Source organism: Desmodus rotundus, chromosome X (assembly GCF_022682495.2).
Source record: "Desmodus rotundus isolate HL8 chromosome X, HLdesRot8A.1, whole genome shotgun sequence".
Classification (NCBI taxonomy): Eukaryota; Metazoa; Chordata; class Mammalia; order Chiroptera; family Phyllostomidae; genus Desmodus; species Desmodus rotundus.
This window is the reverse complement of record NC_071400.1, coordinates 56,754,631-56,880,870: the sequence shown is the minus strand read 5'-3', so window position 1 is coordinate 56,880,870 and position 126,240 is coordinate 56,754,631. Positions and strand designations below refer to the sequence as shown.

The window sequence follows — 126,240 nt, the reverse complement described above, 5'->3', positions numbered from 1 at the left end:
CACAAGTGCACCCTCCTCTCTACATCACTCAGGGCAGGGAGGCTGTACCTTCCAGGCAGACCTGTAAACTGCACAGTGTGAAGCGAGGCACTATGAAGTTAGGTGAAAATGAAGAGGGAGGAACCACTGGCTCAGGGCAAGAGGCTGTGGAAAGCTTCAGAGAAGAGGGCCATTTGAACTGCATCTTGAAGGTAACAGGGGTCTTCGGAGGTCAGACATGGGAGTAGGCTGCCTGAAAGGACCAGATACATTTAGGAAACTGAGAAGGTTCGTGGCTGGAGCAGACACATTTGCGGAGCATACCCAATCTGGAACCATGTGTTCAGGCCCATTTCGTGATTGTTGACTTAGGAACTTTAGAGATTTTTGATATGCTGTGAAGGTTCTTTCATTGCCTCTAGAGGCAAGTGTGTGTGTATATGTTGTGTGTGTTCTGTGCGCACACTTGGGTGTGTCCTTAGCTACCCAGAGAAGGCTGATCAGGCTCCTACCTCCACAGAGAAAGCATGGTAGGAAGCAGAAGCTTTCTTCTGTGGTTACAAGCCTCATATCGATCCCTGGAACCACCACTGCTAGAGTGGGAGTCTAAGCAAATCACTTTATTTCTGTAAGCCTCAAAATTCTCATATGAAAAATTGGCACAATATAAACATCTCCCCCTAAGGAGTAATCATGTTTTTCAGTCTGTCTCATGGAGATGAGCATGGCACGGGTTGATTCATGTGAGAGAAATCTGTAAACCATAAAGCACTCTCCTAGTGGTTGAAAAGACATCTCTGTTTTCCCCAGAAGGCTTTGAAAAGTAGGGAAGAATGTCGGGGTCCTGGCCTGAGTCTGGAAGCCTGCAGATGGGATTTAGGCAGACTGTGAAAAGCTGCCAGCTTGGAAAGGGGTAGGGAGAGCATTGCCACCATCAGACCCCAGTCCCCAAAGTCCTACAGGTTGTGGCCTGGTTGGGGACTCAGGTACCATCCACGGATTTTGACCAAAGCTGGGGAGGTAGTGTAAAACGACTCAGCCTGAAAGGGTTTGAGAACTGAGGGCTGTATCAGTGCTAGGAATAAATAAAGCTTAAGGCTCTTTCCTTACCTGTGTGGGAGAGAATGCCAGCCCAAATTTTCTTTATCCCATGTGATGTTAATATGTTTTACTGTAGAGATGTCAATGTGTTTGCTAGACCCTGCAAGAGTGTTACTAATGTATTATTGTCTGTGCCCCTTGTCACCTTTCTGAATTCTGAAACTCACCTGACTCCAAGAATCTGGAGTGAGGCGTGCACATGTGAAACTAACACCAGTAGGAGCCTACATTGGTTGAGGACTTTTATAAAGGGCCAGGGTTCCTAAAGGTGGGTCCTTTCTCTAGCCCTCAGCCAGCAGGGGTGCTCTTCCTGAGAGAGGCAGGACTGAAGCCCTGCCTCTAAGCCAGCTGGATGGCTGGATACCCCACCTCCTGCTGAATTGCAATCAGGATGTGAAACCTCATTTGGTACCAACCACAGTTTTCATTGGTGGAATTGGGATAAAAAGTAAGAAGGTTGTTGACAAGCATGTGTACACTCGTCATTTATATCTCTGACAATCTGCTCGCCCTCCTGTTTCAGAAAATCCTAGCCAAACACTGTATGGCTCCCTAGTGGAGTCACACAAAATGTAGGCCCACCCACAGAATTCTGAGGTGTTGCATGATTTGGGGGCCTCTGATTTTGAAATGTAGCCCCCTTATGGCCATAGCCCTAATATCTTTTAGCTTCTTATGTGGTTTATGTCTTAGACTACATTCCCATTCTTATTGAAAGTCCCTGACTTCTGTTCCAATTTGAACTGGTTGCTTAATATATGTACAGAGACTACGAGAGACTATTGCTGTTTTTTTTTTAGGCACCCTGTGCTTTTGTCATACATGTGAGTTTTTGCAATATGTCAGTTATACTATCTGTTGAATGAAATCCTATGATACCCTGGATATCTTGCTTCCAGACTATCAAACATTTCTTTTTAGTCTGGGCTGGCTAATCTCTAGGCCTGTTGCACTGTTGTCATGCTAGAGAATTCCATATATATCCATATTTATGTGATATATATGATATCATACAAGCATGCCTCTTTTAATGACAGGGATACATTCTGAGAAATTCATTGTTAGGCAATTTAGTCATTGTGGGAATATCACACAGTACACTTACATAAACCTAGATAGTATACCCTACTACATATCTGGGCTCTGTGATATAGTTTGTTGCTCTGAGGCTATAAACCTGTACAGCCCGTCACTGTACTAACTACTGTGGGGAATTGTGATACAATGTTTAGTATTTATGTGCCTAAAAAATATCTAAACAGAAAAGGTATAATTAAAATACAGTAAAAAAAAAAAAAAACAAAACCCAAAATGGTACACCTGGGTAAAGCACTTACCGTGAGTGGAGCTTGCGGAAGGGGAAGTTGCTCTGGGTAAGTCAGTGAGTGCGTGATGAGTAAATGTGAAGGCTTGGGACATTACTGTGCACTACTGTAGACTTTATAAACATGGTTCCACAAGCCTTCCCCCTCGTTCCTTTCAACAAGGTCAGAAATAGGACATCAAAGCTGTCAATGCTGCTCCATGTACAGGGATGAAGGCTGGATTAATTGGAAATATTGAGGAGAAACTGGCTGGGTAAGGTGTAGATCACCATAACAGTAATTGTCAAGAGGGAGTGAAAGGTGGTGTGAGGATCAGTAGGAATAAGAAATCAATATGGAGAAATAAAGGAACATAGGGGATTGTCACGGCAATGTGTTTTTGATGACTGCATGTTGGAACAGTGGTCAGATCAAGGAACTTTGTGGTTTAATTTTAAAAAGTGGTTGTTTAACATGGAGAGGGTGTAAAACTGAGGACTTGATAATTTGACTTTGGAAATTTGAGTTTGGTCCCATTTACCCTCTCTGGCAAAAAGGGCTCTGGGTGGCACTGAACCGATGGAGGAAATAAAATGTATCCATGCTTTATGTCATTACAACCTGAAAATATTTCCAAAGTACGGGGACAGGCTGGCACCATGCTACCACAGAAAGCTTTTACTTAAGTGGCTGTGGCACATAATACTTGTTAAGGAAGCTCTTGTGTACCTGTGTCTTTGTATAGGATCTTCAGAACTCAACAAAGAATTTGCAGCAGTGTAATCTGAAGACCATCAAGCTAGATTAGATCTGGGAGGGCTGTAGCGACCTCTGAGTACATCACACTGGGGGTACAGGCTTCTCTGTGCTGAAACAGGTCAGTGGCTGACTGGTGGGGAGGTAATCTGTGCACTCAAAAGTGAGGTGTTGTGGGTGAGAGGGAATCTATTGCCCAGGCCCACACATACTGCTCCCATGAGAGAAAGAAAAGTTCCTCCTGAACCACATATCCTTTTATTGCTTACAGGAAGTTAGGCTCCATTATAATCTTATGGGACCACTGTCATATATGCACTCCACTGTTGACTTAAATGTTATTATGTGATGCATGGCTGTATATGATATAATAACATATATCTTATGTAACACATATATTTTTATTGGTAGTGGTCGTCGTGATGGTGGTGTATTTCCGTGCTTCTTTGGTTTGCTAATGTTCATTCTTAGGTAACCTCCTAAGAAAGGGTTGAATAAGAGGTAAGTTTTTGAATTCTTGCACATCTGAAAAAGTCTTTATTCTCTTCTCATCCTTGTTTAAGAGTTTGGCGATGTAAAAACTTCATGCTGAAATTTTACGTAATTTTTTTTAATCTCTGAAAGCTTTGGAATCCTTTCTTATCCTTGGTGTTCTGAATTTTCACAAAACTGTGCTTCAGCTTGGGTATGTTTTCATTCAGTGTGATACACACTTAATAAGCCATTTCAGACTGAACTCAGTTTTTTATTTAGCTCTGAAGTTATTTTTCCAATATCTCTTTAATAATTTTCTCCCTTCAACTTTTTCTTTTCCATTTTTATGTTAGTAAGATGTTGGTTTTCCTAACTGACTCTTACATTTTGTTTCATATTTCCTACATTTTATTTTACCTATTTTATTGAAGTGTAACTTACATACAGTGAAGAATACAAATCTTAGTTGTAGAGTTTAATTTTTTATACGTACTCATTCATGCAACCACTAATCAAATAAACTACCAGAACATTCCCAGAGACCATGAAGACTTCCTCATGCCATCCTCCTGGTCAGTACCTTCACCAGAGGTAACCAAAGGTAACCGTATCACCATAGATCAGTTTTGCTGTTCCACAACTTCATATAAAGCTAACTGCATACTATGTACTGTCTTTTGTCTGGCTTCTTTCAATCAACATATTTTTGGAATTCTACTCCATTGTTGCATGTATCAGTAGTTCTCTTTTCACATTTATTTTTATTTTATTTTCAATTATTTTATAGTTGTTCAAGTATACTTGTCTGCATTTACCCTCCACCTCCCTCCTCTGGTTCCAAACCCTCCTTGAATTTGTCCATGTGTCCTTCATAGTTGTTCCTCAGAACACTTCCCCTCATTGTCCCCTCCCCCATCCCCTCTGGTTATTGTTAGACTGTTCTTAATTTCAATGTCTCTGGTTATATTTTGTTTGTATTTTTTCTTTTATTGATTATGTTCCAGCTGAAGGTGAGATCGTATGGTATTTGTCCCTCACCGCCTGGCTTATTTCACTTAGCATAATGCTCTCTAGTTCCATCCACGCTGTTGCAAAGGGTAGGAGCTCCTTCTTTCTCTCTGCTGGGTAGTATTCCATGGTGTAAATGTACCATAGTTTTTGGATCCACTCATTTACTCATGGGCACTTAGGTTGCTTCCACCACTTGACTATTGTAACTTGTGCTGCCATGAACATTGGGGTGCATAGGTTCTTTTGGATGGGTGTTTCAGGGCTCTTAGGATATAATCCCAGCAGTGGAATTGCTGAGTCAAAAGGCAGTTCCATTTTTAGTTTTCTGAGGTAATTCCATACTGTTTTCCACAGTGGCCGCACCAGTCTGCATTCCCACCAACAGTGCACTAGGGTTCCTTTTTCTCCACGTCCTCTCCAACAGTTGTTTGTTGATTTGCTTATGGTGGCCATTCCGACCAGTGTGAAATGGTATCTCACTGTGGTTTTAATTTCCGTCTCTCTGATGGCTAGTGATGCTGAGCATCTTTTCATATGTCTCTGGACCCTCTTTCTTTGGAGAAAGTGTCTGTTCAAGTCCTTTGCCCATTTTTTATTTGGGTCGTTTGTCTTCCTAGGGTAGAGTCGTGGGTGTTCTTTATATATTTTGGACATCAGGCCCTTGTCTGAGGTATCATTGGCAAATATGTTTTCCCATACTCTTGGTTCTCTTTGTAATTTGGTGCTGTTTTCTTTAGTCATGCAGAAGCTTTTTATTTTGATGAGGTCCCATCTGTTTATTCTTTCCTTTATGTTCCCTGCTTTAGGGAACATATCAGTGAAGATGTTGCTGCGTGGAATGTCTGAGATTTTCCTGCCAATGTTTTCCTCGAGGACTTTAATCGTGTCGCGGCTTATATTGAAGTGTTTTATCCGCCTTGAATTTATTTTTGTGTGTGGTCTAAGTTGGTGATCGAGTTTCATTTTTTCCGCATGTAGCTGTCCAGATCTCCCAACACCATTTGTGAAGAGGGTATTTTTACCCCATTTTATGCTTCTGCCCCCTTTGTTGAATATTAATTGACCACAGAGACTTGGGTTTATTTCTGAGCTCTCTGTTCTGTTCCATTGGTCTATGTGCTTTTTTTTATGCCAGTACCAGGCTGTTTTGATTACAGTGGCTTTGTAATATAGTTTGATAACAGGTATTATGATTCCCTTCTACTTTGTTCTTCTTTCTCAAAAGTGCTGCAGCTATTTGGGGTCATTTGTACTTCCATATACATTTTTGAAGTGTTTGTTCTGTAGATATGAAACATGTGTTTGATATTTTAATGGAGATTGCATTGAATTTATAAATTGTTTTTGGCTGTATGGACATTTTGATGATGTTACTTCTTCCAGTCCATGAGCATGGTACATGCTTCCATTTGTTTGTGTCTTCCTTCATTTCTTTCTCTGTTTTTTGTGTAGTTTTTTGAGTACAGGTCTTTTACTTCCTTGGTTAGGTTTATTTTTAGGTACTATATTTTTCTTGTTGCCATATCAAATGGGAGTTTTTTCCTGATTTCTGTTTCAGATGTTTCCTTGTTGGTGTACAAAAATACCTTTGATTTCTGATTATTGACTTTGTATCCTGCTGTTTTTCCAAATTCACTGATTAGGTCGATCAGTTTTTTTGATGGAGTCTATAAGATTTTCTATGTACACTATCATTTCTTCTGGAAACAGTGACTGTTTTCCTTCCTCCTTTCCAATATGTATGCCTTTTATTTCTTTTTATTGTCTGATAGCTGTGGCTAGGACCTCCATTGCTATGTCGAATAGGAGTGGTGAAAGCGGGCATCCTTGTCTTATTCCTGATCTTAGTGGGAAAGCTCTAACTTTTTGCCCTTTGGGTGTGGTGTTGGGTGTAGGTCTCTCTTATATGGCGTTTATTATGTTGAGGAATGCTCCCTCTATTCCCACTTTGCTGAGTGTTTTTATCATAAATGGCTGCATGTACTTCATCAAATCTTTTTCTGCATCTGTCGATATGATCATGTGATTTTTGTCTTTTGTTTTGTTTATGTGATGTATTACATTTGTTGATTTGTGAATTTTGTACCATTGTTGCATCCCTGGGAGGAATCCCACTTCAGCATGGTGTGGGATCTTTTTAATATATTGCTGGATGTGGTTTGCCAATATTTTGTTCAGGATTTTAGTGTGTATATTCATCAGTGACATTGGCCTTAATTTTTCTTTTTTTGTTTTGTCTTTACCTGGTTTTGGGGTTAGGATGATGTTGGCTTCATAAATAGAGTTTGGGAGTCTTCCATTTTCTTGAATTTTTTGGAATAGTCTATGAAGGATGGGGGTTAGCTCTTCTTTAAATGCTTTGTAAAATTCTCCTGTGAAACTTCTGGTCTAGGACTTTTGTGTATCAGGAGTTTTTTGAATACTGCTTCAATTTCATTAAGTGTTATTGGTCTGTTCTGGCTTTCTGCTTCTTCTTTACTCAGTTTTGTAAGATTATATATTTATAGATATTTGTCCATATCACCTAGGTTTTCAAACTTTGAAATCTAGTTAAACAATGCAATTAAACAAACAATTAAAATGAAGAAAACTGAACTGAAAGAAGTAAAATAAAAAAATACTAATAAAAAGTAGGAAAAATAATGAAAAAATAATAATCATACAAATAGACAAGAATGTGCAGTGCTTTTGCATAGCAAAATGAAATTTGTCTCACTCTCTCAGTTGTTAGGATTAGCCCTGTGATCCTTTTTTGGGTCTGACTGTGGTTCTTTCACAACTCCATGTCTTATTGTCTCAACTGGAGAAAAAAAAAAAGAAAAAAAATAAATAATGTCCTCCTGATCACTTTAAATAGTCCAAGTGAGTTGTGCTGGTCTTCCTGGCTGCAGCAGGATGAGGGGGTTGGGTTTTGCTTTTCTCCTTCCCTATGGTTTTGTGATGTTGAGAGCCTTGTCTGGGCCACTCTCTTCACAGTTTCCCAGCCTCCAGCCCAGTTCCTAAGTTCGCTGTTGGGCCTTCACTGCCATTCTGCATCAGGCTGGTGCTTTCAATTCACCAGTAGTGCTGTCCTTGAGGTTCACCAATTAGGGGCAACTCACACACCAACTTCTTGTTCTTTGCTGTCCTAGATGCTAGGCAGTTTCAAAGTCTTTTCAGGGTAGTTCAGCTTCCCCACTGAGGTATGTCTCTCTGGGGACTGGTAACTACCTGAGCCCTGCTGCTCTCCTATGCCAGGGTTAAGGGGGACCTCCTTCTGCCTCTTAGTCAGCCAGTCCTACCACATGGGGTGGGGCATGGCCGAGGTTGTGGCTGCTGTGGCTGTGGGCGCTCAGCTTGGGCACCACGGGCAGCTGCTGTGTGAGAGTTCTCTAAACAGCCAATGAGATCCCTTTTTTGGAACAAAATCTTCCTTTTCAAGTCTGCTACTCCTAACTAGTGCCTGGCCTGTCACACAGTCCAACTTTCCAACCAGACCAGAGACTGTCCGGGTCACGGTCCATCACAGCTCAACTGTTCTGCCTTCTCCAGGCATCAGCCAACTCCCCAATTTCTCTGGTAGTGACCCAGCTGGCATCCACAATCTCAGTGGGTGAACACCGCCCCTGTGAGTCTCCCACTTTTTCTTTATTACCCATAGCGACTTCTAGCATCCAGGTCCATCTTGGCAACGTTCGCTCTATCCTCCCTTTTTGGCAGGGGAGGGAGCTGTTGATTTGGCTCTCTTCCAAGACTCCTGTGGCAGTCCCAGCAGGGGCCAGGCCTGGCCTCCCACCTGCCCCCTACAGTGGTCCCAGGGATCTTACTATCCCAAAGCAATCTCCTTACCATATGTTTTTCAGTGTCCTGTAGAAATTTGGCCTCCAACCTTCATATATGCTAGGATACAGTTGGCTGTTCACTATGTTCCTCAGAAGGTTGGCTAGATGTTCCACCTGTGTGGAGGGGGAGGTGGACTCAGCTCCCACCCCCCTCACTGCCATCTTCCAGCTCTGGTTGAGTTCCTCAGTAGTTCTTTTTTATTTCTGCATTGCATTGCATTTTGTGACTAAATAACAGTTTGTCTATCCAAAGTATTGGATACTGTTGAAGGGTATTTGGGTAGCTTCCGGTTTGGGGTTACAAATAATACTAGTATGAATATTCTTGTACATGTCTTTTGGTCACAATATGCATTCATGCCTGTTGGGTATATGCATTGGAATAGAATTGCTGGTTCACAGGGTAGGCCTATGTTCAGCTTTGGCTTTAGTACATACTGACAGAAAGTGCTTGTATGAATTCACAACTTCTATGTACATTATGTGCAAGTTTGAATTGCTCCACATTCTTGTCAGTACTTGGTATTTTCCTTTCTTGTATTTCTGTTCTACATTTTACAAGTTTTTCTCAATTTGATGTTTAAATTCTTTCATTGGATTTTTACTTTGCAATTGTAGTTTTAATTTCCAAGTTATTTTCATGTTCTATTATAATTTTTCATAGTAATTTGTTTTTGTTTTCTACATTCAAAACCTTCTCAAATTTTTCTGAGGATATTAATATGAGATATTTTTGATTGCCCTCTTTTAAGTTTCCTGTTCCTTTATCATCTTTTTCTTCTAGGACTGACTTTGCTAATTGTATTTCTTGATTATTTCTCTGTCATCCTGTACACCATCCTCAAATGTTTGGCCTTTCTTTGTTGTCTGATTACACTTAAGATTAAGACTTAGTTACTCTGTGTACATGGGTGGGACATATTGATTGGCAGGCTTTGTTTTCTTTTTAATATGTACATTATTAAATTATTTACTATATTGCAGTTACAAAGAAAACAGACAATGCATCCAGTAGAAAGAATAAAAATGTATTCAGGATTTTATTTTTAACTGACAGCAAATAGAAATCCTTTAGTGGCCCTGGCTGGTGTGTTTCAGTAGATTGAGTACCGGCCTCCGAACCTTTAAAGGGTCACCAGTTTGATTCCTGGTCAGGGCACATGCCAGGGTTGTAGGCCAGGTCTCCAGTAGGGGGCATGCAAGAGGCAACAACACCTTGATGTTTCTCTCCCTCACTTTTTCCTTCCCTTCCCCTCTCTTGAAATAAATAAAATCTTTTTTTTCCTTTTTTCTTTTTTTAAAATATATTTATTGATTATGCTATTACAGTTGTCCCATTTACCCCCACTCACTCCACTCCATCCTGCCCACCCCCTCCCTCCCACATTCCCCCCCTATAGTTCATGTCCATGGGTCATACTTATACGTTCTTGGGCTTCTACATTTCCTACACTATTCTTACCCTCTGCCTGTCTATTTTCCACCTATCACCTATGCTACTTATTCTCTGTACCTTTCCCCCCCTCTCTCCCTCCCACCCCCCTATTGACAACCCTCCATGTGATCTCCATCTCTATGGTTCTTTTCCTGTTCTACTTGTTTGCCTAGTTTGCTTTTGTTTTTGTTTTAGGTGTGGTCGTTAATAACTGTGAGTTTGCTGTCATTTTTACTGTTCCTATTTTTTATTTTCTTTTTCTTAGGTAACTCCCTTTAACATTTCATATAACAAGGGCTTGGTGATGATGAACAACTTTAACTTGACCTTATCTGAGAAACACTTTATCAGCCCTTCCATTCTAAATGATAGCTTTGCTGGATAGAGCAATCTTGGATGTAGGTCCTTGGCTTTCATGACTTGGAGTACTTCTTGACAGCCCCTTCTTGCCTGTAAGGTCTCTTTGGAGAAATCAGTTGACAGTCTTATGGGAACTCCTTTGTAGGTGACTGTGTTCTTTTCTCTTGCTGCTTCTAAGATCCTCTCCTTCTGTTTCATCTTGGGGAATGTAATTAGGATGTGCCTTGGTGTGTTCCTCCTTGGGTCCAGCTTCTTTGGGACTCTCTGAGCTTCCTGGAATTCCTGGAAGTCTATTTCCTTTGGCAGATTAGGGAAGTTCTCCTTCATTATTTGATCAAATAAATTTTCAATATTTTGTTCTTCCTCTTCTCCTTCTGGCACCCCTATAATTCGGATGTTGGAACGTTTAAAGATGTCCTGGAGGTTCCTAAGCCTCTCCTCATTTTTCTGAATTCTTGTTTCTTCATTCTTTTCTGGTTGGATGTTTCTTTGTTCCTTCTGGTCCACACCGTTGATTTGAGTCCCAGTTTCCTTCGCATCACTATTGGTTCCATGTACATTTTCCTTTGTTTTTCTTAGCATAGCCTTCATTTTTTCATCTAGTTTTTGACCAAATTCAACCAATTTTGTGAGCATCCTTATTACCAGCATTTTGAACTGTGCATCTGATAGGTTGGTTATCTCTTCCTCGCTTAGTTGTATTTTTTCTGGATCTTTGAAGTGTTCTGTCATTTGGGCCTTTTTTTTTTTTTTTTTTTTTTTGTCTTGGCGCGTCTGTTACTTAAAGAGGCGGAGCCTTAGGTGTTCATCGGGGTGGGCGAACACTGGTTGCTGCGCTGTGATGCTGTACGTGGGGGAGGGGCCGAGAGGGAGCAATGGTGCCCACTCCACTCTCCACTGGATTTCAGTCTTTCACTCCGCTACCCACAATCAAATTGGGCCCCTCTGGTGCTAATTCCCGAGTGGGTGGGCTTGTGCACACTCTAGGCCCCTGTGGGTCTCTCCAACGACCTCTCCTGTGAGGCTGGGAGTCTTTCCTGCTGCCACCCCAAAACCCATGGGCGTCCTCAATCAGAGGTTTGAGGCTTTATTTCCCCACGCTAGAGCCCTGGGTTACACCGTCTGCTTCACTCCCCGCCATTCGTCCCAGTTTATCTGTGTGCGAGTGTGGGGCCGCAGGGTCTGCTGGTGGTCAGACTGCCTGCCCCGTTCGTCCCGCACTCCGCCAGTCTTGGTCCCGCCACGGCCAGGCAAGTCCTCTCCGAACTGGTGCCTGTCTCCACCACTCCTACCGGTCTGGATGAATGTTTATTTTTTATTTCCTTGGTGTCGGACTTCCTTGCCGTTCGATTTTCCGTCAGTTCTGGTTGTGTGAGGAGGCGCAGTGTGTCTACCTACACCGCCATCTTGATTCCCCGAAATAAATAAAATTTTAAAAGAAAAGAAATCCTTTAATAAAATCATGGCAATTTGACAGTATTATGATTAAGTTCAATAAAAGTACATAGGGTACTTGGAAGATCAAATTCTACAACTGCCTCTTTCTATGTCTTCTAGTTCATTTGGCTCCTTAAATGATGGGGGACAGCCCTTATTTTATGAGAAACAGTTCCAAAATGAAGTTACAGGTTCTCCTAGTAAAAGTTATTTTCATGTCAATTGTTAAAATGGGACTTCTATTTGTGTTTTGGGTATTTCACCTTAATATCATCCCCAGAATTCCTATAATCCCACAGTTGTGATTTTACAGTGCAGAAAATAAATCAATTCTAGTCTGCTATTGCTTTAGATGTGTGTGTGTGTGTATGTGTGTGTGTATACATCACTGAAAACCCAAAGTGGATTAGAATTGCTGAAGGATTTTCCCTGCCATTGTTGGATGCAATCTTTTTATTCTCTTTATTCTTGATAGATGCATGGACAGCCTCATTTAAAATTCTTTCTATAGGAACTTGTCTGATTTCAGGACTACCCAATCAAGAATCTGATGAATGGCTGGCTGTAGTTACTCAAGGTAACATGTTTGAGTTAAATTGATTGCATAATTGTACCACTTTTTCCTTTGCCACTGCTGGTAGATAAATGACAGAATCCACATTCTAATTCCTGTATAGAAAGTTGGCTACACAAAAGTCTCATTGGTAGCTTTGCTAATAGAGCTTCAAAGTACACCTCTTTGGCCTTCTGTGAATTAGAGTCCTGTAGCTGCTTCTGGAGAATGTTGTATCCCCAAGGCCCACTTGGTCCAATCTGAACAACTGGGTGTGACCTCTATCATGCCCCTTTTGCTTTTCAATCTGACCCAAAGAATATGTAGCCTAGGGCAAGTCTGAGACAGACTCATCCTAAGATTCATGAAGCCTTTTCTCGTTTAAAAAAAAAAGGAAAAAGGGTATAAGCTCCTTCTTTCTCTCTGCTGCGTAGAATTCCATTGTGTAAATTTACCATAGTTTTTTGATCCACTCATTTGCTGAGGGGCACTTAGGTTGCTTCCAGTACTTGGCTATTGTAAATTGTGCTGCTAGGGGAGTGGGGAGGGGATAGTGGGGAGAGCGGTCTACAGGAGCTACTATAAAGGACACAAGGACAAAATCAAGGGGGAGGGTAGTTGTGGGGGAGGGAGGTGGGATTGGCTGGGGTGGGGTGGAGGGATGGGGCGAAAATACAGACAATTGTAACTGAATAAACATAAAACAATAAAAATAAATCAGTAAAAATGAAGTGAATTGAAATGAATAAATAATTAAATAAATAATAAAAATAAAAAAATAAAAAAGCCTCAAGTACATCTCAATCATTTCAAAATTACAGTTAAAAACTTACATTATACAAAGAAATAGCAGCAGAGAATGGCTAATCTTAAACCAACCAACAAAAAAACTAAAAACAAACAACCTCACCTCAAAATAGTGAAAAATAAAAGGTGTCATCCCATCCTTCCCCTTGGTTCTTTTATCCTGGGGTTTCATTTAGGACCTGAGCACCTCTGAGAAAATAAAAAAGACAAAGCCACAAAGGGAAACTGCTTCAAAACTAAATTTTGGACAAGACAAAGTGAAAGCATTAAATAAAAGTTTGGAGACTTCTTGAAAAAAATTGAGAACTCTAGGATGTTTTCTTTTTAGATGGGGAATCTCTGAAGTCCAGATCTCCTTTCTAGAGTCAGCCTGAATTCCTCAGTTATGGGATAATAAACACCAGTGAACTGAGTGGAGTGCCAGCCAGGGATTAGAATAAAAACAAACAACTCCGCCCCCCCCCGAACCAGCCAATCAAAATAACTCTGCTGTTAGAATAACAGGAGACACATAGGAAAAGACTGTTTGCAGAACATCTGAGGTTCTGAAGAAATCACTAGTCAATGGAGTGTTTTAGTTTCCATAGAAAATCAGACTGAAGTTTTAAGGCTCTTGGAGTTATTAAAGAATGAAAAGAAAATGACAGTGTTTTGAACAGTGAGAAAATGGTACCTAAATTGGTGTTTATACAGCTCATTTTAAAAAGACAGTAGCTTAAAACTCACAGGAAAAAATGTGAACATAGAGAACAGAAAAATACAGGAAGATGATGCAGCCTGGATACAGCATGCTTAATGTCTCTGCTGTACAAAGAAGTAACCCTTTTCTCCTTCTCATCTTTATGCTGGCAGCAGGATATACACTAGATAATTAGACTTTTAGAGTCAGTGAATAAAAGGATGAGCTCATATATCTTCATAGCTCTTTTTAAAAAGGAGCAGGCTTTGTTTTAAGATGAAGAGGCAGTGTGTGAATAGTTTTTTGGGGGACACTCCAAATGTCATAATATGCAAATTAAAACCACAATGAGATTCCATTTTATACTGGTCAGAATAGCCATCATAAACACATCAACAAACAACAAGTGCTGGTGGGGTTGTGGAGAAAAGGTAACCCTAGTGCACTATTGGTAGGAATGCAGACTGGTGAGGCCACTGTGGAAAACAGTTTGGAATTTCCTCAGAAAACTAAAAATGGAATTGCCTTTTGACATAGCAATTCCACTGCTGGATTTATACCCTAAGAATCCTGAAACACTAATTCAAAAGAACCTATGCACCCCAATGTTCATAACCGCACAATTTACAATAGCCAAGTGCTGGAAGTAGCCTAGGTGCCCATCGGTAAACGAGTGGATCAATAAACTGTGGTACATATACACAATGGAATACTAAGCAGCAGAAAGAAGGAGATTCTACCCTTCGCGACAACATGGATGGAACTGGAAAGTATTATGCTAAGTGAAGTAAGCCAGGTGGTGTTGGGAACCGCCCTGCCTGGTTTCAGAAGCTGTAACCGCCCCCCTGTCCCCCCATGGCTAAGGTTGGGTAAAGAGACTTTGGGTCCATAAGCCACTAAGGAGACAAAGCTATCTCCCTGGCAGAGGTGCTGCCTCTGCCCCCTTTTACTTCACCCTGCTTGGCCCCCGGCGGATGACTGGTTAGCCAGTGACGGGTAAGATTCCTCAAGGGAGGGATGACCTAAGACAGGCATGGTCATGAAGAGGCCCATAGGGAAGGACTTGGGGGCTATAGAAAAAGGGGTGATTTACCCTGGCCCCTTGGCTTTGACATAGGCTGAGTCCTCATTCTGTCTGTAAAATATCTCCTAATCTCTTGGCTGCCTTATTTTCCCTAGCCGATTTAAGCCTGAAACAATGCCAGAGGTGGGTGCAGCCCTGTGCTAGAAAGGGCGGGTTCCCTGGGGTGATAAGGCCTAAGAAAGAATGCATAGAATCCTGTGAAATCTGCTTTGCTAATACCTTCAATTTAAATGATAAGGGTTCAAGCATGAAATGAGTTTGTTTCCCCAAAGTTTTATGGCCCTTTAGCTATCTGATCCTGACTCAAAATAAGCCCTCACAGTTCTTTGAATGTTATCTATTGTTTGATCATTACTGCCCGAAAATGATTGAGCTTTACATATATGCCCTGTATTCCTATGAAAATTAAACCTAACAAAAGCTCTTTGAGGAACAGGCTCAAGGCCCTTCTCCTTTAAGAGATTGGCCACGTTTCCTCCCCAAGCAGATCATGTCTTGGTAGACTTATTCTCATCCATGGTGGACAGAAGGGGGGGGTTCTGCTTATGCCACAAGGCGGTATAAGACATATACCGTATGGCTTCACCTATAAGTGGAACCTAATCAACAAAGCAAGCTGGCAAGCAAAATATAGCCAGACTTTGATATTGACAACAAACTGACAGTAACCAGAGGGGAGGGGAGAGGAAAATAACGTGAGAAAGAATGGAAAGGGACATAAATGATCATGCCATGGGGGACCCATGAATGGAACCAAGGCGTGGTGGGATTGAGGGTGGGAGGTGGGTGTCAGTAGGGCAGGGTAAGTGGTGGTGGGAAAATGGAGACAACTGTATTCAAATATCAATAAAAAGTAAAAAAAAGAATTAGGAAAAATATATTTAATACTTTCTCTTATACATTTTATATAGTAAGATTGGGACTGTTTGCATTTTATGCCCCTCTTAAATCTTATGTAGGCTCTGAGCTATAGAGCAGTATCAATCTTGAGACATCAGAGGCCTGATTTTATTATACTCTTAGCCAAATATTTTAATACTTAGTGAAACTAAGCTATCCTCTTAAAAAGTGCTCAATGAATTGAGCTACTGTGTGAATGTACCTGATAATTTAGGAGGTTATTTCACCTTATGGTCAGTTGGAGTGTTAGGTACTTTGAAAAATATCATCTTTGAAATTGCAAAAGTGGGAGTTATTCAAATGCAGGGTGTCTATAGCAATGACTGCTGCTTTGTGTTCCTCAATTTGCATTATGTGTCCAAAAAGCCAGTCTTCAGCTTTTGCTTTCACTTCTCCTGCATCATCTCCCTCTACTTCTGCATTTCACCTTTTAAGCCCCTCTGTTTGCTCTGCAAATTCAAGCTCATTTGTATCTCTGTCTTCCTGGGTTTTGTCAGAAACTTGAATACATCCCCTTTTCCCTCAACCTTTTCTTTGATTATGGCCACAGCTAGACTGAGGACAGAGAGGTTGTTTTTTCTCTCCAGAATTTTGTAGCCATCACATACCCTGGGGTAGCTTGTGGATTGGTCTAATGGGTATCGATCCTGTGGAACAATTCATACCTACTCTCATAGACTCCTTTGTGGCATCGATTCTTTCATAACCATATAGAAGCCACTTCCACATCTATTTGAGTTTTGTTGGGTGGCCCTTGGAAGGTATGTGACCTTGGGGTCAAACGTCTATTCATATTATGAATGAATAAGATTGTTGTATTCATTTCCTACCCTACAAATTTAGCAGCTGAAAACAATACACATTTATTAGTTCACAGATTTTGGGGCAAGAGTCCAGGTATATCTTAGCTGGATCTTTTGCTTAGGGTCTCACAAGGCTGCAATTGAAGTGTTGGCCAGGCTGCATTCCCTTCTGGAGTTTGAAGTCCTCTGTCAAGCTCATGCGGTTGTTGGCTGAATCCATTTCCTTGTGGTTCTAGGACCAAGTTCTTGGCTTCTTACTGTCTCTTGGCTGAAGGCTACCCTCAGGTCCTTAAGACCACCCACAGTCCCCTGCCATGTGGGACTCTCTATGAGCAGTTACAATATAATTTTTCAAAGATCAGCAAGAGAACCTCTCTAGTGTTTGCTAGCAAGATGGATTTATATCTCCATAATGTAGTCACAGGTGTGATATCATGTCTCACTTTCACTATATTCTATCGGCTAGAAGTACATATTCCATCCACACCCAAAGAGAAGGGATTATGCAAGGATGAGGCTCATTTGGGGTCACCTTAGGGTGGTCTGCCACAAGCTGTCAATGAATACTAGTTTTTCACCTTTATTCAAATTTAAACTGTCCCAGAAAGACAGATGAGATGGCATCTCTGGTCTTTCATCCATCATATCTGTCATTAGAGGCCTGGCTCTTTTTCAGAACAGGCTTTCCAGTTGCCTTTTCTTGGTGGATTCTAACACCTCAGCAACATGTCAGATGTGTTTGAATCAGTGTTGGATCAGGTGAATTTGTCTTCACATCAATTGCTTCTTTTGCAGATACCCTTCCTTCTTTTTAACAAATTAAAAGTCTGCCTGTGTTACAATAATCAGGTTATGCTCCTGCCCCTCCTTCCCATAGACTGTGCTCTCCTGGAGGAGGGTGGCAGGCATGGACCAGTCTGCCTCCTTATCCCTCATATTTCCCCCACCCCTGCTGCTGAGCCTGGATAAAATGGTACTCAGTGAACAAAAAAGCTGCAGACATTTTTTGAAGCAGGAACTGTGTGTGACTTTTACCTTATTCTCTGCTTTGGTCAACACTGGGGTATACTGAATTCTTTTTTCTTTTTAAAAATATTTTATTTATTTATTTTTAGAGAGAGGGGAAGCGAGGGAGAAAGATCAATGTGAGGTTGCTTCTCATGCACCCCCTACTGGGGACCGGGCCTAAACCCATGCAGGTGCCCTGACTGGGAATTGAATTAGTGACCATTTGCTTTGCAGTCTGGTACTCAATCCACTGAGCCACACCCGTTGGGGCTGAGTTATTTTTTCTTAATGGCTTTTTTTGATAAGGACAAGTACATAATTAGGTCCTTAGTTTACAAACTCAAAGGAGGCACATGAGGTAGAAGGATCCTGCAAAGTACAGGTCAGTTGGTTGTCCCCAGGAAGTGGTTGCACAATGTCTAAAGGATAGCATTGCTGGACAAGTTGCATCCTTGGTGTATTCTGGAGGTGACAAATTTGGCAAGAGTGTTAGAAGGCACAATCAGAACCATAACAACTAAATGACAGATTTAGGGTTCAATTCTACAATGTCCCACATTAAGAAAGTGGTTTCCTTGGAGGAAGGTGTGCTAAGTGTGTCACACATATCTGAAGCCTTTTTGCCCACTATACTTGGGCTGAGGAGAATATTCAAGGATTCCCCCGTTAACATTTCTAGGCCCTTTCTGTCTAAACCATTAGGGCAGAAAAGGAAAGCAGTTTTAAGTGAAGCTGACAGACCACCTTATACTTGACCAACTTAACAACTCAGTCTAGTCAAACCCTTGAGTCTCAGGAAGTGGCAATGCAGATAGGCTTCTCAAATAAGGTCTATACAGTGTAAACAATCACCTAGGTAATGAGGTCATAGGCATACGCCTTATGAAAACAGGAAGAACATGCAGGTTAATTAACAAAACAACCCACAAATCAGTCTCTGGGTTCATGAGGCTGCCTTTAGAGAAGACATTCAGTTGCAAGGCCTTTCCTGGAATGATATTAAATAGTGACAATCTCACAAATTCTTCCTGCTCATAAATTGAACATCTCTGATGTCACAAACCCAGTTCAACTTCCAAGTGAAAACAAAAATTTAAAGAGTTAGCTATATTAGAGTCTAAAGTCTACCACTGACCATTGTGATTTTCCTTGAAACATGATTTTTCTCCCTAAGATCACCCTCACTGTCACTAAAGGGACTGCATTAAGTGCAGTTTTAATTCTTCCCACTGATTTGCAAAAACACAAGAGTAACAATTGATCATATAGGCCCTTTGAATCTATTTTGCTGGAACTCATGCAAGGAGCCTTTAGACTGAGCTTTAATCAACCCTTCAAGGCACAGAGGCCAAGCCACACAACTGTCATATAGATTTTCCTGCAGTACCTATATTCCTCAAGTCCTTGAGGTTCCCAAAGTGTCTTAAGGTTCCTCCTGGCCATATTTCAGGAAAGTAATCTTTGTTCCTTCCCTGGAAAGACTGCAATGAACCACATGACCAACCTCAGTACCAGGCCACTTTTCCAGTGGGCTTTTGTTAGCTTTGAAAGTCAATCTCAGCTCCTCAAGGCCTTTTGGTAACAATTAGAATCCAGGCATGCCTCCTTCAGGCATGACATTCCAGTCAAAGTCTTGGTTAACAAACCACCATTGGAAACTGGTCTTATTGGTTTTATGCAAAGAAACTTTATATAATCTTCAGACTATCAAATTCTGGAGGGCTCAGGTAGGGAGGAAAATACAAAGTGTGAAGGAAAAATCCTTGTCCTTCCAATATCCATCAAGATTGCATTTCCATGCCTTAACACCTTTCATTGTTTATGTTCTACTTGATGTGAAGTTTTAACTCTCCCTAGGAAACTTCAATTTCTTTCTGAAACCAAAGCAAAGTCCAAAGCAAAGACAGAATTCCAAAAGATGGGGGGACTAAACCAGTCTTAGATTCTTGTCTCATAACCTCTGGTCACACTAACTGGTCACATAGACAGTCGTTCTCAGGTCCCAAATGTCCCAAAGCCCCGATGGCAGAGGCATTCTCTAACCTACCAGTATGCCCACTGGTCTCCTGGCAGAGGCATGACTTCTTATCCCCAGCTGGTATGCCCACCAGCATTCAACGGTACAAAGCCCCAATGGTAGAGGCACTCTCTCACCTACCAGTGCATTCACTGGTCTCTTGGCAGAGACATGACCTCTCACCACAGACTTTCCTCTGCTGACCTCTACTAGGTCCTAATGGCCAAACAGTATAGTCAGAGAATTCCCAATTTACGCAAAACAACAGAGTTTAAACAAAGTCTCTTTAAGATCAGAAAGTAAGCAAAAAACAAATCAAGCAAAGTATAATTGCACCTAAGAGCCGAGGTTTCCTTTCTTTCAGGTTTAAAATTTTCACAGCATCCTATATCCTCTACAACTTTCTACACATCTGCAACTTTTACAAACCTTCTATGCACTTTTACTTGTTCAGAAATAATTATAACTCACTTTCAATTCTTTTTTTTTTTTCTCAGTGGGAAAGACCATACTCTAACTCAGTATCTGGCAACTAATGATCCCTAGATTTGCAAGCACATAAATAAAGTAAAAGGAACATTGTTACTTTGCATTGGGAGTCACCGTCCTTTTCTAAAATAAAAATTTCAAATCTTCTTCTGGAGTGCAGGTCCAGCTTTCCCTTTCAGCATCAACCACAGCAGCAGGATTCAAGTCCTCCTCAGGCAGTGCCTGTTTTATCCATGTGTGAATCTAGGGCTTGATTCCCATCAGCTTTAGGGAAATGTGCATTGTCAACAGGACATTGTAGGAACCAGTCCATTGTTTGTCTAGCTTCTTTTTGGGACCTTGAGTCAGGATACCAGCCAGAGGCTGGCCCTTCCCAGGGGGACTCCAGTCAGGCTCCAGTATGAACTGCCACTCATGCTGGAGTCTGAAGAAACCGCAAAGCAAGTGCAACAGCAGTGGTAGCCATAACCATGTTCTGGCTATGGCTTGAGGAAGCATGCCTCTCATTGAGAGTCACCTTGCTCCTCTGCTTCCTGGCTGTGTGACCTTGGTCAAGTGATTCAGCCTCTTGGAGTTTAATTTCTGGATTTGTAAAATGGAAATGATAGCCGCATCTAGCTCCTAATATTGCTGTGAGGAGAAAATTAGCATGTTGACTGGGTCATAAGGATACTCAATAACAATACTAATATTTATGCATTTCTTCACGCAAAAAAGATCTTCAATCCACTTGGCACTGTGTTAGGTTACTTCACTGGGGAGTTGGGGTGAGTCAGAAGAAGGATGGGGACTGTGATGTCCTTTCCCAACCTTCAGTCCCAGGCAGACAGTAAATGTTTTATGTTAGGAAGTTATGACCTTCACTCCTCCTATCTCATGTCACCAGCCAGCCACACCTGGGCTCTATGGTCCTCTAATACTGTTAAACATGCTCTGCATAATGGTTGCTTCCTCTGCCTAGATCACCCTTGCAGACATCCACATAGCTTGTTTTCTCACCTCCTTGGTGATTTTGTACAAGTGTCACTTTACTGACCACTTCCACAAAAAGTAACAAGCAACAACTTCCCTCCAGACCATTCATGTCCACTGCCACTGTTTATTTGGTTATTTATCGTCTGCAAACTCCACAAGGTCAGGGACTTAGAACTCCCAAGTTCTAAGTTCAAACACTAACCCCCTATAGTGTTTGATGTACATACCTGTGGTACTTACTGTTTGTTAAACAAATGCATGGGAAAGGAAGTCAGGAAGCCTGGTTCTTAAAGGGCCTCCACTCAAGGCGAATGGCATTTGGTGTGGTCCGTAAGGAAAAGTTACTTTCATAGAGAGAAGAAATAAACGGCCTCTAGGTGAGAAGCATAGCTCGAGCTAGGGCAAAGAGGCAGGACACTGCTGGTAAAGGATAGTGGTTGCATCTCAAAACTTTGTAAACACCTGGAAAGACTCCCTGTAGCAAGTCTCCAAAGAGGATAGCTGGATAGCTTACAAGGGTCTCTCTCTCTCTCTCTCTCTCTCTCTCTCTCTCTCTCTCTCTCTCTCTCTCGCTCGCTCTCTCTCTCTCTCTCTCTCTCTCTCTCTCTCTCTCTCTCTTTCTCTCGCCACCAGGCCCCGCCTCCTAGAAGTGGGGCTGGGACGAAACGCGCAGGCGCAGTTGCACTCTGGCGGCGCCCAGGCCTGCGGGTTCAGAGACCCTGTCCGGCAGTCTGAGTCGGTGGCGGCAGCCAGCGGCTGAGGCTCTACCCTTTTGCTGCGGCCTGCCACTGTTGCCTTGAAGAGGCTGCACGGAGGCAGAAATGCCGCTCCTAGACCGGAGCCTGCTCTGGCTAAGCCTGGTCCTGGGCTCCTGCGCTTCTCTCGGGTCAGCGGCGCGGGGCAACAATGCCAAAGGTGATGCCTGTGCCCCTCCCTGCCCTGATTGTAGGGCCCCCTTTTTCCCCTCCCAGCTCACTTCTATTCTTCCCTCACTACATCCATCCTTTCCTCCCAAGCTCCCTTCCTCATAGTGTTCCTTTTTCCTTCCTTCCATCTGTTCATCCTTATACCCATCCTTTCTTCCCTGCCACCCACTTTTTTGATCCCTCTATCTACACTTCCCTCCCTCCCTAAATCCTTCTTTCCTTTCCTTCCCTAACCCTTGATCTCTTCCTCTTTCCCTCCCTCATCCAGGCCTGAGGCTATGGTCAAAGCCTAACCCTGCCACCTAAGACTGGGGCTTCTTCTATTTACCCTCTCCCACAATTCCTGGCTTGGTTAGCTGGGTGGAGAGTACAGCCTTGGTCCTTTCAGTAACCTAGCACCTACCACCAGTGGGAGGTTCAGTGTCAGTGCAGGTCACCTCACTGAAGCCCCATCCTCCCATGCAGATGCTCTGAATGTCCTTCTAATCATTGTGGATGACCTGCGCCTCTCCCTGGGCTGTTATGGGGACAAGCTTGTAAAGTCCCCAAACATCGACCAACTGGCATCCCACAGTCTCCTCTTCCAGAATGCCTTTGCCCAGGTATGTCTGGGGTCCTTTAGGTGTGGATGTGTGTCTTGTATACTGAGGGGGGGTGGCTTGCCTCAGCAGTTATTAGATGGTACTGATTGTGCCAGGCATCTCTATCAGAGAGAAGCGTCATCTGGAAAATGGCATTGATATAACCTGGTTGTCCACTGACAAGGAAGACTGTGTTTTCAAGGGCCCCTCTCCTTAGGATGGTGCTGACCAGCTTCATTCCCCAAAGAGTAGGTTGCCTGGGGCTGAGCAGGAAGGGGTGCTGCAGAATGTCACCCTCAGACCTGCCAACTATCCTTGAGCAAGTGCCAGCCAGATTGCCATGGCAGCACTCCTTCTTGAACCCCTTCACGGGGCCGCGCCCGGGACCATTGCCCACGCTGTGCACCCACGTGACACAACTGTGTAGAAGGGAGACAAAATCATCTGCTGGTTTGAGGGGCTGAGTTCTTCCTTCCACTTTCCCGGGAGACATTTCTGGTTACTGGGTAAGACCCAAATCCCACTGTTTGGCTTTCATATCTGCATGACTCAGCCAAGCTGTTTGCTGAGGACTCTGGAGGTTCCCTGGTTACAGTTTAGCTCCCAGACTATTTTCCTCTGATAGTGTTTCCCTCTGCTTCTGCTCCCTAACAGCAAGCAGTGTGCGCCCCAAGCCGCGTGTCCTTCCTCACCGGGAGAAGACCTGACACCACGCGCCTATATGACTTCAACTCCTACTGGAGAGTACAGGCTGGAAACTTCTCCACCATCCCCCAGTACTTCAAGGAGAATGGCTACGTTACCATGTCGGTTGGAAAAGTCTTTCACCCTGGTACTGATTGCTGTCCAAAGTCTGAGTTCTTTTTTGTTTCATGCCCAAGCACAGGGGATCCTGTACTGGGGTTGGGGCTGTCTTTGGAGAGGCCTCTTGGGACAGGGTAGACACCTCATTATTCACTGCTTACTTTTTGCAAAATCTTAACTTCTCAACCTGGCTTCATGTTCTCACCCAAAGTAAAAATGGGTAGAAGGAGTTTTCTTCTATTCAGAAATTAGTCATGGTACTGTTTGGTTCTGTCAACTCATGGGGTAGAAAGGCGTGCACTGGTTGGGGAGGTGACAGACAGTGTTGGGTGAGATTCTAGCACTATGCCTCTGTACCCCAGGGTCCCTGTTAGTAAAGTTGGGAATTTAAGGGTTAGAACATCTGAGGATGTGCCATGTGGCCAGCTGTTGTTGCTGTCTTTCCCAAGAAAGGGGTTGCTGCTTAAGGTCTGTGAATTAGGTCAGTAAGAGCAGTATAAGCTGGTATCTAGGACCTATAAGGTGCCAAGGGCTGCCAGTTTTCACCCCCTGATAAACTGACTTTCTTTAATGCCAAAATGAGAATGCTGAAGCACAGACTAACTCTAAGACTTCTTTTTAACTTACAGAAGAATTGCATGATTACTTGACAAAAAAGTTGGAAAAAAGGGAAAGTATAAACTAAATGTAAATCACTTATAATCATAGCACCCTGCTGGGAGCTGTATTCGATGTCCACCCTCTTCTGGGCATGCTATTCTTCTGATTGGAGATATTTCTGTACATATAATTTTGTATTGTGATTTGTTAACATAAAATTTTCCCCTTTAGTGACTCTTAATACAAAGTGTTTTTTTTAAATGACAGTACAGTAGTCTAACATAAACATGCACTGTACTTTAGTCCAAATTGTTTTCAGGTCTTTGCTGTCACACATTCAGCCAGGATGAATATCTCTGGAGGCAGAGTGAACTGTTGATGGTAGTGCTACCAGGAATCTACGCCCCTGGCTTCCAGTCCTAGCTCTGCCACTTCTTAGCTGTGTAGTTGACCTTGAGCAAATCATTTACCCTTTGAGTCTCAGATTCCTTCTCTGGGAAGCTGGAGTCATAGCTGCCTTGATTACCTTCCAGGGGAGCACCCCAATGCTGGTAGTCCAAGAGTGTGAAAGAACATTGAAAACCCAAGCTCTCTATGGACCACATTGCTTATCATTAGGGGCTATAACTTGAACATTTTCAGTAGCTTTCTTTTTGCTCACTGCTTACATTGGTAGGATCAGCAGCAGCCTTCTTCTGGAAACCAGCTGGCCAGGCCAGGTTGAAAGTAACTTATGATTGGGGTAACTTGGGCCCACTTTTGAAGGTGAATCTGTCAGCAATCATGTTGTGCAACCAAAAGCCCAACATTAAGAGAAATTTCTGTAGTCAGTACTCTTATTATAATATCCCTTGTCTCAGTATAGCTGGAGGAAAAAGACAGTTTTGGGGGGGAGGAAGAAATCCAACATAAGGGAGATCATGTTTCAAGAAGGAAGGCCAGACAGGCCTAAGAGGTATCTTGGCCTCCCATTTGATGGTTAGATTTTGGGATCAGGCTGTAAGCACGGTGTGTTAGCCACAGAACAAAAGCTTTGCCTGTAGTCCTTGTGGAAACACATTTTTCTTTCTTCTTTTTTTAAAAAAATTTTTATTGTTAATCAATTACAGTTGTGTGCCTTTTCTCCCCATCCCTCCACCCCACCCCAGCAGAACCCCCCCTCACTCCCCCACCTCCACCCTCCCCCTTCATTTGGTCCATGTGTCCTTTAAAGTAGTTCCTGTAATCCCCTCTCCTCACTGTCCCCTCCCCACTCCCCCCTGCCCATTGTTAGATTGTTCTTAACTTCAATGTCTCTGGTTATATTTTGTTTCCTTTTTTCTTCTATTTATTATGTTCCAGTTAAAGGCGAGATCATACGGTATTTGTCCCTCACCGCCTGACTTATTTCACTTAACATAATGCTCTCCAGTTCCATCCATGCTGTTGCAAAGGGTATAAACTCCTTCTTTCTCTCTGCTGCGTAGAATTCCATTGTGTAAATATACCATAGTTTTTGGATCCACTCATTTGCTGATGGGCACTTAGGTTGCTTCCAGTACTTGGCTATTGTAAATTGTGCTGCTATGAACATTGGGGTGCACAGGTTCTTTTGGATCGCTGTTTCAGGGTTCTTAGGGTATAATCCCAGCAGCAGAATTGCTGGGTCAAAGGGCAGTTCCATTTTTAGTTTTCTGAGGAAAGTCCATACTGTTTTCCACAGTGGCCTCACCAGTCTGCATTCCCAACAACAGTGCACTAAGGTTCCCTTTTCTCCGCATCCTCTCCAACATTTGTTTGTGGATTTGCTTATGTTGGCCACTCTGACTGGCGTGAGATGGTACCTCATTGTGGTTTTAATTTGCATCTCTCTGATGGCTAGTGATGCTGAGCATCTTTTCATATGTCTCTGAGCCCTCTGTATATCTTCCTTGGAGAAGTGTCTGTTCAAGTCCTTTGCCCATTTTTTAATTGGGTTGTTTGTCTTCCTGGAGTGGAGTTGTGTGAGTTCTTTATATATTTTGGAGATCACCCTTGTCTGAGGTACCATTGGCAAATATGTTTTCCCATACTGTTGGTTCTCTTTGTAATTTGGTGCTGTTTTCTTTAGCCAGGCAGAAGCTTTGTATTTTGATGAGGTCCCATTTGTTTATTGTTTCCTTTTTGTCCCTTGCTTTAGGGAAAAGTCTGTGAGGATGTTGCTCCGTGGAATGTCTGAGATTATCCTGCCAATGTTTTCCTCTCAGACTTTTATGGTGTTACAACTTATATTTAAGTCTTTTATCCATCTTGAGATTATTTTAGTGTATGGCTAAGTTGGTGATCGAGTTTCATTTTTTTGCATGTAGCTGTCCAGATCTCCCAACACCATCTGTTAAAGAGGCTGTTTTGCTCCATTTTATGTTCCTGCCTCCTTTATCAAATATTAATTGACCGTAAAGACTTGAGTTTATTTCTGGGCTCTCTGTTCTGTTCCATTGGTCTATGTGCCTATTTTTATGCCAGTACCAGGCTGTTTTGATTACCGTGGCCTTGTAATACAGTTTGATATCAGGTATTGTGATCCCTCCTGCTTTGTTCTTCTTTCTCAAAATTGCTGCAGCTATTCGGGGTCGTTTATGGTTCCATTTGAATTTCTGAAATGTTTGTTCTATATCTGTGAAATATGTCATGGGTACTCTAATAGGGATTGCATTGAATCTATAAATTGCTTTGGGAAGTATGGCCATTTTGATGATGTTACTTCTTCCAGTCCATGAGCATGGTAAATGCTTCCATTTGTTTGTGTCTTCCTTAATTTCTTTCTTCAGCGTTGTGTAGTTTTTGAGTACAGGTCTTTTACCTCCTTGGTTAGCTTTATTCCTAGGTACTTTATTTTTCTTGTTGCTATATCAAATGGGATTTTTTTTCTGATTTCTGTTTCTGCAGATTCGTTGTTGGTGTACAGGAAGGCCTTTGATTTCTGAGTATTGACTTTGTATCCAGCTGTTTTGCCAAATTCATTTATTAGGTCGAGTAGTTTTTTGGTGGAGTCTATAGGATTTTCCATGTACACTATCATGTCATCTGGAAACAGTGACAGTTTCATTTCCTCCTTTCCAATTTGGATGCCTGTTATTTCTTTTTCTTGTCTGATTGCTGTGGCTATGACTTCCAATACTATGTTGAATAGGAGTGGTGAGAGAGGGCATCCTGGTCTTGTTCCTGATCTTAGTGGGAAAGCTCTAAGTTTTTGTGCATTGAGTATGATGTTGGTTCTAGGTCTCTCATATATGGCCTTTATTATGTTGAGGAATGCTCCCTTTACTCCCACTTTGCTGACTGTTTTTATCAGAAATGGGTGCTGTATCTTATCAAATGCTTTTTCTGCATCTATTGATATGATCGTGTGATTTTTGCTTTGCTGTTGTTGATGTGATGTATTATGTTTATTGATTTGCTAATATTGTACCATCTTTGCATCCCTGGGATGAATCCAACTTGGTCATGGTGGATGATCTTTTTAATGTATTGCTGGATGCAGTTTGCCAATATTTTGTGGAGGATTTTAGCGTCTATGTTCATCAGCAATATTGGCCTGAAGTTTTCTTTCTTCGTTGTGTCTTTATCTGGTTTTGGGATTAGGATGATGCTGGCTTCATAAAAAGAGTTTGGGAGACTTCCTCCGTTTGGATTTTTTCGAATAGTCTGTGAAGGATAGGGGTTAGCTCTTCCTTAAATGCTTTGTAGAATTCTCCTGTGAAACCATCTGGTCCAGGGCTTTTGTGTGTTGGTAGTTTTTTGATGATGCTTCAATTTCGTCTGCTGTTACTGGTGCGTTCAGGTTTTCTGCTTCTTCTTCATTCAGTTTTGGAAGATTATATTTTTCTAGAATCTGTCTATTTCACCTAGATTTTCAAATTTCTTGGCATACAGTTCTTCGTAGTAATTTCTTACAGTCCTTTGTATTTCTATGGTATCAGTTGTAATCTCTCCTCTTTCATTTCTAATTGTGTTTATTTGGATCCTCTCTCTTTATTTCTTGATAAGGCTGCTAAAGGGTTGTCAATTTTATTTATCTTTTCCAAGAACTATCTCCTGGATTCATTGATCTTTGGAATTGTGCTTGTGGTCTCTATGTCATTTAACTCTGCTCTGATCTTGGTTATTTCCTTCCTTCTACTTGCTCTTGGTTGTCTTTGTTCTTGTTCCTCGAGTTCTTGTAGGTGTAGGGTTAGGTTGTTTGTTTGAAATATTTCTATCTTTTTAAGGTAGGCTTGTATTGCTATGAAATTCCTTCTCAGGACTGCCTTTGTGGTTTCCCATAGGTTTTGGGTTGTTGTGAGTTCACTTTCATTTTTTTCCAGAAAGTTTTTGCTTTCTCCCTTAATCTCATTCTTGACACATTCATTGTTTAAAAGCATGCTATTCAGTCTCCATGAGTTTGATTGTTTTAGGTTTTTCCATTTGGGGTTGGTTTCTGGTTTTAGTCACTTTTGGTCCGAGAAAATGCTTGATATGATTTCAATTTTCTTGAGTTTTTTGAGGCTTGCTTTGTGTCCTATCATGTGGTCTCTCTTTGAAAAAGTTCCATGTACACTTGAAAAGTATGTGTATTTTGCTTCTTTGGGATGAAAAGCTCTGTATATATCAGTTAAGTCCATTTCCTCTAGGGTATTGTTAAGTGACACAATATCCTTGTTGATATTTTGTTTGGAAGACCTGTCCATTTTTGACAGTAGGGTGTTAAAGTCCCCTACTATAATTGTGTTGCTGTCAATATCTTTCTTGGAGTCCTCCAAGATTTTCTTTATGTATTTGGGTGCTCCTGTGTTGGGTGCATATATATTTACAATGTTGATGTCTTCTTGGTGGATTCTTCCTTTGAGTAGTATGAAGTGACCATCTGGGTCTCTCTTTATGGCCCTTCTTTGGAAGTCTATTTTGTCTGATATGAGTATTGCTACCCCTGCTTATTTTTCCTGTCCGTTTGCTTGGAAAATTTGTTTCCAGCCCTTCACTTTCAGTCTGTGTAAGTCATTTGTCCTGCGATGGGTCTCTTGTAGGCAGCATATGTGTGGGTCATGTTTTCTTATCCATTCAGCTATTCTATGTCTTTCGATTGGAGCATTTAATCCATTTACATTTAAGGTTATTATGGATAGGTAGTTATTCATTGCCATTTTTTCCTACCTGTGTTCCTCTCTCTTTCTCTTTTCCTTCCTTTCCTTAAAGCAGTCCCTTTAGCATCTCTTGCAGAGCTGGTTTAGTGGAATTGTATTCTTTTAGACTTCTTTTGTCTGGGAAACTCTTTATTTGGCCTTATATCTTGATTGAGAGCCTTGCTGGGTAAAGTAGCCTTGGTTGCAGGCCTCTGGTTCTCATTACTTGGAATATTTTTTTGCCATTCTCTTCTGGCTTGGAGCGTTTCCATTGAGAAGTGAATTGGTAACCTTATTGGGGCTCCCTTGTATGTTACTTCCTGTTTCTCCCTTGCTGCCTTTAAGATCCTCTGTTTGTCTTGGAATTTTGCCATTTTAATTATGATGTGTTTTGCAGTGGGCCTCTTTGGGTTCTTCTTGATTGGGACTCTCTGTGTTTCCTGGATTTGGGTGACTTTTTCTCTCATCAGAATAGGGAAATTTTCCATCGTGATTTTTTCAAACAGGTTTTCTATCCCTTGCTCTTCTTCTTCTCCTTCTGGTATTCCTATTATACGGATATTGTTACATTTCATGTTGTCCTGCATTTGCCTTATTGCCTTTTCATTCTTTCTGAGCCTCTTTTCCTTTTCTTGCTCTTTCTGGGTGTTTTTTTCTACTTTGTCCTCCAGCTCGCTGATCCCATCCTCTGCTTCATCAAGTCTGCTTTTCATTCCTTCTATTGTGTTCTTCAATTCAGAAATTGTATTCTTCATTTCCTCTTGGCCCTTGTTGATAGTTTCTATTTCCTTTTTCATGTTGATATAGTTTGCAGTGAGTTCATTGTAGTTTCCCTGTAGTTTCTGGTAGTTCTCTGTGAGCTCAGTGAGCTCAGTGAGCTTCCTGATAACCATTGCCTTGAACTTAGTATCTGATGGTTGATTTGCCTCTTTTTCAGTTAGCATTCTTTCTGCGGCTTCCTCCTTTCCTTTCATTTGGGGGTTGTTCCTTTGTCTTCCCATTGTTTGTGAGACTCTTCTTGTTAGCCTCTGCTTCTTAGATTGATCAAATCTGACTCCCTGTGTTTATGGTATGAACTTCTATGGTAGAATGCCAATGGGATTTTGTGATGCTGTCTCCTTAATCTCCTGTGCTCACCCATCTTGAGCTGATGTTTATGGGTGTGAGAAGGTCTAACTCTGGTCTTTTCAGTACTCCAGGTTTTATTGTCTCACCTGTGGGAAAAAGAGAAAGGGGCGGGGTGGGGGGAAACAACGGAAGGAGGGAACAAGGGAATAGAAAAGGAAAGGAAGGAAGGGAGAAGGAATAAAGAATGATTGGAGGCAAGGTAAGAAGGAATTTTAACAAAAAATTTAAAAAAAGAATAAATAAAAGAAGGCAGGAAGAAGGAATAAAAAAGGTAAAGGATGGAAGGAAGAAGGAATAAAAGAAAAAAAAGAAAGACAGAAAGGAAGAAGGAATTCAGGGGGAAAGGAGGAAAGAAAAAAAAAAAAGTCTTCTGCTGGCTTTAAACCAGTCAGCTTAGTTCTGCTGGTCTTCCTGTCTGTGGAATAGGAGGGGGTGGTTGGAAAGATTCGTTTCACTTTCCTCCCTTCCTGAACCACACTCTTCCCTGTTTTCAGCCTGCAGGCCAGTTCCTCTGGGTCCTTCTGCTCCCCACTATGCCTTTAGATCACCAGTTGTGCTGTGCTTGAGTTCCACCAATTAGGGGCAACTCAGACTCCCCCTTCTTGCTGTTTGCTGTCTTAGATGCTAGGGGCTCTAGATGCTGCTATGGGGTATTTCAGCCCCCTACTGGGTCGAGTCTTTCTGGGGAATGCAATCTCCCCTAGCCTTGCAGCTCCCCTCTGCTGGGTGTTCTGCCTTAGTCATAGAGAGCCAGTAGGCCCTGCAGGCCTCTGTGCGCAGGGGCTATGTAGGAGTTGTTCAGAACCGGTACTTTTAGGTGTGGTCCCTGGCAGGCAGCCAGGCGTTTGATCACCAGATCTGCGGTTTTGATCCTCGGTGGCTCACGGCCAGCCTACTGAGTTCAGTGGGGCAGGCCCGTCTGCAGCTTTGGGACCCAGTCGTGCTCCTCCAGTCTTTCTGCTGCTTTGGGCCTAAGTCGCGGCGCGTGCCTGGTAGGTCTGCTGCCTTGGACCTGTGTGTGGGGCAGCTAGCCTCTGCTCCTGGTGCGCACCTACCCACCAGAGGTTTCAGGTGTGGGCGTGACGCCGGGGTCTCAGGTGTGGGCAGCCAGCTGGGGTTTCAGTTGTGGGCCCCTAGTCCGGTGATCTGGGTGCACGCAACTGGTCTTCAGGTGAGCGCTGGGGCTGCTTATCCTGTGTTTGCAGTCCAGGGGCTGAGGGGGGAGGGGCGCCAGATGCTGGGTCTGCTGAGGAGAGTTCTCTAACTAGCCCCTGATTGCCTCTATTTTCTTTTTCTTTTTGAGAAATTCTTCCTATTCAAGCCCCCCTGGTCCAAGCAAGCACCTGGCTGCTCACACAGCCCAGCCTGGCTCTCTCCCAAGAATCCTGCAGCAGACCCTGTGCCTGGGCCGAGGCTTCAGCCGCCCTGGTCCCCGTGCAGGTCCCAGGGACCTTATTGTCCTTAAGCACTCTTCTTACCATCAGATCTTTCAATGTGCTCTATCTTTGGTCTCCGATCTTCATATATACTGGAATACCGTTGGCTGTTCGCTCTGCTCCTCAGATCAGCTAGGTGTTTCACTGGTGTTGAGGGGAAGTGGACTCTACTTCCACCTATCTCGCCACCATCTTCCTCAGCCGGAAACAGATTTTTCAACTGGGTCCTTGTTCTGTAAAGAAAGAACCTTTCCAGGATGACAACAGCTACCATTGATTGAATTTTAGGTATGTGCCACTTATTGTGCTGGCTCCTCCTTTAATCCTCTCAACACAATGCAAGGTAGATTTTTATCATAGTCATCATTTCCTGAGGAGGGAATTGAGGCTCATGGAGGTCAAGTCTCTTGCCCAAGATTGCACAAGTACTAAGGGGCAGTGCCAGAATTTGAATCCAAGTCTGTCAGTGGATTGTTCTCTATCCACTGGGCTTATGGTGCTGATGAGCCCTCTATCCACTGTCCCCCAATGTGTCACTGTTGTTAATGCTCTTTCTTCCCTGGTCCTGACTGTACTACACTCTCTGCTTCCCCTGGCTTATCCCATAGGTAGCACTTCCCTTCAGATCCTTTGCAAGCCTTGCTGACTCCTAGAAGCCCTCATTGCCAACCATCACTGGACCAACATCACCTCTGTGCCTTGGACATCCCCCACTTAACACAGCACTTCTACTCTCTAGAGAGCTGGCATCCCTTCCTTGGTTTCACACCTTGTTATTTTGTCTTCCCAAATAGGATGTTAACTCCTGAGCTTAGGAGTGGGTTTGTGCTTCATGAATGAGCACTGAACCTGGAGTTCTAAGTCATGGATTGAAGTCTAGGCTCATTCGTCTAATATCTGGTTGGCATTGTATAGGGCCCCAACCTTCTCTGACCCTCCCCCTCCCCACTTGCCCATGGCGGTGCTAATGCCTCTGCCATCTCCTTCATAGGGCAGGTAAGAGGCTCCAGCAAGGACTCTGGAGGGCTGTGTTGCTCTAACAGGCTGGCTTATCTCAGTCACTCACCCTTTTAGGTTTCTTCCTCAGAGCCTAGAATGAACTGCCAGGGCTTAAAAGAGTGGGAGGTCAGATGCTTAATACTAAAATAGAAACCTAGAGAGAGTTGGCTTTAATGGGGCTTCTTATCATATGGCCTAAGCTCTTGATTTTATAGATAAAATAACTGAGGCCCAAAGAGGGGAGATAATACTGCCCTAATTGTTTACAAAGTTTTAACTTTCGGTGGGGAGGACATTGAAAGATGGTCCATAGTTTATTTAATGGCTTTGTTCTTTTCCCCATCAAGGAATATCTTCTAACCATAGTGATGATTCTCCATATAGCTGGTCTGTTCCACCTTATCATCCCTCCTCTGAAAAGTATGAAAACACTAAGGTAAGAATGTGAAAGGGTTACAGTTCTGAAGAGGAACCCCTTTTCCCCTGTCTAATAATTTAAGATGAACTATCATGTATACTATACCTTCTTTCAAGCCAGTTATCCATTGAGGTTTATGGGTTTTGTTTGTGATCATGACTTGGCAGACAAGTGTTGTGATCTTTGGTCCAATGGGAAAGGTGGCTTTGTTTTAGAACCTGGTGGATGTGTCTTGTTCTAGAACCTTATGTTGAAGTGTCTAAAACTCATTTAATAGCTCCTTAGTGCTCATTCTGGATAAGACTCTTTGCTGAGGGTTGTAGGAGGTGCAGAGACATGGAAATGAGAAGAGAGACCTATGCTCCAGGAACCTCAGGCCAGGTTGAAAGAAAGGCATATCATCTGTCTATCTGTCTTAGGCCTAATGGCTATGTTCAGGTGCTTTGGTAGGGGTTTTACAATTTTAGAGCATTATGAAAAAAAAAGGAATATACAAAGAAACTTAAACTTAATCTTGGCATCCCCAAATGTATAAATAAAACTAAAGCCCATATTTAAGAAATTCAGAAAACCAGCTGTAGGACTGAGAAATGGCATATTCCTTGGAGGTTTTTAGAGATATTATATGGAGGAGGCTGTAGATTTGTGGGGGATGGTATGGTGCAGAGGAGTATTATAAATTCTTAACAGCTTTCTATTTAAAAATACAGTGAAAGCTAAGGGATCCGACCTTTGAGTTGTGACTTGAATATTAACAGAATGAGATTGGAAGACCCCATCTCAATCCCTCCATTCCCATCTTGCTACTTTCTAGTGACTTCTCAACTGCCAGGCCACTGTTTCCTACCCTGCACATTTGTTCTCAAAGTGGTGGGTCTGACTATACAAAATCCCTCATGAATGCTGTGGATCATATAGAGGGGAGCGGGTACTGGGAGTCAGGTTCTGGGCTGTCCATTCCTGGGGCAGGGTGAACAAGGCAGCCTGTGGAAGAAAACTCTTCTTTGAGATGGAGCTGTAGCTGCCACTGGCTCTGGGTTTTTGCGAGGTAGAAATCATGATCAAAACTGACTTTGGCCTTTGGCCTCCATGGCCACTTTGTGAAATGAAGCAGTGGGTTCCATTCTGTGCATGATGTGGTTGAAGATCTGGGAATTTCATGGACTGTCACCTTATGTAGTTGACTGAGACTGTGTCACTTACAAGCCTTAATCTGTCTTTGAAATTGAAGACAGATTTTTTCTTTTGTTAAAAATTTTTGAGATATAATTTATATACCATAAAAAATCACACTTTAGAGTGTACAATTCAGTGATTTTTAGTATAATCACAGAGTTATGCAACCATTACTAAAATCAATTTAAGACCATTTTCATTACCCCCCAAAATAGCCTTGTATCCATTATTATTCACTCCCCATTTCCTCTCAACCCCTAGCCTGTGGTAACAACTGATCTACTTTCTTTCTCTTTGGATTTGCCTATTATGGACATTTTGTATAAATGGAATCATATAGTATATGGCCTTTTGCATCTGGCTTTTTTCACTTAGCATAATGATTTTGAGGTTCATCCATGTTGTAGCATGGATTAGAACTTCATTACTGTTTATAGCCAAATAGTATTCCATTGTATGGTTGAATACATTTTATTTATCCATTCATCAGTTAATGGACATTTGTGTTGTTTCCACTTTTTGGCTGCTGTGAATAAAGCTGCTATAACATTCATGCACAAAGTTTTCTATGGACTTAAGTTTTCGATTCTCTTGGGAATAATTGCTAGGCCAAGTGTTTGTGTGGATTTAGGTTTTTAATTTTTGGTATACATTTAGGAGCAGAATTGTTGAATCATATAATAATTCTATATGTAACTGTTTAAAGAATGATGAGTATTTTTCAAAGTAGCTGCATCATTTTACATTCCAACCAACAATGTATGAGGATTCCAAATCCTCCACATCCTTGGCAACACTTGTTATTTTCCATTTAAAAAAATTATAGCCATCCGCCCTCGTTGGTGTGGCTCAGTGGATTGAGTGCCAGCTTGCAAACCAAAGGGTTGCCAGTTTGATTCCCAGTCAGGGCACATGCCTGGGTTGCGGGCCAGGTCCCCAGTAGGAGATGTGCAAGAGGCAACCCCACATTGATGTTTCTCTCCTTCTCTTTCTTTCTCCCTTCCCCTTTCTAAATATAAATAAATAAAATCTTTTTAAAAATCATAGCCGTCCTAGTGGGTATGAGTGATTATCTTATTGTAGTTTTGATTTCCATTTCCATGATGATTAAAGATGTTAAACATCTTTATGTGTACCATTTGTATGTTTTCTTTGGAGATATACCTATCCACTGAAGTCCTTTGCCTTTTTTTTAATTGGCTCATTTTTATTGTTGAGTTGAAGACAGATTTTTTCATTATTAGTTTACTTGGGTTTCCTTTAATTATGGCCTAGAGACAGAAGATAAATAGCAGGGAGGTAAGTGCTGGTTGATTTCTGGCCCCTCCTTGGAAAAGAAGAAACACTTCTCTCTTTTAGTTCTTACTTGCTGTGTGCCTGTCCTGAATGACTAATACTTAATGGGCTGCTGATATGAATGTTAAATACATTGTGTGTATAACATTCATGACTTCTATTTCTTGCATTTAAAAAGCTAACTTTTTGTTTTGTTTTGACAGACATGTAGGGGGCCAGATGGAGAACTCCATGCCAACCTTATTTGCCCTGTGGATATGGCAGACATACCTGAGGGTACCTTGCCTGACAAACAGAGCACCAAGCAAGCCATTCAATTGTTGGAAAAAATGAAAACATCTGCCAGTCCTTTCTTCCTGGCTGTTGGGTATCACAAGCCACACATACCCTTCAGATACCCCAAGGTGAAAAGCTGGCTGAGGGCTGATCCAATACAGCTATGACAGCTGTGTCATTTGTTAAAGGAGGTATTTGCGTAGTGAAGGTGACCACATCCTGCTGTCGCTGGTCATCAGAGATGCCTGATGATACTAGTATACTCAACAGTGTGAAGATGGGATTCAGAGATCAAAGCTAAATAGTAGACTTAGGACATATAAGAATCTTATTAGAAATGCTTGGCTTTCTAATTTCCTTCACTGGAAGATTTTATTTTCTTTCCTTGAACTCAGTGAGTAAATGCTGGGTTGGTTGATGAGATCATCACAGAGAAGTGAATCAGAGCTGTCAGAACCTGCAATAGGGGATGGTCCTTGGGACACAGTTCCAGGGAATGTGAATCCCTCTTCAGTAACTGACTTTCCTATAGAGCCTCTCAGGTCAGACCCCTTATACACAGGGCACTGCATTTCTAGTTGGAAATTCAAATCCTGTGCTTTCCTGTATATCATTAAGAGATTATAATTTCTTTTTTTTTTTCAGTTTTTCCCTATTATGTTTTTCCTGGGCTTGAGCAGCCCATTCTTTTGACTTTGAAAAGAATGCCCCTTACTTGTATTGAAAGTTGCGACCAGAAGGCATGTTCTTTGGTGGTGCTGGTATCTTGCTTTGATTGGCCCGGGGGATCTCACCTTCCTAGCAGGAGCTGTCAGCCCCTTGATGAAGTGAGTCTCATTTCTGTTTCTTGTGCAAAAAAGAGATTGCACAAGCCCTTTTTTGGAAGTCCTGTTTATGATCTTGACCCTTGGCTGGGAACCTGGGTGTCCAGTGTGTTCCAACCATTCCCAGAACTGGTAAGTGGGTCACTATACCTAAACCATTTATGCAAAACCCTGCCTCCCTGCTTGGAGTCGAGAAGTTTTATATGTGCAGGCAGACCAACCCCAGTTAAAACTCTGGGTGCAAAAGCTTTAATGAGCTCCCCTGGTGGCAGCGCTTCATACGTGTTATCACACAACTCATTGCTGGGGGAATTTAAACACATCCTGTGTGACTTAACTGGGAGAGGACTCTGGAAACTTGTGCCTGGTTTTCCCCAGACTTCATTCATGTGGCTTTTCTCTTGGCTGAATATGTTTGGTCTCCTTGTACTGGAACTAATCATAGCCATGAGTATGACTGTGTGCTGAGTCCCAGTGAATTACCAAACCTGAGGTTTGTTTGGGGTCTGACAACATCTCTCCATAACTTTAGGTTGAAATAGGAACAAGAAGGCATGATTTGTATGAGGGAAGAGAGGTGTCACTACTCTGTAGAAAACAAGTTGCATTATTTCACTACCATTGACATTTTGTGGTAGTGACTTAATATCTGACTTTAAGGTGGGGGAAATACCTCAGCAGTGTTAGTGAGCCACCATGTAAATGCATCACAGGCTTAGAGAAAAGGCAATATAAATGCCAATAGAGTCTAAGCCTTGTGCCTTTGCCAAAAGAGTGACAACTTGTTGGCTTTGTGTACTTTCTCCGAAGGAGTTTCAGAAGTTGTATCCCTTGGAGAACATCACCCTGGCTCCTGATCCCCAGGTTCCTGCTGGCCTCCCTCCTGTGGCCTATAACCCTTGGATGGACATCAGGCTGCGGGAGGACATCCAAGCTTTAAACCTCAGTGTTCCCTATGGCCCTATTCCTGTGGACTTTCAGGTACCAAAGACATATTTTTGGGAAGTACTGGACACTAATGGCATGATGTCACTGGTTACGCCACTTTACTCAGTGGACACTACTCTGTCCATCATGTCTTACTAAGAAATTTCTCTGTGTAAGACATCTTGCAAAGTGCTGGGGTTGGGGTGGTCTGGAGGCATTTAGGACATGGGAAGTGCTAGATGGATAGAGTCTCCCAGTCAGTGTCTCCACTTCCAAAGAAAGGGCCATCTGGAGATTTGGTGACTCGCTGGATGTGGGCACAGGGGTGGGGAAGAATCCTGGATGTTCATTACTAACTCATGGAGGATGATATTTAATCTAGGTGACAGTTCATCAGTTATTGGGTGGTGGGCAACTCCTGTGCAGTCCAGAACACTCAGTTTTCTGGTACTTGCAGGTCCCATCTGAGGGAAAGCCAACATGGGTACATATCACTCTCAGGGGGTAACTTGGTGAGCAGGGTCTTGGCACAGAGGGAGTGGGGGCACCAACATAGCCACTTCTATCCAGCTGCAATGTGTGGTTTCCCTTTGCCATGATGTGGGGGTGGAACAGACATGGAGTTAAAGTCCTCACTCACATTGACCCATCAGTTACCTTCTCCCTGGATTGCAGAAGACATGCTGACCAATGACATTTCTGGAATATTCCATATTACCATGTGAATACTCCAACAGGCAGCCTACAGTAGAAGGAAGAGGGCTGTGATTTCAAAATGTGATTCTTGGACCACCTGCATCAGAATCACCATGAGAGCTTATTAGAAGTTCAGAGTCCTGACCCCACTCAGACTTAGGGAACTTGAAGCTAGAGGTGGAGGCCAAGAACCTGCATTTCCATAAAAAGCACAGGGCTGACACTGATGTACACAAAAGTCTGAGAACCACTGCTATAGGGTACAGTTCACAACAAAACATAATGACAGGTATCACTTGCTGCTCACACATATTTTGCTCCTGAGTTTGGGTGGTGATGGATGTGTTTCTCACATCTATTTGATTCCTGAGTTTCAGATGGCAGTGGTGAGAGTTTGGAAAGCAATGGATTCATCAATTTGTTTGGTCCCTAATTTCCATTTGTAGGGATTCTGATAGTGAGGTTGCTTGAATTGTAGCTCTAAGGCTGCATTTGACACCTTGTTAGTGATGGTCACTTAAAATTACTCTTCAAAATGGGCTATATGCCAGGAAGGGTGCTCAGCATTTTATGTGTGTTCTCTATTTTGGTCTCCATGGGAACCTAATGAGATGTCAACTGTCTCTGTTGTGTAGGTGAGGAAATTAAAGGCAGGGAGCTGTATTGACTTGCCCCAGATCACACAGCTAGTGATAAGGGAGTGTGTAATGTTACAACCCCATGGTTTGTTTTGTTGGTTCCAAACAGTCTGGGTTCAAATTTCTGTTTTACCCCATACCAGCTGCATGCCCTCTGTCAAGTCATTTTACCTGTTGGAACGTTAGATCTCTTAGCTGTTAAATAGAAACTAGATGAAGAAAGGTTTTCTGTGAGAACACCTACTTCGGAGGTATTCAGTGGGAACTATAGTGAACATGTGAAAGCATCTAGGACAGTGTCAGCTGCCTGGTGAGGGCTCCTTCAAAGTTTTCTTGTCCTCCATCCATTGGAGGTATTGCTGCCCAGTTGCACACAGAGTTGAAAGCATGACCCAGAAGACCTCCCTGGAATGCTCATGTGCTGGTCCCTATCCCACATTTACCTGAAAGGGGGACCCTGCTCACTGTCCTCTTGCAGTTTTGGAGGTCTCTGACCAAACCCCATCTCATTCCACTCCTGAGCCTCTCAGTCCTGTGCCCTCTTTAGCCCCCAGCCTTTTAACTGAGCTCTGTGTGAGCCAGATACCTCAGGGTCACACCTGGGAGTTTGTCATCTCCCAGGCCTACTCCTCCTTGGTCACCACCTGACCACTGTCTCTTTTTTTGCAACTCCCTTACTCCATGCCCTAATTTGCCACACAATTCTCTTGGATTGCCAGTATGTGGATTCCTACTCTCTCACAGTGACTAGGTCCTTTTGGGCTTCACTCTTTCCCTAAATAGCTCATGCCTCATGGCAGGTCACTTATTTTTCTTGTCAGCACCTCAGCCCTTGTCTATTTATCCTTGCCCTACCTGCAGTACCCTGATCACCGGATAGTTCAGCCACCACCTCTGCCCTCAAGCCTGAATTTTGAGGGAATCCATGCAGCCATGAGGCAGAGACACCCATGCCCAGCTTCTAGTCCCAGCAGTCCTATATGGTAAAGGCTCAGCTCCCTTCAACCCCTCAGGCCCCTCTGCCCCCCATTCTCCTCTGCCTGGTCTCTCAGTGATTACTGCACTTCCTGTTTCAGAAATGGAGGCTGATGGACAGTCTGAGAGAGGGGAATGCACAAGACAGATATGAGCACACATCCAGGCTGTGCCCCTTGCCAGCTCTGTGTCTCTAGGCAAGTTAGTCAACTTCTCTGAGCCTCTGAGTTCTTCTGTGTAATATGGGAATGGTAATGCTCACCTTAAAGGGTGTTTGAGAGGATTAGATGGTACCCAGCAGATGTTTGGAAAATAGTGCTATTAATAGTCTCCCTCACCAGTAGCCAGAATCATGTGTACATGTGTACTGGACTAGCAGCCTTCTCCCTAGTCTTGTAAGAAGAGCATGAGGACTTGATTTCTCCCCAATGCCTTTCCCCTTTATTCCCATGTCTACAAGCAATGTCTCCTCTCCTCATCAGCTTCTACAACTGCTTGTATCCATCCCATCTTTAAAAGTCCTGCCTCCCTTGTCCCTGCCTGTTAGTTCTCCCTTCCTATTTTTTCACCTGCCCTTCAAGGGACAATGAGTGAAACGTGGTCTGTTCTGGCTGTGTCGGTGCCCTCACTGTCCATTCTTGATACACCTCTGTGGAGCATTCTGCCTCTGCAACCCACTAAAGAGTTCTATCATCTGGGTCAGCACTAACTTTGTTGGCAAATAAAATCCATCTGGTGGATGTGACCTTCCCTGAGTTTCTACTGCTTCCTCACTGTTGACCAGTGCCACCCTTTCTGGAAATGCCCACATCCTGGTGTACTTCAGTTCTCATGGCAAACCACTTTTCCTGGATCTTCCACTCAGGAGGTGCTGCACCCCAAGATCAGCCCCAGGGACCCCACTGTATCCTTTCTGCCCCTCCTCCCCAGCCAGGCTCAGGTGAACCCTGCTGACCTAATCCACCAGCCCTGGTCTTGCTTCTTATTTTCAGACATGTCTGTCCTTTTGTCTGCAAGAGCCACTGCCCATGGTGCCCTCAGGGCCCAGCCCAACATGGCCACACTCTTGCTCTTGCTTTTCTCTCTCCTCTCCTTCCTTTTGTGCCACCCCATGCCACTGAATCATGCCACCAGCTGAATAAGAAACCTAGAGTCACCCTTGGAGTCCTCATCTCCTTCCCTTTCTTGCCCCCTCCCCTTCCCCACTCCTATTTGGTTTCCCTAATTCTTCTCAACTCTGTATTTGCCTCTTGCTTCTTCACCATGTCTTTCTTGACACTGCAGCAGGTCTGGGTGTTATTTGTTTAACAAATATCTGTTGAGACCTTCCTGTGTGCCCAACACTAATATAGTGTCATTTTTCCTTGAGTCCCTGGAATCTGCTCTGGGCTATTGCCTGAGGACTCATGCTGACCAACATTCCAAACTGCATTGACTCCTCACCCTGAACAGCCTCAGTGCCTTCCTTTGTCTCCAGCATGGGACTTCCACTCCTTGAATAGACCCACCAGGTCTGGATCATTTGGCCCTGACCTGCCTTTTCAGCATCCTCCCTGACCTGCTTGGCCCTCTTGTTTCATTCTCCAGCCATAGCAGCCAGCTCACTGACTCCAAACACACTCTGCTCTGGTGACTCTGTCCCATCCTGTCCTTTGCAGCCTGTTTACAATGCCTTACCCTAAATTGTCCGCCTGCCAGCACCCCTTTCAAATGCTTACTCCTCTGTGAAGTCTTCCCTGATTTCCCAAAGTTGACTCGAGGTTCATTCTCCCATGTCATACCTGGGCCCCACTAGTAACATGCATTTTCTTGTCTCCAAGCCAGTATCTTCATTGGACAGGTGATTTTTTAAGTGTAAGGAACACAATTGCTCCATTCCCTACCTCTAGGGGCCAGTATAGGAAGGAGGGCATATTCTTGAATAGGACACAGCCATCCTCACATGTGTCTTTGATCCCCAGGAGGATTAAAGTTCCCCAAGTTACAGACTGAAGACCTTTATCTAATAGAAAGTTGAAGTAGGCTGGAGTTCAGCATAATCCTCCTAGAAGGTTGTTAGATGAATATCTGTCATCTTTACCTGTTTGTCCTCAGCTGGCAGTGAGAAAAGAAGCCAGCTGGTCCAGCTAATAAGATGACGGGAGCTGTGGCTTCTCTGATACGTCAGTGGCCCCCTTATTTCTCAAACTTGTTGGGGGAGGGGCTCATCTTTTTCTTTAATATTTGTGAACAAGGCTGGGAGGGGAGACACTCCAGAAGGGGGCATGGCTGTTTTACATCAATGCTTGTCCTGGCTGCTCCCAAAGTCCTTGCTTGGGTTTAGAGACCATGGAGGGTGTGCTGCTCTCTTGTCTCTCCATTGCTCTCCTGCCAGCTGTGAATTTGTTAGGAATGAGCCTCACATGACAGCTGGAGTCCATGAGGATAAGCAGTTGCTATCTTCTGCTGGGTTAGACAGTGGTCAGAGGAAAGGGGCACACACGGATGTTGTTATAAGTTGAATTGTGTCCCTCAAGAAGACATGTTGAAGTCCTGACTCCCAGTAACCCAGAATATGGCCTTATTTGGAACTAGGGTTGTTATAGATGTAACAAGATGAGGTTCTACTGAAGTAGGGTGGGCCCTGATTCAATCTGACTGGTGTCTTTATGAGAGGAGGAGAGAAGGGAAGGATTCCATGTGAAGACGGAGGCAGAGATTGGAGTGCTACAGCTGCAATGCAATGTATGCCAAGGGCTGCTGCCACCACCAGAAGCTGGGAGAGGCAAAACCCTCCCCTTGAACTATCAGAGAGAGAATGGCCCTGCAGACACTCTGATTTCAGACTTCTGGCCTCCACAACTAGGAGATGACACATTTCTGTTGTTTTAATCCCCCCATTCTGTCATCCTTTGTTATAGCAGCAACAGGAATTGGATACAGCTTTATGGTATCTTTGAGATGGTTTCAACAGAGTTTAGAGGGACTGATGGATAAGTTTCTGTCTACATGGTCTTCTTCTGGGATCTATAAAAATATGTAAAGGAGACAGAAAGGAACAATAAGTAGCACATCCATCACCTGTGCCCTACATGAAAGCTGATCCTCTTAAGAAAGAATCTTACTTATAGACCTGTGGATTTTGCTTTGACTATGGGGACATGGGATGTAGATGGTAGAGAAATGAATATCATGTTGTGGCTGAGAAACTCAAGGGCATCAGCAGAGGAGTGGTGTTTTGGTGGGATGTTTAGGTGAACATTGTGTATGCTACAGCAACTTAAATCACAGTCACTCTCATTATTATTTTTAATTTGTAGCGGAAAATACGCCAGAGCTACTTTGCCTCTGTTTCCTACTTGGATACACAGGTTGGCCACCTTTTGAGTGCTTTGGATGATTTTCATCTGGCCAACAGCACTATTGTTGCATTTACCTCAGATCACGGTAAGTGTTATGAAATGTCCTGGTGAGTCACTCAAATTCTCTGAACTTTTTTTTTGTGAAATGTGCTTTTCTAGATTGCCTTAAACATAGGCATGTTCTTTTTTTGGGAATCAGTAGTCCCCTGAGTATGGGGTCTTGGGATAATTTTATGATCTCCTTCTTAGTCCTCAGACCTCTCTCCATGTCTGTGTAGGTCAGAGGAGCACTTTTCCACCTTTGTCCACCTTCATAGAGCGTGCTCCACTCCCTCAGGCAATCCCCACACCATTGTTCATGTCCATGGGTTGTGCATATAAGTTCTTTGGCTAGTCCATTTCCTATACTGTACTTTACATCCCCATGGCTATTCTGTAACTACCTATTCGTACCTTCTTAATCCCCTCACCTCTTCACCTATTCCCCCACACCCCATTCCCATCTGGCAGCCATCAAAATGCTCTCCATATCCGTGATTCTCTTTCTGTTCTTGTTTACTTAGTTTGTTTTTTAGATTCAATTGTTGATATATATGTATTTATTGCCATTTTATTGTTCATAGTTTTGATTTTTTTCTTAAAGAAGTTCCTTTAACATTTCATGTAATAATGGTTTGGTAATGATGAACTCCTTTAGTTTTTTCTTGTCTGGGAAGCTCTTTATCTGCCCTTTGATTCTAAATGATAGCTTTGCTGGGTAAAGCAATCTTGGCTGTAGGTCCCTGCTTTGCATGACACTGAATGTTTCTTGCCAATCCCTTCTAGCCTGTGAAGTTTCTTTGGAGAAATCAGCTGACAGTCTTATGAGAACTCCCTTGTAGGTAACTAGCTTCTTTTTCCTTGCTTCTTTTAAGATTCTTTCTTTATCTTTAACCTTTGGCATTTTAATTATGATTTGTGTTGGAGTGGGCCTCTTTGCATCCATCTTGTTTCAGATTCTCTGTGCTTCCTTGGCTTGCATGTGTATTTCCTTCATCAAACTAGGGAAGTTTTCTTTCATTATTTTTTCAAGTAGATTTCCAATTTCTTGCTCTCTTCTCCTTGTGGCACCCCTATGATGTGAATGTTGGACCTCTTGAAGTTATCCCAGAGGGGGCTTATACTATCCTCATTTTTGGATTCTTTTATCTTCTTGTTGTTTGATTGGTTGTGTTTTGCTTCATTATGTTCCAAATCATTGACTTGATTCCCGGCAGCATCCACTGTACTGTTGTTTCCCTGTAAAATGTTATTTCAATTATTGTATTATTCATTTCTGACTGGGTCTTTTTTTTTGCTGCTGAGGCCCTCACTTAGTTCCTTGAGCAACCTTATAACCATTGTTTTGAACTGTGCATGTAATAGATTTCTTATCTCCATTTTGTGCAGTTCTTTTCCTGGCATGTTGATTTGTTCTTTCATTTGGGCCATGTTTCTTTATCTCCTCATTTTGGCAGCCCCCATGTGTTTGTTTCTATGTATTAGGTAGAGCTGCTATGACTCCCTGTCTTGGTAGCATGGCCTAAAGTAGTAGATGTCCTGTAGGGTCCAGTGGCACAGTCTACCCTATCACCCAAGCTGGGTACTTGAGGTATGCCCTTCATGTGGGCTGAGTAAACCCTCCTCTTGTAGTTGAGCCTTGATTGCTGTTGGCAGATCGATGGGAGGGATTTTCCCATTCCAGTTAGCTGCAAGGACTGGTTATGACCACTGACCACCAACCTCTGGTCCTCCATGGAGGATCAGCTATGCAGGGGCAGGGTGGTGGTACTCCAATGTGGTCTGTAGCTGTCACTGGGTGCACAGGCTCTGGGGTTTCCTGGGTGGTGCAGGCCAAGGTCCACCCTTACCTGTGTTCTGCCTGGGGACACCCTGCCTGAGCTATAAAGCCATCTGAGATGGCTGCTTCTTGTGCTGGGCTTGGAGATTCCAAACCAAAGCCAATCTGTGAATCTAGGCTGGCTGGTGCTAGTGCCAGGCTTAGGGCCACTTAGCAAGAGGTATGGGCCTGGGGGCTTACTGAGGTCAGCTGTTGCTTGCTTGATAGAATTTAGGAAGCTGTGAAGCATGAGCTAAGCCTAGCCATTCATATGGAAATGTCATGGTTAACATTGTGGGTGGGCCCATAATCTGGGTGGGATGGAGTCTCAGGGTATCTCTAGGGTGGGGCAAACAATGTTAACTAGGTTGATGGCATCTCAGATAAAGCACCCGCTTGCCAGCTCTGTGGCTCTGTTGGAAGAAGCCTCAGAAAAGGGATAGTAACCTTTGCCTATCTTTTTGTCTGGGAGAAAGCTGTCCCCCAAATCCTGCCTTGATGCCAGTCACTTCAGTGCCTTCTTTTATTCCACTGGTGCCTTTCAAGCTGCTACTCCGGTGCTGGAGTTCAGAGGGAGTGGGTCTAAGTCTGTATGTGGGATCTTTAAGGGGAAGTGCTTGGGACTCCAGAAGTTTCTTTAATCCTCACTCTTTTTTGCAGCCAGAAGTTATGAGGAATCATCTTCCCAGCACTGGAACCTTGGGCTGCAGGGCCTGGTGTGGGGCTGGGACTTTTTGCTTCCATGATATCCTTCCCTAATTTTTATCCGGTTAAGCATAGTTTTTAATCAGGGCTAAGGATTTGGAATCAAAAGTTATATTTTTTAGGTCTATGGTATGTCTTAAAAGTTGGACAAGCTTCCCTTATCTTTTTTTTTTTTTTCAATTTGAGTGATTTTACAGCTTATTTCTTGGTGGTACACTCTCCAAAAAAAAGTGCAAACCAGAGTTGTGAAAGTTGAGTCAAGATAGGTAGGCACAGGATAAGGCAGTGGTGACACTACAGCTATTGGTGTCCCTGTCCAGTTAAGAAAAAGTCCATCTAAGCAGGACAGGTGGGTATGTGGTTTGGGGAGAGCAGTGGTCCCTTGGAGCCCTACCGAAATGTATATGGCTAGTTGTTTCCTAAAAGAAGATATTTTAATTTGGGAATTTAATATTTTTTCCTTTTAAATGCTTCCTCATTCAAGATAAGTGTCTAACTTCAAATAAAGGAATATTCAGGTAAAATCACCCATTTGTGCTAATTATAGAGGAAAATTGTTGGTGAAGAGTTTTTGCTTCCTCTGATTTCTAATAATAACAGGAATTGAAATGATATCTAAAATGAGTAAGTTGTAATGTGATTATTTTATTTTCTGTCATTCTGTACTTTTTATGAACCAGGGTGGTCTCTAGGTGAACATGGAGAATGGGCCAAGTACAGCAATTTTGACGTCGCTACTCATGTGCCTCTGATGTTCTATGTTCCCGGAAGGACAGCTGTGCTTCCAGAGGCAGGCGAGAAGCTTTTCCCTTACATCAACCCTTTTGATCCTGCCTCAGAATTGATGGAGCCAGGTATACAGTGTGCTAAAGTGATATTGCTTGACAGTAATAGCTTCTTTAGTTTATATAAATCACTTAACCAAATCATAGCCTAGGGGCTTACTCAGTCCACCTTCCTGCCCAATGTTGGTATTCCTACACATGTTTCTTGGGTACTTTCCATGCTCTGGATCAGGGAGGAGTGGCAGGGCTGGAGCTGACAAGTATGGCCCCTGTCATTGAGGAGCCATGGATGGCAGGGATGGTTGGAGACAAAGGAGCAAGAAGCATTCCCAGGATTGGGAGGACTCTCAGAGAGGAGACAGATAACAGCAGCCTACTCCAGATCTCATATGAAGCAGGTAGCAGACTCGGCCAGGGCAGGGGCTGTCCCTACCAAACCCCAGTGATGAGTAGAAGTCCATTACCTACATACTTCTGGCACAGGCTTGGCCCTTTGTGAGAAAGACAGACATTTGCATGTCTGATGAGAAGTCAGCTTATCATTCTAGTGAACCACTAGATCTGTAATATTACCAGGTGATTCTCCTTCTGCCCTCCCTAACAGTGGAGGTCAAGTTAACTTTGACTTCCAGGTTCCAGTCCTTCCAAACTTTGAAAACAACATAGTATTCTCTTCTCTAGGCTGAAACCCTCAATCCTTTAGCTGTTCTTCTCAAGATAGTGTCATACCCATGGTTATCCTGGCCTCTGTCTTCCAAAATGTTCCAGTTTGAGAAAGCACTTCCAGAAATGTCCCTTGGGCACGATCCCCTTCCTGCTGTAAGGGTGACCTGGATGGTTTTGTTACTTTTCTCCTGACTTGATCTGCTCAGTTCAGAAATGAGGCATGTACTTTAGACAACATTTGCCTGTTTTTGTGGGGCTTTTTTTCTATGAAGTCTGCTAAAGCAGGTCGCCCCCTTTCTGGAGTTCTGCATTTAATCCATCTTTAACATCTACATTCTGTACTTTATGTTGATTCCTGTTTAAAATTTTCCTGGTTTTGGACCATCGTTTTGGCTTTCTGGATCTTTCCAAGTTTGCTTTCTACTGCCCAATTTCATTTTCTGTACATTTAATTTTTATGTGCTACATGCTCTGTCTTCTTTCATGTCATTGATAAAAAATGTTAAAAGTTTAAAGGCATTATTATAGCCCTTTGTTTACTTGGAGAAGTCTTCTGAAAGGTTTATAATCTTTGAAACTTCTGTTCAGAAGTGTTTGGTCACTCATAAATTCATAAATTCATACACTGTCATCCAGTTTATTCCCAAACTTCTCTCTAGTCTATAACTCTTCTCTAAACTTGGAACTTGGGTTTCCAGCTGCCTGTCTACATAGACAGTCTCACATGCCTAAAGCTAAACTTTTACCTCAAGCCTTTCCTTTAATAGTCTTCCCCATCTCAGGAAATTGTACTAGTCTCCCAGGCCAAAAATTGTGGAATCATTTGTACCCATCTTTCTCTCATATTCCATATGCAATATTCAGTGCATCAATCCTGTCATTTTCTATTCAGAATGTGTCTATAACATTTCTCACCACTTTACTGCTGCCACTGTGGACCACACGGCCACCATTTCTTGCTGGATTACAACAACAGCTTGCTAAGGTCTTCTGAGTGTGCCCTTGATCCCCTAGAGTTTTCTTCCTCACAGTAGCCAAAGTGATCATTTTAAAATCCAAGTCACGTTGTGTTAGACCCCTGCTCTGGAGCCTCCTATGCTCTCCTGTCCTATTCTGAGCAAAAGTCGTTACAATGGCCAACAAGACCTGATGAGATCTTGGTCCTCATTATCCTTCTTTTTTTTTTTTTTAATATTGTTTATTCTATTACAGTTGTCCAATTTTCTCCCGTAATCCCTCCTCTTCCCAACCTACCCCCCAACACCCACAGTCAATCTCTACAGAGTTGTCCATGTCATGGGTCATTCATACAAATTCTTTGACTAATCCCTTCCCCTTCTTTCCACCATTTCCCCCTTCCCCTCTTTCCTCTAGCAGCTGTCAGTATCTTCCATGTTTCCATGTTTCTGGTTCTGTTTTGCTCATGAATTTATTGTGTTGATTAGATTCCTTTTATAAGTGAGATCATGTGGTATTTGTCTTTCACCGACTGGCCTATTTCATTCAGCACAATAGTCTCCAGTTTCATCCATGCTTTCACAAAGAGTAGGAATTCTTTCTTCTTTTTTTAAATATATTTTGTTGATTATGCTGTTATAGTTGTCCCATTTCTTTCTCCCCTTAATTACCCTCCACCCTGTAGCCCTTCTCCCACCAGCATTCCTCCTGCTTTAGTTCATGTCCATGGGTCATACATGTAAGTTCTTTGGCTTCTCCATTTCCTATACTATTCTTAACCAACTCATCTATTTTTTACCTACCATTTATGCTTCTTATCCCCCCTACCTTTTCCCACATTCTCCCCACTACTCCCCGCTGACAGACCTCCATGTGATCTCCATTTCTGTGATTCTATTCCTGTTGTAGTTGTTTGCCTAATATGTTATTTTTTTATTTTTATTTTTTAGGTTCAGTTGTTGATACTTGTGAGTTTATTGTCATTATATTGTTCATATTTTTGATCATCTTCTTTTTCTTGATAAGTCCCTTTAACATTTCATATAATAAGGGCTTGGCGATGATGAACTCCTTTAACTTGACCTTATCTTAGAAGCACTTTATCTGCCCTTCCCTTCTAAATGATACCTTTGCTGGATAGAGTGACCTTGGATGTAGGTCCTTGCCTTTCACGATTTTAAATACATCTTTCCAGCCCCTTCTTGCCTGCAAGGTTTCTTTTGAGAAATCAGCTGATAGTCTTATGGGCACTCCTTTGTAGGAAACTGTCTCCTTTTCTCTTGATGCTTTTAAGATTCTCTATCTTTAACCTTGGCTAATGTAATTATGATGTGCCTTGGTGTGTTCCTCCTTTTATCCAACCTCCTTGGGGCTCTCTGAGCTTCCTGGACTTCCTGAAAATCTATTTCCTTCGCCAGATTGGGGAAGTTCTCCTTCATTATTTTTTCAAGTAAGTTTTCAATTTCTTGCTCTTTCTCCTCTCCTTCTGGCACCCCTATGATTCAGATGTTGGAACGTTTAAAGTTGTCCTGGAGGTTCCAAAGCCTCTCCTCATTGTTTTGAATTCTTGTTTCTTTATTCTGTTTCAGTTGAATGTTTATTTCTTCCTTCTGCTCCAAATAATTGATTTGAGTCCTGGTTTCCTTCCCTTCACTGTTGGTTCCCTGTACATGTTGCTTTATTTCACTTTGCGTAGTCTTCACTTTTTCCTCTATTTTTTGACCATACTCAATCATTTCTGTGAGCATCCTGATTATCAGTGTTTTGAACTCTGCATCTGATAGGTTGCCTATCTCTTCATTGCTTAGTTCTGTTTTTGGAGTTTTGAACTGTTCTTTCATTTGGGCCATATTTCTTTGTATCAGCACATCTGTTACATTCTAATGGGTGGAGCCTTTGGTATTCACCAGGGCAGGGCAAACCACATAGCTGTGTTGTGGCTCTGTATGTGGGGGAGATGTCCCAGAGGGAACAATGCTGCGTGCTCAGCTGAGCTGGCTTTCAGTCACTTCCCCTATGTCCCACAAAGAAATCGGGCCCTTCTAGTGTTGATTCCTGGGTAGGTGCTTTTGTGTACATTCTAGGACCCTGTGGGTCTCTCCAACAAACTCTGCTGTGAGTCTGGGAGTTTCTCCCACCACTTCAATTCCCACAGGTTTTTACAGCCCAAGGCTTTGAGGCTTTATTTCTCTGTGCTCTAACCCTGGGTTGCATGGTCTGTCTTGCTTCCCAGTTGTGCCCCCCAGTTTATCCACACGTGAATGTGTGACTTCCTGGTCTGCCAACTGCCTTCTCACCCACCAGCTTACCCTGCCACTGCCTTGCCGCACGTCCTCTCTGTCCCAGTTGCCCATTTCCTCCCCTTCTACCAGTCTGAATGAATGTTTCTTCTTTAAGTTCTTGGTTGACGGACTTCCATACTGTTGGACTTTCTGGCAGTTCTGGTTATTTTTATTTTTAATTTGTTGCTGTCCTTCTTTTGGTTGTGCAAGAATGCAAAGTGTATCTACATACACCTCCCTCTTGGCCAGAAGTCCTCCTTCTCTCTTTCTGCTGCATACTATTCCATTGTGTAAATGTACCACAGTTTTTAATGCATTCATTTACTGATGGGCACTTAGGCTGTTTCCAACATTGGCTATTGTATATAGTGCTGCTATGAACATTGGGGTACATAAGTTCTTTTGAATTGATGTTTCAGGATTCTTAGGGTATGTTCCCAGCAATGGAATTGCTGGGTCAAAAGGCAATTCCATTTTTAATTTTTTGAGAAAATTACATAGTGTTTTCCACAGTGGTTGTACCAGTCTGCATTCCCACCAACAGTACACTAGGGTTCCCATCTCTATACATCCTCGCCAGCACTATTGATTGTTGATTTATTAATGATAGCCATTCTGACAGGTGTGAGGTGATATCTCACTGTGACCTTAATTTGCATCTCTCTAATGACTAGTGATGTTGAGCATAGTTTTGTATGTCTATGGACCATCTGTATGTCCTCCATGGAGAATGTCTATTCAGATCCTTTGCCAGTTTTTAATTGGATTGTTTGTCATCCTGGTTTTGAGTCGTATCAGTTCTTTATACACTTTGGAGATTAAACCCTTATTTGATATATCATTGGCAAATATGTTCTGTCATACAATGGATTCCCTTTTTATTTTGATGACGGTATTTTTTTACCATGCAGAAGCTTTATAATTTTATGTAGACCCATTTATTTTTTTTCCTTTATTTCTCTTGCCCTAGGAGATATATTGGCAAAAATATTGCTTTGTGGCATATCTGAACTTTTACTGCCTATGTTTCCACTAGGAGTGTTATGGTATTACAACATATATTTAAGTCTTTTATCCACTTTGAATTTATTCTGCTGCATTGTAAAATATACCAGAATAGTCTACTTTCATTTTTTTTTCAAGTATCAGACCACTTCGCCCAATACCATTTATTGTAGAGACTATTTTTACTCCTTAGTATGTTCGTGTCCCTTTGTCAAATATTAATTGACTATAGAAACAGAGGTTTATTTCTGGACTCTGTTCTTTTCCATTGATCTATATGTATGTTCTTATGCCAGTACCAGACTATTTTTAAAAATTATTTTATTGTTCTTTAATTACAGTTGACTGAATTTATTCCGCACCACTCCCCCCAACCCCAGGCAAACCATCCTTCCTCCCTTGCTTCCACCATCCCCCTTGGTTTTGTCCATGTGTCCTTTACAGTTGTTCCTAAAAAGCCTTCCCCCTTGCCCCTCATTATCCCCTCCCACCTCCCCTCTGTTACTGTCACATTGTTCTTAATTTCAGGGTCTTGGGTTATATTTTGCTTACTTTTTTCTTTCGTTGATTAGATCACTTAAAGGTGAGATAATATGGTATTTCTCCCCCACTGCTTGGCTTATTTCACTTAGCATAATGCTTTCCAGTTTCATCCATGTTGTCGCTAAGGGGAGGAGTTCCTTCTTTCTCTCTGCTGTGTAGTATTCCATTGTGTAAATGTATCATAGGATTTTGATCCATTCATTTACTGATGGGCACTTAGGTTGCTTCCAGTACTTGGGTATTGTAAATTGTGCTGCTATGAACACTGGGGTGCACAGATTCTTTTGGATTGGTGTTTCAGGGTTCTTAGGATATAATCCCAGCAGCAGAATTGTCCAGTCAAAAGGCTGACCCATTTTTAGCTTTCTGAGGAAATTCCATCCTGTTTTCCACAGTGGCTGCACCAGTCTGCATTCCCACCAAGAATGTACTAGGGTTCCCTTTTCTCCATAACCTCTCCAATACTTGCTTGTTGATATGTTTATGAAGACTATTCTCACCGGTATCAAGTGGTATCTGTTGTGGTTTTAATTTGCATCTCTCTGATGGTTAGTGATACTGAGCATCCTTTCATGTTTCTAGGCCCTCTGTCCTCCTCGGAAAAGTGTATATTGAAGTCTTTTTACCATTTTTTAATTAGGTTGTTTGTCTTCCTGTAGTGGAGTTGTGTGAGTTCTTTATATATTTTGGCGAGAAATCCCTTGTCTGACATATCATGTCACTGTGGTAAATATGTTTTCCCATATAGTTGGCTCTCTTTTCATATAAATGCTCTTTTCTTTAGCCATGCAGAAACTTTTTTAACTTCATGAGGTCCAATTTGTTTATTGCTTCCCTTATGTCCCTTGTTCTAGGGTACATATTAGTGAAAATATTGCTGCGTGGAATGTCTAAGATTTTCCTGCCTATGTTTTCGTCTAAGACTTTTATGGTATAACGACTTATATTTAACTACTTTATCCACCTTGAATTTGTTTTTGTGTATGGTCTAAGTTGCTGATCGAGTTTCATTTTTTTGCAAGTAGCTGTCCAGATCTCCCAACACCATTTGTTGAAGAGGATATTTTTACCCTATTTTATGCTTCTGCCCCCTTTGTTGAATATTCATTGACACAGATAATTGGGTTTATTTCTGGTCTCCCTATTCTGTTCCATTGGTCTATGTGCCTATTTTTATGCCAGTACCAGGCTTTTTTGAATACAGTGGCCTAGATAATACAGTTTGATATCAGGTATTGTGATTCCTCTTACTTTGTTCTTCTTTCTCAAAATTGCTGCCGCTATTGGGGTCGTTCATAATTCGACATAAATTTCTGAAATGTTTATTATACATCTTTGAAATATGTCATTGGTACTTTAATAGGGATTCCTTTGAGCGTATAAATTGCTTTGGATAGTATGTACATGTTGAAGATGTTAATTCTTCCAATCTATGAGCATGGTACCTGCTTCCATTTGTTTGTGTCTCCCTTAATTTCTTTCTTCAGTGTTGTGTAGTTTTCTGAGTACAGGTCTTTTACCTCCTTGGTTAGGTTTATTCCTAGGTACTTGATTTTTCGTGTTGCTATATCAAATGGGATTTTTCTCCTCATTTCTGTTTCTGATATTTCATTGTCGGTGTACAAAAATGCCTTTGATTTCTTAGTATTGACTTTGTATCCAGCTGTTTTGCCAAATTCATTTATTAGGTCAAGTAGGTTTTTGGTGGAGTCTATAGGATTTTCCATGTACACTATCATGTCATCTTCAAACAGTGAGAGTTTCATTTCCTCCTTTCCAGTTTGGATGCCTTTTATTTCTTTTTCTTGTCTGATAGCTGTGGCTATGACTTCCAATACTATGTTGAATAGGAGTGGAGAGAGAGGGCATCCTTGTCTTGTTCCTGATCTTAGTGGGAAAGCTCTAAGTTTTTGTCCATTGAGTATGATGTTGGCTGTATGTCTCTCATATATGGCCTTTATTATGTTGAGGAATGCTCCCTGTATTCTCACTTTGTTGAGGGTTTTTTATCAGAAATGGGTGCGGTACCTTATCAAATGCTTTTTCCACATCTATTGATATGATCAAGTGGTTTTTGTCTTTGCTGTTGTTGGTGTGATGTATTATGTTTATTGATTTGCGAATATTGTTCCATCCTTGCATCCCTGGGATGAATCCCAGTTGATCATGGTATATGATCTTTTTAGTGTATTGCTGGATGTGGTTTGCCAATATTTTGTTGAGGATTTTATCATCTATGTTCATCAGTGATATTGGACTGAAGTTTTCTTTCTTTGTTATGAGTTTATCTGATTTTGGGTTTAGGATGACGTTGGCTTCGTAAAACGAGTTTGGGAGTCTTCCATCTTATTGAATTTTTTGAGATAATCTGTGGAGGTTGGGGTTTAGCACGCCCTTAAATGCTCTGTAGAATTCTCCTGGGAAACCATCTGGTCCAGGGCTTTTGTGTGTCGGAAGGTTTTTGATTACTGTTTCAATTTCATTGGGCGTTACTGGTCTGTTCAGGCTTTCTGCTTCTTCATTGAGTTTTGGAAGGTTACGCTTTTCTAGAAATTTGTCCATTTCATCGAGGTTTTCAAATTTTTTGGCATAGAGTTCTTCGTAGTAATTTGTTACAATCCTTTGTATTTCGATGGCATCAGTTGTAGTCTCTCTTCTTTAATTTCTGATTGTGTTTATTTGGATCCTCTCTCTTTCTTTCTTGATGAGCCTGCTTAAGGGCTTGTTGATTTTGTTTATCTTTTCAAAGAATCAGATCCTGGATTCTTTGATCCTTACAATTGTGCTTTTAGTCTCTATGTCATTTAATTCTGCTCTGATCTTGCTTATTTCCTTCCTTCTACTTGCTCTGGGTTATCTTTGTTGTTGTTCCTCGAGTTCTTGTAGGTGTATGGTTAGGATGTTTATTTGAGCTGTTTCTATTCTTTTTAGGTAGGCCTGTATTGCTATGAACTTCCACCTCAGTACTGCCTTTCCTGTTCCCCATAGGTTTTGGGGTGTTGTGAGTTCATCTTAGTTTGTTTCCAGAAACATTTTTATTTTTTCTCTCATCTCATTTTTCACCCATTCATTGTTTAATTGCATGCTATTCAATGTCCATGTTTTTGAGTGTTTTGGGGTTTTTCCTTGAGATTTGTTTCTAGTTTCAGTCCCTCATGGTCAGAGAAAAATGCTTGATATGATTTCAATTTTCTTCAATTTGTTGAGGCTTGTTTTGTGTGCTATCATGGGTTCATTGTTTGAGAGTGTTCCATGTGAATTTGAAAAGAATGTGTATTTTGCTTCTTTGGGATGAAAAGCTCTATATATATCAGTTAAGTCCATTTCATCTAGGCTATTGTTAATTGACACAATATCCTTCTTGATATTTTGTTTGGAAGACCTGTCCATTTTTGACAGTGGGGTGTTTAAGTCCCGTAGTATAATTGTGTTGCTGTCAATATCTTCCTTGAAGTCCTCCAAGATTTTCTTTATGTATTTGGGTGCTCCTATGTTGGGTGCATATATATTTACAATGTTTCTGTCTTCTTAGTGGATTCTTCCTTTGAGTATTATGAAGTGACCATCTGGGTCTCTCTTTATGGCCCTTTTTCTGAAGTCTATTTTGTCTGATACGAGTATTGGTACCCCTGCTTTTTTTCCCTGTCCATTTGCTTGGGAAATTTGTTTCCAGCCCTTCACTTTCAGTCTGTGTAGGTCTTCTGTCCTGAGGTTGGTCTCTCTTTGGCATCATATGTGTGGGTCATGCTTTCTTATCAATTCAGCTATTCTATGTCTTTTGATTGGAGCATTTAATCCATTTACATTTAAGGTTATTATTGATAGATAATTATTCATTGCTGATTCTTTGTACCGGTGTTCTTCCCTCTTTCTCTCTTTTCCTTCCTGTCCTTACAGCAGCCCCTTTACCATCTCTTGCAGAGCTGGTTTGGTGCAGATATATTCTTTTAGACTTCTTTTTTCTGGGAAACTCCTTAATTGGCCTTCTATCTTGATTGAGAGCCGTGCTGGTAAAGTAGTCTTGGTTGCAGGCCTCTGGTTCTCATTACTTGGAATATTGTTTGCATTCTCTTCTGGCTTGGAGCATTTCCATTGAGAAGTTATTTACTAACCTTATCGGGGATCCCTTGTATGTTACTAGCTTTTTTCCCCTTGCTGCTTTTAAGGTTTTTTCTTTGTCTTGGAATTTTGCCATTTTAATTATGAGATGTCTTGCAGTGGGCCTCTTTGTGTTCCTCTTGATTTGGGATTCTTTGTGATTCCTGGATTTGTGTGGCTTTTTCTCTCATCAAATTTGGGAAATTTTCGATCATTACTTTTTCAAACAGGTTGTCTGTCCCTTGGTCTTCCTCTTCTCCTTTTGGTATCCCTATTGTATGGATATTATTGTGTTTCATGTTGTCCTGCATTTCCCTTAATCCTTCTTCATTCTTTCTGAGCCTCTTTTCCTTTTCTTGCTCATTCTGGGTGTTTCTTTCTACCTTGTCCTCCAGTTCGCTGATCTGGTCCTCTGCTTCATCGAGCCTGCTTTTTATTCCTTCTACTGTGTTCTTCAGTTCCGAAATTGTATTCTTCATTTCCTCTTGGCCCTTGTTCATAGTTTCTATTTCCTTTTCATGTTGATATAATTTGTAGTGAGTTTATTGTATTTTCCCTGTAGTTTTTGGTAATTCTCTGTGAGCTAATTAAGCTTCCTCATAACCAACTCCTTGAACTCATTATCTGATAGTTGACTTGCCTGTGTTTCATTTAGCATTGTTTCTGAGACTTCCTTCTTTCCTTTCATTTGGGGATTGTTTCTTTGCCTTTCCATTGTTTGTGAGACTCTTTCTGTTAGTCTCTGCCTCTTAAGTTGCTCTGTTCTGACCCCCTAGGGTTTTGGTGTAAACTTATTTGATAGAATACTTGTGAGATTTAGTGGTACAGTCTCCTTGATCTCTGGTCTTACTGATCTTGGGCTGTGGTTTATGTTGGCTCTGTGTATGTCTTTGGTTTTTGGTTTTTGTTGGGTCTTTCCCAGCAGCTGGTTATCTGAGGGTCAGTCTGTCTCCCACCAATTGTCTTTTGTTGTGCAGGTGTGGGCAGGTTGTGTTGGAGCTGGTTTTCCGTGTGTACAAAGTTTTGAGGCTTTTCTTTTGCTATTGTTCAGTTGTTTGTTCTTAGTAATTTCTTCAGTATTTATTTGTATTTTCATATAGTTCCTGGGTTGACCTCTTGTGGTTTCCCCTCCCTTCTTCACCTTCTCTTCTTATTTGTTGGTGTTTCCTTTTTTGGTGGGTTTCCTCTTCCAGGAGGAATTCTGGTGTTCCCAGCTTCTACCCACTCTTTTTTTATGGTCGGCCTTCTCCGGGGTATGGGTGTGCATGCAGAACCTTCCTTGATTCACACTTTTCCTGGTGCTTGTAGTCTCAGTTCCCTCCGAGATGAGGTGCGGTCACTCCCCAGTCACTGGGCACACTCCCAGTTGCTGGGCACCCTGCCCCGGGTGGTGCCTGTAGTCTCAGCTCCCTCAGAGATGAGGTGCGGGCCCTCCTGGGTCACTGGGCACCCTCCCCCGGTTGGTGCCGGTAATCTCAGCTCCCTCCGAGATGAGGTGCACACAGTCCCCGGACAGGTGGCCAGGTGGAATGGAGACTGGAGCTGTTCCTGCAGGGGAATTCCCCAAAGTGCCCCGGAGGGTCTTTTTCTTTTTGGGAAAAATCCTCCTGCTCATTGGGGTAGCTCCCTCCATACAAGGAAGGGCCTGTCCTTCCTCACACAGCCCACTTCTCCAGCTAGGCTGGGGGCTGTCTGGGAAAGGATCACACACAGCCCAACTTTCAACTCTCCTCGGGCAGTGCCTGTGGTCTCTGTGGGTTTTCCACTTCATCTTTATTCCCGTCCCTGTGTCTTCAGGCAACCAGGTCTCTCACAGTGTTGCTAGGGCCTTGTTTGGCAGGGGAGTGGGCTGTTAATCTGGCTCTCTCCCAGGAGTCCTGTGGCAGGCCCCGCACGGGCCAGCCTGGGGCTGCAGCCACCCTGGTCCCCATGCTGGTCCCAGGGACCTTTCTGTCCTGAAGCAATCCCCTTACCTTCTGTTTTCTCAGGGTCCTCTGTACTTTTTGGTCTCCTATCTTCATAAACGCTGGGCTGCTTTTGGCTGTTTGCTTTGTTTCTCAGTAGAATGGGTAGGTGTTTCACCCAGGTGCAGGGGGAAGTTAACTCAGCTCCCACCTATTTTCGCTGCCATCGTCTCTCTCCTAGCCTCTGCTTCTTAAATTGATCTTTTGACTCCCTGAGTTTATGGCGTGAACTTCTATGGTAGAAGATCTGTTAGATTCAGTGGTGCAGTGTCCTTGTTCTGAGCTCGCTGGTCTTTAGCTTTCATTTATGTTGGCTCTCTCTCTGTCTTTGGGTTTTGATTGTTGTTGGGTGTTTCTTTGGTGGGTCCTTCCCGCCAGCTGGTTAACTCAGGGTCACTCCACCCACCACGTCTTGTATTCTGTTGTGCAGGTGCAGACAAGTTGTATTGAAGCTGGTTCTTCTTATTGTCCAAGGTTTTGAGGCTTTCTCTTGCTATTGTGAAATTTTTTGTTCTGGGTAATTTCTCCACAGTTTCGTCATAATTCCGGATTGGTCCTGGGTGGAGGTTAGTGTGACTTCCACTCACTCCTTCACGTTCTTTCATTACGAATCTCTTCGTGGTTCCTTTGTAGGTGGTTTCTCCCTTATCGCAGGTATACTGGTGTTCACAGCTCCCACCTACTGTTTTATGTGATCAATTGGAGGGGGAAAACAAAATGGATTAAGAAAGTGGATGTATATTCTGTGGGACTTAAATTACCTACCTTTAGGGAAGAGTTTGAGATCCTTTGGATAGGTATAGTGTTAACTGTGATATTTCATAGGATTAGTCACTTTTAAGATAGGGTGCCAAAAGATAAGGCTCTTGTTAGGAAGAGGAAGGATTGTGAGTTGGATCCAAAAAACCGTGAGGTTGTGGATGGTCAGATTATGAGATATACTTAGAGTAATGTATAGAAAATAGGTGTAGTATGTGAGAGAAAAGAGTTCACCACAACAGTATTAAAGTCCGGAAACAGTGAAGTGAGCTAAGATCCAGGAGTGTTGCTGTGTTGTATTTACGTTTTATGGAACAGCAATTATTTCTCAAAGTAATTGAGCAACAATTATATGATAGAATCTATGTGATCTGAATAACAACAATAGGAAGTACAGGACCTGGAGTAGTGTGCTATTGGAACACAAGTGAAGTGAAAGAAGGAAAATTAAAAATGCACTGTGAAACAGAGAACAAAGAAAACTAGTGAAACAGTACAATTGAACATAATCAACAAAAGAAAAAAGCAAGCAAAATATAACTAGAGATAGTGAAAATAAGAATAATCTGACAGTAAGCAGAGGGGAGGTGGGAGGGGATGATGGGGGGAAGGGTTTTCAGGAAATACTTTAAAGGACACATAGATAAAACCTAGGGGGAGGGTGGAAATAAGGGAGGGGGGTTTGGCTGGGGTGGGGGGTATTTTGGGGGGAGAATGCAGAGAACTCTAATTGGACAACCATAAAATAATTTTAAAAAATTAAGTAAACCAACAAAAGGAAGGAAACTAAACAGAAAGAAGAGAAATAAAAAAAGACTAATAAAATAAAAAGTAAAAATAATGACAAAATAATAATAACAGAAATAGCAATAATTTGCAAGTTCTCTGGAATAGTAAAGTGAAATTTATCTCACCGTCTCAGTTGTTGGGATGACCCCTCTTTGGGTCTGACTCTGGCCCTTTCACAACTCCAGATTTTATTGTCTTACTTGTGGGGGAAAAGAAAATCCTCCCGCTGGCTTAAGCCGGCCAAGCCAGTTCTGCTGGTCTTCCTGGCTGCAGCAGGCTGAGGGGGGATGGATTTCGCTTTTCTCCCTTCCTGTGGTTTTGTGTGTATGGGGGCCAGGTCTGAGCTGCACTCTTCACAGTTGCCCAGCTTCCACCCCAGTTCCTCAGTTCCCTGCCAGGCTCCCAGTGCCCTTCTGTGCCAGGCCTAAACCTTCAGTCCACCAGTTGTGCTGTCCTTGAGGTGCACCAATTAGGGGCCACTCACACACCACCTTCTCCTTCTTTGCTGTCCTAGATGCTAGTGACTCTCAGAGTCTCTTCAGGGTATTCAGCTACCCCACTAGTTTACGTCTTTCTGGGGATTGCTGATTCCCTGATCCCTGCTGTTCTCCCCTGTGGGAACGCCTCCACCTTCCTCTTAGTGAGGCAGTTGGTTTCTGCAGGTTGGGGATGCCATTGTGTCTGAGACTGAGGATGTGGGCCCGCATCTCTGGGGCTGTGGGCATGAGTGCATGGTCTCCGCTGCTCCAGCGGCAGGGTCAAGCACTCTTTTCCCCTGGAGCTGTGGGCATGAGGACGAGGCCTCTGCTGCTGTGAGGGGAGCTCAGTCAGGGGTTGGTGGTGTCAGTCATGTGCTAGCCTACCCTGCTGTGGTGGTGGAGGCAGGGGGCGCAGCTGCTGGGAGGTGTTGTGGCTGGTTCAGTCCGAGGCACAGTTAGGTGTCCTCTACCATTGAGGCCGGGGGTAGGGTAGGGGCACAGCCACAGACCTGGCAGTAGATTCGGGCCCACTGCCGAGGCTGCAGATGCTGCTCAGGTGCAGCCAGGGGAGGTCGGTACAGCTGCTGCAGGAGAATTCCCTAAACAGCCACCCAGTGCCTTTTTTTTTTTTAATTCCTCCTGGACTTCAGGCCAAGATTAAGGCATAGGTGTATACACTATGCCCCCTCGCACAACCAAAAGAAGGTCAACAACAAATTTAAAAACAAAAAACAACCAGAACTAACAGAAAATCGAACTGTATGGAAGTCCGACAACCAAGGAGTTGAAGAAGAAACATTCATCCAGACCAGTAGGAGGGGCAGAGGTAGGCAGCTGGGTGGAGAGGACTTGCAGCAAGGCAGTGGCTGGAGGACCAGGGCGGGCATGGCGGCGGCAGCTGGCTAGACAGGGAATTCCCACATTTTGAGTTCAGATAAACTGGGAGGAAGAACTGGGGAACGAGACAGATTGCGCAACCCAGGGGTTCCAGTACAGGTAAATAAAGTCTGAAAGCCTGACTGAAAACACCTGTGGTGGTTGAGGTGGCAGTGGGAGAAACTCCCAGCCTCACAGGAGAGTTCATTGGAGAGATCTAAAGGGTCCTAGAATGTACACAAACCCACCCACGCAGGAATCAGCACCAGAAAGGCCCAATTTGTTTGTGGGTAGTGGGGGAAGTGACTGAAAACCAGCAGAGAGCAGAACAAGTGACACTCCTCTTGGACCCCTCCCCCACATACAGTGCCACAACACAGTGAAGTGGGTTCTACTGCCCTTTTGAACACCTAAGGCGCCACCCCTTACTATTTAACCAGTGCACTGAGACAACAACAACAACAACAACAAAAGGCTCAAATGAAAGAATAGAGCAAAGCTCCAGAAAAGTACAACTAAGCAATAAAGAGATAGCCAATCTTGCAGATGCACAGTTCAAAACACTGGTAATCAGGATGCTTACATAACTGGTTGAATTTGGTAGCAAATTAGATGAAAAAATGAAGGCTATGAAAAGTGAAATAAAGGAAAATGTACAGGGAACCAATAGTGACGGGGAGGAAACGGACTCAAATCAGTGGTGTGGACCAGAAGGAAGAAAGAAACATCCAACCAGAAAAGAATGAAGAAACAAGAATTGAAAAAAATGAGGAGAGGCTTAGGAACCTCCAGTACATCTTTAAATGTTACAACATTCGAATCATAGGAGTGCCAGAAGGAGAATAGGAAAAACAATAAGTTGAAAACTTATTTGAACAAATAATGGAGAACTTCCCCAACCTGGCAAAGGAAATAGACTTCCAGGAATTCCAGGAAGCTCAGACAGTCCCAAAGAAGTTGGACCCAAGGAGGAACACACCAAGGCACATCATAATTCCATTAGCCAAGATTAAAGATAAGGAGAGAATCTTAAAAGCAGTAAGAGGAAAGGAGACAGTTACCTACAAAGGAGTGAGTGTCCATAGGACTGTCAGCTGATTTCTCAAAAGAAACCTTGCAGGCAAAAAGGGGCTAGAGAGAAGTATTCCAAGTCATGAAAAGCAAAGGTCTACATCCAAGATTGCTCTATCCAGCAAAGCTATCATTTAGAATGGAAGGGCAGATAAAGTGCTTACAGATAAGGTCAAGTTAAAGGAGTTCATCATCACCAAGCCCTTATTATATGAAAATTTAAAGGGATGTATCTGAGAAAAAGAAGATAAAAAATATGAACAGTAAAATGACAGCAAACTCACAGTTATTAACAACCACACCTAAAACAAAAACAAAAGCAAACTAAGCAAACAGGTAGAAGAGGAACAGAACCACAGAAATGGAGATCACATGGAGGGTTATCAGTGGGGGCATGAGAGCGGAAGAGAGGGGGGAAAGGTACAGAGAATAAGTAGCATAAATGGTAGGTAGAAAACAGACAGGGAGAGGTTAAGAACAGTATAGGAAATGTAGAAGCCAAATAACTTATATGTACAACCCATGGACATGAACTGAAGGGGGTGAATGTGGGTGGGAGGGGTATGCAGGGCGGAGGGGAGTAAAGGGGGGATAATGGGACAACTGTAATAGCATAGTCAATAAAATATATTTTAAAAAAGAGTCTCTTTAAATTTTGCCATTTTGATTGTAATGTGTGTTTGAGTGGGCCTCTTTGGGTTAATCTTGATTAGGACCCTCTGTGCTTCCTGAACTTGCGTGGCTTTTTCCCTTCCCAAGTTAGGGAAGTATTCTGTCATTATTTTTTGAAATGGCTTTTCTATCCTTTCCTCCTTTTTTTCTCCCATTATCCTTATGATGCGAATATTGTTATGCTTCATATTCTCCTGAAGCTCCCTTATAGTGTCCTCATTCTTTTTTGAGTCTTTTCCCATTTTTGCTAGTCGGACTGTGTGTTTTTTATACTTTGTCCTCCAAGTCGCTGATTCCATCCTCTGCATTGTCTAACCTGCTTTTAATTCTTTCTAGTATGTTGTTCATTTCAAATACTGCATCCTTATTTCCAACTGGTTCTTATTCAAGGTTTCTATATCAGTTTTCATGTTGATGCAGTGCCACTCAGTTCCTTATAGTTCTAAGTACTTTGAACATCTTTATAACCATTACTTTGAACTCTACGTCTGATAATTGCTTGCCTCAATTTCATTTAGCTCTTTTTCTGGATTTTTTTTGTTTTTGTTTTTGGGTTGTTTGTCCTCCCATTTTAGTTGTATTTTTTTGTTTGTTTCTGTTTATTAGATTGATTTGCTTTGACTCTCTCTCTTGTGGAATGTCCTTATGTGGTAGGAGCCCTGTGGGACCCAGTGATGCAGACTCCTTGATCTCCTGATCTGGATGTTCTTGGAATGTCCCTTGTGTGGGTTATGTGGACTCTTCTGTTGTTTTGGGTCCTGATTTTCATTGACCTGTTTGTTGGTTGGAACTTACCCAATCTGGCTGACTAAGGGGCCCATCCCCTACCACTATTGCTCTGCCTTGAGGAGGATTCCAGTTGTGGGTTGGATTCCCCCATCAGGGCATGTATAGGAGGCCACCTATCAATGCTTCTTTCTCACACTAACACATCTCCCCCCTCTCCCAAATCAATAGATTATATCTTGTGTGCATCATCTTCTTTCACGTCTCATATCACCCTGATGGGATGGGGAAAGGAAGGGAAGAGTCTAGCAGCAAAACTGTAACACTAGACAGTGGCAGGGTGCATGTGCCACTCCCCCCAATGAGTCTCAGCCTCAGGCTCCTGCTGCTGCACTTGTACTGGGGTCTCTGCAGCCAGCACTGCCCTGGCCACCTCTCTCCACCTCCAGCATTCCCAGCTCCTCGGCCAAACCACAGACTCCTCAGTCAGACTCTATCCCTTTCCAGTTCTAGTGGCACCTGGGCCAGGGCAGTGACAGCTCCCTCCCTTGCAAGTAATGCAGCCCCCTGACCCTGGCTCTTGGCTGTGGCAGGGTGCATGGTCCTGCCCAGGGTGAAGAACACAGAAACAAAAGCATGACTTCTCTGGCAGCTTCTTCCTGAGGGGGATATTGTAATTTCCTCACATTGGCTCCTGCTCCAAATCTCTGCAGCCAGATATGCTGGATAGGGTGGTGGTAGCAGCAACTCCACCAGGAGAACTTGGGCCACTTGCCCCCCAGTGCCCTGAAAGGTGGGCAGGCACTTGCACATTTGCACAAACACTACATACTTGCCCATGCACATGCTCACTCCACCTACTTTCACCCACAGTCAGCTGGATTTTTGAGTTAATTGCTCAGTGGTTTAGCTGCAAGACCAGTCCAAAGTTGGGAGCAAGAAAACAGAGCTTCCAGCTACTCTGCAGCCATCTTGGAACCCTCAATGTCTGTTCCCAAGACTGCTTCTAACTATTGTATTCTACCACCTTTCAAAGTGGAATAAGAATCTTAGCACCCAAGGGGCTATTTTGGGAGAATGGTAAGAAAATTAACAACTGTAAAACAACCAAAATAGCAGTAGCTGACACTTATTGAGTGCTTACTCTGTTCCAGTCTTTGTGTTAAGAGTTTGACATATTTTCATTCATTCCATCCTCCTAACAGCACTAAAAATAGATAACATTATGGAACCTATTTTACACATAAAACCACTGTTTGGTTTCTCATCCCATGTCCCTAACTACTGTAATGTAGTAGCCTCCAAATAAGTATTTAAAATACATTACCCAAGTACATGAATGCAGTCCAGCTTACAGAATAACAAAGGAAGGCGTTTCTGTGGCTCTCCCATGAGTGGGAAGCACCAGTCTGTTTTCCAGGAAAGTGTATGGATTGGTTGCACCTACTGCCAGTCTCTGATGACCCCTGATTCTATTTATGTTGCTTTCTCCTCAGCAAGGGTTAAGATGCAGGATGGGAGGAAAGAAAGAAAAACAAACAAATAAAACAACACCAAGATAGAGCAAAATTGAGAAATAACAAAAAATAGTTGTTAGGTGGAGTGAACAGGATTTCAGAGATTGTTGCGAAGGGATTCAGAGGGTGGGGGAGCAGTGTCCCACAGTATAAGGTAATTGACTTTCCCATGGGAGGGATTAGCTCTTCTCATGAAAGATGGCTGCTATGGAGATCAGGTGTGTCTCAGCCCTGAAAATTCCACAGCCGCTCGCCCAAGTCTCTCCCCAGTGCCTCACACTCTAGATTCTCCTCTTGAAATTCCAGTCTGTGCTGCCTTCCCTTTGCTGGGGCCCTAGGTGGGTACCAAAAACAGAAAACCTGTGCTTTGCCCCTTTAAGGAAGAAAAATAATGGTGGGTTTGTCTCTAGCAGTTTTTGTCTCTCTGGAGTGCAGAGAACCCCCATGGTGCAGACTCCTTGATCTCCTGACCTGGATGTTCTAGGAATGTCCCTTGTGTGGGTTATGTGGGCTCTCCTGTTGTATTTGTGACCTGATTTTTTCTGACCCATTTGTTGGTGGGAACTTTCCTCCATCTGGCTAAGGGGCTCAACCCCTACCATGTCCGCCTCTGCCTTGAAAGGGCTTCTCAGTCAGGACATGTACAGGAGGCCACCAATCAACAGCTCTCTCACACTGACACCTGTCTCTCTTTCCCAAATTAGTAGAATATATATCCTGTATGCAAAGTCTTCTTTCAATTCTCTATCATCCTGATGGGGTGGGGGAGGGAAAGGAAGAGTCCAGCAGCAAAACTATAACACAAGACAATGGTGGAGTACTTGCAGGGCTCTTTCCAGTAGTCTCAGCCTTAGGCTCTCACCACTGTGCTCCAGCTGTGGTCTCTGAAGCCTGTGCTGCTGTGGCTGCCTCTCTCTACCCCAGGTTCTCCTGGCTCCTCGGCCGATCTGCAGCCTCCTTGTTTAGACTGTCCAGTTTGCCATTTCAGTGGCACTCTGGGCAAATAATATAGTCCCCGAACCCTGGCTTCCAGTGGTGGTGGCAGTGCATGGTCCAGCCCAGTGCAGAGGGCACAAAGGCAAGGCTGGGCACCGAAGTGCCACCACTCCAGTGTCTTCTTTCTGAGGAGGATGTTGTAAATTCCAAAAACTGGCTCCTGCTCCAATCTTGTGCAGCCAGGAGCACTGCCTGGGTGGTGGTGGTGGCAGTGGCACTGCCAGGTAAGCCCTGGCTGCCCACTGCTGAGTCCCCTCACAGATGGTAGATACTTGTGCACATGTTTGCACACTTGCACACACACATGCTCACTCACACATTTTCTCAACACACTCAACTGTATTTTCAAGTTGATTGCTCTGCGGTTTAGCTGCAAGACCAGTCTGGGGCTGGGAGCATGTGGACAGAGCTTCCAGCTACTCTGCAGCCATCTGAGAAACCTCCCCCCACCATTATCTATCTATCTACCTAACTTCCTCCCTTCCTTCCTTTCTTTTTATTTATTTATTTAACATTTTAGTTGTTGTATAAGTACAGTTTTCTCCCTTTTCCCCCCACCCCTCCCACCAGCCCAGCTCTCCCCACTTCCCTCCTCTGTTTCCACACCCCCCACTTGTTATTGTCCATGTGTCCTTTATAATGTTCCTGCAAACACTTCACCCTTTTCCCCTATAATCCCCTCCCCTCTCCCCGCTGGTCACTGTCAGCCTGTTACCAATTTCAGTGTCTTTGGTTATATTTTGCATGCTTGTTTTGTTGATTACGTTCCTCTTAAAGGTGAGACCATATGGTATTTGTTTTTCACTGCCTGGCTTATTTCACTTAGCATAATACTCTCCAGTTCCATCCATTCAGTTGCAAAGTGTAGGAGCTCCTTCTTTCTTTCTGTTGCATAGAATTCCGTTGTGTAAATGTACATAGTTTTTTGATCCATTCATTTACTGATGGGCACTTAGGTTGCTCACAGCACTTGGCTATTGCAAATTGGGATGCTCTGAACATTGGGGAGCATAGGTACTTTTGGATTGTTGTTTCAGGGTTCTTAGAATATAATCCTAGCAGTGGAATTGCTGGATCAAAGCGCAGTTCCATTTTTAGCTTTTTGAGGAAATTTCATACTGTTTTCCATACTGGTTGCACCAGTCTACATTCCCACCAACAGTACACTAGGGTTCCCTTTTCTCCACAAACTCTCCAACACTTGTTCTGTGTTGTTTTGTTTATGACAGCCATTCTCAGTGGTGTGAAGTGGTATCTGTTGTGGTTTTAATTTGCATCTCTCTGATAACTAGCAATACTGAGCATCTTTTCTTGTGTCTCTGGACACTCTGTAGGTCCTCCTTGGAGAAGCGTCTGTTCAAGTCCTTTGCCCATTTTTTAATTGGGTTGCTTGTCTTAGAATGGAGTTGTGTGAGTTCTTCATACATTTGGGAGATCAAACTCTTGTCTAAGGTATCATTGGCAAATATGTTTTCCCATATGGTTGGTTCTGTTTTCATTTTAATACTGTTTTCTTTAGCCATACATAAGCTTTTTATTTTGATGAGATCCCATTTGTTTATTCTTTCCTTTATGTCCCTTGCTCTAGGGACACATCAGTGAAAATATTGCTGCATTAAATATCTGAGATTTTCCTGCCTATATCTCCTCTAGGACTTTAATGGTGTCATGACTTATATTTAAATCTTTTATCCACGTTGAATTTATTTTTGTGTATGGTCTAAGTTGGTGATCGAGTTTCATTTTTTTGCACGTAGCTGTTAACTCTCCCAACATCATTTGTTGAAGAGGCTATTTTTCCTCCATTTTATGCTGCTGCCCGCTTTGTCGAATATTAATTGACCATAGAGCCTTCAGTTTATTTCTGGGCTCTCTGTTCTCTCCCATTAGTCTATGTGTCTGGTCTTATGCCAGTACCAGACTGTTTTGATTACAGTGGCCTTGTAATACAGTTTGATATCAGGTATTGTGATCCCTCCTGCTTTGTTCTTCTTTCTCAAAATTGCTGCAGCTATTCAGGGTCATTTATGGTTCCATATTAATTTCTGAATTGTTTGTTCTATATCTGTGAAATATGTCATGGGTACTCTAATAGGGATTGCATTGACTCTATAAATTTCTTTGGGTAGTATGGACATTTTGATGATTTTAATTCTCCCGATGCATGAAAACAGTATATGTTTCCATTTGTTTATGTCTTACTTAATTTCTTTCTTCAATGTTGTGTAGTTTTCTCAGTACAGGTCTCTTTACCTCCTTGATTAGGTTTATTCCTACGTACTTTATTTTTTTTTGTTGTTGCTATATCAAATGGGATTTTTTTCCTGATTTCTGTTTCTGATGTTTCATTATTTGTATACAAAAATGCCTTTGATTTCTGAATATTGACTTTGTATCCTGATGTTTTGCCAAACTCATTTATTAGGTGGAGCAGTTTTTTGGTCGAGTATATAAGATTTTCTCTGTATACTATCATGTCATCTGCACACAATGACAGATTTGTTTCCTTTTTTCCAATTGGAATGCCTTTTATTTCCTTTTCTTGTCTGATTGCTCTGTCTAGGACTTCCAATACTATGTTGAATAGAAATGGTGAAAGTGTAAAAGCTGGTCTTGATCCTGATTTTAGTAGAAAAGATTTTAGTTTTTGTCTGTTGAGTATGATGTTGGCTGTAGGTCTCTCGCATATGGCCTTTATTATGTTGAGGAGTGCTTGCTCTATTCCCACTTTGCTGAGTGTTTTTATCATAAATGAGTGCTGTACCTTATCAAACGCTTTTTCCGCATCTATTAATAAGATCATGTGATTTTTATATTTCTTTTGTTTATGTGATGTATTACGTTTATTGATTTGTGAATATTGTACCATCCTTGCATCCCTGGGATGAATCCTACTTGTTCATGGTGTATGATGTTTTCAATATGTTGCTGGATGCGGTTTTCCAATATTTTGTTGAGGATTTTAGTGTCTATGTTCATCAGAGATATTGGCCTGAAGTTTTCCTTCTTCGTTGTGTCTTTATCTGGTTTTGGGATTAGGATGATGCTGGCTTCATAAAAAGAGTTTGGGAGTCTTCCATGTTCTGGGATTTTTTGGAATAGTCTGTGAAGGATAGGGGTTATATCTGCCTTAAATGGTTTGTAAAGTTCTCCTATGAAACCATCTTATCCAGGGCTTTTGTGTATTGGAACTTTTTTGATTACTGCTTCAATTATGTCTGCTGTTATTGGTGTGTTTAGGCTTTTTGCTGCTTCTTCATTGCATTTTGGAAGATTATATTTTTCTAGAAATTTGTCCATTTCACCTGAGTTTTCAAATTTCTTGGCATATAGTTATTCGTTGTAATTTCTTACAGTCCTTTGTATTTCTGTGATATCAGTTTGAATCTCTCCTCTTTCATCTTTGCTCAGATTATGTTTATTTGGGTCCTCTCTTTTCCTGATGAGTCTGCTTAAAGTTGGTTTTGATTACACTTTCAAAGAACCAGCTCCTGGAGTTATTGATCCTTCAAATTGTGCTTTTAGTCTCTAAGTTTTTTAATTCTGCTCTGATCCTCATTATTTCCTTCCTTCTACTTGCTCTGTGCTGTCTTCGTTGTTGTTTTTTTAATTCTTGTAGGGGTAGGGTTAGGTTGTTTATTTGGAATGTTTCTATCTTTTTTATGTAGGTCTGTATCTCTATGAACTTCCCTCTCAGGACTGCCTTTGCTGTGTCCCTTACGTTTTGGATTGTTGTGAGTTCATTTTCATTAGTTTCCAGAAACTTTTTGATTTCTTCCCTGATCTCATTCTTGACCATTCATTGATTAATACTATGCTTTTCAATTTCCATGATTTTGAGTGTTTTTGAGTTTTTTTCTTGAGGTTGGTTTCTCGTTTCAGTCCCTTATCATCAGAGAAAGGTGTCCTATCATGGTGTCTATCTTTGAAGATGTTCCATGTGCATGTGAAAAGAATGTGTATTTTGCTTCTTTGGAATGAAATGCTCTGTATATATCAGTTAAATCCATTTGATCTAGGACATTGTTCAATGCCACAGTATCTTTGTTGATATTTTGTTTGGAAGATCTATCCATTTTTGACAGTGTGGTATTGAAATCCCCTACTATAATTGTGTTGCTGTCAATCTCTTTCTTGAAGTCCTCCAAGATTTTCTTTATGTATTTGGGTGCTCCTATGTTGAGTGCATATATATTTACAATGTTTATGCCTTGATGGATTCTTCCCTTGAGTATTATGAAGTGACCTTCTGGGTCTCTTTTTATGGTCCTTGTTTTTGAAGTCTATTTTATCTGATATGAATATTGCTACTCCGGCTTGTTTTTTACTGTCTATTTGCTTGGAAAATTTGTTTCCAGCCCTTCACTTTCAGTGTGTGTAGGTCTTTTTTCCTGAGGTGCGTCTCTTGTAGGTAGCATATGTGCGGGTCATGATTTCTTTTCCATTCAATTATTTGTGTCTTTTGATTGGATCATTTAATCCATTTATGTTAAAGGTTATTATTGATAAGTACTTATTCATTGCTATTTTTTCGTACCTGCGTTCCTCTCTCTCTCTCTCACTCTCTCTCACTGTTTTTTTTCCTGTTCTTAGAGCTGACCCTTTAGCATGTACTTGCAGAGCTGGTTTGGAGGAGATATGTTCTTTGAGGTTTCTTTTGCCTGGGAAGCTCCTTATTTGGCTTTCCATCTTAATTGAGAGACTTGCTGGGTAAAGTAGCGTTGGTTGCAGGCCTCTGGTTCTCATTACTTTGAATATTTCTTGCCATTCTCTTCTGGCTTGGAGTGTTTCCATTGAGAAATCATCTGCTAGTCTTATAGGAGCTCCCTTGTATATTACTTCCTATTTCTCCCTTGCTGCCTTTAAGATTCTCTCTTTGTCCTGGAATTTTGTCATTTTAAGTATGATGTGTCTTGAAGTGGGCCTCTTTGGGTTGCTCTTGAGTGGGACTCTCAGTGTTTCCTGGATTTGTGTGACTTTTTCTCTTATCATATTAAGGAAGTTGTCCATCATGACTTTTTCAAACAGAGTTTCTATCCCTCGCTCTTCCTCTTTTCCTTCTGGTATCCCTGTTGTATGGATATTATTATGTTAAAGTTGTCCTGCATTTCCCTTAACCCCTGTTTGTTCTTTCTGAGTCTCTTCCTTTTCTTGCTCTTTCTGGGTGTTTTTTCTACCTTGCCTCCAGCTCGCTGATCCAATCCTCTGCTTCATCTAGCCTACTTTTGATTCCTTCTGCTGTGTTCTTCAGTGTACAAATTGTATTCTTTATTTCTTCTTGTTCCTTGTTGATAGTTTCTATTTCCTTTGTCATGTTGATATAGTTTGCAGTGAGTTCATTGTAGTTTCCCTGTAGTTTCTGGTAGTTCTCTGTGAGCTCAGTGAGCTTCCTGATAACCAATTCTTTGAACTCAATTTCTGATAGTTGACTTGTCTGTGTTTCATTTAGCATTCTTTCTGAGGCTTCCTCCTTTTCTTTCATTTGGGGATTGTTTCTTTGTCTTCCCATTGTTTGTGAGACTCTTCTTGTTAGCCTCTGCTTCTTAAATTGATCTGTTCTGACTCCCTGAGTTTATGGCATAAACTTCTATGGTAGAAGATCTGTTAGATTCAGTGGTGCAGTCTCCTTGTTCTCCCGAGCTCGCTAGTCTTTGGCTGTCGTTTATGTTGGCTCTCTCTATGTGTTTGGGTTTTGATTGTTGTTTGGTCTTTCTTTGGTGTGTCCTTCCCTCCAGCTGGTTAACTGTGGTTCACTCCACCCACCATGTCTTGTATTGTGTTGTGCAATTGTGGACAGGTTTTGTTGAAGCTAAGTCTTCTGATTGTCCAAGATTTTGAGGCTTTTCTCTCACTCTTGTTCAGTTGTTTGTTTTGGGTGATTTCTTCACCATTTCATTTTATTTTCAGATTTCTCCTGGATTGAGGTTAGTGTGGCTTCCACTCCCTCCTTCACCTTCTTCCATTGTTATCTGTTGGTGGTTCCTTTGCTGGTGGGTTCTGTCTTCCAGCAGGTATACTGGTGTTCACAGCTCCCACGTATTCTGGGAACAGAGTCTTTCCTGTCGTCCCTCACTGCCAGGAATGCAGAGCGAGCGTGAGGCTGTCTGTGGGAGCAAACCCCATTGTCTTTCTAACATCATATTTTTACAATTGTCCAGGCCAACTGTCTTCTGCAAATGCCCCAAGTTAGCAATTATCTGATCGCTTTCTCATGAGTAGTTCAGGGTAAATATTTTAAACACATGCACTACTTGTGGGGTTGTGTGCTCTCAGTGTGTTAGATCAGGGGCACTTCCTGGCAGCCTGTGCCATTATTAGTGATGCCCGGTTTGATCACCTGTTTAAGGTGTTCATGTCAGCTAGGTCTTGACATTGTAATGGTAATCTGGAGAATGTTACTATGAGGCTTGGCATATCATGTTCTTTAACAGACTTCTTCCCAATGGGTTGGGCCTCCATTGATGACCCTTGTTTGAATCAATTATAAACTGGTGGTTCCAAAGTTCCAATAGTTTTTAAAAGTGCCAAGAAGATGAGGGCACCTTCCTTTTGCATTATGCTATTGGGTGAGGTGCTGAGCTGGCATTGTTTCTAAAGTTCTTACACTAAAAATAAATGTTGTAAAAGAAAAATGTGGAGCTCTGATTGGCTCATTTACTCATTTTGCCTGGTTGTGGCAGGATTCTGTAATGTAACCCATTCTGCTGGGTCTTTTCCTCCTCAGGCCAGCAAGCTGTGGACCTCGTGGAACTTGTTTCTCTCTTCCCCACACTCACGGGCCTCGCAGGATTGCATGTTCCACCTCGTTGTCCCATTCCCTCATTTCATGTGGAGCTATGCCGAGAAGGCCAGAGCCTTCTGAAGCATTTTCGATTTCATGACTTGGAAGAGGATCTGACTCTCCACGATAATCCCCATGAGTCCATTGCCTATAGCCAGTACCCCCGGCCTGCAAACTATCCTCAGTGGAATTCCGACAAGCCGAGTTTAAAAGATATAAAAGTCATGGGCTATTCCATACGCACCACAGACTATAGATATACTGTGTGGGTTGGCTTTAATCCCCATGAATTTCTAGCTAACTTTTCTGATGTCCATGCAGGGGAACTGTATTTTGTAGATACTGACCCTTTGCAGGATCATAATGTGTATAATGACTTCCAAGGTGGAGACCTTCTTCAGTCATTGATACCTTGAATTGTGCCAACCTCAAAGGGGATATATATATATGTAGTATGCTCCCTTGGAGCAGGTAACAAAAGGAATTAGAGCTGGTTATTTTGTGATTACTCTTAATATTGGAAGAAATCCAAGGGGTATGCAATCAAAACATGCATCAACAATTTGACAAAAGAATATACTACAGCCAAATATTTTGATTTGGCCTTTAATAGTTTCTAATTGGTAATTGAACTGGAACTGGGCTGAACCTTTTCTTTCCTTTTTTTTAAAGAATCATAGCTTATTTATTGAATGAATAAGTACAGATTGGTAAACTATAATTGTCATACCTTTAGATATCAAGACCATAATAACCAAACATAACACTGTATTTAATAAATACTTTAATCATTTGTGGAATTTAGTGCATTCCAAGAAGTAAGTATATATCAAATTAAGCTTGACATTGAGTTCCTGGTCTTTTGTTTATAATTTTATAATTTGTCTTATTTAGTCCAATATATTAAAAGTATTATGTCAATATGTAATATAGATTTCTTTTTAAAATAAAGTTAAATAATAATGCTAGATGCCAAGGCCTCAAAATCTTATCTTTAATTTTTTTTCTAAGATCACAAAATTCAAAATCTAAAGATAAAAAATATATGAACTAATTAATGTGGAATTTCTACATCAAATAATAACGTTCAGTAAACTAGAGTCATAACATGAATGAGAAATTTAGTTACATTTTTTAGAGACTTTCTGGCCCAAATAATACTTTGTTAGTAAATAATATGATGCTTGAACCCAAAGGCCATGTATTAAAAGACACCGTTGTTTACAATGGAAAACATTTAAAGACATAATTGTATGCATGAGTCGAGTCACTCACAACTTTGTTAGTGTTCTCTTTCAGGGTGTTTAGTTGCATACATCCATTTATTCAGGAAGCAAGAAATATCCTAATTAATTACTGATTAAAGACAACATTAATTTTATTAAATTTAAAATTATTTTGAGAATTGTGAAAATCTCATTAGTGTAATATCAGGTCATTTCTAATCCTCCAGAATGTAGTTCTGTATTCCCTGAAAATGAAATTAACCAGAAAGGCAGGTGGTAGTGATAAACTTAGCCTATGTCATCTTTAAAAGGATGGAATATTCACAACTCATTTACAATATGCTGCAGCTGATCAAATTATCAGTAGTCATCTGAAGTGTCAGTCACTTTCTGAATAAACATCAAATGTAGTTTTGAATCAAAATGATTAATTTTTAGTATTTCTCTCTGTACAAGTGCTTCATTGGTGAAACAAAATACAGCAAATTAGGTTAAGTTACTTCAGTATATTAAATGGTAACCAAAAAGGTAAGCTATTATATTAAAATATTACTTCAAATCAGTAAAATTTCAAAAGGTTTTTTTTTTTTTTTTTTTTTTTTTTTACGCTAAGTAACCTACAATAGAGGTATATAAGGTAACACAATGACCTTCTAAGTGGTTAAGTGACTCAGTGTTCTGGCAACAACAATTTCTACTTCAGGAGTGAAGGCCTTATTCATCTCCCCCGATCCTGAAGCTTCTCTCTCTTGCGGAAGCCTCAGCTTACACGTAGATGGCTTCCCTCAGTCTTTTCTTTTTCCTCCTTCATCCTCTTTATGGCTCTTATCACTTCCACTAAGATTTTTACAATCCACTCTGTAAATTTCTCATGACATATTTTCAGTATATTTAGCTTTATCTCCTACTCCATAGTTATAGTAAGTTTTAACATGGGGTTTTACTCCACATTCATTTGTTGCTCCTGTTGACTGCAATACATACACATCATCATTTTTTCTCACTTTATTTCATGAAGCACAGTTTCATTATCAAAAATCCCCAAATTCTGCTCTTGCTGAAGTCATAAGCTGAACTATGCCAGAAGAGAGTGAATGACATGCACATCGGATGTGCATCTGCCACTGGGTCTACATGGGGTGCTTTTACATGTTGATCTGTCTTTGCTGGAAGTGCTTCTGTCCTATCTTTGCTACATGAGGACCTCATGAATGCTTCAGCTCTCCTTAGGTTATAGTTTCTCTTGGCCTCCCTTTGCAAATCTGTCCTTTTATAAGTGAAGGCTGTATTTCACATTCAGTGGTATGCTCTTCTAAATCATCTTACGGGTTTTTTTTTTATTGTTGTTTTTGATACTGAACCCAGTTTAGAGCCACTTCTTGTTTCCTTTTGCATGTCTCCAACTCACATTGGAATGAAGAGCCACTTCTGGTTTTCAGATATTAAAGCTGATCATGCTCCTTATCTTGACTTAGTTTGGATAAACCACATCTTTGTTGTTTCACATAACCTTTATTTCATCTCACTGAGTTGGACATCTTTTATTAATTGTTCTCCAGACATTTTATTTGTAGAAAGACCCATTTTAGTTGACCAGGGCTCCTTTTACACAGTTCAGTTGAAACCAGAACAAGTGTTCCCAGAAATTTTCAATGGTCCTAATTCAGTGGCTCACAAGTATAAGGGCACATCAGGGAACTACCTGAAGGGCTTCTTAAAATCCAGTGTGCTGGGCCCTGCCCATAAAGGTTCTAATTCAGTGCATCTGGGTGAGGCCACTAGGCACATATATGACTATTTAATTTTAAATTATTTAAATGAAATAAACATTTCAAAAGTAGAATCTCAATTTCACTTGCCATATTTCAAGTGCTCAATAGCCACATGTGGTTGGTTAGTGGCTACAATGTTGAACAACACAGATCTAGAACCTTTTGTCATGACAGAAATTTGATTGAATGGAGCTGCTCTAGATTAATTGTGAATTTGAGCTGTATCCACCTGGTTGCTGGCAAGTTCCTCCTGTGGATTGATTCCCTACCCAATGTTTGCCTGCAAAGCCATGTCCAGATGTTAGTGAAGTATGTTTGATTTAAACGTAGCATAGGGAGTTCACTCTGGCAATTGGCCTTTTTCTCTACTCCCATGGCCATCACCTCAGCCCTTCTTACCTCCTTCTCAAGTAGTTTGCCTGCCCTTCCTCTTTCCTCCCTCATCCCTAAAGAATCCACGTGTCTTCCTGAAATCCCTCTTTGATCCTGTCCTTTCAGAACACCATTAGTGCCTATTACTGGGTCTATAAAGACCTCCCCTAGCAGTCAGAGTCTTCCCTGACTCCACAAAGACCCTTTCCTTGGCTGACCAGTTTGCATACTGGTCCCTTGCTCTCCTTTGCCAATCTCTGCCTCCCCATCCACTCCTAGATTTTCCCCTCTTCCCTTCACTATACAGTCATGATCACTCTTCACACCCTGCTCCCATGCTCCTACCTCCAAAAGGCTAAGAATTTGTGACTCTCTAGACTACATTATGGGAGGAAATTAACATTATTAAAGAATCTCATGGCTCCCTTACTTAAAAAAAGGTATTTTTTCTTTATCATAAAATTGTATTAATTATAGAAAAACTGGAAGACAGAAGTATAGTAAAAGATAGGAAAATGTGTCTAATATTTTACTCCAAAATAGTCACTTAACATCTTGTGTTTTTTGAGGGTGTAAATTTTTACATGGTTGTGATCATACTATGTCCTCTATTGTGTAGTTTTGTATTCTTGTTTTTTTTTCCCCCGCTTAAGTATTATACACATTTTTGCAAAAATGCTTTATGCTGGTAAGAATATATTGTATAGTTTTTATCAATTTACATAACCTTCCAATCATTTGAAGTTTAGGTTATTTCCAAATTTGTAGTGTTGTAAATAATGCTGTGATGAACAACTTTTTGAATAAAATGTTTTTATGTACTTCAAATTATGCCATTAGGATAGTCTCTCAGTGCCAAATTGTCAAAAGTTTCTCTATTTTGTTCCCCTCCCCACTCTCATGCTACCTTAGGGTAGTAAAACTAAAACTAAAGCAAATAAGCATACAAATAAAAACCATAAAACCAACAAAAAAACCCCCCAAACTCACCCCTAACAATGATAGATGAAAATGGCATCCTGTTTACCTTCTAATTCTTTGCTCATTAGTGACTTTGATCATGTTCTCTTTGTACAATTTTTGGGCATCTGTATTTCCAGTCTTTGAATTTGCCTTTTAATTTTGGTTATGGGTTACACTTTTCAAGTAATTAAACAAATTGCTCTTTTCCTGTGTGTTTTTTTTCCTGTCTTTTTCTGTTAAACCTGAAGACCTCTCTCAATCTGGAGATTGAATAAATATTTATATTCTTTTGCTTTTTTGTGGTTTGGTTTTCTACTTGATTTATCCTGTCTCTCCACCCCATTATCAAAGTAACAAACATATGCTTATTGTGGAAAATTGTGATAATGAAAAGAAGCCCACTGTCCAGAATGTAGCCACTGTTGATGTGTCTATTTCTTTCTGCTCTTTTTCCATGTACGTGAGTACAGATATGGACATTTTTATCTTTACATAGCTGAAATCTACTACAAACAATCCTGTATCCTGCTGTTTTTAAATCTAAAATAACATTAGAGTGGTTTTTCATGTCGTTGATGGTTCTTGGTTAGCAGTTGTAATGACTGCACCACCCTCCCTACATTAATTACTCTTTTAAGTGAATTCTCAAATTTATATATGCACTTTTAAAAATTGTGGTAAAATACACATAGCATAAAATTTACCATCTTAAACATTATTAAATGTGTAGTTTGATGGCATTAAGTACACTCACATTGTTGTGCTGCTGTCACCTTCATCCATCCACAGAACTCTATCCCTCTTGCAAAACTGAAACTCTGTTCTCATTAAATACTAACTTTCCATTCTTCCCCTCCCTCTAACACTTGGCTCCCACCATTCTATTTTCTGTTGCTATGAATTTGATTACTCTAGGAACCTCACATAAGAAATCATACAGTATTTGTCCTTTTGTGCCTGGCTTATTTCACTTAGAATAATATTGTTAAAGTTCATCCATGTTGTAGCATATTGCAGAATTTCCTTTCTTTTAAAGACTGATTCATATTACATTGTATTGATAGACTACATTTTATTTATCAGTTCAGCCCCTGATGGACACTTGCTTTGTTTCTACCTTTTGGCTTTTGGAAATAATGTTGCTATGATCATAGCTATACAGCTATCTGTTTGAGTCTCTGCTTTTAATTCTTTTGGGTAGATACCCACCCTACATTCATCTTTAATTACTTAAAAATGTTGGGTTGTGTGCTAAATGATGGACAAGGCAACTCTGAGGGAGCATCCCCAGATTACAGAGGCCAGGATTTCTCTGAATGATGACCAGAGCTGGCTCTTTCCTGTTCTAGGGCCAACCTCACTGATGCCTGCCCGATTCCTACCTTACCATGTGAAGGGCTTTGGGTATAAATTCACAAATGGGGCTCAGCCCCTTCTCATTGCCCAAGTCCAACCTATACGTTATAGTTCCTCTGAAGACTCTCTTGAATTCTGGCCTCAGATCCAGTGTTGAACTAGAATGCAGCTGCCCACTTTGGCCTCCATCCATTTTTCTCTTTTGGTCTTAGGTATAGCCTTTTGTGGTTGAGATTGCTGTCAGTCTAGCCTCTCCTCATCCCAATGCACTTGGTGTCCCCTTGGCATTCCCCAGCAGTCTCTCCTCTGCTCAGGAGAACTTAAAGATGAGAGGGCTGTCACTAATTGGTGTCCTTGGATTGCCCATAGTGTTGCCATGATGGGTAGTAATACTGCCTGCCCTCAGGTCTTGCCTTCCCCATGCTACTGAGGCCTCTTATGGCATCCCTGTCCGTTTGTCCACCAGGTGGGGTAGAGCAACTTTTCTCTCGAGTGTCAGCTGAAATATAAGCACTCTAATGTTGTAGAGGGCCCACCTTCAAGGGTTTTTCTTTGTGATAGAGTTTTCTGGCTGTTATTTCATGTACTACTCAAGATCAGTGGCATCCAATGGTGCTAGTCACTGAAAGACAGACACCCTTGTTTGACTATGGATTCCGAGGCTTCTCATGGGGGCAAATCCAGGCTGGAGAAAACAAACATGGCTTGGGCTGGCTCTGGATGAAGTATCAGGAAACCACTTACAGGTACCCACACAAAATCATGTGGCAAAGCCCAGGGAGGAAGAGCAGAGTCCCACTGCCAGCAAGGAACAAAGTCTCAAGGTATTTGTTATCTACTAGAAAGCCAGAGTTAGGATTTGGGCAAAGAGAGGAACAAACACCAGAAGAAAAAACTACTTTTGTTTTTTTCTGTCTATAAAAGTCAAGGGCCATTGATTTATGTGGGTAAGATGGTTTGGAGCAAGGACTGAGGCTGACATTTACACAGCCTTTGCCCTAATGTATCATCATTTTGGGTGTGTTTTGGAAAGAAACTTGCAGGTGATTTATATTCAAAACTCATCATTTAGGTAACAGGTTTTATGAATTCATCTCTTCCATACTATTAAAAAGGTACCCTTGTATTTGTGTTAATGGCAGCATGAGTTATTATATGATTAAATAATATTAAATTTGCCATTATCATTGTGTGTGCTATACTCGCTGCTGTTTTGGGACTGCGTGATGCTGCCTTAAAATAAATGAAGCCACTTAACAAATCTCATTACTATGTTACAGGTTTGTCCCCTTACAGTATCCAGCCTGTTTCCACCCATGTGAGGACAGGGCAGATGTGGTGTGGGTTTTGAGAAGGAGTCGAATTCTTTCTTGATGGTAGGGGGTGCATTGCTCTTGAGTGTAGAAGCGCCTTTCTGGGCAGTGATATTTCTCCCAGCTTGCCCTGAGGTTAGAAACTCCCCAGAAAGAAGGAAGTGGGGTGATAAATCAGATGGGCCTCTGTTTAGGGAAACCAGATATGCAATAGCAACCACTTAAAAGGGGGCAGACTTGTCTTCTTGAAGGAAATGTGTGAGTTCCTGGGGTCCCAACTGGAAAAATCCCTACTTAGTGCTTTGAATTAAATGTGCTTTGATGAGCCTTGACTTATCTTTTTACACATTGCCTTATGGATGGCTTTGAGTGAAGACATCATAAATTACCAAATGGATCAGTACAGGCTGGAAGGATTGGGTGAATGGAAGCAGATGAAATATATCCAATACATTTATTTGCTGGCTTATTTATTGTGACTAGATAATATAAGCATATGGTACAAAGTTTGAAAGACACACACATGTCAACAATACTAGTCATTTTCTCTTCCCTCCTGTCCCCAGTGGCCCTACTGTCCTCAGAGGAATGGAAAGATGCCAGTTCCATGTGAATTGGTGAAGTTTGAGAAAGATAAATGTAGGCCAAACAAGTGGGCCCCAGAACCAAGATATTAGGGAGGGGTGACCCAAGAGAGCAGTATCATACATGCAAACCTTTAGTATTTTGGTCAATGCTTAGTATGGGGACTTGGTGTGACACAACTGCCAGAAAGTGAAAGGAATGTCATGTCACATAAATGGGTATTCGTGAGGAGTGAGGTGGTCAGCTGTTCTTCCCACATGGTCAGCCAGCACCTGGAGAATTGTGTTTAGCCAAGGACCCAGAGTTGTCATAGAAATGTGGACAAACAGGAGATCCAATATGGTGTGTGAGGAACAACCTAGAGGAATGTTTAACTTGGGAGAAAAAAGACATGGGAACATATGATGGAGGGTGATGGGGAGCAGAGCATGGTACTGTCTTGAAATCTCTTCAGAACCATCATAAGCAAGAGAGATTGAACATGTTCTCTAATGGCCCCAAGGAAAGAACCAGTACCACAGGCTGCAGGAAACAGATGGCAGTTCAATGAAAGGTTGAATTTTAAAAGCAGCTCATAGTTTGAACAGTCTGTTCTTAGTTTTGGTGAGCTGTCACCTGAAGTATATAAGTAATACCTAGGATGGTGTTTCTCAATAGGGGTGATTCTACTCTCAGGGGACATTTGGCAATGTCTGGACTCATTTTTGGTTGTCACAACTGAGGGCAGTGCTGCTGACATTGAGTGGGGAGAGGCCAGGCGGGAAGAAAGCATGCACAGGAAAGCCCCCACAACAAAAACCATCTGACCACAAGTGGCAGAATTTTCAAGGTCGAGATACTGACACAGGCAATCATTTTCCAGAGCAGGCTATTCACTAAAACCCCTTTTGTCTCTGAGACTTTCATGATTTGGAGAATACACTCTCAATTATTAAAATAATGTGCTGACTATATAAAATGAGTGACCCTTTGCATATTGCCTTACGAAATCTTTAAAGATGACAAGGAGCATTCAAATAAAGATGAATATTTTAAAACAACAAAAAAAGTTTCTATAGTAGTAGTTGTTCGGATTTTTCATTTCTCCCTGTCCAGAGAGATTCTACCATCTCAGTTTTCTCTCTGATAGAAGAGGAATTATGTATGCTGGGTAATTTCTTTTAAAAATAATATTGGACTCCTCCCTTATTGCAATATTATTTACATATTTATCACAGAAAAATTAGAAAAATATTCTCAAGCAAAGACAATAACCTAACACCACTGTTAACCTGATATAGCTTTTCCTATGCCTAATATATTGAACAATTTTACATTGTATCTGTTATTCTCCATCCTTTTTTACAACCTCCTTTTATGCTGCATGATTTCTAAGGGGCTCCCCAATTCCAACTTCCTATGACATGCAAATATGAAGCATTTGCATGTGAGCATGTGTTGCTATTTCCTGGAGGACAAAACGGGAAACCTGAGAGTTTCCTTCCTTTCCCATGCCAGCCCCATAAATGTGAATACTTCTACAAAGTTTCACACCAAGACTGTTGCTCTTTACAGCCTTGACCTTCATGAATCTGCTGGCTGCAGGGCCTGGAGAGCCCTACAACCCCACAGGGTGTAGACGTGCACCAAAAGACCATGTGGATTTTAACTTCTTCAGTATATTCCAAATCCATCCACACATCTATCTCTATGCATACCATTCCATGCCACTATCCCCTATCACTTGGACACCTGACCACTTCCTAAGTGGTCTTCCACTCCTGTTTCATGGCATTCTGGTTCACACAGTTCTGCAGATGATCTTTGCAAAATGCAAATCTAATCATGTCACTGCCCACTGCTTGTACCTTCCCACCCCCAAATATAGTGTTCAGTGGCTTCCCATTGACATGAAAGCAAGCAGAAAAGACTTTAACCTGGACTTTGTGTATACCCTTCATGACTTGGCCCCTACTGACCTCCTTGTCCTGACTCCTGTCTTCAGGGCCAGCTTGACCCTCCCTTCCCAAGGGCATCCTTTCCTAATGCCTTTGACTAGGTCAGATTGCAGAATACCCATACCACATTTTCTTAGCCCTTAGCTATGTTGTAGTTTCACACTCATTTATGTAATTGCTTCATTTGTATGTACTTTCCCCCAGTAAGCTCTCTGGGACATAGAGTGTCTATTTTTGCACTATTGTCTCCCAGTGTCTAGCACATGGGAACCCCCACAACTAATGTTAGTGGAGTGAATGAGTACTTGTATATTAAGGTAACTCTAAAGGATTAAATTGTAGAAATAGAATTTCCAGGTCAAAGGCATGAATAAAGGACATTTGTCATGATTTTGGCCACCAACATCATAAATGCTGGGGAAATTCACCATGCTATTATTTTGGGTGGGAAGCAGAACCCACTTGCCACTGTAGAGGCACAAAATACCAGATGGCCAGTTTTCCTATGGCTCCCTTGTGGCTAGAGAGCAGATATGTGACCCTGACCCAACTACGCAGATACCCTCTTCCCCAGTCTGTGAGACAGGAACCATGGTGACTCCATCTTTGTGGTAGAAATCAGTGGTGGCATGGCATAGCACGTAGGTTATGCAGCAACAGTGGGTGAGCAGTGGCCACCAGTGTTTGGTAGTAGAAATGTCAGTGTCAGTGCCAGACTGTTTTTGTGGTGTGATTTCAGCTGTGGTTGTGTGCGATATGTCTCTTCTCAGGTGTGAGACTGCAGTGTTCCCTGGGACTCTGAGTTAATAGCCTTAAAAAAAGTACAAACCCTTTTCTGCTTAAATTAACTAGACGCAGTCAAGCAACTAGGGCTCCTGACTAAGGTAGTCTGTACATTGGACAATCTGGAAGCTGGTGTCAAACTGGTCTCCAAAGATGTTGCAAAAATTGACAGTCCCATCAGTAGGGCACCCAGAATTTGTGTTATATCTGTGTTTTGTTGCTTTTCAATGACCTAATTCTAAGGAAAGAGGCATTCCTTATTCATCCTCTATGCTAAGCCTCTAATCCAGTGCCTATCATGTTTTAGATACTTATATGTTTACTCAATGAATGAACATAAAGAATTTTTTAAAAAGTTTGAGGAAGACCAAACTAGAACCAGAGACTGAGATTTGGGAGGACGCCCATGCATTTCCTCATTCCACAAGGGGAGCTGAAGCCTAGAGGAGGGAAGCCACTCAGTCAAGGATTTACAGCTTGCAAAGTGGCAGCAGGCCTCAGGCCTAACTCCACTGAGTCAATTCTGTGGCCACCTCCAAGTCCAGTCCCCTGTGGCAGCTGATGCAAAGTCTACAGCTTGGGTAATCTTCCTCTTCTTGGGTCTACCCACCCAGGAGGTAGGTTTCAGCTTCTGTGATGAGCAAATAAGCCGTGGGGTGGCCAGAAAATCAACTTGTGAAAGGGGAAATTGCTGTGACCATCCACTTGGAAAATTGCCTTTGTATGTAACTGGAAGACACAAATGCATGTGTGTGTATGTATGTATGTATGTATGTAAGGATTGAACGTGAGCTCCTCTATGGCCATATTTTCTATTTCCTTTCATTCTTTTTAAAAAGATTTTATATACTTATTTTGAGAGAGAGGGGAAAGGAAGGAGAAACAGGAGAGAAGCATCAATGTGTGGTTGCCTCTCACATGCCACCTACTGGGGACCTGACCCACAACTCAGGCATGTGCCCTGACTGGGAATCAAACCAATAACCCTTTGGTTTGTAGGTCGGCACTCAACCCACTGAGACACACCAGCTAGGGCAATTTCCCTTAATTCTTTGTATTGCTTTTAAATCAAAGGGAAGCAGTGACAGAGAACCTCTTGCCCCGAGCTACGTGTATGAAAATGAAGAAGGTTATGGGAATCGTGTGTTTTCAATAATGGATCTGTGTTGCCTCCCTTTGTTAGAAATGAAGGGAGATGGCTGCTAAGTTGGAGGGAAGAGGCAGTGGATGGTGGGGGGATCCTAATTTAGTGGTTTTACCTTTCCCACATCCCAAAATTATCTATTTAAGCATAACCAACTGGTATAAAAATCAGTCCTGAGCCCAACCATGTCATTTTATTAGAGGGTTTTTAAAAAGTTTTTTCACCACCACAGCTTGATAATTAAAAATATTCATAGAGCTGAGTCCGTTTTGAAGAGAACGTCTGTAAAATTGGGTCAGCAGATATGTTACATGTTGGCAAGCAAGGTGAAATAGAGCCCTGGTCTGGTCGGAGCTTCACAGCAGCAGGGAAGTGTTTTGTTTCCACATAGGGCACTTGGAGTTGTGCCTTTGGACTGCGATCCTTCCACACCGCCCAGGCCTGCCCTCCAGCACTGCACGGGAGGGCTGTAGACTGGGGCTGAGACAGCTTGCGGTTTCAGGAGAGGCCAGTAGAGGCCGCTGTGGCACCAAGAACAGGCGGAACGTGACCAGTTGGTGGAGGGGACATTTTCTAGGAGTAATGACTTCACAAACACCGACTGTTCTTGAATTTTAGTCCAGAATTTTAAAGACACTTATGAATTAACAAGGATAAAAGACTCGGCAGATAAAACGCAGGTACCAGATCCCCTGAGGTTGTTTTCTAACTGCTTTTCTAACCTAGTTTCTCCTCTCTAGGCCTGGGTCTCATTCGCATCTCTCGTGATGCAGGCTTTACGTATGGTGAGGAAAATCCTCCAAAAATGAAGTGTTGTGGCTGCAGCCTGTAGTATTTATTCCCAAATAATTTTGCAAAACAGGATGTTACACTACAATCTGCATTAACAAGTACTGGCAGCAGGTGCCAGGCACCAAGTGGGCTCCAGTAATGGGGCTGCAGAATAAAATCTGAATGTCCAGATAAATAATGAATTTCAGATGAACAATGATTAATTGGTTACTATAAGTATTGATTTGTTGTTTCCTGGAATTTACAATTTAACTGGATGTCCTGCATTTTGATTTGCAAACTCTGGCTACATGAGGGGTTACTCTGGTCAGGTAGCAGTGAGCTGCCCTGAGGGAACTCAGAGACTCCGGGTGCTCAGGGCTGAAGCTGGGCACACAGTTCTAATGCCATGTTGGTGGCAATATGTTCAGACAGGGAACAATTGGGCTCTCAGTCTTGCCTAGTGGTAAGAGGACTCAGAGGAAGGAGTTTGCTCACTGAGAAGTGGCAACTAGAGGTAATCTACTTCTCTTTGGTTATCACCCTCCCCCTAACACCTGCACAGGCAAACAAACTTCAGAAGACTTGATTTCCAGACTCACTGAGTTCAACCAGTGGCAACCTGTGTCATGGCTGTGGGAGACCTTGTGCACACATGCTGTACTGATGAAGGCCCTGCACCTGGTGTGGTCACCATAGGATCCACTGTGGAAATGGGGCTACAGGTGGGACCAGCAGTAGATTTAACCCAGAGTTAATGCTAGTAGATTTAACTCAGGGTTAAATCTACTGCTGGCCAGTGAAGGAGGTGAAACCAGCAAGGGACATTTTAAATATGGGGCTCCTGAAGTCCTAGAGGTCCAACACATAAATGTTCACCTCTTCTGACTCTTCACAAAGCTCTCCCATGTGGTTGGAGGTCTAAATAATGACTGGACTAAGTCATTATTTATGACTCAGTGGGGACATGCAGCCCTTGAATTTCCATTTTCTGGCTTGATAAGTAAACCAGCTCTCCTCTAGTCCCCTCATGTAGGTCTACTTGGATCTCCAGGAGGTGCATAAGAAATCCTGGGGGGGCAGATCTGGAAAAGCCCACACAGAATGAGGTTGATTCAGTTCTGTTACCTGAGGGCTGGATGACCTTATGCAAATCATTTCCTCTCTCTGGGCCTGTTTGCTCAGGAGAATGGGTACCCTCAATGAGTGGGTGCAGAGAACATGCTGCATCCTGGCAGGACCTAGCACCAGCCCATGTGTCTTCTCCTTTTCCAAATTCTATGAGGGCAGGGAGAAGGTGGGACCCACTTGAAAGTGATCAATCTGCACATCCCAGGCCACCATTGCTGGATTAGAAACATTTAAGAGAGAAAGGGGCCTCTGATTAGGGGATTCTTCTGAAAAAAAAAAAAAAGCAGCTATTTAACAGAATTATTACTGTGCAAGTATCAAAGTCTGTGGCAATTATTTGGCACATTTCTTCATTGTCTGCCTAGGCGGTGAGCACCTGGGAATATGTAGGGAATATGTAGGGAATATGTTCCCATCTCTGCCCCAACCCAGACCTGGGACAAATCTCCCTGGTCCTGGATCTCCCCATCTAGGATCTATCCTTCCTTGCTGTCATACTCTAGAGTCCTTTGAAACGCCAGCTTTTCTCTGCATGGGAGCTATGTACAATATACAATCATAAATTCATTTTCTTTCTTTCTAGTTATTTCTAGAACTAGATTTGAATGAGTTTAAATTCAAACCTAACTCACATACACATTTCCTGAGTTCCCTGGGCTGGTGAGGTCCCAGCCTGACATGGTACAAGGCCAGACTCTAGTTTGAACTTCCAGGTTAGGGGGGACCAGGACTAAGGGAGGCTATCTGACAGAAGGAGGCAGGAACAGGGGGTTATTGTGCAGGTCATCACTGCCAGAGGCTGGTCCCTGATCTGGATAACTGGCTCTGCCCTGGCACTCACACATACAGAAACCTAGAAGAGCACAATTTCTTCAAAGGTTCCTGGGCTGTAGAAGTCACCTGCTTCATTTCCTGGCCCAGCCAGTCTTTAGACTTGCCACATTTCTCTCACATTACCTGGCTTCATAGCACCCACCACTTTCTGAACTTATGTTCTTGGTAACAAATCATCATACATTTCCACCACTAGAATATTGGGTCCAGAGACAAGAGAAGTTGTAGTATCTTATTTACCACTATATTCTCAGAATATAGAACAGAGCCTCACAAATGTTTGCAAAGTACTTGTTGCTTCAATTTTTGATCACTGTTTGAGAGTGTGTGAGAGAAACCATGGCAGATGAAATGGGCTCTGATTTTAGAGTGTGAATTTTGATTCTACCTGGGACTAGCTGTCTGGCCTTAGGTAAGTGCATTAACCTCTCTAACCCTTAATCAGTCTCCTTATGTGTAAAGGGGATAATGAATCCTGCCTATCTCACGGGTTGCTTTTAGGATTTGATTAGACCATGTGAACTGTCCAGCTGTCTAAACCCAAAGCATCAGAGTGGTTATGCTACTGCAATATTGCCCTGCATTTGGGCAGCCCTTGACCTTGGAGGTCAGTGGGGATGCTGACATTAGAACCCTAGTCTCCTAATCCCTGGTCCAGATGGCTTTAGGTTCCTTGTTCGTGGCCTCATCAAAGTAACCTTGGAAGATTATGTACTCACATAGAAGAAAAGCTCATCTATTTCCCCACTGGGATTTGGGAGCCTTGGATTCGCTACTTCCTAGCATCCTCACTTCCCCAGCTGGCCCATGCAGTTAACTTCTGACAGAAAGGCAGGTCAAAGATGGAGGTGAGGGCACAGAGGCTGGGTCTTATTTGCTCTGTGGAAAGCTCTGGAAGTCTCTGTCATGGTTTCCCACTTAATCTGTAGCCTAGAGCTCTTTCCTTTCCTTTCTTTTCTCTTGATGTGATACAGCTGTGTATACTGCAGACCACGCCCTACACACACACAGCCAGGGTGGGAGAGGGCCCAGCTTTTTCCATGGCTGAAAGCAGACTTGTCCCAGGCTCATTCTTGGAGGACTGCCCAGACCAATGTCAACAAGTTTGTATCTCCAGGTAGTGGGAGGATTCCTGTGCCAGCTCCCTTTGCTATGAACCTGTTAGGGTTTCCCATCTTTGCAAAATTTATCTTGCAAATCCATTTTTCCAGATCCATGGCCTTAGATTCCATAATAAAAGAAATTGAAGCATCCATAAGCACTTTGACAAATATTTGAATGAGCTCTAGGCTCAGGTGTGGGGACTTGAGAATAACAGGACCAGCTCTGTGACTCTTATTTTATTCTTCTCTTAGCTCCTCAAAGACCGCTGGAATGAGAGACCTTGAAATAACTCATTATGCTTGGAGGTGTTCATTCATTCATGTGTTCCTTTTCTCATTCCATCAACACAGAGTACCACCTACTCTTGTCCAGGTCTATGCTGGACTCACCTGTGGATGGACTGTCTGATTTGGCCTCTGAGAGTAACACTAAGTGCAAGCTCCAGTCCCTTGTGTGGGAGGGGTGGTCTCTGTGGCATCTGTCATAAAGTGGAGTATGCTTGACTGGGCACTGAGTGGTGAAGGGGGCAGGGTGGAGTAGGGCTAAAATGCACACCTGACTCTATCTTCAAGAAACTGGTAAGGCAAGCAAAAGGGTGAAAATATGGTAGGCACTACCAGCCATTGCTAAAGTCATGGTGATGTATTTCTTAAAGGTTCTGAGTATAGTACAGAACAGGGATGACAAACAAGTTTCTTCTTGCACACCAGGCCTCACTGACTGCAAAAGGCTGCCTAGAGTGTGCCTTTAGAAAGTTTCTGAGGATGTGATGAGGCCAAGAGGAAAAGATCAACTCATAATGTCTGCTATGGATGCAGGAAGGGGAGTGATAGGCATACGTTTGCCAAATCTTCATAGGTGGAAACCAAAATAGTGAGGAGCTAAGGCTTCTAGTCTGAGCTTTACAGCTAAGTAGCTTTGTGACTTCAGCAAGTCACTTAGCTATATATTTGTGTCTATCTACCATTCTATACATATACATACAAATATATATTACAAATATAGATATACCTTAGTACTCGTTGACTTCAGAACTCATCAAAACCTATACTCATCACATTTTGACAACAACAACAAAAAATGTTTCAGCATTCAGTGCTTGCTCAGGACTCATTGCACTTTCTAGAACTTGTATGAGTCATGCTACTGTCCCACAAGAGAAAATGCTTCATCGCTCATCGCTTGTTAGTTTCAGCACTTGTCATGTTCCAGAACAAATTAATGATGAGTACCAAGGTACCACTGTATATTCCTTCTTCTCTGGAGGGCCTCAGTCTTTTTCTCCTAGGGCCTTCAACTGAGTGGATAAGGCCCACCCACACTGGAGGGTAATCTGCTTTACTCAAAGGTTACTGATTTAAATGTTAATCACATCTAAAAATACCTTCATAGAACATATAGACTGGTGTTTGACCAAACAGCTGGGGCATCATAGCCTAGGCCAATTGACACATAAAATTAACCGTCACAGTGGTGATCTCAGGAAACATCTGTAAGGGAATGAAGAAATGATACAGGGAAGGAAAGCAGCTTTAAGAAGGGTGTGTTATCCATAAAAGTTGCTGTGTACAGCAGAAGCTTACTCCTTCTGGGGATCTATGGATAGCAGAGTAGAACACATGACTCCAACTTGTCCTGACCAAAGGGTGAAGGAGCTGGGTCATTCATATAATAACTCTCTTCAGTCATTGGTTCAGAGTTGCTTTCAGTGTAGGGACTAATTCCTCATCCTTCAGGGCTGCCACATGGGCAGATTGGGCAGACATCAGTGATCAGAGACAGTACTCAGGCAAAGAGATTCAGGTACTAGCAGTTGGAAGTTGAGTCAGGATGCATGAAAATGATAAGGGCTAAGGGACATGGGTGAGGCACAGAAAATGTCTATGAAATCATAATGCATTCTTAATCTCCATATTTGAGAGTTTCTAAGAGTAAAATGAAATAATGTACATGAAAGTACTGATGGTCTTTATAAATGAGGTATAATTATTATACCTCATTTTTATAATTAAAAAGCTAGAACTTTTAATTAAATATGCTTTTTCTTGACTATTCCATTTAATCAAGGTTGTACTGACAGATGCCATGTTAGGCTAACCTCTATATATCTTTCCAGTCTCGGTGAGAATGTTTTATGTTCCAGGAGGTCTTCACTGTCCCCTCTGGATAGGTCAGGTCCCATATTATACTAAAAAATCCCTGTTTTCCTTCAGAATATTTCTCAACTCCCTGAAGGAAACAACCATATCTTTCTTTACTATCGATAGTCCAATACCCAGCACAGAATGTGAAATATAACAGGTACTTAATAAATATTTAACCAAAACTTAAGAAGATGAGGCAGAAAAGCTTTATTGAAATTTGTAACAAGTTGATGAATGCTATGAAATAAATTCTAGTGACCCAAACTGGGATCAGAAAGTATCTTTGGGAGAGAGGTCAAAGATGGATGCAGAGTAGCTGGAAGCTCTATTCACTTGCTCCCAGCCCCAGACCAGTCTTGCAGCTAAACTACAGAGCAATCATCTTGAAAATCCAGTTGAGCCATGTGTGAGAACATGGGTAAGTGAGCATGTGTGCGGGTGAGTGTGTAAGTGTCTGTTTGTGTGGGTGCTCAGGGTCAGGTGGTCTGGGTTCTCCAGGCAGAGTGGCTGCTGCTGCTGCTGCCCAGCCTGGCCTTTCTGGCTCCACAGGTTTGAAGCATGGGCCATTTTGTGACATTTACAAAATCCTCCTCGGGAAGAAGCCACTGGAACAGCCAGGCCTTGGCACCCAGCCTTGTCTCTGAGCCCTCCCCACCTGGATGGCCATGTGCCCAGCTGCTGGGATCAGGGTTGGGGAATATGGTATTTGCTGGGGAGGGGGCTGTTGCCTCCCTGGCCATGTGCTGGAACCGCAAGCCAGAGTCTGATGAAGGAGCCTGTGGATAAGCTGAGGAGCCAGAAGGACCAGGTGCAGAGAGAGGTGGCAGGGGAAGCACTGGCTGTGAAGGTCACAGGGGAAGTGCAGTGGTGGGAGCCCAAGGCTGAGACTAATTGGAAGGAGGGGTATGAGCACCCGCAATCATCCTATGTTACAGTTTTGCTGCTGGACTCTTCCTTACCTTCCCCCACCTCAACAGGATAATATGAGACTTGAAAGAAGAAGATACATATGGGGCATGTTTTATTGATTTGGGAGAGAGAGACAGGCTTTGGTGTGAGAGAGAGACATTGTTAGGTTGCATCCTGTATGTGCCCTGACTGGGGATCCAACCTTCACCTAGAAGCCCTCTCAAGGCAGAGGTGAACGTGGTAGGGAATGAGCCTCTTAGTCAGCCAGATGGGGGAAGTTCCTACCAAAAACTGGGCCAATACCAATCAGGGCCCAAATACAACAGGAGAGTCCACATAGCCCAAACAAGGGACATTCCTAGAGCATCCAGATCAGGAGATCAGGAATCTGCACTGCATGGGTTTTCTCTGCTGGAGCGAGACAAAGACTACTGGATACAAACCCACCATCTTTTTTTCTTCCTTAAAGGGGCAAAACAGGTTTTCTGTTTGCAACTACTCACCTTGGGCCCCAGTGAAAGGAGGGTGGTGCAGCCTGGTGTCACACGAGGAGAGACCGGAGTGGGAGGCACTGGGGAGAGAGTTGGGGGAGCAGCTCTGGGATTTTGGGGGCCTGGATATACCTGAGCTCCACAGCACCCATCTTTCTTGAGAACAGCTAGTCCGTCCCAGGGGAAAATCAATGACTTTACCCTGCTGCTTCCCTCCCCCCCCCCCCCCCGCCCCTATTTGGAATTCCCCTTGCCATAACCCTGAAATTCTGTTTGCTCCACCTTGAACCACTTTTTGTTTTTTATTCACTTTTGCTCTATCTTGGGGTTTTATTTTGTTTGGGTTTTTAATTTAATTTAATTTAATTTTTGTAAAGATTTTATTTATTTAATTTTAGAGATAGAGAAGAAAGGAAGGAGAAAGCGAGGGAAAGAAACCACAATGTGTGGTTGCCTCTGTTACGCATCTCCTATGGGGGGCCTGCCCCGTAACCCAGGCATGTGCCCTGAGTGGAAATTAAATCAACAGTGCTTTGGCTTTCAGGCCAGTGCTCAGTCCCCCTGAGCCACACCAGCCAGGGTTGTTTCGGTTTTTAAAAAAATTATTTCTTTTCTCCCATCATCTTAACCCTTGCTGAGGAAACAGCAACAAAGACATATTTAGGGGTTGTCAGACTGGCTGTAGGACACAGCCAATCTATATACTTTCCTGGGAAACACACTAGCTCTTGCCATGGAAAATGCAGGAATCACAGTCCCCTGTTTCTAGAAGCCCTCTCAGAAATAGTAAGGTCTGAGACTAGTCTAAGATTGACATCAGTCCAGCAGGCAGAGATAGGCAGAGGCAGATCCTGGGGTGACTTGGGGTATTTACTGACACACCCCTGGACCCAGTGGTGATAAAAGTCATCTTTTCAGAGCAGCTTGGTCCAACCTGGGAGCCGCCAAGCCCAGGAGAATCAGCCAGAAACTCTGAATCACCTAAAGCTTCAAAAAGCAGCTGAGGGCCAGATGTGGACAGCACCTGACATTGGCTTATACCAGACGCAGCCATCACAGTGGTATCCAAAAAGGGAAATCAGCAGGCAAGATCTAAACTGTGCTGAAATGAATCCACTTGGTTTGTTTTTTATTTTTTTCTATTTTTCTTTTTTCATAGCCTTTTATCATTTTTAATCTGTTTTTATATTTTTAAAAATTTTGGTGCTCTAATTTTTCTTTCATATCTCCTATGCTACTCTTATCTTTGATTACCCCATTATTCCCTTCTTATCTCTTTTTATTATTTTTGTTACTATTTCTGTGTTCCTTTTTCCTATTTTCCTCTTTCATTTCATTACTACTATTAATTCTCTTCCCCTTTTGCCTCTCACAATCACTTTTCCTTCCTTTGGTCTTCTCTTATTCTTGTCCCTTTCCCCCTTTTTCTACCATTCCATTTCATTTTACACTTTAATTATTCTTTGTTCTCTTGTTGATATTGATGTTCTGGTTTTGGAATCTCCAGAAAAAGAGCTAAATGAAGCTGAGGCAAGCAATTTATCAGACATAGAGTTCAAAGCATGGTTATAAGGATGATCAAGAATTTAGTGAGAACTACAAGGAACTTAGTGGAAACTACATAGATACTATGAATAAGAATCAGTTGGAAAGGAAAATGCAATATCTGAAATGAAGAACACACTAGAAAGAATTAAAAGCAAGCTAGATGAGGCAGAAGATTGAATCAGAGAGTTAAAAGAACAAAGTAGGAAAAACCCAGGCAGAGCAACAAAGCAAAACAAAAAAGACTCAAAAAAGAATAGGGATAGTTTAAGGGAGCTTTGGGACAATATGAAACATAACAATATGTATATCATATGGTATCAGAAGAAGAAGAAAAGGAGAAAGGGATAGAAAACCTGTTTGAAAACAGGTTTGAAAAAAATAATGACAGAAAACTTCCCTAACTTGGAAAGGGGAAAAGCCATACAAGGTCACAAAACACAGAGGATCCCAACCAAGATGAACCCAAAGAGGCCCACTCCAAGATACATTACAATCAAAATGGCAAAATTTGAAGACAAAGAGAGACTCTTAAAAGCTGCAAGGGGTAAATAGCTAGTAACATGCAAGGGTGCTCTGCTAAAGCTATCAGTTGGTTTCTCAACAGAAATACTACAAGCCAGAAAGGACTGGCATGAAATATTCCAAGTAATGAAAACCAAGGACTTGCAACCAAGACTACACTATCCAGCAAGGCTCTATTTTAAAATGGAAGGTGAAATAAACAGCTTCTCAAACAAAAGAAGGCTGAAAGAGTACATCTCTACCAAGCCAGCATTGCAAGAGATGCTACAGTGACTGTTTAAAGAGGAATGAGAGAGAGAGAGAGAGAGAGAGAGAGAGAGAGAGAGAGAGATGAACACAGGTACAAAAGGAAAAATAAGAATGAATAAGTACCTACCAAAAATAAACTTAAATGTAAATGAATTAAATGCTCCAATTAACAGACATAGGGTACCTGAATGAATAAAACACGACCTGCATATATGCTGTCTACAAGAGACACACCTCAGAACAAAAGATATACACAGGCTGAGAGTAAGGGGATAGAAAAAAAAATTCATACAAATGACAATGAGAAATGGCTGGGGTAGCAATACTTATATCAGACAAAATAGACTTCAAAACAAATGCCACAACAAAAGACAATGAAGGTCGCTACATAATATTTGAGGGACTAGTCCAACAAGAGGATGTGACTAATAAACATATATGCACCCAATATAAGTGCACCTAAATATATAAAGAAAATCTTGGAGGACTTTAAGGAAGAGCAGCAATACAATTATTGTAGGGGATTTTAACACCCCACTGTCAACAATGGATATGTCTTCAAAACAACAGATGGTGTTGGGAGATCTGGACAGCTACGTGCAAAAAAATGAGACTCGATCACCAACTTACGCCATACATGAAAATAAATTCAAGATGGATAAAAGACTTAAATATAAGCCGTAACACCATAAAAGTCCTTGAGGAAAACATTGGCAGGAAAATCTCAGACATTCCACACAGCAACATCCTCACAGACACATCCCCTAAAGCAAGGGACATAAAGGAAAGAATAAACAAATGGGACCTCATCAAAATAAAAAGCTTCTGCATGGCTAAAGAAAACAGCACCAAATTACAAAGAGAACCAACAATATGGGAAAGCATATTTGCCAATGATACCTCAGACAAGGGCCTGATCTCCAAAATATATAAAAAACTCACACGACTGCACTCCAGGAAGACAAACAACCCAATTAAAAAATGGGCAAAGGACTTGAACAGACACTTCTCCAAGGAAGACATACAGGGGGCCCAGAGACAGATGAAAAGATGCTCAGCATCACTAGCCATCAGAGAGATGCAAATTAAAACTACAATGAGGTATCATCTCACACCAGTCAGAATGGCCAGCATAAACAAATCCACAAATAAATGTTGGAGAGGATGCGGAGAAAAGGGAACCCTCGTGCACTGTTGGTGGGAATGCAGACTGGTGAGGCCACTGTGGAAAACAATATGGAATTTCCTCAGAAAACTAAAAATGGAACTGCCCTTTGACCCAGTAATTCCGCTGCTGGGATTATACCCTAAGAACACTGAAACACCAATCCAAAAGAATCTGTGCACCCCAATGTTCATAGCAGCACAATTTACAATAGCCAAGTACTGGAAGCAACCTAAGTGCCCATGAGCAAACGAGTGGATCCAAAAACTATGGTATATTTACACAATGGAATTCTACGCAGCAGAGAGAAAGAAGGAGCTTATACCCTTTGCAACAGCATGGATGGAACTGGAGAGCATTATGCTAAGTGAAATAAGCCAGGAAGTGAGGGACAAATACCATATGATCTCACCTTTAACTGGAACATAAGCAATAGAAGAAAAAAAGCAAACAAAATATAACCAGAGACATTGAAGTTAAGAACAATCTAACAATAGCCAGGGCAGGGGTGGGGGGTGGGGGCGGGGACAGTGGGTAGAGGGGATTACAGGAAATACTATAAAGGACACATGGACAAAACCAAGGGGGAGGGTGGAGGTGGGGGAGGGAGTTGGGTTTGGCTGGGGTGGGGTGGAGGGATGGGGAGAAAAGGCATACAACTGTAATTGAATAACAATTAAAAAAAAAAACATGAACGCTTAAAGCCTATATTCAATATCTGTACCTTCTTCCTGATGATTCAGTGACCTACAGGATATTAAAATTCCCCTCAACCCCTCCGAGTCTTCTGTACGCTACTTCTGTCCATTTAGTTCTGAAAAAAAAAACCCAAAAAACAAAAAACAAAAAACCAAATATCAACAAGGTTATTGCAGCATTGAACAGCACTCTGCATCAAATAGACCTAATTGATATTTACAGAATATTCCACCCAAAAGAAGAAAAATTTACATTCTTCTCAAATGCACATGCATGATCTTCAAAGATAGACCACATGGTAGGACATAAAACAAACCTTAACAAATTCAAGAAAATTGAAATCATATCAAGCATCTTCTCAGATCACAATGGTTTGAAACTAGAAACCAATCTCAAAAAATATAAATACAAAGTGAAAACATTCTCAAAAACATTCAAATACATGGAGGCTGAATAATATGTTATTAAATAATGAATGAGATCAAGGAAGAAATCAAAAAGAATGTGGAAACAAATGAATATGAACACACAACAGTCCAAAACCTATGGGACACAGCGAAGGCAGTCCTGAGAGGGAAGTTCATAGCAATACTGGCCTACCTAAAGAATATAGAAAAACCTCAAATAAACAACTCTACATCTAAAAGAAATAGAGGAACAACAACAAACATAGCCCAGAGCAAGCATAAGGAAGGATACATTCAATGTAAGAGCAGAATTAAATGACATAGACTAAAAAAAAATTCAAAGGATCAAAGAAACCAGGAGATGGTTCATGAAAAGATAAACAAAAATGAAAACCATAAGTAACATCTGAAACAAAAGAGAAGTAACAGCTGATACCACAGAAATACAAAGGATTATAAGAAATTACTATGATCAACTATACTCCAAGAAATTGGACAACCTTGGCAAATTGGATAAATTTCTGGAAACATACAATCTTTCAAAACTGAATCAGGAAGAAGCAGAAAACCTGAATAGACCAACAACAACTAGGGAAACTGAAGCAGGAATCAAAAATCTACCAGCACACAAAAACCTGGGCAGGATGGCTTCACAGGAGAATTTTACCACACATTCAAAGAAGAACTAATTCCTGTCCTCAAATTAGTCCAAAATATTCAGGAAGAGAGAAGCCTCTTACTTCTTTTTACAACCACTATTATCTTAATCCCCAAACCAGGTAAAGACACAACAAAGAAAGAAAATTACAGGCCAATATAGCTGATGAACATAGATTCTAAAATCCTCAGCAAAAAAAAAAAAAATAGTGAACTTAATCCAGCAATACATTAAGAAGATCATACACCATGATCAAGTGGGATTCATCCCAGGGATGCAAGGATGGTACATTTTTTGGAAATCAATAAATGTGATACATACATAAAATAAAGACAGAAATTACATGATTTCATAAAAAGATGCAGAGAAAGCATTTGATAAAATCCAGCACCCATTTATGACAAAACACTGACCAAAGTGGGAATAAAGGTAGGATACCACAAAATAATAAAGGCCATATATGGGAAACTTACAGGCATCATCATACTAAATGGGGAAAAACTAAAAGCTTTTCCCCTAAGATGAGGCACAAGACAAGGGTGTCCACTTTCACCTCTTCTACTCAACATAGTATTGGAAGTTCTAGCCACAGTGATCAGACAAGTAAAAGCAATAAAAGGCATCAAAATTGGAAAGGAGAAACTAAATATCTCATTATTTGCAGACAAGATAATGTACATAGAAAATCCTAAAGGCCGCACCAAAGCACTACTTGACCTAACAAGTGAATTAGACAAAGTAGCAGGATGGAAGGCCAATATTCAAAAATCGATGGCATTTTTGTACACCAACAATGAATTATCAGAAAGAATCATTTAGGAAAAAAACATCCCATTTACTATAACAATAACAACAACAAAAAATAAAGTACCTAGTAATAAATTTTTTAAATTAATTTATTTTTATTCAGTTACAATCGTCTGTATTTTCTCCCCTTCCCTCCACCCCACCCCAGCCAGTCCCGCCTCCCTCCCCCACCTCTACCCTCCCCCACCTCTACCCTCCCCCTTGATTTTGCCCTTTTGTCTTTTATAGTAGCTCCTATAGACCCCTCTCCCCACTATCCCCTCCCCATTTCCCTGTGGCTATTGTTACAATGTTCTTAATTTCAATGTCTCTGGTTATATTTTGTTTGCTTTTTTCTTTTTTTTTCTTTTCTTTTTTTTTTTTTTAGAGAATGCAGTCATTTTAATAAAAAGTGAAACTTTCTTGAGTCAGTGAAATACTTAAACAAAAAGTTATGCTTTGTCTAAAATTTTGTATAGGTAAAAAATGTTAACCGTCATACTACCAAAAGTCTCAATGGTTTTATTTCTGTGCATTCAGTTTGCTTTGCATAGGAAGTTCTGTGAACTGGTTGCTGTGCTGTAATCAAGTGAGGTCTGTAAAAGCGGAAATTATATTAGCTGTCAATTAGACGAGAAATTTATAATACTGACAAATGACACCCCATCAAACATCTCAGGAGGCAGAAAAATATTTATGGCATAATTTTTCTGTTCATCAAAGCCATATTCAAACCAAGGGAATGAATAATCTTTAAGGTGAATTTAAAATATTAGTGACAAACATCTAATTTACTCAGTTTGCCCTCTAAAATTCCTTTTAGTAGGTTGTTTTTGCATTATTTCTTTTTTTGTTGTTGTTGATTATGTTCCAGTTAAAGGTGAGATCATATGGTATTTGTCCCTCACCGCCTGGCTTATTTCACTTAGCATAATGCTCTCCAGTTCCATCCATGCCATTGCAAAGGGTATAACAATTTAACCAAGGAAGTAAAAGGCCTGTACTTGAAAACTACAGAACACTAAAGAAAGAAACTGAGAAAGATACAAATAAATGGAAGCATATACTGAGTTCATGGATTTGAAGAATTAACATCATTAAAATGTCCATATTACTCAAAACTATCTGTTGATTCAACGAAGTTCCTATTAAAATACCAATGGCATACTTCACAGATCTAGAAAAAAATTTCAAAAATTTACCCAATTCCAAAAAGTGTACAATGTGCACTTTTTTGTCCAAATTTTTTTAGGGAAACATAAGGATGTGCATTATACAAGGATTACATACTGTGGGTATAATTATGGGTAAATAATCCCTGTATAATACACACAAAAAACATGGGTGTACATTATACACAGCAAAATACAGTATATAGAACCAAAAAAGACCCCAAGTAGCCTCAGCAATCTTGAAAAAGAAGAACAAATTTGGCGGAATCACAGTACTTCATACAAAACTATACTACAAGGTCACTGTAATCAAAACAGTCTGGTACTGGCATAAGAATATATAGAATAAGGGAACAGAATAGAGAGCCCAGAAATAAAATCACATCTTTACAGTTAATTAACATTTGACAAAGGGACATGAGCATACAATGGAGTAAATATAGTCTCTTCAATAAATGATGTTTGGAGAATTGCTCTGGTACATGCAAAAAAATGAAACCAGAGCACCAACTCACATCATACAGTAGAATAAACTCAAAATGGATAAAATACTTAAATATAAGTTGGGATACCATAAAAGTACTAGTGCAAACGCAGACAATAAAATTTCAGATATCCCACATAGTAATATTTTTTCCTGATGTATTTCCTAGGGTAAGGGAAATAAAGAAAAATAAATAAACAAATGGGATCACATCAAATAAAAAAGCTTCTGCACAGCTAAGGAAAACATCATCAAAATGAAAAGAGAACCGACTGTATAGAACATATTTGCCAGCAATACATTGGACAAGGTTTTAATCTCCGAAATGCATACAGAACTCATATGACTAAACACCAGGAAGACAAACAATTTAACTAAAAAATGGGCAAAGGGCCTGAATAGACACTTCTCCAAGGAGGACATACAGAGGGCCCATAGACATATAAAAAAATGCTAAACTCACCAGCCATCAGAGAGATGCCAATTAAAGCCACAATGAGATATCACCTCACACCTGCCAAAATGGCTATTATTAATAAATCAATAAACGACAAGTGCTGTCAAGGCTGTAGAGAAAAGGGGAACCCTAGTGTGCTAATGGTGGGAATGCAGACTGGTGCAACCACTGTGTAAAACAGTATGAAGTTTCCTCAAAAAATTAAAAATGGAACTGCCATTTGACCCAGCATCTCCCCTGGTGGGAATATATACCTTGAGTATCCTGAAACACCAATTCAAAATAACTTATGCACCGCTATGTTCATAGCAGCATTATTAACAATAGGCAAGATTTGGAAACAGCCTAAGTGCCCATCAGTAGATAAGTGCATCAAAAAAGAATGGTACATTTACAGAATGGAATACTATGCAGCAGAAAAAACAAAAGAATTCCTGCCTTTTGCAACAGTATGGATGGGACTGGAGACTATTATGCTAAGTGAAATAATTCAGCAGGTGAAAGACAAATATCATATGATCTCACTTATAAGAGGAGTGTAATGAACCAAATAAAATAATGACCAAAATAGAACCAGAAGCATAGAATCAGGGAATAGACTGACAGCTCTAAGAAGGGTGGGGGGATGTTAGGACTGATTGAAAGAAGGTGAAGTGATCAGTGAGAGAGCTTACATGAAGAACCCATGGGTAATGGTGTGGGGATTAACTGTAGAAGTGGGGGGCAGTCTGGGTGGCAAAGGGAGAAAATGTGGGACAACTGTAATAGCATGAACAAAATATCAAAAATGAAAAAAATCAGAATATTTTGGGGACTCTGCTTTAACAAAGAAACAATTATGATGCTTACGAACATGACATATGTTGAGAAATAAATGGGTGCTTTTACAATACTTGAGGAAAATTACTCTTTGAACATTGTGCCAGTGCTCTTCAATCTTCCACAGAAAGTAAGATGGTCATATATACGATAAAGGGTTAATATCTAAAATATATAAGCAACTCATACAACTCCATAGCAAAACAACAATTAACCTGACTAAAGATGGGCAATGATATGAATAGACAATTTACCAAAGTCATGCAAATGGCCAATAGGTATATGAAAAGGTGCTCAACATCACTAATCATCAAGGAAATGTCAATCAAAACCACAATAAGATACCACTTTATTTGAATGGCTATTTTAAAAAAGATAAAACATACCAAGGGCTGGCAAGAACGTGCAGAAAAATAAAACTTTTTATACTGTTGATGTGCATGTAAAGTTGTACAACCACTATTGAAAGCATCATGGATATTCCTCAAAAAATTAAAAATAGAACTACCATGTGATTCAGCATCCTTACTTCTGAGTATATATATATATATAAAGGAAGTGAAATCACTATTTTAAAGACATAAATATACTCTCATGATCATTACAACATTATTCACAATAGCCAAGGCATAAAAACAACAACTTAAATGTTTCTCGATTGATTAATGGATAAATAAAAAATGATAAATATGCAATGAAATGTTATTTAGTCTTTAAAAAGAATGGAATCCTGATCTGAAGATGGTGGTGACATAGGTGGGAGATGAACCCACTTGCTCGAGCACCCAATTGGGACAACTAGCCAATCTTCTGAATAATAGAGTGAACAGCCAACAGAATCCCAATTGATATAAAGTTTGGAAGCCAAAGGTTGCAGTGGATGCTTAAAAAGGGACAATTATATATTAGTTATCATACTATTGTTATTCCAAATCCCACACAGTACCATTCCCTAGTCTTAATCCATTTTGCCAGTTCCCTGAGCTTTATTACTGTGGTGGTTAGCTTTATTTTCTCACACACTACTTCAAGTCTTTATCCCTTACTCTCAATATCTCACTATTTAATCTCACATAAGTGTTCTGCTTTATAAAGTCAGCTCACATTCTTTTTCCTTTCTAGTAAGAGTCTTATCTCTTTTTCACATTTTATAAGAAGTGGCTAGTTCGGTGAAATATCATGGTTATTGATGTACTTCTCTAAAGGATCTCCTATTTGTTAACTACTTGCTGGCACTTTAGATCCCATAGAATACTCTCCCACTATCTTACTCCATTTTATCTCACCTGGCCCCAGATCACATACAAGAATAGGCAGGAGTTATGAATGGCAGTAAACTTGCTGGAGGGGAGAACCTACCAACAAAAGAGCCACCAACAGATAAAGCCCAAGTACAATAAGAGAGCCCACACAAATGGAAGAAAGGGCAACCCTAGAGCATGCAGACAAGGTGATCAAAGAGACCACACAACTGAGTCCCACAGAACCCCTATCACAGAAGTTCACCCTACAAAGACAGATGTCAAAGCAGAGCATCTGGAATGACAGAAACAAACAAAAAGAGTCACTTAAAATGGGGAGACAAAGAAAAAACCCACAATCAAAAGGAATGGAAAACTTCTGAGTAAAAGCTAAATGAAATGGAGGCAAGTAAACTATCAGATATAGAATTCAAAACAATGGTTATAAGGATGTTCAAGGAAGTCACTGACAACTAAAAAGAACAGAGTGGGAACTACAACAGGATGAAAAAGGAGATAGAACTTACAAACAAGAACCAGGAAGAAATGAAGACTACAATATCTGAAATAAAAATTACACTAGGAGGAATTACAAACAGGCTGGATGAAGCAGAGAACTGAATTAATGAGCTGGAATACAAGGTAGAAAGAAATACCCAGGTACCTCAGCTGCATGAAAAAAGACTAAAAAAATATGAAAATAGCTAAGGGAACTACAAGACAATGTGAAACACAACAATATTTGATTCATAGGAATACCAGAAGGAGAAGAAAAGGACCAAGAGATAGAAACCTTGTTTGAAAAAATAATAACAGGAAACATCCTGAACCAGGAGAAGGGAAAAGCCACACAAGTTCAGGAAGCACAGAGGGTCCCAATCAAAATGAACCCAAAGGGGAGTTCTGGACAAGACGGAGTTATATGTAGAAACACTTTGCTTCCTTACATAACCAAACGAAAGATGACAATCAACTGAAAAACAAAAAACAACCAGAAGTGCCAGAAAATCAAACTGCATGGAACTCTGACAAGCAAGCAGTTAAAGAAATATTTACCCATCTGGTAGGAGGGGTGGACCTGGGAGATGGGCAGCTGAGCAGAGGATGCTGGACCACACTGGACAGGGGAAGCAGGGCTGACTGAACAGGAAACTAAAGACTCAAAACTAGCCATGAAATACTGCTGCTGTTGCAACTGTGGGAGAAACTCCCTGTCACAGGAGAGTTCATTGGAAATTGGGGCTAGATCTGAGCAAGCCAGCTGCATTTTTCCCTATCTGACACCTCCCCCATAGAGAGCACCACAACACAGGCTGGAGGGTTGCACAACCCTGGGGAACACCTAAGGTTCTGCCCTCTTACAACATAACAAGTGGGCCAAGACAAAGAAATATGGCCCAAAAGAAAGAACAGATCAAAACTCCAAAGAAAGAGCTAAGTGAGGAGGAGATAGACAACCTATCTGATGCAGAGTTCAGAACAATGGTAATCAGGATGCTCAGAGAAATGACTGAGTATGGTCACAAAATGAAGGAAGAAATGGAGGCTACACAAAGTGAAATAAAGCAAAATATACAGGGAACCAACAGTGAAGTGAAAGAAACCAGGACTCAGATCAACGATTTGGAACAAAAGGAAGAAATAAACATCCAACTGGAACAGAATGAAGAAAGAATTCAAAAAATGAGGAGAGGCTTAGGGACCTCTGGGACAACTTAAGTGCTCTATCCTCCAAATCATAGGGGTGCCAGAAAAATAACAGGAAGAGGAAGAAGTGGAAAACTTATTTGAACAAATAATGAAGGATATCTTCCCCAATCACACAAAGGAAATAGACCTTCAGGAAGTCCAGGAAGTCTAGAGAGTCCCAAAGAAATTGGGTCCAAGGAGGAACACACCAAGGCACATCATCATTAGTTTACCCAAGATTAAAGATAAGGAGAGAATCCTAAAAGCAGCAAGAGGAAAGGAGACAGTTACCTGCAAAGGAGTGCCCATAAGACTATCAGCTGATTTCTCAAAAGAAACCTTACAGGCAAGAAGGGGCTGGAAAGAAGTATTCAAAGTGATGAAAGGTAAGGACCTACATTCAAGATGACTCTATCCAGTAAAGCTATCATTTAGAGTGGAAAGCAGATAAAGTGCTTCCCAGATAAGGTCAAGTTAAAGGAGTTCATCATCACCAAGCCCTTATTATATGAAATGTTAAAGGGATTTATCTAAGAAATAGAAGATCAAAAACTATGAACAGTAAAATGACAACAAACTCACAACTATCAACAACTGAACCTAAAAAACAAAAACAAAAACTAAGCAAACAACTAGAACAGGAACAGAACCAGAGAAATGGAGATCACATGGAGGGTTATCAGAGGGGAAGGGGAAGGGTGAATAGGGGAAAAGATACAGGGAATGTGGGGGTCTCCGCCTGTAGGGCTCCCTCGGCCGCCATGGATGAGAATAAGTCTACCAAGACATGATCTACTTGGGGAGGAAAGGCGGCTGATCTCTCAAAGGAGAAGGACCAAGAGCCTTTTCCTCAATGGGCTTTTATTGGGTTCAATTTGCAAAGGAATACAGGTAAAGCTCATCAATCATTGTCAGGCAGTAAGGATCAAACAATAGATAACATACAAAGAACTCTGAGGGCTTATTCTGAGTTAGGGTCAGTTAGCTAAAGGGCTATAAGATTTTGGGAAACAAACTCATTTCAGGCTTGGACCCCTATCATTTAAATTGAGGGTATAAACAAAGCAGGTTTCACAGGATTTTATGCATTCTTTCTTAGGCCTGATCACCCCGGGGAACCAGCCCTTTCCAGCACAGGACTGCACCACCCTCTGGCATTGTTTCAGGCTTAAGTCAGGCAGGAGAAGTAAGGTAGCCAAGAGATTAGGAGACTTCTTGCAGACAGAATGAGGACTCAGGCTATGGCAAAGCTGAGGGGTGAGGGTCCATCACCCCCTTTTTCTATAGCCCCCCGAGTCCTTCCCTGTGAGCCTTTTTCATGACCATGCCTGTCTTAGGTCGTCCCTCCCTTGAGGAATCTTACCCATCATTGCCTAACTGGTCAAGTTCAGGGCCAAGCAGGGTAAAGTAAAGTGGCCAGAGATGGTACCCCTGCCAGAGAGATAAGCTTTGTCTCCTTAGTGGATTATGGTCCCAAGGTCTCAGACTCTGCCTTAACCATGGTAGTTATAGCTTCTGAAACCAGGCAGGGCGGTTCCCAACAAGGGAATAAGAAGCCTAATTGGTAGTCATTAAATACACGGAGAGAGGTTAAGAATAGTATAGGAAACAGAGAAACCAAAGAATTTGTATATATAACCCGTGGACATGAACTAAGGTTGGGGTGGGAATGCTGGAGGGCAGGGGGTGAAGGGTGGAGGGGATATGAAGGAGAGAAAAAATTGGGAAAACTGTAATAGCATAATCAATAAAATGTACTTTAAAAATAGAAGAACACAGGTACTCCAAGACATATCACAACTGAAGTGCTAAATTTAAAGACAATGAGGGAATCTTAAAGGCAGCAAGGGAAAAACAGGAAATAACATACAAGGCAGCTCCAATAAGGCTAGCAGCTGATTTCTTAACAAAAACACTACAAGCCAGAAGGGAATGGCAAGAAATATTCCAAGTAATGAAAGGCAAATGGCTGCAGCCAAAACTACTTTACCCTGCGAGGCTCTCAATGAAAATGGAAGGTGAAATAAGGAGTTTCTCAGAAAAAACAAGGCTGAAACAATACACCTCCACCAAACCAGCACTGCAAGATATGCTAAAGGGATTGCTTTCAGAAGAAGAAAAAAATAAGAGATGGAGGAACACAGGTATAAAGGGGGGGGGATGAATAAATACATATTAATAATAACCTTAAATGTTACTGGATTAAATGCTCCAATCAAAAGACATAGGGTAGCTGAATGTCTAAGAAACCATAACCTGTGCATATGCTGCCTACAGAAGACACACCTCAGAACAAAAGACCTACACAGACTGAAAGTGAAAAATTGGAAAAAAATAATCCAAGCAAGTGGACAGGAAAATAAAGCTGGGGTAGCAATACTTATATTAGACACAATAGACATCAAAATAAAGGCCATAAAAAGAGACTCAGAAGGACACTTCATAATACTCAAGGAGGAATCCATCAAGAAGACATAAACATTGTAAATATATATACACCCAAGTATATGAGGAAAATCGTGGAGGACTTAAAGAAAGATATAGATAGCAACACACTTATACTAGGGGATTTTAATACCTCACTGTCAAAAATGGATAGAACTTTTTTTTTTTTTTTTGGAGAGGGTGTTTATTTAACTCTAAGATTCTAAATTTAGATCTCCAACTATCTTATTTTCTTTTTTTAAAAAATATTTATTTATTTTTATTCAGTTACAATTGTCTGCATTTTCTCCCCTTCCCTTCACCCCACCCCAGCCAGTCCCACCTCCCTCCCCCACCTCTACCCTCCCCCTTGATTTTGTCCTTGTGTCCTTTATAGTAGCTCCTATAGACCCCTCTCCCCACTATCCCCTCCCCACTCCCCTGTCGCTATTGTTACAATGTTCTTAATTTCAATGTCTTTGGTTATATTTTGTTTGCTTTTTTCTTTTGTTGATTATGTTCCAGTTAAAGGTGAGATCATATGGTATTTTTCCCTCACCACCTGGCTTATTTCACTTAGCATAATGCTCTCCAGATCTTTCAAACAAAATATCAACAAGGATATTGCGGCATTGAACAATGCCCTAGACCAGAGGTGTCATACTCATTTTCACCAGAGGCCACATCAGCCTTGCAGTTTCCTTCAAAAGGCTGAATTTAATTTTAGGACTGTCTAAGTTTAACTACTCCTTAACAGTTAAGCGAGACCTTGGCGCTGACGATGGGTAGAAACAAGGTGCTGGGCCAGATAAAATATACTGGAGGGCCGGATTTGGCCCACGGGCCTTATGTTTGCCAGTTCTGCCCTAGATAAAGTGGAATTAACCAATATATATGTAGAACCTTTCATCCCAAAGAAGCAAATTACACATTCTTTTCAAATGCACATGGAACATTTTCAAAGATGGACCACATGATAGGACACAAAACAAGCCTCAACAAATTCAAGAAAATTGAAATCATAGGAAGCATCTTCTCAGACCACAAGGGGTTGAACAAACATTTCACAAATTTATATGGAACCATAAACAACCCTGAATAGATGCGGCAATTTTGAGAAAGAAGAACAAAGTAAGAAGGATATCAAACCGTATTACAAGGCCACTGTAATCAAAACAGGCTGATACTGGCACAAGAACAGACACACAGAACAATGGAACAGAATAGAGAACTCAGAAATAAACTCAAGTCTCTATGGTCAATTAATATTTGCCAAAAGGGGCAGAAGCATAAAACGGATTAAAAAACAAATGGTGTTGGGAGATCTGGACAGCTACATGCAAATAAATGAAACTCGACCACCAACTTACACCATAAATAAAAATAAACTCCAGATGGATAAAAGACCTAAATGCAAGTCGTGATACCTTAAAAGTCCTAGAGGAGAACATAGGCAGGAAAATCTCAGATATTCCATGTGGCCATATTTTCACCGATATGTCCCCTATAGCAAGGGGTATAAAGGAAAAAATAAACAAATGGGACTTCATCAAAATAAAGTGCTTCTGCATGGCTAAAGAAAACATTAGCAAAATGAAAAGGTAACCAACCACATAGGAAAATATATATCCCAATGACACCTCAGACAAGGGTTTGATCTCCAAAATATATAAAGGCCTCACAGGAGTCCATTCCAGGAAGACAAACAACACAATTAAAAAATGGGCAAAGGACTTGAACAGACACCTCTCCAAGGAGGACATACAGAGGGCCCAGAGACATATGAAAAGATGCTCAGCATCACTAGCCATCAGAGAGAAGCAAATTAATACCACAAGGAGATACCACTTCACACTGGTGAGAATAGCCATCATAAACAAATCAACATACAACAAGTGTTGGAGAAGTTGTGGAGAAAAGGGAACCCTAGTGCACTGTTGGTGGGATTGCAGACTGGTGCAGCCACTGTGGAAAACAGTATGGAATTTCCTCAAAAACTAAAAATGGATCTGCCTTTTGACCCAGCAATTCCACTGCTATGATTATATCCTGAGAACTTTGAAACACCAATCCAAAAGAACCTATGCACTCCAATGTTCATAGCAGCACAATTTACAATAGCCAAGTGCTGGAAGCAACCTAAGTGCCCATCAGTAAGCGAATCAAAAAACCATGGTACATTTACACGATGGAATACCAAGTAGCAGAAGAAAGAAGGAGCTCCTATCCTTTGTGACAGCATGGATGGAACTGGAGAGCATTATGCTAAGTGAAATAAGCCAGGTGGTGAAAGACAAATACCATGTGATCTCACCTTTAACTGGAACCCAATCAACAAAACAAACAAGCAAGCAAAATATAACGAAAGACATTCAAATTGGGAAAAAGCTGACAGTAAGCAGAAGGGAGAGGGGAGGGGATAATCGGGGAAAGGGTGAAGGGTTTACAGGAACAACTATTAAAGTACACATGGACAATAACAAAGTTGGATGGAAAAAGGGGAGGGAGGTATGGAAAGCTGGGATGGTGGGGAGGGAGGGGAGAAAAGGCTGAAAACTGTAGTTGAACAACAATAAAAAGTACTTTTTTAAAAGTGTCAAAAGTATTTTTAAAAAAAGAAAAGAAAGAAGGGTGACATGTTGATCAGAATTGAATTTTTAATAGATCCAATTGACAAAAGAATGGAGAATAGTTGGAAGGGGAATTCAGACATGTGGAAGTTAGGAGGCTGAATAGGGCAAGCTATAGTTGATGACAGGGTGGTGGGAGTGGTGATAGAGAGAAGTGGAAGAATGCCTTTAAAATGGTGGTAAAATCAGCAGTATTGATTTGATGTGGAGGATAAGAGAAAGTTCTTTTTTTCCCCATGAATTGCCTATACAGTACTTTTTCTTCTTTCTTTCCTTTCTCCCTCCCTCCTGCCCATCCTCCATTCCTTCCTTCCTTCCTTCCTTCCTTCCTTCCTTCCTTCCTTCCTTCCTTCCTTCCTTCCTTCCTTCCGTCATTTCTTTCATTCATTAAAAAACATTTACTGAACACTGACTACATTAACACTATCTTTCAGGAACTGTGCTTTATACAGTAGGAGATGCCAAGAGGTTTCTGCTCTCAGGGAACTCAGTCCAGTGGTAGAACTTGGGCACAGTTTTAAACAACTATGTGATAATAACGGTACCTTCCATGTGTTAACGTATCTATGCTGTGCCAGACACTTTATATATGTTGTCCTTTTGCCTTTGTGTGTGTATTTATTATATATTTCAGTGATTGTTTCACATCATGTGGCCATTTATAAGTCCAGTGGAGGAACTGAGAGGTTGGTGTGTGGGAAAGAGTTTAGCTCAGCGCCCAGCATCTGTAGTTCTATATGTATTTACTCATTGATACCCATCATTGCCCATAAAAAAGCTCTAATTAAGGGTACATAAGTGTCCATTAAACTTCCTAATGATACTTCTTTTTGTGGGAGATCTATGCATCAAAGTCTTCTGAACCCTAATTGTTTCATTGCAAGTATTCTGGGATTGCATAGTTGTCCTTCATCACCTTCAACTTTCCACTCTTTTCAAGTGATGACCAAAGCCCTGAAAAGGCTCTTGTGCAGGGCATGGCTGTGATTTACTGGGTAGTAGGAGGTGACCCCATTTTTCTTTTTTTTAATCCCAAGAACACCCTGCTGATATTTCAGTGCTTGAAAACAGAATGAGGATCATTCACACAAACTTTCTGGGGACTTGAGACCATTGTTATCGGCCCCCCAGCAATAATGGACTCCTTCTTTGGGGCCTGGATCCCAAATGGTCCAGCTGCTGAGAGTTCTGATCATTCCATATTTCTCCTGACCTCCTCTCAGCACCACTTTCTCCCCTCTTTTTCTCAATGCACTGAAACTTTGATATTTAGAAAGTAAGCCTTAGTAATGAGGTCTGTTAACAATCATCCTGAGGTGGAATCAATCAAGTGACCTGAAGGAAAAATACTTTTTTCTAAATGGCTTTCTTTTCGGGGGTTTTCAAAGGAACTGGTACAATACTATTCATTTCACACATCACAAATTTACATCTTCAAAAGATGGAAAGCATCAACACCTCAGGAAAATATAGTAAAATATGTGGACATCTGCCCAGCTGGAGCAGCAGTAATCACAGAGAAAATTGTAATCTGGACTAGATCGTCATTAGGCTTTAGTGCCTATGACCTGACTTCAGGCCATCTTAAACCTTCTTTGATTAATATAATATAAAAGCCCAACCAGCATGTTCCCTGCATTAGGCTGCTTAGTAAAACAAGAAACTTGTTTCCACAGAAAGGCAACAACAGAGCCATTGTGTTTCACTGGAGTGAGACATGCTTGGAGGAGCTCAACTTTCCACTGTGATGGAACACCTTCAATGGGACTTCCTCTCCAGGCCCACTGAGATGGGAGTCAGCATTTTGCAGGCATTTCCTGAGGGCTCTTCTCACAGTCCCCTGTCAATGTGTGCATTCATGGCTAGGTCATTTATCCTGCCTGCAACCTAGGCTGATGAAAATATTACTGACTTATGGCTTGAGAACTTCCTCAGGAAGTTGGAGACCCCAAGTGAGTCCCACTCTTAACTTTCTTCATGGAAAAGATTTCATTGTTTATAGTTTGTGAAGTTTGGATAGCAGCCAATTCTAAAGCCAAGAAAAAGCTTTTCTCTGTGGGATTTTGCCTAAATCCACCACCACAATAAATACATGATGTTATTTTCAGTGTATTTGACTTTGTACAATAAATGCTTTCTCTGTCTGAGAGGACATCTGTGTAGTTTTCAAGTTCATACATTGTCCTCTGCTGTTAATGGGCAATCATGTTTTTATTTAAGTATGATGAGATTAATGTAAACTCTTTTAGATCCCTAATACATCACATGGTAAAGAAAACTGTATGTTTTTGGATTGAGAAACTAGGCTTCTACTAGGTCTCTCTGCTAATTCCTGGAAGATGAGCCAATTATACCAAGAGTTGGCAGTATAAAAATGACAAACTTATCTGTGAGGTGAGGAATTAATGGTGAGGTGAGGTAGCAAATAATGACATAATTATTTTACTCCGAGGATAACTTTCTTTTTGGATTATAACTGGAAGAAGTGATAAAATCTTTTCTGACAATCTTTAGGAATAATAGAAATGGTCAAGCCTGGTATAGATCAAACACTGAATTGTTGCAACTTAGGGGATACAATAATGCCATCTAGGTACCTAGGTGCCATTTAGGGGTGATGGTTAATGGTGGGTATGTTTTCTCAAGAACAGCTTTTTAGTTGGGTCACCACATTCTGCAACTTTTTTTTAAACTTACTATTACTGATTTATTATAAAGATGCAACTCAGGAACAGCCAAATAGAAGAGATGCATAGGACAAGGAATTGTGTGGGGAAGGACTAGCACCAATTTTCCATGCCCTCTTCAGGCACACTACACTCTAAGCACCTTCGACACCAACGACAAAGCTAGAAAAGTGAGTTTTTAATGTTTTTTTGAGTCATGGGCCACTTTGGGAATCTGAAAGAATCTTCATACTCCCATATGCTCATATGTACATACACACATTTATACATATAATTTGACAGAGTTTATAGAACTCCTAAAGACCCATCCTAAAAGATCATGGACTTGAGGTTAAAAACTCCAATTCTACAGTCTGGTTCTCAGTCTTGAACTGTGTGAGGGTGCCAGAAGTGAGAACAGACTCATCCTAACTGAAATACTATGCAATGACTTATAAAGCAAAAAAGTCAAAAATCTAGAACAAGGCTTCCTGTTTCCAAGAGCCAGAATGCTTTTATATGTTCTCAGTATACAGAGACCTGGGGAGTAGAATCATTCAGCCAAATATTGCCTGGATAGGTGGGTGGCCTGTGGTGGGCTTTTTCACTCTAGAACTGAGGGAGCTCTGTGATCTGTCCATGTCCTAGAGCAAAAATCATATCCTTAACGACCCCAGATCCAGGATTTTTCTCCCTTAGATTATACACAATGATTTGTACATCCTTGAATTTGGTGCCCCATGTTGGTTAGCCCCCTTGGTTGACTCGTTCTTTCTTTAGACTTTACCTATTTTTTTGACCCCTGCAGCCATGTCTGTCTCCTCTGATTATAAGATACACACATCTTAGCTTATAGCTCATGTGTATGAAGGGTCTGTGAGACCAGGGGATAGATCCAATCCACACCATGGTTTTAATTGCTTCAAACTGTCCTAGGAGCTCACAAGAAGACTGGAAGGAGCTCCTGGAAATTTGATGTGGTTTGTGGTAGTCACGTTTCCTTTGTGTCTACCCTAGGCCTGCAATTGAGATAGGAGAGGATATCAGCCTCGTATAGTCAGGGAAGTTGTAATTCACAATTTGCCTCAAATGACTAATTCAGAGAGTATACATGCATTTTTTTTTTCCTGAAGAGGTTTTATTACACAGAGGGGATAGGGCTCAGTCCTTCTTGGCTGCTGCCTTCCTCATGGCTACAAGGACATTGCTCAGCTCCTCTCTCTCTTCCTCTTGGAATGGATGTGTGTCCCCACTCTTTTCTTGATGAATTTCAGGGCCCTCTTATCCTTAGAGATCTTGGGCAGCTCCATGGCTCACTGTTCATAGGGTGCAAAGCCACACACTGCTCAGATCATGTCCCACAAGGACTTTGTGTGTTTGGTGAGGCCCCTGCAGTGGCAGCTGTGCCTCGGCTTGCTCATGTTCTTTGTCACATTGTGGACCTTGTTGAGGCCCATGGCCATGGGGTAGTGAAGAGCCATGGCTGCTGTTACTCAATGGCTGCCATGGCAAAATCCCTACATGAATATTTTAATGTTGTGTGTTCATACCAAAGACCATACAGTGTGGGACAAAAATAGGTTTACAGTTGTGAGTACATGAAATGCAGAGTTTTTTTCTCGTGTTATTATTTACTAATTATTATTTTATTTTCCATAAAACAACTGTAAACTTACTTTTGCCCCACCCTATGTTTTCAGCCACTTTACCAAAAATCCATCTGTGCAATGTGCCCTATGGACTTTCATATTTGGAGATCCAAGCTCGCCTACAGAATGGAATCGTTGAGTGCCAACTTAAGGGGAGTCCTTGGCCTACTGAAATATTGATATTTGGGGATTCTCTGATGTCCAAAAATCTTCATTGACATGTAACCTAAGGTGGTAGAAGGACACCTTCCTATGGTAATATAAAGATTTTGTTTGGCCTTTTCTGAACCCTAATGGGGCAGAGTTGATTTTAAATGCAAAAGCATCTGAGAGAATTTGTATAGTAGTGATGGAACCCCCAGGTCAGGCATTTATTCAGCAGCAGGTGAGTCAGACATCTGGAATGATAAGTATATTAGAACACTTATTACTTCCCCATCAAAAGTTTGACAGTTGAGCTGAGATCAAATATTTCCAACAATAAGAGGAACATGTTGCAAACTAGTGACTGGTCCTGGAGAGAAAGGAGGGCACAGAGCACTGATCCCTTGGGCACTGCCTTGCATTTTCATTCTTTAGACTAGCCTTACATCTCATAAATCTGTCAGTCATTTCAAATAAAATTTGTTTTGTGTTGGGCAAACCATTTCCAGAGTTTTATATGAAGTATCTGGCAAGCCGGTGAGACAACAAAGACTGTATTCCACGTTGAAATAGGAGGGAAAATGAGTTTTTATCTTAACCGATTATTTCTTTGTTACCTGTAATGCTGCACGCTTAGTTAAAAAGATAGTGTCACATTTCCTTCAGTTTAGAGAATTTAAGTTGAATCTTCTCATTTAGATTGCCATCTGATGTGCTACTAGCAGTCTCAGAAAGAAAGAGGTCATCTGTTAATACTTTTTCCAGGAAGCATTTTATAGAGCACTGAAGTGGTAACTCTCAAAAACACATTGTCATGACATACAAGATCTTGGGTAATACGTACAGGTTGAGGCTGACATTTCATTTCTACCAAAAGTACTTTCTTCCATTGAGGAGAGGCAGAACAATAAATAAATTTGCATGTTTGCATGCAAAAAATGCTTATTTCTGATATGTGGGGAGCCATAAGTTTAAACAGTTATTGGTCTTATGGTATTTCAAAAGGAAGATTATAAATACATACTGAGAAGTAATAATGATGATGTTGACATTTACTAAACACTTACTATCTTCTGGCCACTGTGCCAAGTGCTTTATGTCCCTTGTCCTACTTTCTTCATACAATAACCCTGAGAAATTATTGCTGTTATTATGAAACTTACAGATGAAAGAGAATTGGTGCTCAGAGACTGGCCTATGGCACAGAGCTAGTAGTAGCCAGGACTTGAAAACAATTTTCTTTTCTTTTTCCAAACTTCAATGTCTGTGCTATTACTTATGAGCTATTCTTTCTCACTGTCCTATGAAAGTTAGAACAGTCTCATTTTTTGAGCAGCTGGATACAAGCAACTAAACTTTCTATTACTAGAAATAAAGGTTTAGATAAGTTTTATTCAGAATAGCAAATTATTTGGATTAATAAATGTATGGTTTAGCATGAATTAAGTTTTTGATATAGCTGTAAATAGCCCCCAAATCCCACTAGCTTAGCACAAAAACATATTTATTGCCCATGCTACATGCCCATGGTAACTATGTTCCTTATGATCAATCTCACTGATAGAGCTTCCATCCTCACCAGGCTTCTACGATCACAATGGCACCAGCCCTTCCTTATTTCCTTATACATTTCGTTGGCCAAATCATGGACTTGGCCAACCTAAATGGGAAGATAAAAGTTATATTTTCCAAATGTATTGAGGAATTTCAGTCCTATCATGTGTATGCCCAGAAGGAGGGCAATCAGAATATTTATAATTAGCTCTAACAACCACCAAAGCAGCTTATAGCACTTGATTGAAAACCTCCTGATCTTTGGTCCTTTGGATTTCTGAATTTGAGATTATGATAAGTAGTCCTAAAACATACCTTTGTATTGAATGGACCATGATATATTTCCATGTTTATTGGTTCTGATGTCATTAATTGTACTTCAAGGATCATACCTTGTCTGAATCGGCCTCCTTTCAATCCAGTGTCTATTTGATTTCTATTTTGAATCTACATCCTACAAATGTTGGAGGATACTGCTATACACAAATTACCCCAGTTTCAGGTCTTACATTTTAGTCTTTAATCCTTTTTGGGTTTACTTCTCTGTATGGTATAAGATAAGGCTACAATTTCATTCTTTTGCATGTGGATATCCAGTTTTCCCAACACCATTTTTTCAAGAGACTGTCATTTTCCAGGTATTCTTGCCACCCTGTGGAGGATCAGATGACTGTATATGTGTGGGTTTGTTTCTGGGCTCTCTAATCTATTTCATTGGTTCATATATCTGTTTTAATGCTAGTCATCATACTGTTTTCATTACTGTAGCTTGTAATATATTATCAAATCAGGAGGTGTGATGCCTCCAGCTTTGTTCTTCTTGCTGAAAATTATTTTGGCAATGTGTAGTTTTTGTGGTTTCATTATTGAATTCTAGGATTGTTTTTTTCTATTTATGTAAAAAATGCCATTGGGATTTACCGTATTTTCAGACTATAAGATAACCCCCCAATCTGGGGGGGAATGGGGGTGCGTCTTATAGTCTGAATGTAGTTTACCTGGCTCGTTGGTCGCAGTGGAGCAGGGTTTTTTCCTCCTATTTTCCTCCTCTGAAACCTAAGTGCGTCTTATGATCCGGTGGTCTTATAGTCCAAAAATGCTGTGCATGGATTGCATTTTTTAAAAAATTTTCATTGTTATTCAATTACAGTTGTATGCCTTTTCTCCCCATCCCTCCACCCCTCCCCAGCTGAACCCACCTCCCTCCCCCACCTCCACCCTCCACCTTGGTTTTTTCCATGTGTCCTTTACAGTAGTTCCTGTAATCCCCTCTTCCCACTGCCCCTCCCCCCACTATTGTTAGATTGTTCTTAACTTCAATGTCTCTGGTTATATTTTGTTTGCTTTTTTCTTCTATTGATTATGTTCCAGTTAGGTGAGATCATATGGTATTTGTCCCTCACTGCCTGGCTTATTTCACTTAGCATAATGCTCTCTAGTTTCATCCATGCTGTTGCAAAGGGTATAAGCTCCTTCTTTCACTCTGCTGCGTAGAATTCCATCCTGTAAATATACCATAGTTTTTGGATCCACTCGTTTGCTGATGGGCACTTAGGTTGCTTCCAGTACTTGGCTATTGTAAATTGTGCTGCTATGAACATTGGGGTGTGCAGGTTCTTTTGGATGGGTGTTTCAGGGTTCTTAGGGTATAATACCAGCAGCGGAATTGCTGGGTCAAAGGGCAGTTCCATTTTTAGTTTTCTGAGGAAATTCCATATTGTTTTCCACAGTGGCCTCACCAGTCTGCATTCCCACCAACAGTGCACTAGGGTTCCCTTTTCTCCGCATCCTCTCCAACATTTGTTTGTGGATTTTTTTATGTTGGCCACTCTGACTGGTGTGAGATGGCACTTCACTGTGGTTTTAATTTGCATCTCTCTGATGGCTAGTGATGCTGAGCATCTTTTCATATGTCTTTGGGCCCTCTGTAGGTCTTCCTTGGAGAAGTGTCTGTTCAAGTCCTTTGCCCATTTTTTAATTGGGTTGTTTGTCCTCCTGGAGTGCAGTCGTGTGAGTTCTTTATATATTTTGGAGATCAGGCCCTTGTCTGAGGTATCATTGGCAAATATGCTTTCCCATATTGTTGTTTCTCTTTGTAATTTGGTGCTGTTTTCTTTAGCCATACAGAAGCTTTTTATTTTGATGAGGTCCCATTTGTTTATTCTTTCCTTTATGTCCCTTGCTTTAGGGGACATGTCTGTGAGGATGTTGCTGCGTGGAATGTCTGAGATTTTCCTGCCAATGTGTTCCTCACGGACGTTTATGGTGTTACACTATATATTTAAGTCTTTTATCTATCTTGAGTTTATTTTTGTGTATGGCATAAGTTGGTGATTGAGTTTCATTTTTTTGAACATAGCTGTCCAGATCTCCCAACACCATCTGTTGAAGAGGCTGTTTTTGCTCCATTTTATGCTCCTGCCTCCTTTGTCAAATATTAATTGACCGTATAGACTTGAGTTTATTTCTGGGCTCTCTGTTCTGTTCCATTGGTCTATGTGCCTATTTTTATGCCAGTACCAGGCTGTTTTGATTACAGTGGCCTTGTAGTACAGTTTGATATCAGGTATTGTGATACCTCCTGCTTTGTTCTTCTTTCTCAAAATTGCTGCAGCTATTCGGGGTCGTTTATGGTTTTATATGAATTTCTGAAATATTTGTTCTATATCTGTGAAATATGTCATGGGTACTCTAATAGGGATTGCATTGAATCTATAAATTGCTTTGGGTAGTATGGCCATTTTGATGATGTTAGTTCTTCCAATCCATGAGCATGGTACATGCTCCCATTTGTTTGTGTCTCCCTTCATTTCTTTCTTCAGTGTTGTGTAGTTTTCTGAGTACAGGTCTTTTACCTCCTTGGTTAGCTTTATTCCTAGGTACTTTATTTTTCTTGTTGCTATATCAAATGGGATTTTTTTTCTGATTTCTGTTTCTGCCGTTTCATTGTTGGTGTACAGGAATGCCTTTGATTTCTGAGTATTGACTTTGTATCCACCTGTTTTGCCAAATTCATTTATTAGGTTGAGTAGTTTTTTGGTGGAGTCTATAGCATTTTCCATGTACACTATCATGTCATCTGCAAACAGTGACAGTTTCATTTCCTCCTTTCCAATTTGAATGCCTTTTATTGCTTTTTCTTGTCTGATTGCTGTGGCTAGGACATCCAATACTATGTTGAATAGGAGTGGTGAGAGAGGGTATCCTTGTCTTGTTTCTGATCTTAGTGGGAAAGCTCTAAGTTTTTGTCCATTGAGTGTGATGTTGGCTGTAGGTCTCTCATATATGGCCTTTATTATGTTGAGGAATGCTCCCTTTATTCCCACTTTGCTGGGTGTTTTTATCAGAAATGTGTGCTGTATCTTATCAAATGCTTTTTCTGCATCTATTGATATGATCATGTGATTTTTGTCTTTGCAGTTATTGATGTGATGTATTATGTTTATTGATTTGCGAATATGGTACCATCCTTGCATCCCTAGGATGAATCCCACTTGGTCATGGTGGATGATCTTTTTAATGTATTGCTGGATGCGGTTTGCTAATATTTTGTTGAGAATTTTAGCGTCTATGTTCATCAGCGGTATTGGCCTGAAGGTTTCTTTCTTTGTTGTGTCTTTATTTGGTTTTGGGTTTAGGGTGATGCTGGCTCATAAAAAGGGTTTTGGGAGTCTTCCATCTTCTTGGATTTTTTTTGAATAGTCTCTGGAGTATGGTGGTTAGCTCATCCTTAAATGCTTTGTAAATTTCTCTTCTGAAACCATCTGGTACAGGTGGTTTTTGTGTGTCAGAGCTTTTTGATTACTGTGTAATTTCACCAGGTGTTATTGGTCTGTTCAGGCTTTCTACTTCTTCTTCTTCATTCAATGTTGGAAGTTTATATTTTTCTAGAAGTTTGTGCATTTCACCTAGGTTTTGAAATTTTTGGCATACAGTTATTCATAGTAATTTCTTACAAAACTTTGGTATTTCTGTGGTATCAGTTGCAATCTCTCCACTTTCATCTCTGGTTGTTTTTATTTGAGTCCTCTCTGTTTTTTTCTTGATGAAACTGTTATAAGTCTTGTTGATTTTGTTTATCTTTTCAAAGAACCAGCTCCTGCATTCATTGATCCTTACAATTGTGCATTAGTGTCTATGTCATTTAATTCTGCTCTGATCTTGGTTATTTCCTTCCTTCTCCTTGCTCTTGGCTGTCTTTGTTGTTGTCCCTCCAGTTCTTATAGGCCTAGGGTTAGGTTGTTTATTTGAAATGTTTCTATATTTTTGAGGTAGGCCTCTATAGCTATGAAGTTCCCTCTCAGGACTGCCTTTGTTATGTCTCATTCATTTTGGATTTTTGTGAGTTCATTTTCATTTGTTTCCAGAAAGTTTTTGATTTCCTCCCTGATCTAATTCTTGACCCATTCATTGTTTTATAGCATGCTATTCAATCTCCATGAGTTTCAGTGTTTTGGGTTATTTTCCTTGAGGTTGGTTTCTTGTTTCAGCCCTTGTGGTTAGAGGAAATACTTGATATGATTTCAATTTTCTTGAATTTGTTGAGGCTTGTTTTGTGTCCTATCATGTGGCCCATCTTTGAAAGTTTTGCATGTGCGTTTGAAAAAAAATATGTATTTTGCTCTTTGGGGATGAAAGCTTGTTTATATATCAGTTAATTCCATTTGATCTAGGTTATTTTTCAATGCCACGATATCTTTGTTATATAGTTTGGAATATCTGTCCATTTTTTGACAGTGGGATATTAAAATACCCTATTATAATTGTATTGATGTCAATATCTTTCTTGAAGTCCTCTAAGATTTTCTGTATGTATTTATGTGCTCCTATATATATTTACAATGTTTATGTCTTCTTGATGGATTCTTCCCTTCAGTGTTATGAAGTGACCTTCTGGGTCCATGTTTATGGCTCTTTTTTTGAGGTCTATTTTGTCTGATATGAATATTGCTACCCTCACTTTTTTTTCCCTGTCCATTTACTTGGTTATTTGTTTCTAGCCCTTCACTTTCAGTCTGTGTAGGTCTTTTGTTCTTAGGTGGGTCTATTGTAGGCAGCATATGTGTGGGTCATGGTTCCTTATTCATTCAGCTCTTGTATGGTTTTTGATTGGGGCATTTAATCCATTTACATTTAAGGTTATTATTTATAAATACTTATTCATTGCTATTTTTTCGTACCTGCATTCCTCTCTCTCTCTCTCTCTCTCTGTCTCTCTCTCTCACTGTTTTTCTTCCTGTTTTTAAAGGATACTCTTTAGCATGTACTTGCAGAGCTGGTTTGCAGGAGATAATTTCTTTGAGGTTTATTTTGTCTGAGAAGCTCCTTTTTTGGCCTTCCATTTTAATTGAGAGCCTTGTTGGATAGAATATTCTCAGTTGCAAGACTCTGGTTTGCATTACTTGCAATATTTCTTGCTATCCCTTTGTGGCTTGAAGCGTTTTCATTTTGAAGTCAGCCGTGAGTCTTATCTAGGCTCCATTGTGTGTTACTTCCTGTTTTTTTCCTTCCTGCCTTTAAGATTCTCTCTTTGTCTTGTATTTTGCCATTTTAATTATGATGTGTCTTGAAGTGAATCTTTTTGGATTACTCTTGATTGGGACTCTATGTTTCCTGGATTTGTGTGATTTTTTGTCTCATCAATTTATGAAAGTTTTCCATCATTATTTTTTCAAACACGTTTTCTATCACTTGCTCTTCTTCTCCTCTGGTTTCCCTATTATACAGATATTATTATGTTTCATGTTATCCTGCATTTCCCTTTACCCCTCTTCATTCTTTCTGAGCTTCTTTTTGTTTTCTTGCTCTTTCTGGGTGTTTTTTTTTTTTTTTTCTGCCTTGTCCTCCAGCTTGCTGATCTGATCCTCTGCTTGATCTAGCCTGCTTTTGATTCCTTCTACTGTGTTCTTCAATTCAGAATTGTATTCTTCATTTCCTCTTGGCCCTTGTTGATAGTTTCTATTTCCTTTTTCATGTTGATATAGTTTGCAGTGAGTTCATTGTAGTTTCCCTGTATTTTCTGGTAGTTCTCTGTGAGCTCAGTGAGCTTCCTGATAACCTTTGCTTTGAACTCAGTATCTGATAGTTGACTTGCCTATTTTTCAGTTAACATCCTTTCTGCGGCTTCCTCCTTTCCTTTCATTTGGGTATTGTTTCTTTGTCTTCCCATTGCTTGTGAGACTCTTGTTGTTAGCTTCTGCTTCTTAAATCAATATCCTCTGACTCATTGGGTTTATGTCATGAACTTCTATGGTAGAAGGCCTGTGAGATTCAGTGTTGCAGTCTCATTGATCTCCTGACCTTGTTGGTCTTCAGTTGTTGTTTATGTTGGCTCTCTGAATGTCTTTGGGTTTTGATTGTTGTTGGGTCTTTCTTTGGTGGATTTTCCATCCATCTGGTTAAGTGAGGGTCACTCCACCCACCACATCTTGTATTCTCTTGTGCATGTGTGGACTGGTTGTGTTGAAGCTGGTTATTCCTTCTGTATGAGGTTTTGAGGCTTCTCTCACCCTATTGTTCAGTTGTTTGTTCTGGGTAATTTCCCTAAAATTTAGTTGTATTTTCAGATTGGTCCTGGATGGAGGTTAGTATGGGTTCCACTCCCTCCTTCACCTTATTCTATTGTTATCTGTTGGTGGTTCCTTTGTTGTTGGGTTTCCTTTTCCAGCAGGTATACTGATGGTTGCAGCTCCCACCTACTCTTTTTTTTGTGATTAATTGGAGGGGGAAGGCAAAATGGTTTCAGACAGTGGGAGTGTATTCTATGGTATTTGAAGTACCAACCCATAGAGAAGAGATAGGTGATCCTTTGGATATGTATAGTGTTCACCGTGATATTTCATCCAAATGGCCACTTTTTAGAAAATGTGGAAAAAGGATAATAATCTTGTTAGGGAGGGGAGAAGGATTTTGAGATGGATGTAGAAAGCAGTGAGCTTGTTAGAGGTCAGATTATGAGGTAAAGTGAGAGTGAAGGATAGAGAATAGGTGTAAGGTATGAGAGAACAGTGTTAACCACAACAGTAATAAAGTTCAGGAAACAGTGAAGTGAGCTAATATCCGGGAGGGGTGCTATGTAGTATTTAATTGTATGGAAGAGCAATTATTTACAATAGGAATGGAGCAACAATCAGATGACAGAATCTATGTGATCTGAATACCAAGAATAGAAAGTACAGGACCTAGAGTAGTGCACAATTGGAACACAAGTGGAGTGAAAGTTAAAAATACACTATGAAAGAGGAAGGAAGCTCTAGTGAGCTGAGGCCACTACGAGGCGGGGCAGTGTTGGAGGCCCTATCTCCAACACAGTCACATGACGGGATAGGCGCATCAACATATGAATTTTGGTCTACCGAAATTCAGTCCACAGCAGGTTCAGTTGTTTTAGGTTCACTTCTTTCCAGCCCCTTCTTGCCCACAAAGGTTCTCTGGAGAAATCAGCTGATAGTCTAATGGGAACTCCTTTGTAGACACGAGATCTGGGAACATGGTGGCGAGATAGGTGGGAGCGTAGTCCACTTCCCCTCAAAACCAGTGAAACACCTAGCTGATCTGAGGAGCAGAGTAAACAGCCAACGGTATTCCAGCATATATGAATATTGGAGACCAAAGATAGAGGACATTGAAAGATCTGACGACAGGAAGAACAGCACAACTAACCTGACCGGTTTAAAGTGAGCACAAGACTTTTTTTTTTTTCTTCTTTCCTCCATTACCCCTGAATTCCTTCTTCCTTTCTGTCCTTCGTTCTTTTTTTTTCTTCCTTCTTCCTTCCATCCTTTACCTTTTTTAATCCTTCTCCCTGCCTTCTTTTATTTATTCTTTTTTTAAATTTTTGCTAAAATTCCTTCGTATCTTACCTCCAATCTTTCTTTATTCCTTCTTCCTTCCTTCCTTTTCTTTTCTATTCCCTTTTTCCCTCCTTCCCTTCTTTTGCCACCCCGCTTTCTCTTTTTCCTACAGGTGAGACAATAAAACCTGGAGTGCTGAAAAGGCCAGAGTAAGACCCTGTGACACCCATAAACGTCAGCTCAGGACCAGTGAGCACAGGAGATTAAGGAGATAGCACCACTGAATCCCATTGGCATTCTACCATAGAAGTTCATACCATAAACCCAAAGAGTCAGAATAGATCAATTTAAGAAGCAGAGGCTAACAAGAAGAGTCCAACAAACAATGGGAAGACAAAGAAACAATCCCCAAATGAAAGGAAAGGAGGAAGCCGAAGAAAGAATGCTAACTAAAAAAGAGGCAAGTCAACTATCAGATACTGAGTTCAAAGCAATGGTTACCAGGAAGCTCACTGAGCTAAATGAGCTCACAGAGAACTACCAGAAAATACAGGGAAACTACAATGAACCCACTGCAAACTATATCAACATGAAAAAGGAAATAGAAACTATCAACAAGGGCCAAGAGGAAATGAAGAATACAATTTCTGAATTGAAGAACACAGTAGAAGGAACTAAAAGCAGACTTGATGAAGCAGAGGATCGGATCAGCGAGCTGGAGGACAAAGTAGAAAAAAACACCCAGAAAGAGCAAGAAAAGGAAAAGAGGCTCAGAAAGAATGAAAAGGGATTAAGGAAAATGCAGGACAATATGAAACGTAACACTATCCGTATAGTAGGAATACCAGAAGGAGAAGAGGAAGAGCAAGGGATAGAAAACCTGTCTGAAAAAGTAATGATGGAAAATTTCCCTAATCTGAGGAGAGAAAAAGTCAACCAAATCCAGGAATCACAGAGAGTCCCAAACAAGAGGAACCCAAAGAGACCCACTGCAAGACACATCATAATTAAAATGGCAAATTTCCAAGACAAAGAGAGGATCTTAAAGGCAGCAAGGGAGAAAAAGGAAGTAACATACAAGGGAGCCCCAATAAGGTTAGCAACTGACTTCTCAATGGAAACGCTCCAAGCCAGAAGAGAATGGCAAAAAATATTCCAAGTACTGAGAACCAGAGGCCTGCAATCAAGACTACTTTACCCAGCAAGGCTCTCAATCAAGATAGAAGGCCAAAAAAAGAGTTTCCCAGGCAAAAGAAGTCTAAAAGAATACACTTCCACCAAACCAGTTCTGCAAGAGATGCCAAAGGGACTGCTTTAAGGAAAGGAAGGAAAAGAGAAAGACAGAGGAACACAGGTAGGAAAAAATGGCAATGAATAACTACCTATTGATAATAACCTTAAAAGTAAATGGATTAAATGCTCAAATCAAAACATATAAAATAGCTGAATGGATAAGAAAACATGACCCACACATATGCTGCCTACAAGACACCCATTTCAGGAGAAAAGACTTACACAGACTGAAAGTGAAGGGCTGGAAACAAATTTTCCAAGAAAACGGACAGGAAGAAAAAGCAGGGGTAGCAATACTCATATCAGACAACATAGACTTCCACAGAAGGGCCATAAAGAGAGACCCAGAAGGTCACTTCATAATACTCAAAGGAAGAATCCACCAAGAAGACATAAACATTGTCAATATATATGCACCCAACATAGGAGCCCCCAAATACATAAAGAAAATCTTGGAGGACGTCAAGAAAGATACTGATAGCAACACAATTATAGTAGGGGATTTTAACACCCCACTATCAAAAATGGACAGGTCTTCCAAACAAAAGATCAACAAAGATATTGTGTCACTTAACAATACCCTAAAGGAAATGGACTTAACTGATATATACAGAGCTTTTCATCCCAAAGAAGCAAAATACACATTCTTTTCAAGTGTCCATGGAACTTTTTCAAAGATAGACCACATGATAGGACACAAAGCAAGCCTCAACAAATTCAAGAAAATTGAAATCATATCAAGCATCTTCTCTGACCACAAGGGTCTGAAACTAGAAACCAACCCCAAGGGTAAAAACCCAAAACACTCAAAATCATGGAGACTGAATAGCATGCTATTAAACAATGAATGGGTCAAGAACGAGATTAGGGAAGAAATCAAAAACTTCCTGGAAACAAATGAAAACGAACTCACAACAACCCAAAACCTATGGGACACAGCAAAGGCAGTCCTGAGAGGGAAGTTCATAGCAATACAGGCCTACCTTAAGAAGTTAGAAACAGTTCACACAAACAACCTAACCCTACGCCTACAAGAACTGGAGGAACAACAACAAAGACAGCCCAGAGCAAGCAGAAGGAAGGAAATAACCAAGATCAGAGCAGAACTAAATGACATAGAGACTAAAAGCACAATTGTAAGGATCAATGAATCCAGAAGCTGGTTCTTTGAAAAGATAAACAAAATCGACAAGCCTTTAAGTAGGCTTATCAAGAAGAAAAGAGAGAGGATCCAAATAAACAGAATTAGAAATGAAAGTGGAGAGATTACAACTGATACCACAGAAATACAAAGGATCGTAAGAAATTACTATGGAGACCTATATGCTAAGAAATTTGAAAACCTAGATGAAATGGACACATTTCTAGAAAAATATGATCTTCCAAAACTGAATGAAGAAGAAGCAGAAAACCTGAACAGACCAATATCAGCAAAGGAAATTGAAGCAGTCATCAAGAAACTCCCATCACACAAAAGCCCTGGACCAGATGGTTTCACAGGAGATTTCTACAAAGCATTTAAGGAAGAACTAACCCCTATCCTTCACAGACTATTCGAAAAAATCCAAACTGATGGAAGACTCCCAAACTCTTTTTATGAAGCCAACATCATCCTAATCCCAAAACCAGATAAAGACACAACGAAGAAAGAAAACTTCAGGCCAATATCGCTGATGAACATAGACGCTAAAATTCTCAACAAAATATTAGCAAACCGCATCCAGCAATATATTAAAAAGATCATCCACCATGACCAAGTGGGATTCATACCAGGGATGCAAGGATGGTACAATATTCGCAAATCAATAAACATAATACATCACATCAACAACAGCAAAGACAAAAATCACATGATCATATCAATAGATGCGGAAAAAGCATTCGATAAGATACAGCACCCATTTCTGATAAAAACACTCAGCAAAGTGGGAATAAAGGGAGCAGTCCTCAACATAATTAAGGCCATATATGAGAGACCTACAGCCAACATCACATTCAATGGACAAAAACTTAGAGCTTTCCCACTAAGATCAGGAACAAGACAAGGATGCCCTCTCTCACCACTCCTATTCAACATAGTATTGGAAGTCCTAGCCACAGCAATCAGACAAGAAAAAGCAATAAAAGGCATCCAAATTGGAAAGGAGGAAATGAAACTGTCACTGTTTGCAGACGACATGATAGTGTACATGGAAAACCCTATAGACTCCACTCAAAAACTACTCGACCTAATAAATGAATTTGGCAAAATAGCTGGATACAGAGTCAATACCCAGAAATCAAAGGCATTCCTGTACACCAACAACGAAACTGCAGAAACACAAATCAGGAAAAAAATCCCATTCGATATAGCAACAAGAAAAATAAAGTACCTAGGAATAAACCTAACCAAGGAGGTAAAAGACCTGTACTCAGAAAACTACACAACACTGAAGAAAGGAATTAAGGAAGGTACAAACAAATGGAAGCATGTACCATGTTCATGGATTGGAAGAATGAACATCATCAAAATGGCCATACTACCCAAAGCGATTTATAGATTCAATGCAATCCCTATTAGAGTACCCATGACATATTTCACAGATATAGAACAAACATTGCAGAAATTCATATGGAACCATAAACGACCTCGAATAGCAGCAGTAATTTTGAGAAAGAAGGACAAAGCAGGAG

The 126,240-nt window shown here is 41.3% G+C and overlaps 1 protein-coding gene and 1 pseudogene across 3 annotated transcripts; one reads left to right on the top strand and one right to left on the bottom strand.

Moving 5' to 3' along the window:
- The first annotated feature begins 21,685 nt into the window (after positions 1-21,685).
- On the top strand, positions 21,686-77,221 carry IDS (iduronate 2-sulfatase). Of its 3 annotated transcripts, none has more exons than XM_024551165.3 (9): positions 21,686-21,908; positions 22,385-22,521; positions 23,155-23,332; positions 32,935-33,023; positions 35,681-35,881; positions 37,388-37,558; positions 43,113-43,239; positions 46,398-46,571; positions 72,627-77,221. In XM_024551165.3, the coding sequence occupies exons 1-9, from the start codon at positions 21,815-21,817 to the stop codon at positions 73,097-73,099; spliced, it is 1,644 nt and encodes a 547-aa protein (XP_024406933.3). In that variant the 5' UTR covers positions 21,686-21,814; the 3' UTR covers positions 73,100-77,221. The 3 variants fall into 3 exon arrangements, with proteins under 3 accessions (XP_024406933.3, XP_053773215.1, XP_053773214.1); XM_053917240.1 differs by lacking the exon at positions 72,627-77,221 and adding an exon at positions 60,695-62,529; XM_053917239.1 differs by lacking the exon at positions 46,398-46,571.
- A 35,074-nt stretch (positions 77,222-112,295) lies between these two features.
- On the bottom strand, positions 112,296-112,615 carry LOC112296326 (large ribosomal subunit protein eL36-like; annotated as a pseudogene).
- Positions 112,616-126,240: the final 13,625 nt, after the last annotated feature.

Coding starts and splice junctions, on each gene's coding strand:
- IDS (XM_024551165.3), top strand. CDS start 21,815: ATGCCGCTCCTAGACCGGAGCCTGCTCTGGCTAAGCCTGGTCCTGGGC. Junction 23,333..32,934: donor TGGAAAAGTCTTTCACCCTG/GTACTGATTGCT, acceptor TTCCCCATCAAG/GAATATCTTCTAACCATAGT. Junction 43,240..46,397: donor TGCATTTACCTCAGATCACG/GTAAGTGTTATG, acceptor TTTATGAACCAG/GGTGGTCTCTAGGTGAACAT.